At 32.0% G+C, this 133,751-nt stretch overlaps 6 protein-coding genes across 13 annotated transcripts; 3 read left to right on the forward strand and 3 right to left on the reverse strand.

Moving 5' to 3' along the window:
- The first annotated feature begins 14,583 nt into the window (after positions 1-14,583).
- Positions 14,584-15,551, forward strand: LOC115885177 (RNA-binding protein 7). Its single transcript, XM_030903992.1, has 2 exons — positions 14,584-15,008; positions 15,078-15,551. Exons 1-2 carry the CDS (start codon positions 14,692-14,694, stop codon positions 15,448-15,450), a joined length of 690 nt encoding a protein of 229 aa, XP_030759852.1. The 5' UTR covers positions 14,584-14,691; the 3' UTR covers positions 15,451-15,551.
- A 461-nt stretch (positions 15,552-16,012) lies between these two features.
- On the forward strand, positions 16,013-25,266 carry LOC115885163 (putative leucine-rich repeat-containing protein DDB_G0290503). Of its 4 annotated transcripts, XM_030903966.1 has the most exons (14): positions 16,013-16,113; positions 16,175-16,370; positions 16,425-16,710; positions 16,762-17,106; positions 17,166-17,523; positions 17,742-17,868; positions 17,919-18,152; positions 18,205-18,426; positions 18,485-18,688; positions 21,236-21,462; positions 21,522-21,753; positions 23,292-23,477; positions 24,694-24,783; positions 24,841-25,266. In XM_030903966.1, the coding sequence occupies exons 2-14, from the start codon at positions 16,254-16,256 to the stop codon at positions 24,922-24,924; spliced, it is 2,712 nt and encodes a 903-aa protein (XP_030759826.1). In that variant the 5' UTR covers positions 16,013-16,113; positions 16,175-16,253; the 3' UTR covers positions 24,925-25,266. The 4 variants fall into 4 exon arrangements, with proteins under 4 accessions (XP_030759826.1, XP_030759827.1, XP_030759825.1 ...); XM_030903967.1 differs by having other exon boundaries at positions 16,024-16,370; positions 24,694-24,787; XM_030903965.1 differs by having other exon boundaries at positions 16,024-16,370.
- Positions 25,267-31,171: 5,905 nt separating this feature from the next.
- On the reverse strand, positions 31,172-61,445 carry LOC115885160 (synaptic functional regulator FMR1). 2 transcript variants are annotated; one of them, XM_030903960.1, is made up of 12 exons: positions 61,336-61,445; positions 60,694-60,804; positions 60,263-60,315; positions 59,897-60,047; positions 56,319-56,482; positions 54,236-54,643; positions 50,570-50,681; positions 50,368-50,511; positions 49,637-49,865; positions 40,071-40,268; positions 37,393-37,572; positions 31,172-33,206 (listed from the first exon to the last, which is right to left on the reverse strand). In XM_030903960.1, exons 1-12 carry the CDS (start codon positions 61,351-61,353, stop codon positions 33,004-33,006), a joined length of 1,971 nt encoding a protein of 656 aa, XP_030759820.1. In that variant the 5' UTR covers positions 61,354-61,445; the 3' UTR covers positions 31,172-33,003. The 2 variants fall into 2 exon arrangements, with proteins under 2 accessions (XP_030759820.1, XP_030759821.1); XM_030903961.1 differs by lacking the exon at positions 37,393-37,572.
- LOC115885158 (WD repeat-containing protein 44) lies at positions 61,070-76,166 on the forward strand. Of its 2 annotated transcripts, none has more exons than XM_030903955.1 (18): positions 61,070-61,286; positions 61,555-61,745; positions 61,798-61,995; positions 62,053-62,163; positions 62,224-62,405; positions 62,461-62,670; positions 62,797-62,924; positions 62,986-63,075; positions 65,951-66,147; positions 67,300-67,491; positions 67,548-67,717; positions 68,574-68,762; positions 69,019-69,266; positions 71,259-71,409; positions 71,463-71,578; positions 72,456-72,646; positions 72,762-73,042; positions 75,319-76,166. In XM_030903955.1, exons 1-18 carry the CDS (start codon positions 61,219-61,221, stop codon positions 75,460-75,462), a joined length of 3,057 nt encoding a protein of 1,018 aa, XP_030759815.1. In that variant the 5' UTR covers positions 61,070-61,218; the 3' UTR covers positions 75,463-76,166. The 2 variants fall into 2 exon arrangements, with proteins under 2 accessions (XP_030759815.1, XP_030759816.1); XM_030903956.1 differs by having other exon boundaries at positions 65,951-66,123.
- A 17-nt stretch (positions 76,167-76,183) lies between these two features.
- On the reverse strand, positions 76,184-85,991 carry LOC115885159 (A-kinase anchor protein 17A). Of its 3 annotated transcripts, none has more exons than XM_030903958.1 (12): positions 85,915-85,991; positions 85,336-85,840; positions 85,104-85,274; positions 84,929-85,040; positions 84,751-84,870; positions 84,299-84,506; positions 83,812-83,868; positions 82,269-82,437; positions 81,999-82,205; positions 80,345-80,486; positions 78,409-78,759; positions 76,184-76,442 (listed from the first exon to the last, which is right to left on the reverse strand). In XM_030903958.1, the coding sequence occupies exons 2-12, from the start codon at positions 85,700-85,702 to the stop codon at positions 76,283-76,285; spliced, it is 2,064 nt and encodes a 687-aa protein (XP_030759818.1). In that variant the 5' UTR covers positions 85,703-85,840; positions 85,915-85,991; the 3' UTR covers positions 76,184-76,282. The 3 variants fall into 3 exon arrangements, with proteins under 3 accessions (XP_030759818.1, XP_030759819.1, XP_030759817.1); XM_030903959.1 differs by having other exon boundaries at positions 85,921-85,974; XM_030903957.1 differs by having other exon boundaries at positions 85,336-85,977.
- A 2,436-nt stretch (positions 85,992-88,427) lies between these two features.
- Positions 88,428-109,675, reverse strand: LOC115885175. Its single transcript, XM_030903989.1, has 3 exons — positions 109,591-109,675; positions 105,819-105,906; positions 88,428-88,757 (listed from the first exon to the last, which is right to left on the reverse strand). Exons 1-3 carry the CDS (start codon positions 109,673-109,675, stop codon positions 88,601-88,603), a joined length of 330 nt encoding a protein of 109 aa, XP_030759849.1. The 3' UTR covers positions 88,428-88,600.
- Between the last annotated feature and the right edge of the window lie 24,076 nt (positions 109,676-133,751).

Consider the following 133,751-nt stretch of genomic DNA (forward strand, 5'->3'; position numbering starts at 1 on the left):
GGTACAATATCAAGTGTATTATAGTGATTTTCTTAGCCGCGTATGACACAGATCCTTACCCAGTGTTGCTACCAGGAATTGATTTTTCATCGAGGTAGATTATCACAAGATAGCGGGATTAAATTGTTTTATTAAAGGGGTAGATCTACCCCGAATGGGTAGACTGTGGCGTTTCCAGTGCCGCTCACTTTTCCTCTCGCTAGCTCGCGCGTCACGCCCGTCTCGCAGCCGTCATTCAAGGCCGAAGTGTCACAGCCATTTCACTTCACTTCAAAAACGTATTACAATATTTGAAGGGATGCGACGCATCACACCGCATCAAGAAGCTTCGTCGCTTATTCAGTATTTCGATAAATATGTGACATCAAAGTATTAAATTGGTAAAGAGATGCTATTTTGTTGCCATAAATATCACAAGGAAAACTTTGTAAAGCGAGCATCTTTGTTTACTGTTTACCCTGAAACTTCTTCTTCATCCTCGTGACATTTTCTGACGATCCGTTCAAATTTTATTTACAAAGCTAAAATTTCGTAGCCGCGCTCGTAGTAAAAAGTAAGAGAATAAAGGCTATCGCGTAGGTTTCGATGAATGAACCGAGCACCATAGGAGCGTAGGCTGATAAACAGGTAGGGAGGTGAGGTGAGACGCCAGAAGAGACACGTCGAAAGGTGTGTTCGCTTAAAAATAACAGTAATATTTTTAGAGAAATATGCCGTAAATTGCATAAATATAAAACTCCCTGATAAGGTTAGCAGCCAGCCGTCGTTTGTCGTTTGGAATAAAATGTGTTTCGGCGCTGGTTTCTAAGCCGAAGGCGGTCTTATTGCTCAATCAATCGAGTGTAGATTTCATTCAGAAAGATCTCTGTGTATGTAGGTTATTGTAGATATGAAGCGAGATTTTAGGAATAATCAAGCACGATCTTGAGTAAGCTGCTTAAAATTAAATACAGGAGTTCCTAGTTCATAGATTTTACGTGAATAAATATCTAAAGCTAAAAAATATCAAGACCAAGCTGTGAATCAAATTTTTAAAGTGTTATATTTTATTATTTTTAGCTCTATTTTCATAAATTTTAGCAAACTGTATACATATAATTATAACAACTTTAATTCATGTAAACTCAGTTTTTTATAAACTTTAGTATTTGTGGTATATTATTAGGACCGGACTTAACGAAGTTGCCACCCCAGAGCTAAAAAAAAAAAATTGCTGCCCCTAACATTTTTTTAATTAAAAAATTACGGATATAAAAAACATTTATTTGAATACCAGGACCAACAACTGAATAGACCGACAGAACAGATCAACACAGAACATAAAATAAATATTAAAATATTCATATATAACATGACAACAAACGAACAACAAAACTATAAGGTTAGACGTTCTGTTTCCATCTTTGAATAAGAAGACTAAAGAAGGAACATTATCACTATCCATGTATTCATGCATGGTTGCGCGGAAAACTCTACCCTAAAGCTCTCTCTAGGGTGGGGATCCTTGACAGTTCTGTTTGACGATTCATTTGACACATTTGAATTTGATTTGAAATTGCAGAAACGAGCGTTCAGCAAAACAGTTTTTAGTAATAAAAGTACATTTGAATATTCAATGCCATGAAAGTATTTGGAAACAGTCTTGGAGCGTTTTTTTCATAAATTACTCTTTAAGAAGCTCTTAGCAGATTTGTCGCCGACTTAATGAACTTATTTTATGTTATTTATTATTTATTCTACTACTGATAGTTGTATAAATCGTAGTAAATATAGATGGAAATTGTGGCAGAACTTAAATTAACAGTGACACTATCCCTAGATTTATCGAAAAGACTCTAAAATAGTTGGTTGTGTAGCGTGTAGGTAGATCTCGGCAAAAATTGAGTGAAATAAATCCAAGACAACTTTTTCGCTAGTAAGTGACTATATAATATACATACGTGTAGTAAACCGATCATTATGAAATTCAGCGTTAAATTAACTTAAATTATATATTTTTCTTGCATTTTAGCTTTTATTTATTACTTGTCAAAGATTAGATGTCAAAAGAATTTAGGATACGTTAATTTGACTTAATGACCCTGCTTCAGTAGCGTATCGGATGATTGTGTTATAAATACTTATTATATAACTTATCTATTGTTATTAAATTATATATTTTTATAACAATTTTAATAACTACTTCAACATTTATTCACAAATGTAAAATAAAATTAGTATTATCTAGATTTCTAATTCTCTAGAAAATATTTTCCAATGAGCTATATAAATTGCAGCAAGTTGTAGATCAATATCCACCATTTGCTTTTTATTGACCGCATCTAATCTATTTTAAAACGTCTGTCCAAAATACCTATAAAACCCATTTTCAGGCTTTGAATTGTTTAAGGAGATCTTTAGAAGCATCTACATCATAGTTTTACATTTTTTAAATAAAATTTGAACGACTTTGATAAACCGGAGTTTAAGTCGGCCATATTTGAGGCCCATCGCGGTGTACCTAAGATTTTTATTATGCTCCTTCCTTAGTCTTCTTGTTATATTCAAAGGTTTCCATAGTGGACCGTAAATAAGTTCTAAATACGTTTCAATGCAGAAACGAGCGTTCAGCAGAACAGTTAGTAATAAAAGTACATGTGAAGGTTCTTAATGCTATGAAAGTATTTGGAAACAGGTCTTGAGCGTTTTCTTCATAAATTACTGTAAGAAGCTCTCTAGCAGATGGTTTTGCTGACTTAATGCATTTTATAAATTCACGAAAATGTATTAATTCATTAGTCATTGACTCATCTAAATCATTTGCATACCAAGTTAGTAAATGTCTGGACTTATCGGTAATGTTGTCAATAATTAAAGTAGATAAATCACTAAAGAAACCAAATTTGGTTGCAAAGTCATTGTAGGCACTTTTCCTGTAGGAAAAAAAATTCAAGGATTAATTTATCAATAATAACATTAAATACATTTATCCTAAAATCGTACCTAGCGTTAAATAGAGTTTCATTATCACTGGTTTCATCAAATTGTTGTTTCCGTTTCACTTTTCTCTTTTTATCTGCAGCATATTTTTTCTCACCGAACAATTCTATGGCCCTTCTTTCATATTCCTCAAATGATTTAGTATTATCTAGATTTCTAATTTTAGAAAAATATGTTTCCAATGAGCTATATAAATCTGCAGCCAGTTGTAGATCAATATCCACCATTTGAAGCTTTTTATTGACCGCATCTAATCTATTCAAAACGTCTGTCCAAAATACCGCCATGAACCCCATTTCTAGGCTTTTGAATTGTTTAAGGAGACTAGAAGCATCTAATCGGGTTTTAGGCTTTTCGGTATCGTCTTCAGAAATTGACTCCAACGTGGATTTTATTTTATTGGAAGACAAAGATAGTGATTTGCAAGCTTCATTTCGTGCAGACCAACGTGTTTTTGATACATTTTTTAATGTTTTTGAATTTATTTTTTTATATTCGAGGTATTTATGTATTTATTAACTGGATGCAGTAAAAATAACAACAATGCAGTAAAAAATAACCCAAGCGAATTATATATTTAAACAATAATAATAGTTATATGTAATCGGCTAAGGCTATATTCGAAATATTTTATAAACAAAGAAAAGTTAAAAAAAAAAAAATATTTTGGTATGCCTAAAATTTGCCGCCCCTAAAAATCTGCCGCCCCATGCCCGGGCCTAGTTGGCCTACGCCTAAGTCCGGCATTGTATATTATACAGGGTTAATCGAGGGGTTGTTTTCACCCTAACTTTAAAACACCCTCTACAATAATTTTGTCTGTAAATTTTCGTAAAATATAATTTTACGGTCAAAATCATGACGCCTGGGCATTTTGTTTTTTTTTTGATCATGTCAATACATGCCTTGGTAAATTTTTATCTGAGGATGAACTGGAGAACTGATCAATTTGTTTGTTTATTTTGAACATATAAAACCCATGTTGATGGTTGTGATGAAAGATTCTGAAGTTAGAGTAGGGAACGTGTGCACTAGTTTATCATTTCTTTTTGATGTAAGTTTTTCATATGACGAGATGGTTTTGGTGACTATTTTTGTAACGTCATATTACACTGCGTTTGAATAATCTACAGAATTAAAACACCACATACGACACAGTATTGTAGCTAAACGATGAGATCTTGCGCAAATTGTAAGTTTTGGGTTCGATGAAGGACTATAGAGGTACAATTTAAAAATAATTTTACATGATACAGAGTGTCCCAAATAAGTAAAAAATATCTAAGTTGTATTTTTTTAAATGGAACACCCTGTATATTATTACATTTTTAGTTTCTACGATTAAAATAAAGGTAAATTTGATTAAGGTTAATGATACTTAAACCTTACCGTTTTTGAAATATTTTCAATTTTGTGAAATTGCAGTAAACATTTTAAGGCTTCATTTCTCCAAGGGTATCAAAGTTTTTAATACTAAATATTTACTGAAGTTTATTTATTGATCAGTTATTGTGTTGCAATAATAAAAATAATACAACCTTATACAGAGTGTCTAAAAATTTATTTTAAATAATTATTAGCTTCAAACGGCAATAACTTGTTTAATTTAAATGGAACGCCCTGTATATTTTAGGAGAATCAGATGCACAATTTAATTGTCTATCAAGTTGTGTTATGCCATTTTTTACCTGTCCCTTCAAGTTTTCGTAGAAAATGCATTTTCTTATAAATTAGACCTCATTTATCAATATACCCGTGGAATATTGACATTTGAGATTGTTTTTAAAGATGTATCAAATTTTTAAAGAGTACAGATACTAATATTGTCGATATAATTCGTTTATTTCATTAAAAAAATTAAAAAAAACTGTTTAAATATTTGTTAAAGCGGACCAATTAATATGATTCCAGTATTCAACTACCATGAACTGACTGTTTGCGTTGATTAATAATAATTGCTCCAAATACTAAAAAACTGCAGTTTTCGTATGGGTATTAGACAGTGTGATAAAAAAGTAACACCTTTAAAATAATAGAGTTTCATTTTCTATGTAAAAGCCGATTTGAACCGACCCTAAATGTTCAACTCCAAACCCCTTTCTTCATTCTTCTTTTCTCTCAACCAGACCTGTCAACCCCAAAACTAACAACAGAGACCTTTAATTGTGATAACTTATTATTATATTGATTTCTGACCTTCAAATCCACATTTATTTAGAATAATTTATTAACGAACACAATTAAGTATGTAATTAATTAATATATGGGCGGAAATAATGGTGTTATATTTAATTTAATGGCATACTCTTTTTATAAAAGATTTAAATAGTTTTCTTTTTGCATAGTCGGTAAAGTCGTATTATCGTTTTGCTAAAACGATAATATTACTAACCTGTACATTTTGTACATTTGTTGCTTTAAAAACAATCTCAAATGTCAATATTCCATGGGTATATCGATAAATGAAGGGTCTAAATTATAAGAAAATGCATTTTTCTAGGAAAACTTGTAGGGATAGGTAAAAACTGGTATAATACAATTTGGATAGATAATTAAATTGTGCATCTGATTCTCCTAAAATATACAGGGCATTCCATTTAAATTAAAGAAGTTATTGGCGTTTAAAGCTGAAATTATATAAAAAAAAAATAATAGGAGACTGTTATAAAATGTAATTCTACCTCATTTTTCCGACAAACGCGATCTAATCAAGACACTCTGTATAAGGTAGTATTATTTTTTATTATTGCAACACAATAACTGATCAATAAATAAACTTCAGTAAATATTATTTAGTATTAAAAACTTTGATACCCCTTGGGAGAAATGAAGCCTTAAAATTTTACTGCAATTTCAATAAAATTGAAAAAGCATTTCAAAAACGGTAAGGTTTAAGTATAACAAACCTTAATCAAATTTACCTTTAATTTTAATATTAGAAACTAAAAAATGTAATAATATACAGGGCATGTTCCATTTAAAAAAATACCACTTTCATGATATTTTTTACTTATTTGGGATACTCTGTATCTTGTAAAAATTATTTTTAAATTGTACCTCTAATAGTCCTACATCAGACCCAAAACTTGAAATTTTGTAAAAATATAATCGTTTAGCTATATTACTCCGTGTCATGTGGTGAAACAACCCTGTATACTTACTAAATTAAAAAATATATATATTATAAAAAATACTAAAAAAAACGTTAAAGACTAACGATACAGTTCGGGTTTTAATAAACATTAATAAAGATAATAGAACTAACGATATTAAAGAACACATCTGTAATACTCAAGTATATAAACAGAAAAAAAATTGTAAAAAATACCTTTGTATTGCCGCCCTTGCTTGCTATTACTGTCTGTATAAGTCCGTTCATACTCTCACTAAGGCTGCATATATCACATTGTGTTATGTTTTCCCATTCTTCTTTAAGGACCAAGCGAAATTCATTTAATGAAACTGGGTACTGCTTTGCGACCTCTAACCCTCCTGCCAAGCATTTGCCAAACGTCGAACATGATAGGCAATTCATAGTAGTATATATAGTTCACAATAGTGATGGGAATACCGGTTCCACATGAGTCGCGTTACAATAGCGACCGTTCCAGAAAAATACCGTGACAAAATACCGCGATTTTGTAATCGAGGTTCCAACTTCCTAAGTGTCCGGCATTGGTACCTACTTTTATTTTATACTACCTACCTAGTCCCACAAACCACTGTCAAAAAAAATCTTTATTGGTGACCGGTTTCGGCAATTCCAGCCATCATCAGACCTTAAAAATAGATATAAACAATAAAACTTATATAAATGTATAAAAGCAAATAAAATTTTCATTTTATTTTATTTGCTTTTACGTTTCATCTTTCAAACAACGCTATTTTATACCATGCTTAGTACATACCAAAAATCGCTATTTCAAAAGTAACGTAGCGACGGGAGCACCAACGCCAATAGTAACCTGACCTGTTCGCGACAGGGAACTAAAACTCTAGGAGCGCGACGGCTGGAGCGAAGTAAGACGCCGCACCCGCGCCGCAGAGGTCGAGCGTCGATGCCCAGTTACAGCAGTTACGCGACAGGGAACTACAACTCTAGGAGCGCGACGGCTGGAGCGAAGTAAGACGTCGCGCCCGCGCCGCAGAGGTCGAGCGTCGATGCCCAGTTACAGCAGTTACGCGACAGGGAACTACAACTCTAGGAGCGCGACGGCTGGAGCGAACACGTCGCCATCGAGATCGCCCGACGCTACGTACAGTTCCAGTAACTATTGTAGGTGACCGACGAAATCGCGACGGCTGGAGCTAAACACGTCGCTATGCGGTTACTACGGTTCAAGCTAACTTCAAGAGCGATTATAAATAATTTATTTGCAAATTATAAATAACTTATAATTTTGTCGTCATTATGATCGTCGTTCTTCAGTAACAGGTTCCCCATTCCTTGTGGAGCGCGACAAGGCGTTACAAAAAAATTCCGCTCCAAAATCGCTTTACTCAAATACCGACACATCACTAGTTCACAATAATAATTACTAAAGCTTTTCATTGAAAAATAACTTCAAAATATAAATGATAAATAAAAAATATACAAATCGTTGGTGGCACGCTCTTAAACATTAACCAAGGCATGTATTGACATGATTCAAAAAACAAAATGCTGAGGGAACATGGTTCTGACCGTAAAATTATATTTTAGGAAAATTTACACACGAAATTATCGCACAGGGTGTTTTAAAGTTAGGGTAAAAAAACAACCCCTCGATTAACCCTGTATAATATGCCAAATACTAAAGTTTATAAAAAAACTGAGTTTACGAATAAAAGGTGATATAATTATATACAGCTTGCTACAAAATTCATAAAAATAGAACCAAAAATAACAAAAATATAACATTTTAAAAATTTCACCAAAAATTTCTCCGTTGCGTTTTTTTTGCATCTGAGTGTATTTTTCGTTAATGTGGGTTTTTTATTTGTTAATAAAGCTTAGTGCCGCACTGAATCGACTTTGACAATGTTATTTTTAGTTTTTCATTATTTTTGAAAGCTGAAGATTTTACAAAAAAGCAGTTATATGCCAAATAATGTAGTTAAATATTACATATTAATACTCAAAGAACCTTTCACTTTTTATTTATTATTAGTATTTGCATCTACTTCTATCTACTAAGGTCATATATATGAAGAGTGCTAATATACAATTTTAACAGCAATAAAAAGTATCGTAATTTGTTACCAAATATGTAGTGGTTTTAATAAACAAATTTAAATAAACAAATTGACTGTTAGCACAAGATCTCTTACGCGCGTAGGCCGAAGATCGTGTTGCTCAATTCATTGATGAAACTCGAACCTACTATCTAGGTTATGTCTAGCGTAACATTATACAAAATGTAATGGCCTGGGTAATAAATTAACAGAAATTATATAGGTAGGTATCCTAAATTTCAGTAAATGATTTTGTTTCCTGTAGATTAACTTTTTTGAAGAATATTAAATTCTTAAGCCGGGTCCAGACCAAGCAGACAAGACAGAAACATTCATGTTTTAAAACAAAGTTGCGACAAATCCTTTTTTTCTGCGACATTTTTGTCTCAGTTTTGTTTTGTTTCCAAATTCGGAGACTTTTGAATGTCCCGTCTCGACTCGGTAAAGTTCAAAATGTCTCTGTTTTGTCATGTATTTTACGACAAGTTGTCGGTGCAGTGTGGATGTCGTGCGTTGCCAAAAGTAGGAAACTAATGGAATCACACAAATTTAGTACTGTGGAGTGCTGGTACTGCTAATAAATGACATTAGTATATGGTGGAGTGCTCCGCATCTTTGGCCAATTTGACAATTTTTTACCACCGTACAAATACCTCTTCCTAGAGTTATTTGTACGGTGTGTTTCCCTTTTTTTAGAATGAGACGAACTGTAAATAATTTTTAGGCTACTAGTTTTATACATACCTATATACAGAGTGACCCAGGCCTCCAAAAAAGCTTTTTACCTATTACGTTTTTTGTGTGCGATTTTTATTTCAATTTTACAGGGTGATTCAAACCGCAATACATATGCTTAATACAGTTTGTGAAGATTGGGACATTTAACTAAAATTTGATTGTCTGTTGAAGCTACCTTTAAAAGTAATCGATTTGTAAACAAATGTAATATATATTATTATGCGACAGAAATCCTATACTATAGCACACAGATTTGATACTTTTAATGATAAATGCCTTCTATTGAGAGACTAAAAGGTAATTGCCTCGTTTCAGAGCCATCATAATACAAGAAGACCGAAAGTCAAATCTTGTCTTATATTTTCAAAAAAACACAATTTTCTCATTACATATTGATTTTAGGTATAGGAAGTTATTAATAATACAGGATTAAACAACTATTACACAGTACTTCACAGGAAGCTATCGATTGCGAACTAACTAAATCGTTACTAATTACTAATTTTGAAAAGTTCTTTTTAAGATCAAAAAAGGTAAAACTAAAACCTAAATTATCATTTGAGATTAAACGGGAAATAAAAAATAATGTTGCCTATTCTAAACAAGAATTTTTATAAGATCTCTAATTAAATTTGAACGAAAAGAATATTTCTGTTTGCTGTAGGTAATTTTCTCAGGGAAAATACGTAAATGAAAATGACTTTTTAAGTCAAAAAAAGTCAAAAGGACAAGTTATTCTAAAAAGAACTGTCCTTTAAACAAAAAAGGACAGGTGGCAACCCTGGGTATTATTTCTGGAATGTAAATTTAATGGCAAATCTACAACTCTAGTTTGAAAATATGTTCCGGCTACCTATGTTTACAAAAATGTTTAAAATGTGCTGTACCATTGCCTCAATATTCTGAAAAAAAAAATGAAAGAAAAGTCACCAACCACAAACCTAATATAGAACTGTTTCGGAAGCCTGAGTCACCCTGTAAATATTCAAAAGTAACTGAAAGTTTATATAGAAGTAACTGAAAGTTTAAATTTAAAATCGACGTTGGAGCGATTTTCGAAAACTAACGTTTCAACATAAGTATATGTGGGATATTAAATATATTATTATATTAGACCTTATAACGAAACTCATCTGACGAAAAAGTGTTAATGTAGTATATTAATAAGGAGTAAAAATTTTACTAATTACTTTAGTTTTACTTTACTAATTAAATTCGTTCCAAAAAACGATGCGCCACTGGCCATTAGTACAATCCAAATGCGCCTAGTTGCCGGAGTCGGAAATTTTAGACTTCTCTGTCTCTTCTGTCCTTGTTTGACACATTGGAATGTTTGATACACTACCAACGAGTATTTATGAATGAGATGTTCGGTCTATCTTTATAATGTCTTTGGTTTGACCTGAGTAACTACAAATATTCTGGTACGACCCCAAAGAAAAGCCCATGAACTTTAAAAAAAAAGTTTAGTGCCGCAGGTTTTTGACTGTGTCTGGAAGCCATTACAATGTTGCCACCTCTTAGAGGTTATCTACATGCCTTTTTTATTAAAGTGTTTACAAATTTAAAGTAATTTTAATTTTGTACACAATGAATTACGAAAAAAAATTAATTATATCAGTAGCAGTATTATTCAGCTTTGGACCTTAAGCTGAACATCGATGAAACTAAACTCATTTGCACTCCCAATACAAAGCGGAGAAGAACTATTGGAATATCTAGCGGAATTTATTAACCTCGGCAGTTTGATTTCGGAAAAGGCCAATATCGACACTGAAATTCAGCTTGATTATTAAATCCAGCTTAAGATGGACTGGTCACTAGTGGTCACGCAGCAGTGTTTACAAAAAATAAATATTTTATTTTGTAGATTTTCTTACAGTGGCGAAATACCCATAGGACTTTTTTGGAGGGATGAATCCGCCACAGAGAGGTATAGACATTTTTTACAAACAAAACTAGTTGTAAGTTGTAACTCCGCTTGGTGGAAATCCCCCTTAAAAGACGTTATTTTATAATGGACATTGCTCAAGCATTCGTCTCATTTGCCAGCCAATAAAAATTACTTTATCTCGTCGATTGTACAACTCGAATTAATAAAACCATTAAAAACATGTTAATCCAAAGCAGAAATCCTTGCTGCTCGCGACGAAAAAGGAAATAGTACGCGTGGGCCAGCGAATTTGTTAATGAACGAACCAGCAGCCGGAGTAGCACCACCACGTTGCACAAAGGAGAATAGAAAAATATCGCTCATTGATATTACTGCGCCTAGGCATTTCATTAACAAATAAGTGTTTACAATATGGCCGGCCTTGGGTATTACATACTAAAGCGACGTGGGCCGGTGATCCGTTCAATTCATAAAGTCGAAAGTTGTTCAATGGATTGCCTGTCTATTCGTTGTAAAGCCCAGTCTACACTTGGCGTTTTACTTTCCGTTTTGTCGCTCAGTTAAAACGGAAGATCGTCTATAAAACTGAAGGCAGGTCTTCTATAGAAGGACTTCCGTCTTCTCTTAGTTCGTCTAGACATATTACTTACTATTACTGCCATACTCGTTGACGAGTATTTGACAGAAGATCGTTACTCAAGGTTTTTTCTTCCATGAGCTTTCGATATTCCCCCGATATTCCGGACATTCAAAAATTTCATTATATATGGTGGGCTCTTTACGCCTTTCCTTATTGTTAATAGAGTTTACAATTCTTCTCCATTGCGTTCTATTGTGCGCTGCTTCTTCCCACTGATTCTGCATGCTTATCCATTGGCGTAACTACAGGGATGACAGGGGGTGCCGCTCCCCCTAGGTACTGCTGGGACCCCCCAGAGAAATCCTGAACTATGACTCTTGGCTACGTATTAATTTTTATTTGCTTGTGATGTAGTAAAAATGACGTTTTCTGTTTTGTTTAGTTAATATTATTTTGTTGTGTTCAAAAAATGTGTTAATTTTTATTTTATTAGAAAATTTGTAGGTATTTAAGAAATCTACGGGAACACGGTTTGATAACCTAGACCGGTGTCAACGGAGCCAAGAATTGCCGCGTCCTTTTCTAATTCGAAGTTCAATAAAACACAAGTTTACTTAATTAGGATGAGTTGGCATAGAGGCCACTAGCTTTTAATTTTAACAGCCGGGTGGTCGGAGTTCAAAGATCTTAATAAAAGGGCGCCACGAGATTATACTCTATGAACTCGGCATAAAAGATGTTACTATTAAGTAGACTTCAACACTAACCTCGAACTGTTGAGTGCAGCTACCATGAACTTCAAATCTTACTATAATTATTTGAACTTAAGTGACTCTAACTTAACTATGAGACTAGACTGTAAATAATACTACTAAAAATGATTAAGCAATTTATTAAAATATTCAAAAGCTAATATATCAAGAAATTAAATTGAAGATAAATGAAAATAAATGTAAGTGAAATGACATTTAAATCAGTAAGAACTAAAAGTATGACGTCATAATCCCCCTTACTTAAAACCAAGTACATTATCCTGGGTGGACTACAAATATCAAACTAAATCTAACTAATTTCTAAACGATCTTACTCTACAGTGTAATGTCTTGAAACTTGAAACTATTCGGAAGTTCCTCCGTGTACAGCTATGGGATGGCTACAGCAGGGTACAGCAGCTCGGTGTACTGTCACTGGAGCCTTCAGCAAATGTACAGATACAGGTGTTTCAAATGGTGAACGTAAAAAACCCTCAACGAGGGTTTATGATGTCCAACGGGTACATCTACACGGGCAACAGGATGGGATTCTGGACTGTTCTGTGCTCTACGGTCTGGATCGGTCTTCTTGCTCTACAATTACGAACAACCAAATAAGATTTAAGAAAGATAACACTCAACTAATCTTTCTACACCACGTGGGCGTGGAAAAGTCGAAAACCAGTCAACAATACGAATAAAAAAAACCTCAACAGGTCCCACGTAACTAAGTTTAAATGGTCCTAAAATAAATCAGCTAAGTCCCAGATCGGTTGGGTGCCAAAAATTATAAAACAAATCAGCCCCAAAACGTTAAATCAGCCCTAAATATTAAATCAGCCCTAAAACGTTGGGCGCCAAGAATTCTAAGTCTATGAAATTTATTGATAGAGAAATTCATGTAAACGTTTTATTCAAAAAATGTGTTTTTTAAATTATTTTTCATTTTTAAAAAACAAAAGCCTTAGGTCCCCCCCTCCGGGCTCAACCCCAGGCCCCCCCACCCGGCCCACCCCAGGATGAATTGCTATAGTTACGTTAATGTGCTTATCCCTTTTAAGTTTTCGTGGAAAATATCCTTGTACGTTTTATATATACAGGGACGTTTGCGATATACAGGGTGTCCCATTTTGATTGAAATCATACAGTATCTCTGTTATTAGTGAAGATAGAAGAATGCAGTTTGCACAACCCTGTACCCTGTACCACTTTTTTGTCAAACAAAAGATGCTGTAAACAAAATTTTTATAGCCCTCTTCGTTTCTGAGCTACAGGGTATTTTTGAAAATTTTGCAATTTGGGACACCCCCCAGTATCTTTGTTACTGTAAAAGGTATCGAGAAGGTGAAATGCTTACGGTTTTATTTTTATTGGGATTTAATACTATAAAATTACTAATACTAATGAAATTACTTTTTTAGTCTATGTTATAGGCTAAAAAAGTAATTTTTAAGGTTTGCATCCTTTCAAATTATGCAGTGTTTCATCATATTCTTTCGTTGTTTGCTAGAGACGCTTGTTGGTGGTGCAGACTAGAAATGTATAAACGCCCACATTTTAAGCTAGAATCAAACCAAAAAATATTGTCTTCCAGGAGATGCATGATAGTTGTCCGTCATTTTATAAATTCACAGAAAAATTGTATTTTCTATTATTTTTTGGATGTCATCTCTCGAAATCTTTCCTTCCAGTGGGCAGATTTTACTGTAATATCATGAATTTCAACATCTGTGATAGAAGATTTTATAAACTTTATAAACTAAATTAAAATGAACTTTCAATCTACTAAATCAATATGAAATTATATTTTAAACAAATGTAAAAGCATTAACACAATTTCATTGATTGTATCTCATCTATTGCACGTATATATCATTATAACTGATGAAAGTAGGTCTTTATAGATAACAATAATACACATTTTCTATAATTTCTAGATTGTACACTGGTTCTACCTTATGGCTAAATACACATTTAATTATCAAAGCGTTAAAGGTCAATAATTATTTCTTCGTATATTTATCTACTCTCTATTCACCGTGTAATGTAAAATAACAACTTCTAATCAATCCACTTCACAAACCGAAGAAATCGTTAATAATCAATAAGCAATTGCCCGTTGGCATTCATGCACCTGTCCAAATAAATGACCTGAAAACTATATTTACCGAATTTTCCACGGTGTTGTAATTGATACTTTTAAATTTGAACGGAATTATTGAATTTACCATAAAAATAATTGTATAAATGTACATCCAAATATAAAAATTATAGATTTATTTTATTTACTTTCAAAATTCGTTTAGATTCGTACATATTTCGCCATCTATATGTTTACATTTAAACTCTGGTCTGTTTATACAAAAACGATTATAGTTCTCTTTTTTCTATGCCCTATGCAACTCTAAATACTTTGTTTATACGTCAAAACTGTCAAAAGTAAAATATGTCATCCAAACAAAATCAAAATTTTACATTATTTTATTTACAAAAATACTTTTAAAACGATTTCATATTTCTAAAAATTAGCGAATATGGATGAATCGAGAACAGTTTTTTGTGGAAATTTGGCACCAGAAGTAACCGAGGATCTTTTATATGAATTGTTTCTTCAGGTAGGTCCCCTGGAAAAAGTGAGGATTCCCACTGATCGAGATGGTAGAATGTCCAGTTTTGGTTTTGTTACTTTTAAACACGAAGTCTCGGTTCTTTATGCCGTAAATCTGTTAAATGGTATCCAGCTGTGTCAAAGGAATTTAACAGTGAAACCTAGAGCTGGACCAAATACACCTGTGCAAAGAAGTATTTCGTATCCCATGTCACATCAAAATCAAATGGACAATCACGACAGGTAGAGTTTTGATAAGCGAACTTAATATATAAATTTCAGATTCTTATAAGTATATAAATTTTATTTTAGAGAGTTACCATTTCACCAACAAAGTCTTAGTTATGATAATCTTCTAAACATGAGTCCAATGATGAATGTAAGTCACAATTACCACCAAACAAATTACAGAAACCAAAATAATAGACAAAATGATAACAATCTTGATGATAGCTTTTCTCCTCACCATGGAAATAATAGACATAAGCCACATTATAATGTAGAGAATCACTCGCGTGGTAATGATAGGAGGAATTTTAACCGGAGAAATGATTATGATAGAGAAAGAGATCATGATAAAGATTTAAGAAATGATTATTCCAAAAGAAATAATAACCGAAGAAACCATAACAAAAGATCAAATTTTGATAGGTATAATCCTAGAAGAAACAACAAAAATTATTAAAATAATTCAAATTTTAATATGAACACATATTTTTAGATGTAACTGCATTATCATAATGCAAAATGTGAAATAAATGTAATTTTATCAATGTATTTACAATATCTACAATGTTTTACATAAGTTTTTTAACATATCTTTACTATATTAAAGATAAAAAAAGTACAAAGTTAGTATTAGACAAGGTTCGTAAACTAAATAGACCTTGAATAGTGAAATAACAATTAAATTAGTTTTAAAAAGTTGTAGTTTGCTATTTCTGAATTTGTATTAACAATTTAATTGATAATTTCAATTAAATTTTAACGGCTGTTTTCTGTGAACCCTATTAAATATCCCACAAACCTAAATAAATTTGTGAAAATTTTTATTTTCTAATAACTAATATTTTAAATTTTCTTACACAAGATCATAGTCATATATAAATCATAATCGTATATGATCAAAAATTTGAATCGCCACAGATTCAGAGGTAATATAATCACAGCACACAATCCATTTTGCTCTGTTATAAATTCTTTGTGTTCAGTGGTTAAAAGAATATGACATTTGACGTTTTTTCTGTTTACATTTCTGTCGAAGTTTGTTTATATCCCAATTAAAAGTTTTTTCGATATTTTTTATTCATGCAAATTGCTTTAAATAGTGCACAATGGCATTTTCGAAGTACTTTTAATATTATTTTCAAGTAATAGAGTTGAATTAATTTGAGTTATTAAATTTTGAGGTCGTAATTTAAGCAATTTCTGTGATGAAGACTGATATAATTTACAAGTTATTAGAAACTACATTTAAAGATAATTATTATGTGTAGTGATACTGACGATACGGACGACTTGCTATTGATACCTCCGGATTTCTTTTTAGTTCATTCAGAACCAGAACCTCCTTATTATAGTATTGTAGACAATCTAATCAGACAAGTAAGTTATTTTTATTAAGAAAAGCACATACAAATAACAAATACATATATGCAGGTATCTAATTTACAAAATCGCATTGAAACGATTGAGACAACTTCAGATGTAAGTCTTTGTGGAAGTTATATAGATAACTCAATGGATATCAGAGACAATATTAACTCAACTAGACCAAGCACACGGCAACATTTCCTGAGTCAAGAAGATTTGTATCAGCCAAACAGTACACAGAGTACTCCTCAAAAAGCACGTGAAAAAATTAAACTAAATTCCTTACCAAATAGTCCTAATGTTAATTTGAGACAAAGATACTCAGTTAAGTTTAAATCACCACAAAGAAATAGTAAGAGGTAATGTAGAAGTAATTTTTTTTATTAATATTTGTATAATACAGGTTTAAATAAAGAAGATAATCCAGAGATATTAAGTGAAATAGATACATTTATTTCAAATGTAAAAACTATTGAAAGAAATAATACTGTTAGAAATTTAGGAAATGAGTTTAATTCTATGGGGGACAAACAGTTACAGAGAAATGTATTAAATGGTGATATTAACAGAAGACCATTAAATCAGAGTGTGAATAAAGATGTTAAGGACACTGTTGATCTTATTAGGAGACAATCTGAACAAAATGTTAGACAAGAACACCTCAATAATCAACATTCTGATAATATTGCCAAAGTGACAACATGGAGATGTGGAGATGATATAAGAAGTGTTCCTGATTATGGTGCAGGTATATTATAGATCCTATTGTATTTTTTTATATTGTCTTGACTAATAAATATTTTTTAGGAGTAAGAGATACATTATATAATCAAAAGTATCCTCAGGAAAACCATGTGAAACCAACTCAGTTGAAACAAAACTTTAATTCTACATCGTCTGGTACAGATTTTACATCTTACTCTACGTTAGACAGGTCTTCAGACAGTAGTTCAGATTCCACTCAAACCACTGCCTATAATAAGTACAAAAAACAGGAAGATTTTTGTAAGAAAAGTGCAAAAGTTGATCCATTTATTGTGGATCAGGAAAGAAATGAGCTTTTGCATAGTCCTTTACATTCAAATGCTTTAAGTGTTTTGAGTATGCATAAGAAATTGCTGAATAACAGTAATTCTAGTCATGAGAGACATATTCCGAAGCAAAGGTATAATATATTTTTTACTTATGTAATTTTAGATGTAATAACTGTAATAAATAATGTACATATTGGTATGGTTTCTGTCTAAATAATTGGAGTTTGATTATAAAATTCATTTTTTATTAAAATATTCAGGGAATAGTAGCACACCTTTCAAAAATATTGATATAAATATACAGATTGATTTAGATATATTTTACATTAAAATGTTATCTTATTTATAGAAGCTTAAATACAGTAACTGATAGATATGGCTTACTGAGTTTAGCAGACATATGGAGCTCAACTCACATGACACAAAGTCCCAGTAAACTGACTCAAAAACTCCAAGAAGAAAAGCTAAGAAGACAAGTCAGTTTCTTTAACATTATTTTTGCAAAAATTAATAATCAACTTTTTAGCATTGCGAACAATTAATAAGTGAGTTACAAAATAAGAATTTAGAGCTGCAAGAAAAACTAGCTGTAGCAATACAGGTTGATGAGAGCAAAAACAATACGATCCAACAATTTCAGGAAGCCTTAGAAAAGGTTTCCACAAGGATGGAAAAATTAAACGAAGAAAAAAATAGTTGGGATAAGGAAATTATGAAAATGAAAAATCATCATTCTATTGAGATTGATTCTGCTAATCAGGTAAAAAAAAATAAAATCAGTATTATATATATTTTTTTCCAACAAATTTTAGAAAATACAATATTATGAAAAGGAGGCATCAAAAGCTTTAAATCTAGCCCACGCTAATCAAGAAAAATTCTCGACATTGGAACGGAAATGCTCGGATTTGCAGAAAGAATTAGAAACTATAGAAAATAAATTCAGGGATGTGCAGGACAATTACAAAAAAGAATTTGATAAAAACAAAGTTCTGTCTGATATAATCAGTCAAAAGGAACTTGACCTGAAAGAAGTATTTGCTTTATTTTTTTCTTTTTGAACAAAACGTGTTCATATATTTTTTTTTTCAGAATAAGACTGTTTTAGTTAATGCTAGGGAAGAGATTGCTCAGAGTAGGAAAGCTGTAGAAATATGTCAGACTGAATTCACTTTGCTGAAAGATGAATGTGGCAAATTAGAGACTGAATTGAAAGCCAGCAAAAATCTTATTGCAGACCTAACTGATCAGAAAAAGAAAATGTCTATTGATATTCAAAGTTACAAGTCTAATGAGGTGAATTATTTTTTTAACCTTAAATTACATATTTTTAAGTGTCTGAAAAAGTTCTTTTTAAATATGGGAGCATTAGTAACATATGTTTTAAAAATATATGTCATAATCTACACTGAGTGAGCATATAAATTAATATACTGGGTATTTTTTTCCAATTTTGTCATAAGAAATCAAAGTTTATCTCATGATATACATACAATAGTTCAAATGTACCGATAAAAAATCCAAACATGTAACCATATCAAGTTTTCTGCCTGGATTTTCACTTCAATGTTTTTTATAAGACATACAGGGAATAGTAGCGCACATTTTAAAAATATTTTCATAGGTATAATATACAGATTGATCCAAATATATTTTTACATTATTTTTTAATGGAATAATAAAAAAAAATAATAAAAATATACTTTGTCAAGAAATTCTAAAGTTTTCGTCTCCTATTATGAAGAGACAATGTTGATTAATGCACTGAGGAATTTATTTTGCAGCTTTATTTCATAATAAATCCAGGTAGTTCAAATGTACTAATAACAAAATCCTAAAATGTTCCATATCAGCTTCTCTATCTGAGATTTTTTAGCCAAATCTTTTTATAAAACACAAAAGGAATAGTAGCGCACATTTGAACATATTTTTATAGGTATACAGAGTGATCCAAATATGTTTTTATATTATTTTTTTAATGGAATACTCTACTTTGACAGGAAATTCTAAAGTTTTCGTCTCCTATTATGACGAAACAATGTTGATTAATGCACTGAGGAATGTATTTTGCAGCTTTATTACATAATAAATCCAGGTAGTTCAAATGTACCAATAACAAAATCCTAAAATGTTCCATATCAGCTTCTCTATCTGAGATTTTTGAGGCAGTCTTTTTATAAAATACAAAAGGAATAGTAGCGCACATTTACACATATTTTTATAGGTATACAGAGTGATCCAAATATGTTTTTATATTATTTTTTAATGGAATGCTCTACTTTGTCAGGAAATTCTAAAGTTTTCGTCTCCTGTTATGAAGAGACGATGTTGATTAATACACTGAGGAATTTATTTTGCAGCTTTATTTCATAATAAATCAAGGTAGTTCAAATGTACCAATAACAAAATCCAAAAATCAGCTTCTCTATCTGAGATTTTTTAGCCAAATCTTTTTATTAAATACACAAGGAACAGTAGCGCACATTTAAAAATATTTTCATATGTATACAGAGTGATCCAAATATATTTTTGCATTATTTTTTTCATGGAATTATTTATGCTGTGTCACGAAATTCTGAAGTTTTCGTCTCCTTTATGAACAGACAATGTTGATTAATGCACTGAGAATATATTTTACAGCTTTATTTAACATACAAAATCAAGGTAGTTCAAATGTACCAATAACAAATCCAAAAATGTTCTATATCAGCTTTATATCTGAGATTTTTAAGACAATCTTTTTATAAAATACACAAGGAATAGTAGCGCACATTTAAAAATATTTTCATAGGTATACAGAGTGATCTAAATATATTTTTGTATTATTTTTTTCTTAGAATTCTCTATGCTTTGTCAGGAAATTCTAAAGTGTTCGTCTTCTATTATGACGAGACAATGTTGATTAATGTACTGAGGAATGTATTTTCCAGCTTTATTTCATAATAAATCAAGGTAGTTCAAATGTACCAATAACAAATTTCAAAAATGTTCTATATCAACTTCTTTATCTGAGATTTTTTAGCCAAATCTTTTTATAAAATATACAAGGAACAGTAGCGCACATTTTAAAAATATTTTCATAGGTATACAGACCGATCCAAATATACACAATACACACTGACATTAAAAGTTTAGTTTTTTTTAATAGAATGTTCTATACTTGATTTATCAGGAAATTGTAAAGAGTGTTATGTGGGACAATATAGGTTAAAGCAACAGATAATTTATTTTTGGGTTTTTTGTCTATTTCTCTCCATAAATCAAAGTAGTTCTAATGTACCAACAACAAAAACGAAAACATCAGTTTTTCTGTTCAATATCTTTTGATTGACTCAAATCTTTTTCATAAAATACTCGGAGAATAGTAGTGCACATTTGAATATTTTCAGACATATGTACAGGGTGATTCAAATATACAGGGTGAGTTTTAAAAGTGCAAATATTTTCAGGGCTGGTAGATCTCGATAAACGAATCATATGTTCTATTTGCCGTTTTTCAAATAAATCTAAAATAACCGGGATATTTTACTTTGAAAATTTCCAGAAATGATTTTTTGCTAAAATTTTGAGGACCACTGGATCTTTTCTGGATTTTCTGCTAAATTTAATCTACTACCTACAATATGTTGCCACATTCTCAACAAATTATATTTTTTAATTAAAAAATATAATTACAACCAAACAAAAAATTTCCAAATTTTTTTTTCGCCAAAAAACTTCATAATCGTGTTTCTTTCTGGGGTCGAAATATACTATCCCTAAAAATATTTGCATTTATTTAAGACTCATCCTGTATACTTACACCTGCATACTTTCTTCATATTATCTTCTTATACTTTGTAGAAAACTCTAAAAGAAGCTTTGGAACAGTCTCAATCAAAATTGGAAAGTACAAAATTAGAGTTGAGGAACTTTTATCAAGGCCAGTTAGAACTTATCGTAGAGAACAAACGAAAAGAGATGCAGGGCCAGCTAGATCAAGAAAGACAGAAAAATTTGGATGAAATAAAAAGAAAAGAATTATCAATGGCCAAAACAGCGGCCAATCATATTAAGGAAATTTCTGAGAAGTACTTATTTTTTATATTTTATTTATTTACAATATGATTTATAAATTAATTTCTTGTAGATGTTCTCTAGAAATAAAACTCCTTGAACAAAAGCAGCAAGAAGAAATAAGACTGTATGAGATACAAGCGTCCCAATATAAAAAAGAGATTGAAAACCTTCAGACGAAGTTAGCAAATTTGCCAGAGAAAAGGGCTCAGATTGCTAAGCAACTGCAGAAAGTAATGGAGAGTCATTGGGATGAAGCCCTAAAGATGATAGGGAGCAGCCCTTCATCATTTAATGATAATCAGGTATGTAGTATTATTATTTATTTTCAGAACCTCGCAATTAGTGGAATAAATTAGTGGTTTCAATTACACTTTATACTTTTTAGTTTACGATCATTCACAATGTTTAAAAAACACAATTAAAATTAATAGGATGTCCTGGCAACAGCTTGCGTTAGTCAGTTGTATCCATAGAGAAAGCCTAATATTTAGCTTATAAAACAATCATCTTTTGATTTCTAACCACAATTTCTCTTGACGGAAGATAATCAAAGGCCAAAATGACATTTCTCGCAAATTTTGAAGTATAATTAGTGGAAAAGTTTAAAGTTTGATAACTTTTTCTACTAATTGAAAATGTCTACCACTAATTTTGACGTTCTGAACGCTTGCATTGAAATTAAAAGAACAAATTTCTACGCTAATTGAAACCACTAATTTATTTCACTAATTGCGAGGTTCAGAATGAAGCTTTAGGCAGAATTAGGGATGGGTAAATTTCATTTTTCACCTTATGTTGAAATTTCATAATGAAATTTTCACTGAAAGATTGAAATTTTGGAAATTTCAGTGAAAATTTCAAAATTTCAATTTTTTAGTGAAAATTTCATAAATTTACTGAAATATTGGCAATTAAATATTTCACCTTGGAAATTTCACTGAAATTTCATGAAAATTATGAAATTTTGAAAAAAAAATCATATAAATGAGGTGGTGAATATAATTGGCGTATGGTGAAACACGTCATTATTTTTAGCTGTTCCCGAGTTGTAATGGTCCCTTTTAGTTGTAATTTAATGGATCTCGGCGTTTTTATACAATTTTTTACATGTTTTTCTAAACGAGTTGCATTTGTAATGAATTTCATTACAAAATATGCAATTAACTTTTTTGGTATTATTTTGATCACTAGAGAAAAAATATGTCCAAATACTATTTTTGAGCTTAACCATTATTTCTTTAAAAATTGCAATCAACACAGAACACAGGTCACAGGTAAACAGGCCTCAGAATAAACTTTATGAAATCTGAAACAAAAAAAATGCACAAAAATAACAAATCTAATAATACATCAACATTTTCAACGAAAATCATAACCTCTATCTACTGCGGTTTTCATTTGTCAAGATCAAGTGCCGGTCTTCTACAGACGCGCAACCAAATCCAGCAAATCAACGATCGATACCTACGTCGATACGGTAACATACGAACACGATAAAGGAGTTCGCGAGGTTTATGAAAATTACACTTGAAATTTCACCTGTGAGTTGAAATTTCACGATACATTCCTGAAAATTTCACCTCTGTGCTGAAAAATTCGAATTGAAACTTTCACTTGATATTTCAATGAAATTTCACTCTTTTAAAATAGTGAAAATTTCACATTGGAAAAGTTGCCGACATGAAAATTTCATTTGAAATTTTCAAGTGGCACAACCCTAGGCAGAATGAAACATAGTAGCATTAGAAATGAGTCGATGATAATTTCTGACAGGTTGACCCTTATATAGCAAATTTGTTTTTTGGTACACTTATTCTACAAACCATCCAATATTTTTCAGGTCGCCAACACCTTGCATAATGTATCCAAGAAACCAGCAGAACCGTATAACAGAAGCTCAGATCCTGAACGCTATCATCAAATGAGACCAGAACATTTTGAAAGCGTTTCAGATTATGAGGAAACCCCAGTCTCAAGCAGAGGCGTTAAGAATTCGGAAAGCGAAATACAAAAATATATTAATATGGTAAGTCTGTAATTCATTATGATTTTTAGGTGCTTGAAAAGTTGATCTTTTTTAATATCTTTTTTTTTGGTTGTTTTTTTTACCCTTGGCCATTGTATTATATACTCATGGTATATAATATAATAAGGGTATTACTTTTATTTTCTTTATTGTCCGAGCAAAAAAAAAACCATACACTTAATGTCCAATTCATCAAAAACTTTCTTATTAGATATATTTTCCAACAATTTGTGAATTCAAATAAAAATGTCTTTGTTTTTCAAGCCAACAAAATTTTCTTTGCCTGTAGGACACCAGTAGTTTCATGTGTCTGATAAACAAGATTCCAACAACCCTCTTCAAGATATACACACTCTATTTAGTATTTTTAAACCTTGTATAACTGTCACAATAAATAATTAAAATTATATTTTCTTTTAATTTGAGTTTCGTTCGGCTCTGATTTTACTCGTACCCCAATAGTACGAGAGCTAACAACGTCGGAAAAATAAGTATTTTAAGACATCTGGCTCTTTGATATAGCTTTTACTATGCTCTCTAGAACAGCATGCGGCCCGTCTGGCTGCCGGTAAACGTTGCGTTCCCTACTGCGCATTGAAAGAAGATCCTATATTTTTATTAGTCCTTTAAATTCTGGTATTGAATATTAATCGAACATGTCTCCATAGCGCAGTGCGTAGAGTTTCCGACCACGAACCGATGATTCAGAGTTCGAATCCGGGTCAGGGCAAAGACTTTTTTATTTTATTTTCGTTTATATTCTGATAGTAAAGAGCCAGACGTTTTAAAATACTTTCTCGAAAACGTTGCTAGCTTTTAGACTACAAGGTTCATATTTTTTTTATTAAAGGAAATGGTTTATATAAAACCACTTGTATATGAGGGTAGTCTGAAGAGTTTCCGACCTAACCACCAAGCAAATTTTGTTGCATTTTCATGCACTAAAATTTGCGCAATTTTTGAACGGCCCAGTCATTTTCGATGGTTTAACAGTATTAAGTGGTTAAAAATATTTGTTTTTGAAAGACAATACTCCTATGCACCATCATTTACTACCTTGATAGTTTGTTCACAAGGAGATTAATGTAGAAAAAAATACATTTCCAAAAAAATGTTTTGTATCAAGAGGTTATTTTGGAAACTTTTCATACTGTCCTTGTATTAGTCCATGTTGCAACGAGACATATGTCTCAACGGTAATAAATTTCACTTTCAGTTGTTAAATAGACCACCAGGACAGCCTACGGAAGAACCACCGCAAGAGCCGAGCGGTTCTCACCATAATAGAGCAACTTGGCATCACGGTGTAAGTATGTGTTAATTTATTATTTCTTGCTCACGTATACTAATTTCAAATATTTAGGACCAGGAAAACCAAAGTAAATGGGATCAAATGCCTGCAACGTATTCCAAAGAGAAACCAAGTGGAAAGCCACCTTGGAAATGAAGTGTGTTCATTTTTTTGTTCAATTTTTGTGATCTAAGAGTATTTTTTATATTATGTTTATAGCGATATAGTGTTAATTAATTTCAGTTCTAAGCAATAAGATATTCAAAATGGCCAGTTACTTAAAATATAATAAAGAAAAAAGAATCTCTTTTAATTTTGACATGTCCAAGTCATTAAAATAATATTATTTTGTCTTCTTAACGTTCAGTGCTGCCTATAGCAAATCCAAAAAATGTATTTCAGATAATTACAATTTGTTTTGATGTCCGCGCCTTTATTGAACATCCTGTACAGGGTCCGGCAATAGTGCATCGGGCATCTGTAGCTCCTAGAATAAAAAAACTTTGTGAATTTTGTTTAAGTGCAAACTTAAAGTATGTACTAGGATGTGTTTCACGAAAATATTTTAACTTCTATAGGGTGGCTCAAAGAAGTGTGAGTGGATCGGGATGATTTTTTTAAATGGAACCCCCTGTATATTATTGCATTTTTGGCTTCTTTTCAGATCTCTTTACATAATCCTAAAACATGAGTAAATATATTTCGATAATTTCAGAGATATTAAAAATAAATAAATAAAAATTATACATATATTTTTCAGCCTTTTTAAAAAAAATATTAAAAATACAAGAACTGTCCTGAAATCAAAACTATATTAGGTATTTACTTTAGATGGTCTGTACTTACTTTGTTATAAATATCGAAATAGTAAATCATACAGGATGTTCAAAATTCTAGGCCAAACTTTCTAAAATATAAAATAATTTTTCTTCGTTTTTTTAAATGACCCTCGATATTATACTTTCAATAGATGGAGAATTAATATTTATTGTATTTAGAATATTTCAAACTTTTTAACGTTTCCGCAGATATTCCCGATTTTATATTTTATATGGTATGTTCCACAGTAAATTTTTATCAAAGCCACCCAATTTTGAAATACTTTAAATACAAAAAATGTTCATTTTTTAAAAATAATATACAGGGTGTTCCATTAAAAAAAACATCCTGTATGATTTACGATTACCATATTTATAGCAAAGTAAGAACAGGCCATCTAAAGTAAACACCTAATATAGTTTTGATTTCAGAACAGTTCTTGTATTTTTTATATTTTTTTTAAGAAGGGCTGATATATATATATATATATATATATATATATATATATATATATATATATATATATATATATATATATATATATATATATATATATATATATATATTTTTGATTTATTTTTAATATCTCTGAAACTATCTAAATATATTTACTCATTTCTTAAAATTATGTAAAGAGATCTGAAAAGAAGCCAAAAATGCAATAATATACAAGGTGTTCCGTTTAAAAAAAAATCATCTAGATCCACTCTCACACTTTTTTGAGCTACCCTATAGAAGTTAAAATATTTTCCTGAAATACATCATGGTACATACTTTAGGTTTGCACTTAAACAAAATTCCCAAGTTTTTTATTCTTAGGAGCTACAGATGCCCGACGCACTATTGCCGGACCCTGTATATGAATAACTATTGTGTCAGAATTTAAATTTTCTTTTAGTTCAGTGTTATCTATCCGTGTCCAAAGCCTTCTGGATTGATCATACTAAAAATAATGAATAAATCTTTATTTTTTTATCTATAATTAATTTTTATTTTGCGTCGGAATATCTGTTTGCATTGAATAGAAAAAAACAATAAAGTTTTTGCAAATACAGAACATTGTTTTATTTCTTCTCAACAGAAAAATAAATTAAGCATACATACAAGATAAAGACAGTTCGATACTATTTTAATTATTTAATGCAAAAAAATTGTGTTAAACCAACACAGCACAGAAACAAATTTTAAAAAAATATAATGAAAAAACGTGTAACAAATCTCGAAAAAAAAACAGCACCTCACTAAACGTATTATCTTAATCCAATGAAATTGTATTTACACAGGATAATAACCTTATAATATTAAAATGAAAAATGTGTTCATTCATCGAGGGTTATTCAAAGATCTATAGACTAAATATAGAACAAACCTTACAAAAGTAAATATAAATAATAAAAAAAAGAAAAAGGTAATTATTGGCAAAACTGGAAATCGTCCGATTTTCACCAAAATTGGTATACACCCTATTTTGAGGTCGTAGATTACGAATCTGAACGTTTCTTCTGGCGGTCTCTTACCGTTTTTCAGAAGAACGAAAAATTATTTCAACATCAAATTTTTCTTAATTTCTCATATTTTTAAGGTTTTCTAGCACATATTTTGTTAGGTATTCAATAAACAATGATGTTATTGCTATTTTCTGTTACTGTTTTAACCAATTCTATGCATAATAGAAGAAAATTTGCTAAAATAAATTTGTAAACAATCTGAAAATGTTGGGTTATGTTTCTGGCATTTAAAGCAACGTTGCCAATGCTAAACCTAAATTTAGCGTCTTTTTCGCTTATTCTGGGATTACGAAAGGCGGTCGCCAGAAGAACGGCTCCTTTCCATAACTGCTATTTTACCAACGAGATCTGACTATTTATAACCACGAAGTTGCACGAAAGAGTTTTGATTGCATTGGTTACAACTTCCGTGCGGAGGGTGTTAATCTTTTGTTGTTGTATTATACCAAAAAAAGATTAACCCCCTCTGCAAAGAAGTTGAAACCAATGCAATTAAAACTCCTTCGTGCAACTTCGTGGTTATAAATAGTCTTTATATAACTTCTTTGCGGAAGGAGTTAATCTTTTTTTGGTATAATATAACAACAAAAGATTAACACCCTCCGCATAGAAGTTGAAACCAATACAATCAAAACTCTTCCGCGTAACTTTGTGGATATAGGTAGGTATATTTAACTATTGTCAGATCTCATATTAGGTAATTGATTTAAAATGCCTAATCACCCGAAAAAATAGAAGATATGGCAACGTTGTAAATTTTCAAATTTCTAGATTAGGTCTAGAATATATTTGTCTCTCTCATTACGTCGGAGAGAGAAAGAAGGATATATGAAATGTCAAACTTCCATCTGGTCTCAATTTTCTTTGTTATTTTGTTAAGAAAAGTGTTTTTCAGTAAAATTTTGGACATTTTTCTATCCTCAATCAAGTGTGGCTTTTAGATAAACTATAATATAATGAAAATATAGTGAAATTATTACTTTATAGGACCGAAATAAAGAAAAATTCAACGTTGAAATTATTTCCCGTTTTTCTGAAAAACGGTAAGAGACCGCCAAGAAAAAATTCAGATTTATAATCTACGACCTCAAAATAGGGTGTATACCAATTTTGGTGAAAATCGGACGATTTCCAGTTTTCCCAATAATTACCAAGAAAAACTAAAAAACATGTGATCTGCCTCAAAACTAAAACTTTTATTTCGAGTGTGGTTTTGTGTTTGTGTGTGAGCATGTGCATGCACGTGTGACCGTATGAAAAATTAGAAAATTAGTCACTTCTTCCCTGCAAATTCTTCACTACACTGAGCAGTCTATTTGAGGCGATTTTTAGCTGCGGATTTACTCAGAGAAACTCTCTCGTTTTTTTTAAATACAAGCCATAAGTATTTTATTCTTTTTGTTTCTGCATGTTTCGGAAATCGATAAATCAATAAAAAAAAATATTTTAATTAAAAAACAAACCAGCTTACTTTGTTCTTTTTTGTGTAAATTTTAATACAAATGTTGAAAAATAATTTGCCATCATTTAAGAGATAAAACCAGTAATTCAAAACATCTATGGTAAAAAAAAACAGCCTCACATTGGCCTACAAAACGTCTAATATTTTCCATTCATAATATGTTCAGGGTGGGTCAAATTGGACGCTTTTAAAGGGAAACGCCCTTTTCTATAGAAGATAGACGAAAACTAATATCAGTGTCTGGAGCTCAATTTTTATCAAAAACATGATGGTGAAAACCCCACGTCGATATCTGTTACCGTTTCGGAGTTACGGGGTGTTTTACAAAAAACGTGCATTTAACAAATCGCTGTAACTTTTTTTGTATTTTTATGAAAATATTTTCAAAGCAGCTTTATGCGTAAAATTAAATGGTTTAAGCACAAATTAACTACAACAGATGCGAAAGAACACCGAATTACGCGTTCAGGTTTCTGAGACCTTCAGAAAGAGTTCATAGACAATCCGCATCAATGTATAGTTTGGGTTATTATTTGTTTGGGTGAAAATAATCTGCACCAATATGTTATCGAGGCATATAATCTCACAGTAATTTAATAGATTGCTCGTCATATTATATCAGTTCGTAGGAGATTAGGAAAAAAAGATATTTATAGTATAAAAAATTAATTTATTTAACAAAATTTAATTAAAGATGTGACAAAATAGTTACTTTTCTATTGGTTCTATCGGACTTTTTTCGACTATATAAATCTTTATTTTTTGTAAACTTGAATGCATAAAATATTTTCAATCTAATAAATAATTTAATGATGTAAAAAGAGGAAATTTCTCACATGGGTGGTCAAATTCTATAGTTTTCATTATATCAAACAGCCTCTGAATGTTTTCTTCAGTGCAAAACTCATCAAAATTTAATATAAATAATTTTTCCATTTCCAGTAAATAAAATGAACAAATTTTTCCACTTTCATGATCAAAGGCTTTTAAATGGGTAAATAATTTATATTATGGGTAAATAGAGCTATCCAGAGATTCGGATTCTTTTGGAAATTTTAGACAAATATCACATTGATGTATTTGAAGACCCTTTTAATTGATGTAGTTAAACATAATTAAAGGCATTTTGAGTTGAAAACATTTGTCAGAGGCTGTTTGATATAATGAAAACTATAGAATTTGACCACCCATGTGAGAAATTTCCTCTTATTTACATCATTAAATGATTTATTAGATTGAAAATATTTGATGTATTAGAGTTTACAAATAAAGATTTATATAGTCGAAAAAAGTCCGATAGAACCAATAGAAAGGTACTATTTTGTCACATTTTTAATTAAATTTTGTTAAATAAATTAATTTTTTATACTATAAATATCTTTTTTTTCCTTATAAATAAACACATTTGTATCCCATTTTAAATAAGATATACAAATTACCAAAACTTAGAAATAACAGTTCAAAAGTTCAACAAAAATCCTACACCCGTTTTTAAAAAGAAACATATAACCACGCACTATGTCATTCCAGCAAGCGAATACGACACAGCATAGGTTTCCGGACTAAACGACTGGTGTATTTACACCACTCAATAGGCGTGTGGGGTTTGCCGAGCGGTTTCCGATGCAGTCGCTTTCTTTCGCATCTGTTATAGGTAATTTGTGGTTTAAGTACATATTTTTTAAATTAATAATTTAGAAGTTATCAACAAAAAAAAATTGATTTTTATTTGGGATATCCTGTATATTCTTAGTTAACTGAAAAGAACTTAAAATTACCTTTCAAAATATATACTTAGACCATTAAATTCTACGTAAAAAGGTGCTTTGATAATGCTTTCATAAAAACAGAAAATTTTTCATAGCAAAAAAGTTACAGCGATTTGTTAAAAATGCACATTTTTTGAAAAACCGAAACGGCAACAGATATCGATGTGCGGTTTTTACCACCATGTTTTTGATATAAATTGTGCTCCAGACACCAATATTAGTTTTCGTCTATCTCCTACAGAAAAGGGTGTTTCCCTTTAAAAACGTCCAATTTGACGCACCCTGTACATTTGAACTACTATTGACATTTTTGAAAAATTTTAATTATTACTGACTTCAGTGAGCCAAAGAGCTATGGAAAGAGCCATGATGGGTATCAGTCTTCGCGACCACATTAGAAATGAAGATATTCGCCGACAGACGAGGATAACGGACATCGTAGAGAGGATAGCTAACTCTAAATGGTCTTGGGCAGGACACTTGGCCAGACAGTCCGAGGAAAGATGGGCAAAAAGACTTCTTTGCTGGAGGCCACGCCTAGCAAAACGCCCAGTCGGCCGACCTCCTAAAAGATGGACTGATGATATCCAAACCGTAGCCGGTAAGAACTGGATGAGGAGGGCACAGAATCGAAACGAGTGGAAGAAACTGAGAGAAGCCTACATTCTGGAGTGGATGAGTAATGGCTGAGAAGAAGAAGACTGACTTCAGACTCACCTAATTTTTTTAACCTGGGTTTTTACCAACTAATTTAAAATTTAAACGATGGCACATTTTTTCTCCCTAAAATATCACACCATATAAAGACTACAGCACTTATACACAAAAAAATATATTAAAATTCATTGAAATAACTTATATATTTCATTTTATCGATTTCCAATAGGAACAAAAAGCGGTTTTCTTAGTCTATTTCTAAATTAGAACATTAAAAAAATTAATAATAATAATAAAACAAAATGCTTTCAAGGTACACTACCTTGCAGGCAACTTTTCAAAGTACCGTTCGATCAAAAGAAGAAAAAAAACGCCGTCGTAATAACCTCCGCAATAGATTTCAAAGGTTACCACGACACCGTTTTTTTTCTTTCGATCGCGCGGTAAGATGGACCCAGAAACGAACTTTCGTAAGTAAATGCGCGCTCATAAATCACCCGCTGTTGACGATGACGATGTAAAAAATCGGTTCACAGAACCAAGACAGTCCGACGAATCGTCCGTGTGGCGGGCAGACGACCACCCTGGTTTGAATATTATTTCACTACTACTCTGGGAATTTGATACACTTTCGGGCTACGCAAACTAAGAGAAAATATTTGAAAAAAAAAAACACAAAGTCCTCAGCGCCTCTCGGTGTCGGGTCGCGTTATGTGACGCCGCGCGTGCGCTGTGACGCTTCTGCGCGATAGGGGGCGTTGTCGACGGACAGGTGGGGGCATTCGCTTAGTGTTTTAAAAAGGCTGTAAAGCTCTAAGTCACTTTTTGACGTGTGTTGATCCATATCTGGAGATTTTATTCATTCATAACACATACTTAAAGCTAATATATCTTGAGAATTTAGTCTACTGAATGTATTTTAAATATTTTTTGGTCTTTCTTTCATCTGTATTCATGAAACCGACGACTTTGATTCCTCAAACTGAAAAATTTATTTCGCCAGACAACGTTACGAATTTTAAAAACTTTGAACACGTAAAAATTAACTCAATGTCAATAAATCTAAAAACGTCACCTAATAGACATTTTCTCGCCGTTCTGAGTCAACGTGTCGATTTGGTAACTTTTAAGATTTACTGACATTAAGAGCTGATTCTCCTAGGATGTGTTTCAGGGATATATTTTTTGTAAAACCATGGTATACACTACAGTATGTCCCTTCATTGTCTTTAGAAGAGGAAAAACGTTTTTATTATTATCTTTTTGGAAGAAATCCATTCTTCATATAGTTTTTTTGCTTGGTCTAAAGTGGTCTCTCAATTCTGTTTATTACTTTAAAAATTCCCATACCGTTTTAGAGAAAAACAAAAAGAAAATGAAAATATAGTTGAATTTTCAAAAATCAAAACGCGTTTCTATGGCAATATCATTTTTAGGTTTTCATTCTTTGGTAGATGGTTATTATTAATTTTCAGTAACGCCATATTGTTTACCGTTTTAATTTCATTCCGTAAAAAATTCAACCATATTTTCATATTTTTCTCTAAAACAGAATGGAAATTTGAAAACATTTAACGAGATTAACTATTTTAGAAGAAGTAAAAACTTCTATGTAGAATGCCATTTTTCTCCAAAAGTTAATAAAGTTTTTCCTCTTCTAAATTTTATACTGTTCAATTTTCCAGTCAAACAAATTAAGGACATTTCATGACTACAAATGAAAAAGACAAAACCGTAAAAGATTTTCACAGAGGTAAAAAGTTTAAAAAAAAACACTCATAATTAAGCAACTTACAAAAATCATTTCAACAAGTCCACTCAAATGTGAACTAGATTCTTAATAAGGTTAAGTACACAATGTACAAAACAAAGACCGATATCAGAACTCGAAAAAAATAATTCCATAACCTACAAACTCGCGTTTAGTCCCCCTCCCCCTCCCGTCGACAATACCGCCCGCTATGTGTATCAGACGTAAAGCGCGCGCCGTTTTATCCACGGATCAGAGATGCGCGCACACCTAGGCCGCCGTCCCGTTCACCAAGGCTTCCTTGGGCTTGTCCCCGCCGCGGTCCGGGCGTCTGTTGCTCGGCGGAGGCTTGTTGGGGCGCGGTTTTGGACCTCCACCAGCGCCGCGCTCGGATCCGGAGCCGTTCTGCTTGATGTGGCCGTTGTTGTTGGCGGCTACCGGTGGTGCATCTATGTTGTCGGTGTGGTTGGACACTGAAACAAAGAAGTAGCTTGTTGAAGAACGAAATTCTCTCATGTCTCATGACTCTGATGTTCGTTAGGAAAAGGATTACTTCAGGTTGGAAGCGCTGATGTAAGTAGTCTATCCAGAAATATAATAGAATATTTCGAAATACGATAACCAAAAAAATCACAGAAAACAAAAAACAATCTTTTCCGTTTAGATTAAAATTAAGACAGACAACAACTTTCACTGTCACACATTCTACAGCTGGAAAGAAGTTGTATAAATTTAATAGAACCACAGTAATTAAAAACAAATTAAAATTAAAAAACACTTCAAAATAACAATACACAAAAACGTTATATTAGTGAAGACATCTTTTCGCAAGTATACTCAGTTTATTTTGACTATTATTATTACCCATTAATCCGTGTCCATACATAAACAAATTAACAACGAACATGTAAATTTTACAAAAGATGTCTGTCGATATTATCCACAACACATATATGATTCACATATAACATAACATGTTATAGTAAACGCCACGAATGTTTGGGAGTGATTCATCGGCGCTACCATGCCGCCACACTAATCTGCTCAAGGTCACATAAAACTTAATTCCAGTGTCGTGGTGTTTCAAGTCATATAATAATCAATATACAGGGTGTTTCAAAACAAATGCGAAAAACTTTAGGGGGTGATTCCTTGTTCAAAATAAAGGGTAGTTTGCTTTATAAACGTTGGGTCAAAAGTCAACCATTAGAGAGATATCGCGGTACAAAGATGGCGGAAAAATAATGTTTTTATTTTTTATCTTGAAACCGAAAAGAGATAGACTAATGAAATTTTATGGAAGCATTACTGTTATGAAAACACACTTTCTGGTAATTTTTTCACTTTTTTAAAATGAGTGGAAGGGGTTGAAATAAACTACCCCTATCATTCTTGTTAACAAAATTCAAAGAAAAATCTTATCAAACACATGCAAAAAAATTAATTTGGATAGTTTAGTTTGTTTAGAAACTTTTTTATCTCTTGTGTTTTTTTGATAAAACTCACCGATTTTTTTCAGTGATGAACTGAAATGCCCCATTGGTCGCACTGCAAGCACACCAATGGATTGACGCACAAAAACGAATCAATCAAAGAAACGTGATATAGTATCGTCTTTGTCAATCACGCTAACATTTTAGAATAAGTAGGAGGAGCGCAGGCAGATGATTAGACCGGGCCATTAAAAACCTACGTCTGCGGTAACAATTTACGTTTTTAATGTAAAAATGATAGCGCGCGTGTCGATTCTAATTTCATCAAGCGATGAATCAATCCCAAACATTCGTGGCGTTTACTTTATGCTACTCTTAGCTTTATAAACTACTTTTTCTTAATTAACTAATATATTTTGATTTGTTTAAAATGTGGACGTGAATGTAGAAACTACAATTATTTTTTATGTATCATTTTAAATTGGAATACAACATTTTACTGTTATCGTTGATTGAAGAAATAAGAAGATGCGCAACCTTATGAGGGATTTCGTGGCACAAAATATGTCCTAGATGTAGCTGGCGTTACCGTCAGGCTATCCGAGATTTAATTTAGCTCTGCGTTGCAGCGCGATAGTAGTTTACAGCGCAGCGGATAAAAAACACTGTAGCGTAGTTCGGCTTTAAGTCGACAGAGTGGGTGGTTGCCAGAACTAAGAATTAATCCGTAGGTTTACGGATTTGGGGTAAAGTACGTTAATAATACGGATTTTCTATAATTAAACAAATTAATATAATAATATATGATTAAACAAAGAAATGTGTCACAGACGGCTTGGAAATGAAGACCGCTGTTATTTTATATGTAAAACTAGCGTGTACCAGCGACTTCGTTCGGGTCGAATTAATCATTTGTAATGGTGATTATAAAGCAAAGCAAGAATTTCCATTAACATACAAACTGGATAAAATTTTCTCACATTTATGTCAGCATGAGAAAAAAACAATATGGCGATATTATTATATAACTTGGTAATATTTGAGGAGTAGTTTCATCTCGTTAGAATTTGACTTTCGAAAAATCCGTTTGCCAAAAATAAGCTTTTTACGTCAAGCAGTTTAAGCAGAATCGTGGTTAAGAAATTACCCAACTTTTTGGAACAGCCTCTATGATTTTTTAAAAAATTTCAAAATATGTAAAAAAACCAAATAAATTATGCTTGTCTAAGAGTTTTCCCGAAAGACTAACCGTTTTTTAAATAACAAATATTGTAATATTCGAGGGGCGTTTTCGCCCTCTTGGAATTTGCGATTATCGAACCCCTACACCCCACAGTCAATCCGTTTGCCAAAAATCAGCTTTAAACGTCAAGCAGTTTAAGCAGAATGGTGATTACTCAATGGTCATATTTTATAAAACACCCTGTATAAATTTATAAGAAATCTTAAAATATGTAAACAACAAAATAAAATATACGTGTTTTTTAGAGTTTTATAAGAGTTTTTCCGAAAAACTCACCGGTTTTTAAATAAAAAAATATTTTAATATTTGAGGGATAGTTTCACCCCCTTAGAATTCGAGTTTCAAAAAATCCCTTCTTATCGAACCTCTACACCCTAAAGTCAATCTGTTTTCCAAAAATCAGCTTTTTACGTCAAGCGCTTTAAGCAGGATCGTGATTAATCAATGACCAGATTTTTCGAAACACCCTGTATACATTTTTAAAAAATCTTAAAATATGTAAAAAAACAAAATAAAATATACGTGTTTAAGCGTTTTTTCGGAAAATTGACCGTTTTTTAAATAAAAATATTGTAATATTTGAGGGGTGGTTTCACCCTCTTGGAACTGGAATTTCGAAAAATCCCTTCTTATCGAACCTCTACACCTTAGAATCAACATGTATGCCAAATTTGAGCTTCTTATGTTGAGTAGTTTGAGCAGGATCGTGATTAATCAGTATGTCGGTCACTTAAGGATTTTATATATCAGTATAGATATTATGGTAAATGTCAATAATCGTCATTTCCAAGCCAACTAAGCGACTCTTTTCGATCATACGAAATATTCAGTACCTATAAAACAATTTTTATTTTTGTTGTTTATTCTATGTTTAACACGAAATAAATTTCAACACACAAACGCGGATTTTTCATCCAAAGATATTTTCGTCAAACGTATTACAGATATTACACATTTTAATACGGTAACACTGTCGCTCTCAGTTCCACACCGCCTTCGATATTCCTTCGCTGCGAATTTGCCCATTAGGTTGCGTATCTTCCCAATTTTTTCGCCGTTATAAAAACGCGATAAGGAATCTTAAAAAGATGGCATCTACAACTTGTCATATATAGGATGATATGCAAATTTCTCGACACAACGCTCCACACTTGACGCGCAGTAGACAGTTGCGCAGCTGATGCGCTTATAGAGATTATTTCCTATTTGCTGGTTTATAGAATGCTTCTACAGACTGGATGAAAAATTTTTACTTTTATTTCTTATATTTAGATACCTATGTATTTATTATCATTTATATTAAGAAAAATAATGTTTTTTTTTTGTAATATAATTCCCTTTTTAAAATTTTTAATTTAAGAATTAACTAACCGTTTTTTAATAAGAATTATTAAAAATGAATTAAGAATTAACAAAAGAATTTTACAAAACAATACGATATTGAGATGACAAACAAAATTAAGCCTCTTTTTGTCAATAAAGGAAAATCTTTGGTTTTTCTCTATCGCAAGTCCAGAAGCAATTTCTCAGGACTTACGACCGAGAAAAATAAAAGATTTTCTTTGATTTAAGTAAGAACAATCTTCCGACTGTCACAGGTTTTTTTAACAGGACACTCCAACACACACAGTCTCCCCAATGAACACCTAAGTAAAGTAAAGCTAAGAAAAAATGGCGAATGCAGATTCTGTAGGGAAAATGGGGAAACACCTGAAGACCTCATCACTGAGTGCGCTGGGACAACAACCATGGAGAACTAATCTCTGTAAAGCCGTCTCAGATACTGGTTTTTGTCAAAGTCCTGAAGGAAGCTATTTATTTTGTTCTCCGGCGGCAAAATATCATCCTATATCTGAAAAGCTGCACATAGCTCAATAAGACAGACAGAAGGGGACAGTGTTGTTAGTTCGTCCGCATTAGCACTGCACACCGCACAATCCTCGTGTTACTCTGTTAATTCCTCTCACCCTGTCTGCGCCTTACCTGGGACCACAGTCACCGTAGCCGGATCGTTATTGTTAAGCCGTGAGTCTTCCTGGGGCAGCTCGCCGCCCTTCACCGAGGCCGCCCTACGAGGCCCGCCTTTGCGCTTGCGTCGCCCGCCAGCTCTCGCGGCGCCGCCTCCGCCTGACCACGCGCCGCCCTCCTGACTAGAGATCGATTCTGCGAGTGGACGATTAGAGTCATTAGATAGAGTGGTGTGGCCGATGGACTGATGTCGACCGTAACGATGGAATTCGTTCTCGTGGTGGTGTTTTGAAGGTGAACGCACAGGGATCGACCGATATGCAAAGGGCGGTCCAATAGAGGACGCCAGCTGTAGCTCGAGTACCGGTACAGTTAAGTTCAAAAGATAGGCGCTATGGGGCCACCAATGCGGCATGCCAATATGCGAAAATACCAATTTCTATTAAATTTACCGATTTGAGATATGTTTAAAATATACATAACATTGTATTATTCAAGCAAATTTACTCATTTTTGCTTTAAGTCCCGTTTACACATAACGTTTTACCTGTTCGGTCAAAACGTATCAAGTAAAGCATCGTGTATAGACGAAAAAAAAAGGATGTTTTACTTGAACTAAATTAAGAGGGAAAACCATATAGAGCAGCGTTTCTTAACCTTCTTCAGTTTGCGGACCTCATAGGTACTTAACATTAACTGAAATGTTTTTCTCAACGTGTGACATTATTTTTTGTAGTTATGTTATTTATGGTAACCTGTTACATTCATTTAACAATAAAACCTTTAAGGCGGCCACAGACCTCGTTGTTTTAAGTGTTAATCGTCAAATAACACTGAGAAACATTTCATTTCAACAGATTGAAGTGTGTGTATTTTAAATAATAAAAAAATGAGTAAATTTGAAAATTTTGAGAAATATAATATGTTAGAATGTTATATTGGGTCTAACAAACATAAACAAATGGCAGCTGATTTATATTTTGAGCGGTATCCAGAACGCGAGCAACCAAACACATCCATTTTTAAAAGGTTAGCAGATAGTTCTATCAATTTTGGATCTTTTCAAAAACCGAACGATTGAGATTGAAGTTGACGAACCCACGATTAAGATTTCAAGCAAAGGCAGAAATTTTCACGGACGGTGATATCCGTGTTGTGCCACAGGCTATCAGTTTTAATCGTCTTTGCGAATCGCGGCAATTAAAAATGACTAAAAAGAACGAAGTCTGTGGGACACGATAATTGAGTATACTCGTATAATCAAATGTTACTGAAAATACCAATAATTTACATACATAACTTAAAATAAATCTTAAAACCCTAATACCCGACACTGGTGTGGTCAGTCCCTGAAAATATCTTTACGACCTATTATTATATGAGCAACCCCTATTATTTTCGGCAAACGTACCGGATGTGTCCATCTAAAAACGTGTTAAAGCCTTCTGAATTTCATTGGAACATATACCCTTAAAATGAAATTGGTTCCATATTTTGGCATGTCACACTGTACACAACAAAACGCCTTTTGCATTTATAATGAACGTCTTGTGCTATCAAGCATTAAGAAATAGACTATATTTCCTTTATTCATCTTACCTGCCTTTTAACTCAGAGGTAAAAATATCTAGACAAGACTAAGACAGAAGGCATGATGTCAGTCCTCTAGATGGTCTTCCGTTTTAACTGACAAGTAGAATAGTATGTGTAGACGGGGCTTTAGGCAATTTTGATCCGTTTTAAGAAATAATGTGGCGAAGGAAAGTTAAACATTTTTACTTTCAATAGTTACTATGATAAAACGTTTAAATAAAATACCCTACATTTGACATGACATCAAAACTATATCAGTCGATCCCTGATAAAATATTTAAATATGTAGATATCTTGTCAATTTATACAACCAGTTCATTCCCTTTAGTGTGCATACGTTGATTATTATTATTATTAAAGATCGTTACAATCAAATATTTGAATAAATGGATTAAGGAATGAGTATAATGCTACATCATGACTCAACACTATGACACTTGTGTTTGAACGATTTAATTGACAATTTGATTTAAGCTTTAACGAGAGAGAATTTGTTGGACTTCTCCGAACTTATGTTATTTATTCTATAATTTGTTTTGCTCAGAGGTTCTAAGTTCAAATCTAGAATATTGTGTCAGAACTTAAATTAACAGCGACATTATTGCGAATTAACGATAAGCACTGTAAATAGTTGAAATTCCCTTACTATTAACTAATTTATTTTTTCTTGCATTTTCGCTTTTATTTACTACTTCTCAAAAAAATTAGGATACGTCAATTTGACTTACGTGTTTCAGTAGCGTATCTGGTATTTGTGTTATTATTATGTGTTAATTATATCTATTTTTATTAGAAATATATTTTTAACAATTTTAATAACTAATAACATTTAGGGACAATATAAAACAAAACCAACAAATTATTGAGCCTATCCTACATAATATTGATACACGGTTTAAAATAAAAATTTAAGTCAGCCATATTAATGCCCCACCGCGCTCTAAGTTTGTTGATATGCTCCTTCCTTAACCTTTATTCAAAGAATCAAATATATTTAGAGTAGGTAACTGCCAATCGTAGGGCATCAAAGTTTTTGTTTTTATTTGTATAAATAAACAAGCTGTCTAGTTTTATTCGTCTATGGACACTTCGAAACTCACCTCTGTCCGCACTGGACACTTCCTGACTGTCCAAAACCGTTTCCTCGTCGTCGTGGTTCCTGCGTCTGTCGTCGCCGTGTCTAGGGTCGTTCCTACGCAGCGGCCTCCTGTCATTTCTGGGCCCGTTGTATCTGCCTCCGTACCCCCTGCGCTCGGAGAAACGGTCATCGGAATTGTCCGGTGTCTGGTGACGCATATCTGAGGACAACAATTATTATTGGAATCTGTCCAAATGAGAGCATACATGAGAGTGACAGCTCTTTTCTATCATTTTAATTCATAGGTATATTGTAATTTTTGTCCTTTCTTCCTTTGAGTCGGCTTTACTTAACTGTTATTATATTTCTCAGGTAAAAAAATAAATATAATCGATATCAAATAAACTTTTTGTTACGTCATCTAAGGCGCGATTATTAAATTCATTGTTGCCAACTATGGATATATTCGGCGCCGGTCTGACTAATTGGAATTTAAATTTCCCGCTGGAGATGCAGGTGGTAGCTCTGCTATAAAAAATGCCAAATTGCCACATTTATTTATTTATTTCCTGACATTTTGATTCGTTTTGACACATTAGTTTGGTATTACGAGTTTTTGGTTTAAGTAAAATGTGTTGTAGTACTTTAAGCTTAATTTTTTTACTAGCAGACCTTGCTCTCGAAAACTGTTCTTTTTAGAACCGCTTGTAGTGCGAAGTGTACAAGATACCGAAGCAGCTTAACAATCGTTGCAAAAAACTCATCGCAACCTTATTAGAATATATTGAACGGAAAAGTGGTAATAATGGCCCTTTATGTCCGTGATGTATGTGAGTTCTGTTGATGTAAATAATAACTGTTTATATATTTATAATTCATTTTTGTTTCCTAAAATATTTTAATTAAAAGAAAATATGTAAAAGTGGGCAACGCTGTGCCGGTCGAGCTTAATCACGTGATTAAAAGTTTATTTAGTACGATCTATATATACAGGGTGAACCATTAGTGCGAGGAAGTCCAATATCGTGGTCGTTGTCGAAGAAAAAGTTTTATACAGATGTTGCATGGCTTAAAAAGGGACATATCCTAAAAATATTTTATTGTATAGAGGGTGTCCCAAGAAATTAGGTATAATAAAGTTTAAAGTTTTTTTTTAAACCGTTTTTTCTATACAGATTTGGATTCAGCACAAAATTTTGCATAGAGTAGGTACTCTTTTTTTTACTATGAGGTGTAGCCATTCTATTTCATATTTACTGAATCTTTTATTAAAAACATTATATCAGAAAAGTGGTTATAAACTAGAGTGATGATGTAAAATAATCGTATGATCGAAAAAAACGGCGTCAGCGATGACTAAGAAATGAAGATGCTGTCATTTTATATGGGAAATGTCATCGATCGTCATTTCCCCGCCAACTGGACGCTGTTTTTTTTCGATCATACGGTATTAGCTATATTATTCTAAACACCAACAATAGCAGAATACACACGCGAAAAAAAAATTATATCATTGTATACAGGGTCATTTTTATAGCGTCGCCAACATAGCAATATTTAGAATGCTTTATCTCAAGTTTTTTAAATGCAACAACTTGTATATTATTTATCATAATTCTGAGATTATATCAACGTTATTGGCCAAATTATTCTCGTTTTTCTGAAAAACTGTCATTTACCAACAGTTTTACGATAAACCTCGAAATTTTTTTTGCGTTTAGTACAGATCGAAAAAAGGCGTCACAGTAACCTTCAAAAAATATGGCACGAGAGAGCCAAGGAACAATCATGTTCATACAAAACCGACTAGTAGACGAACTACAATCGGATGAGATTCTGGGAATGGTCTCGGATCTGACACCACCAATCCAACTCTTGACGCGCACCTACAACGTCCTGTTTCCGAATAGGGACGAATGGGATAAGCCGAGAAACGGCTTATTATTTGCGGAAATGTGTTGGTACACGGACGGATCCAAAAACGATAAAGGATCTGGCGCAGGAATTTACTGCAGCAGTCCAAAGACTGAGATCTAACACAGTCTTGGAAAACACACCACTATTTTCCAAGCTGAGCTATATGCAATTGAAACCTGTGTGCAACTGCTGGTAGAACAGCAATACACCGGGAAAACAATAAGCATATTTTCGGATAGTCAAGCCGCGTTGAAAGCACTCGAGGCAACGAAAAGTACGTCCAGGACGATTCTTCATTGTAAGAAACTACTCAATATAATAGGAGATGGAAACAAAGTGTCGCTAATATGGATACCGGGACATGTCGGCCTAGAGGGAAATGAACGTGCTGATTCCCTCGCCAAAACTGGTGCAGGTTCACCATTCGTGGGCCCAGAACCGACACTTAGCGTACCAAAAAATCTCGCAAGAGACAGACTCTGTGAATGGGTTGGGGGTGTAACGCTTCGGGACTGGTATGACAGTCCCGGAAGGGAACATGCCAAGACAATCCTAGCAGGGCCATCCAAACGTAGAACAGATGAACTCCTAAAGGCTGGTAGGAACGGAGCGCGTACGCTTACTGCAGTATACACGGGCCACTGCCGGCTGAGATCACACCTACAGAGGATGGGACTGGTGGAAGACGCCGAATGCCGACTCTGTATGGAAGATGACGAAACAATGAAGCACGTTATGTGTACCTGCCCCGCTGGGGGCAGGACCAGGTTTGAGGTGTTTGGCAAACCCACGCTAGACCTATCAGACCTAGAAGACATATCACCCTCGGACATAACGGCCTATGTTAAAAGGCTGGGTCTTGAGGGCGAACTTTAATGCTCTTATTCTATTAAAGAGCTTGTAGGAACTGAGCCACAATAGGCCCTCGCGGCCTCAGTGGAGGGTCCCACCTGGGACTCACTCTTAGTAAAATACAATATAAACCTTCAAAATGACGATCGATGATAAATTCTGTCGGGTCAAGCAATAACAATCAAAAATAAATATTTAAATGAAAAATTATTCACGCGCTAACTTACGCAGTAACCCTGCTGGTCATCCAATTTATGTGGTCGGGTGTAAATGCGTGTGACTAAGAATAATATAAATGACTGGTTGACAGACAGAGAAACGAAATCAAAAGCGACATACAGTATTGCCGGTTTTTTACGTTTGTAGGAAAATGTGTGTAGAGAAAAATATAAGCTATTTTAAAAATTTTTATGTATACTACTGAAATGGTGATAATATATCTAAACTAAATATATAATCTATTGCAGCTGTAATAAAGTGAGCAACTAAGAGTGAAAAATAAAGTTCCAACCCTAGATGCAACATTTTTCGTAAACGCCTACTTGTGCGGTTCGAAATTTTGATGCTAAATCCGGCAATACCGCATAGAAAAAACGTGTCCGCTCAATTTTTATCTCTTTTTAATACATTGGATTTTCCTTTAAGCTGTCTACATCACTATCTTACACGTTAAAATCCAGACCGCACAGTTTCGATGACCAAATCGGTATATATTTTTTTGAAAACAGACGTGTTCCAGTAACTTGTTTCTAAACTCTTAAGTAGTTGGTTCGAGAGAAATTATCAATTGTCATTTCACAGACTATTATGACGTCTTTTTCTCTTTCTCCAATAGCATAATAAATAGAAATAGGGTTAGGATAGTGAGAAAAATGCGGTATCCTTTCAAAGCATCTTGTCACATACGAAAAACCAGGTTAGTTTCGGTTAATAAAAGAACTAAACGTAAACACACATTAAAGCTACAAAAATATTCCTCAAACAAAACAAAACGAAACATAAAAAAACTTTCTTTGAAAGGGTACCCCAAAGCTCGTTAACGACGTCAATAAAACAAAAGACAGTTCGTTTTTTATATCAATTTATATTTCTAAAAAAAGTCTTTCACAATTAAAGATACGACATATTTCGTGAGCCAGTCTTGCGCCAAAATTGTTGGCAAAATGTCGCCGATTCTGTTTTCGGATGGGGGCATTCTCGAACAATTCTCAACAATCGTTAGTATTAAATCCCGTTTTTTCCCGTATGGAATCAGACTTTTCTTTTGGAGAATGCCCCGTGTACAAATTGATTTAGCAAACTCACATCCGGCACATTTCAAACCATTGTCTATCGAAAAATCAATCAAAACGTTTCTTGTAAGTTTTGACTGTTTTAAAAGAATTATCGATTAGACAATTATTTGGAATTTACAGTGTGTGGGAGTGACGTGACGTGGCCTGGTTACGTACCCTTCCAGCAAAGTTTTTTTTTGTATTTTCTTTATATTTTAAATTAATTGAGAGATATTTAAAAGCCTCTTGGGGTTTACTCTAACTCTTTTATGAATATTATTAGTCGCAAACTAATAGTAAACTCTATCCAGATTTTTTCAAGATATTGTAATAAATACTACTCCTCGTAGTCACAAATTATACCATTATCATTTGTTTATCAAAAAACGGCGTCATAGTAGTCCATTAAATGATAATAATTTCTCTTAAATCCAGCATGTCATTTATTAAAAACTGACAACATATACCTAGGGGTCAACTTGATAGATATTAATCATCGGTGGTCATTTCAAAAGTCACGACACCTTTTTTCAATCATAAAGATATCATGGTCAATAAAACGTGTCTTCTGCAGCCAATCACATTCTGTCACCTGATCCTGTTAAATATTGACAAGAATGTTCTTTTACAGAAACCATGCAAATATACAGGATGTTTCAAAAACTGATTCGGGAAAAGTTTACTGTTAGATTGCGACTTACCTAAATATTTGACAATATTAATATATAGGAGGTACAGATATTAACTAGCTAAGTTTTTTTCCAGCTAATTCATTTTTCGAAAAACAAATAACAATTTGTTCCTTGGCGTATTATTCAAATCTCACAAAAATGTATATAAACTAATATAAACAAAAATATTGTCTACTTTATCAAATACTTAATACCTGCATCTCCCTGTACAAAAAGCCTTGAAAGTCCACATTATTTCATTTTAATCATTTTTTTTGTTGTAAGATATACCCATAAAAACTTAAATTTTAGGAAATGTTTTATCAAAAACAAATTAACGCATTCACGGTCACGTTATTTTTTTAAAAAAGTTTTATATTGGACCGATTTTGATGATCTTGTTGTCTCACTCTAACACATTTAGAATTTATTAAAATATATACCAAAGAAATAATAATCTTTTGAGAATTGCAGTTTACATGGGTACACATTACAACAAAGTAAAATACCATTTTAATTATATTATGCTACACTTAATACAGCAAGAAATTATACCAGAAAAAAAAAATAGAAACTCGTTAAGTCAGTTCTCTAAGCTTAACTTGTGTAAGTCACCGAATATATAGCATGACAGCATATGGATCAATCAAAAAACTATATGAATAAGAAATTAAAAAAAAAATAAAAAAATAGTACAGCAAAAAACTATTGAAATTATAATCAAAAATTGAATTTTCAAACTGTAATACGATAATATTGATCCATATTATTGTTTAATATTTATTAAATACACCATATTTAGCTGACCAGGATAATGTTTAATTGTAAAATGACAAATGTTATTTCCTTGAAATAAAAAAAAAATAATCAAAAATACGATACTTTTCAACAAGCTGGTCAGCTTCAGACGAGTAAAGCAAAAAAAGAATATGAAATGAACATAAACGTAACTTGTAATATATACAACTGTTAAGGCGTTTTCACACGCAACGGTAAAATCGAGGTCAGTGCCGTACCGGTGAATTGTGTCAATTTTGCGGTACAATAGATATTTACGCACGGTGAAAAAAAGAAACTACTTCCAACAGCAGCGCACGGAAATATTCATAATTAAACCACAAGAAAAAGAAACTGCATTGCACCAATATATAGGGTGGCCCGAACTGTATTCCGGAAACTTCGTCAGTATATTCTGCAGATAAAAATAAGTAAAAAAGTTCTTATAAATGTATGTCCCAAAATGCTTAGTTTCGGAGATACGGGGTGTAGAAGTTTCATTTTTATTTCGATTTTTTCCAAATAATTTCTGAAGTAATGTCAATATTTGGATGAAACTTGGTATCTGGGAATTTTTGACAGAAGAAATGTGATTTTGATGTCAATATGACTCCTATTTGTAAGTGGCGCCACCTATATATTTTTAACTGGTTTGAAGTGTAAAACTTTTCGTACGTACCTGTATAAAACTACTGAATAAAAAAGTATACATTTACGACATTTTTTACGTAAAAAAGCTCTCTTGAGAATAATCTCTACGAGTAATGGTTCTGGAGATATTTGGAATCTAAATTACTAAACCTGTCATCATTGACATAAATTAAACATGTTGACAACATAGTTATTAGACTGAAATCATAAATTTGAAATGTTTTTGTGCCGAGTCTTATCATCATTTTTTCGAAGAAATATTTATGATTAAATAAAAAGTTCCCAAATTTATCATTTTAGTCAAATAACAATTTACTCAACATGTCTATTTTTTTGTCGATAATGACATGGGTTGATTATTTCCATTCTAAATATCTTGAAAATGGTTGCTCGTAGAGATTTTTACCAAGAGACATTTTTACGTAAAAATCACGGAAATGTATATTTTTTCACTCAGTAGTTTTATACAGGTACGGTCGAAAAGTTATTACTCTTCAAAACAGTTAAAACACATGTAAGTGGCGACCTCTACAAATAGGAGTCATATTGACATCAAAATAAAATTTCTCATGTCAAAAAACTCTCAGATACCAATTTTTATCCAAATATTGACGTTACTTCAGAAATTATTTGGAAAAAATCGAAATAAAAATAAACTTCTACACCCTGTATCTCCGAAACTAAGCATTTTATGACACACATTTATACAAACTTTTTTACTTATTTTTGTCTACAGAATATGCTGCCGAAGTTTCCGGAATACAGTTCGGACCACCCTGTATAGTGTACTGGAAAGTGTCAGACTGGACCTAATTATTGGACCATAAAATTTATAATGCTGTGCCAGAACAATTTATTTTGTTTGTCAGACATCTGTACATATCAGAATACACAGATTTTAACTTTTTATTGTATTGTCTTACCCGAGTGTTTGTATCAAATAAAATTCACATTTTACTATTAGTATTAACAGAAGATATCTCTTAGGTTTATTGTAACTGTGTTCGCCTCAAAGAAATGATTCCAATAACAATAAAAAGTATAGAGGTCGAGTCTCCATCGCTGACAAATCTCTGATCAGAGTATAATTTTTTTCCACCGGCTCCTTTTTTACCGGTACCTGTGAAAACGCCCTTACTATCGCCAATGGCGGAACAAGTAGTTCATTCGTTCCAATTATTTGCTGAAACTCAAACCGCTGAGACAGTTTGGGTTTCAGAAAGTTGGGAACTTTTTTAAAGTAAACAAGTGCGATTTACAACGCCCCAGTTTCGAAAATCATGAACAAAAGTAAAATACACGCATTTCGTTAGAAAATGCACAAATTTATGTTTCGTGAATCGTAGTACTAACGCGAACTTCGTAGACCACCGTTAATGATAAGAATATATTGATCTAATCAATTTTAATTCATACCACACCACTATTGTCGATAAATTATTATTGCGCAACTCCATTTAAAAATTAAAAAAAAATACAGTTGATGCACAAAAGGTCTTATAATTTGTTAAAAAAGTATGAAAATATCTCAAAATAATAGGCTAACAAACAAGATTGTCATTATGTCATTTTCTTAGAACATCATAAGCTCATTGTAATCATAAAGATATAGATCGGCGAGTAACCTATTCCTCGACAAATTGTACGAAACAAACGCATTTTAAAGGTGGATTTTCATGCTTCCGATATTCTATAAAGAGTAGAGGTAAAGAGAATCATCTCTTATGTGACTTTGTCTGAAAATGTGGTCACCTAAAAGGGAAATATAAAGGTGCGTTCACACCGGCTGCGCCGCTCAAGTCATTTTATAACACATACTTTTGTGCGCACTAAAAAAAATACACTTAAAGTTCATGTTAAAAAAACTTCAAAAGTACATGTTAAAAAAATGTTTTGCGCGGCGCGGAGCAGCGCAGCCGATGTAACCGCCCTTAAGGGTTCACTAAACGATCACAGTGGCGTTAATAAGCAATAAGGGACCGAACTGAACTTAGCGATCATAAAGTGAAAATAGTTAAAAAAGAGTGGCAACAAGCGCCTTCAAAAATCTCATATTTATCTGACTCTTTTTAATTATTTCCTGTTCCAAAAATGTTTGGTGCTTTTTTCAAATGTAAAACTTTTACTATACCAGCGCCATCTTAATTGTTCCCTCTTTCATGATTACTTTTCAATACACAAAGGTAATTCTCGTTATATTAATTTTATTGGTTAAATTTAAAGTCTTTGAAAGGTTAAAAACTTCTGTAGATTTTAATTTATTGCATTCTCATGTCTACGTTTATCGGATGATACAAATTAAAAATATTTGTCATTTTTTGATTTCATTACAATAAGTTTCCGTGAGATTTATTTACTAGTCATTCTCAATTTTTACTACTCTTTAAAATGTAAAATTATACAGGGTGATTGTTAAATAAATGCAAATATTTTCAGAACTGGTAGATCTTGATAAAAGAAACATGTTTTCTCTGAACCGGTTTTGAAATAAGTTCAAAATAACTGGGTTATTTTACTTTGAAAATTAAAAAAAAATAGTTTTGCTTAAATTTTGAGAGCCACTGGATTTTTTCTGGGTGTTAGTCCTTCTAAATTTAATATACTGCCCATGTTGCTAGATTATTAAGATATTATTATTATTAAAAAAATCCAAAGATTTCTTCAAAAATTCTAAATTCTCAAGAATTTGTTTCGCGAAAAAAGCCTCACAGACTTGTATCTGGGATCGAAATATACAACATCTAAAAATATTTCCACTCATTTAAGACTCACTCTGTATATATAAACTGAAAAGAGAATAAATAACCACTACCTGATACTGATAAATGTTTCAAATTTGTCGACAAAAAAGTAAGGTTAAAGTTAGAATAAGTCGATGATCGGAACAACAGACGGATGCATGAAAAGCTGCCTTAAAACACCTAAAATTTAAACAAAAGCGGTGAGTACATAGGCGCTAGTTCCGTAAAAATTGACAGGATAGAGACTCGCATTCTTTACCTATGGACATAGCAATTTTCAGTGCGTTAACGAGTAACAGTGGTCTGCGTAGTCGCGCTTATTAAAGACGCGTTAAAAATGAGTCGTCGGCCGGGTCAGTCTATGTATATGAAGTCGTTTGGAATTTTTTGACGTGTGAGACGGGAACAGCGGCGGAGAGCCTCACATTCCTCCGCCACTGCCCGCGGAAAACAACAGCAGCGGAACGCTAGGCCGGGGCGCGACGGTCTGGCCGCTCCTTGGGCGGCTTTCTCTCTCTAAGTCCCACCCCCATCACTTGCGCTCGATCGCCGAATCCGCAGTGGATGGACGCCCGCGATTGGCGCCACTGCCTCCCCTCGGAATGCGACCGTTGGGCGTGTAGCCGCCGCCCCTTCTGGGCGTGGACTTGTTGCGTCCCGGCCTCGCGTCCACGTTGTTGTAGTCCGCCTGGTGCTGTTGCGTACCCTGGCCGTAGCGGTCGCCGCCTTGGCGCGGGCCGCCTCCCCTGCCACGGTTGCCGCCGCGGCCGCCTCGCGAACCTCCCCTGGGTCCGCGGCCGTCCATGTCCGAGCTGTACCCGCGTTCGGAACGCCGTCCGCCCATGGAGAGGGACTGCATGGAGCCCATGTTGGAGCCGATGCTGCGCAGCTGCTGATCGATTTCTAGTTTGTTCTGGCGGAGTTGTTCCACTTCCTATAACATTTAGAAATGTTAGTATTGTACAATTGGTAACAGACTAAAAAAACGTTTTAATTCAACGACAATTTCTCTTGACAGGTGATAATCGAAAATTTTGAAGTATAATTAGTGGAAAAGTTAAAAGTTTGATAACTTTTTCTATTAATTGAAAATGTCTACCACTAATTTTGACGTTCTGAACGCTTACATTGAAATTTAAGGTACAAACTTCTACGCTAATTAAAACCACTAATTGCGAGGTTCTGAATGAAGTTTTACACTGAAATTAGAGGAACAAACATCTAAGCTAACTGAAATCACCAATGAAAATCGCTATCATTTTATATGTAAAATTTAAATGAAGAATGTCACTGATCGTCATTTCCAAGCCAGCTGGACGCCGATTTTTTACAATCATACGGTGTCGGGTGTATTGATATAAAATGTTGAGTTCAACCGGTATATTTCTAATTTCAATAAAACTTAATATTAAAATAATAAAAATTATAAGTTTTACCTTTAGGTGAGCTAAGTGATACTGCAACAAGACCTTTGCATTTGATATACTTTCAACGGTGCCTACAAACAAGAAGGGAACCTGCCCTTCTTCCCGTGGGATTGTCGGTTGAGGTTCGTTATCGCCTTCAATTTTTACCCTAACCTAAAAAAAAACAGAAGGTTATTAGTGAAAAAATCATGGAAACTCGTAGTTAACTTACCACTCCGCTTTTGTCTACAATTTCTTGTATAATCCTACCATTTTTTCCGATCACTTTACCCACCAAAGCTCTGGGAACTTGAAGGGATTCTTCACCATATTCTAACATCGACCTGAAAAAAAAATTAAAAACTTATACCAAACAGAAAATTGAGGAATAACTAATAATTCGCAGTGGCGTTTTTTACAGGAGACAAAAAATGTATACTCTATTTTTTTTCTCAGGTAAGATTTCGACAGACAACGACAGAAGAAAAGCAGATGACGTCCCATACCAATCTATTTATTTTACTAAAAAAAGTTTCTCATATTTTTTAAGTTATAGTATTTTTAATACCCATTTAGAATAACACCATCCTTATTTATTATTAATAAATCAGGTGAAACAAAAAATTACCAACAAAAATGAACGTCGATTACTAATAATTTGTTAGATGTCACGTTTTTGAAGTTACGTTTCATGTTAATGTCATAACGCAAAATAAGATATAAAAATGCGATATTCTGATGAATCCAAAAAACTTATGCTTAATGTAGTAAACTATTTTCAAAACGATTTAGGATCTCGATTTAAGGCAATTCAAAAAGCGTCCGAAGCACTAAAAGTCCCAGAATGCACATTATATAATCTAGAAAAACCAAACAGAGCTACAGATTTCGAATTTAGAAGAAATATGTCTGCAAGCGTTTCCCGGAGCAAAATCCGAATTACAAAGAAAACCCTACATTGTTTGAGGGAAGTAATTTACAAAATGTATGCGCGAAAGGATAAAATCACAGTAGAAACTCTAAGAGTCTCCAGAAACTAAGATTTCCAAAAGTTCGTTATATTTGGGAATTAAAAAAATGGGTTTTCATTTCAAAAAACGGGATGGAAGAAAACAGTTATTGGAAATGCCTGGAATCAGATTAAAAAGAATATTATTTTTGAACAAATACCATGCTGCTAAAAGTGAAAAGCTTTTTACACCTGTTTTTCTGGATGAGACATGGATTTTTAGTAAAAGCGGGGATAGAAGAATGTGGCAAGATGGTACTAAACACAGTGATTTAAAAAAAACTGGAAGTGGGACGCGATATGTAATTGTTCATGCCGGTAATAAAAATGGTTTTGTGGTAAATGCATCGCTAATTTTTAAATGCAATAAAAAAACAGGTAATTACCATGACAACATGAACACCGAAAATTTTGAAAACTGGTTTAAAAAGCAACTAATTGTAAACTTGGAAGAACCATCGTTAATTATAATGGATAACGCAACGACCACAGTCGCCTGGATGAAGAAATCCCAAGAAAAAGTTGGAGCAAAACACGCATGTTAGAATGGCTCAAAAAGAAGAATATTCCTTTTCCAGATCACATTTTAAAGGATGCTGTTTGGAATATAATTGAAAAGCAAGTTTTTCCGGAAAAAAATTATCATTTAGACAAATACGCTGCCGAACATGGTCATTGTGTTCTCAGGCTACCACCCTACCATTGCCATTTTAATGCCATCGAAATGGTATGGTCTGAAACTAAAAGGCATTATGACCAAGCTATTATGAAAACTGCAGGGTCACCTATTGAAGTCTTAAAAGTATGGAATGACGTTGTAAATAATGTACCGGAGCAACACTGGCAGAATTACATAAAACATACAGAGAAAATTATTTCTGAAGCATGGGAAGTAGAAAACAAACTGGATCTACTAAACATCGAACCTATGGTGATCTCTGTATCCAATGAATCCGATGATGAACTATCACTTTCCGAAAGTTATTCTGATTTAGAAAATAATTAAACTTAGCCTTTAAGATCACGTTGTAATTTTTTTTAAATCTAGAATTTGTACTTAAACGAGCCCTTAAATAAATATTATTACTGCTTGCTCGACTTCTTGTTATATTATTTATTATACTTTTAGTGCTTCGGACGCTTTTTGAATTGCCTTAAATCGAGATCCTAAATCGTTTTGAATATAGTTTACTACATTAAGCATAAGTATAAGCCTTAAATCGAGATCTTAAATAATATAGGTATTTTTTTAAGAAAACTCGGTATCTAGTTAATAAAACAATATTTTTAAAATTAGTGCGCTTCTTTTATATTTTTTTTATACGTCAACATCTTTAAATTTCATAAAATTAATTTTTATTATTATAAACCGCCACTGATAATATGAAATTTCAAGTCACTCCGCCAATGCAATAAGAAATATGTCAAGCATTTGACATGACAAAGGTCATAACCTATTTTTTTTCATGCGAGTTTAGATGGTGCAAGAAGCCGCATACGTTAAGTTACTAAAACGGCTGGTACCTCTAAATAGGTATTAAAAATACTATAACTATGGATGGGTTTAAATACAAATCCGTCATGCGTCGTCTCTTGTTTTTAATCCGTTTTATTGGTTTATTTCAAAAATGACAGATCATATTTCAATTTTATTGGTTTGACGGAACGATAAACGACAAACGAACGCCGATGAGGATGAACTCACCTTTAGATTTTTGAGGCTTGTCAAAGTCTTGCCAAATTATAGGTTATAATTTTGTGTCAACTTATGTCAAATATCTGCGTTTTGGAAGATGATGCATTTTGATTTGTGTTATTACGTGTGTTTTGTGTTTTTTGTCAAGTCAAGTGGAGGAAAAATTGAGGGAAAGTTAATTGTAGACCCAGAGCACAGTTTATAGTTAATATTCGCTGCTCAGGTTGAAAGTCCTTATACACCAATAAAGTTTGTATACCATCTCGTCGTAGATAAGTGCATCTCGTATATGGTACATGGATCGTATTAAACGTATACTACTGGAGTAGCTGTAAAATATCGACACGGTAGGTAAATAATGGATTTTGGTACTGCAGAAAGATAATGTCAAAAGGTACTGGCTTAAAAAATTAAGATTAAAGTTAATTAATCAACCAACCTTTGAGATAAAAAATTTGGTAAGTGTTATTATTAATAAAATAGTTTGTTTTATTTATTCCTGTGGAATATTACAAATTTGCATTTGTACATAAGTTATATTGATAAATATAATAATAAATGTGGGAAGTTTCTTGAAGCTTGAAAGTAAGAAATAGTTCTCTTTTATATTTTTTGGTATGTGGTGTTTTGTTCTTGCTTGTTTTGTATTAACACATACCTTTTTTTTTTAATAAAATAACTGGATGACATTTTTTCAGTTTTATACAGTTCTATTTTTCACAATATAATGAAGTAATCACTTTTTAAATATATTAATATTAATTTCCTGCTATACGTTCCAGTTGTACCAACTTATTTCTTTTTAAAATAAAATAAACTACTTTGAAATTAAAATGACAGACACATCTATCACTGTCAAGGATACTAAAATTTATGTAAGGGTGGGGATACTTTTCACCATTCCCATACTTTTTCTTTTTTTTTTGTAAAAGTCAAATATTAAAGCGCTTAGCAAAACATAGGCACCCCAAGTCTTGTTTAAATTCTTAAAATATCTTAAAAAAGTGTTTATTTATTTAAAACTTGATGCCCTCTAATGGACAAACGAAGCACTATTATATAGAAGTAAATAATGCCCAATGAACTTATTGTGATTCCTAAAATATGAAGTAGTTATTGTCTACGGAATATTGAGACATCCTGTAAAAGAATTTTAAGAACTACCTATAAAATACAAGATATAAAAAACTTACCTAGCTTTTTTAACCGCATCGTTACTTTCTCCGTATATCTTAAACGTACACGTGTTCTCCTCCAATTCAATGTTGGTTATCCCCTCCACTTTCCTCGCTTGCTGGATGTTGACGCCGTGCGCCCCGATGGCCAGTCCCATCAAGTACTCCTTGACGTGGAACTCGTCCGAGTAGCCGCCGATGGTGGCCAGTTTGGTGTTCTCCAACTGTCGGGCGGCCTCTTCGGTCCGCTTCAGGAGGAACACCTTCTGGGAAAGACTTCGAAAGTGCATGTCTTGGAGCAGCGCGGCTTTCTTTTTGCTGGCGTCGTTCCGGGATATCACAACCAGGCAGCCTTTTTCGGGATTGTAGGTGATTTGGCCGGCGCCGATGGCCTTGGCGAATTCTATGTGGGTGTCTTTTTTACAGCTGGAAAATTAGGCAGGGTTTAAGTGAAAAATTGCATAGTACGAAAAATTCGGAAAGTATTTTTATAATTTTTTTATATTTGACGTTTACCTACAAAGTTATACAGGGTGGTCCAAACTGTATTCCGGAAACTTTGGCAGCATATTCTGCAGATGAAAATAAGTAAAAAAGTTTATATATATATAGTGTGTAGGTTTCATTTTTTATTTCGATTTTCAGCAAATAATTTCTGAAGTATCGTCAAAATTTAGATGAAAATTGGTGTTTGGGAGTTTTTTGACATAAGAAATTTTATTTTGATGACAATATGACTACTACTTGTAGAGGGCGCCACCTACATATTTTTTAACTGGTTTGAAGAGTAACAACCTTTCGTCTGTACCTGTATAAACCTTTTTTACGTAAAAAAGTTGTCTTGGTAAAAATCGCTACGAGTAATGGTTCTGAAGATATTTGAAATCTAAATTATCAATACTTGTCATTGACATAAATTAAACATGTTGACTAAATAGTTATTAGACTGAAATCATAAATTTGAAGTGTTTTTGTGCCAAAAGTTCAACAAAAACTGTTTTATAATCATTTTTTTGAAGACCAATTTATGATTGATTTAAAAAAAGTTCCCAAATTTATCACTTCAGTCAAATAACTATCTACTCAACATGTTTTTTTTGTCAATTATACATGTATTGACTATTTCCATTCCAAATATCATGATAACGGTTGCTTGTAGCGATTTTTACCAAGAGACATTTTTTTCGCAAAAAATCACGGAAATGTAATTTTTTTCAGCTCTCAGCAGTTTTATACAGGTACGGACAAAAAGTTATTACTCTTCAAAACACTTAAAACGCATATAGGTCGCGCCCTGTACAAATCTCAAAATTTCTCATGTCAAAAAACTCCCAAACACCAATTTTCATCTAAATATTGACGTTACTCCAGAAATTATTTAGAAAAAATCGATATATAAATGAAACTTCTACACCCTGTATCTCCGAAACTAAGCATTTTAGGACATATTTATGTTTATACAAACTTTTTTACTTATTTTTTGATCTGCAGAATATGCTGCCTAAGTTTCCAGAATACAGTTCGGACCACCCTGTATATGTATAGTCTGTACAACGACTCAAGGAATATTTCGACAGACGATGACAGAAAACAGACAAATGACTGCCATACCAAATCAGATTTTAACTAATTTAAGATTATATAGTATAATCATACCAAATCAAATGTTTAACTTATTATAGATTAGAGGGCTTATTAACAGTGATTTTTCCTTGTTAACTAAACTATGAAGAAAAAATGTGTATTTTTTCTTCATAGTTGATTTGTTTTTTTTAAAATTTAAATTCGAAGAATAAAAATTTATAATAAAATAGTACAAGTGGTGTACCCTGTATACGTTATACCCAAATAATCATTTTAAAACTGGTCGGAAATTAATGTAAAGTCCTAAAGTAAAAATGTAAAGTCTGTCCAGCGAGACAAATCATAATTTTGACAGACAACATCCAAATATAACAGAAAAAAAAAATATTTTTTGTCAATATTATATACATAATATTACTTTTTTTAAACTAGTGATGCAACTGTCAGTCACTATACATATATTCTTGCTGGACAGACTACAAAGGCATTTTGATGATAACGCTTAAATCTAACTTACTATTCTCTAATATCCTCAGGAACTTCGATTTCAAATTTGGTAAACAAAGACTTATCGATTGGAGGATTGGCGTTTTTCTGCCTGAGCCTATCGTTACTGACAATTTCAGTATAGGTATTTTCCCAGCCAAGATATTCCAACACATAGAAGTCACCTTTCATCATCTATAAAAATAATCACACTTGTTTTATGGTTTTGAACATTTTTTGTAGGAAACATGCCAATTAATGTACAACTTAAAAACAATACTCAAACAAAGAGAAAAAAATAAAATAGAAAAAGAATAATCCATCTTCGATTACTTTAATTAAATTTTGTAAACTGCCTGTGTCCTTAAAATACATAAACAAAATGACATTTATTCAGGGGGTAGAAAATGTAATTTAGATATTGTACAGGGTGGGTCAAATTCGACGCTTTTAAATGGAAACACCCTTTTCTATAGGAGATAGACGAAAACTAATATCGGTGTCTGGAGCTCAATTTTCTTCAAAAACATGATGGTGAAAACCGCACATCAATATCTTTTACCATTTCGGAGTTAAGGGGTGTTTTTCAAAAATGTGCATTTTTAACAAATAGCTGTAACTTTTTTGCTATGGAAAATTTTGTATTTCTATGAAAACATTTCCATATCCCCTTTTTACATAGAATTTAATGGTTTAAGTATAATTTTTTTAAAATTAATAATTTAAGAATTATCAACAGAAAAATTGATTTTTTATTTGGGACACCCTCTATATTTTTAATTAACCGTAAAGAATTTAAAATTACCTTTCCAAAAATATAGCACACTTGATATTTTGTTACAATCCCCTTCGAAATACAGAATTTTTAAAAGTTCGCCACTTTTAACTAGTAGGCTTTGGACCCCTTATTGATGATATGCCCTTAATGGAACTCGAAAACATATTTTTCCAGCAAGACGACGCACCGCCTCTGAACGCTGAAGTTATCAGCAAATTTTTGCAGACAATTTCAAGAATAATTGAATAGCTAACCAAGATCCCAGCCGTTGGCCGTCGAGGCCGCCTGATTTAGTGCCCATGGATCTAATCCTATGGATATATTGCGGAAGAATAAAGGTTCCTTATTCCGTATAATCTAGACAAGAATTAGACATACTTAGCAGTTATGAGAGGGTATCTTTCACCCCCACTGAGTTAATGAATTCCGCGAGAAATGTTCAAAAACTACCCCGTCTGTCCATAATAGAAGACGGTCGATATGTCGAACACCTGTAGCAAAATTTCATGTCTTGGTTTGCTATTTATTTTTATTGTTATTAGATACAGTTTAAATGTGTTGATGTTGGTTAAATATATTTTAAATTGTTATAAAATTCTGCATCTCTCATAACAAATATTATTTTCATTTTAATTGATGCTCACAGCTTGAATTTTTTGCATTATAGCCGGTGCCGTTCAAAGCCTACTTATTTAAAGCGGGCAAATTTTTATATACTCTATATATCGAAGAGGAATCGAGCAAAATATCAAGTGTGTTATATTTTTGGAAAGGTAATTTTAAATTCTTTTCAATAAACTAAAAATATGCAGGGTGTCCCATATAAAAAATCAAATTTTCTGTTGATAATTCTTAAATTATGAATTTTAAAAAAATTATAGTTAAACCATTAAATTCTACGTAAAAAGGTACTTTGGAAATGTTTTCATAAAAATACAAAATTTTCCATAGCAAAAAAGTTACAGCGATTTATTAAAAATGCATATGCAGTTTTTGACAAAAATTGAGCTCAGACACCGATATTAGTTTTTGTCAATCTTCTATAGAAAAGGGTGTTTTCGTTTAAAAGCGTCGAATTTGACCCACCCTGTACAGGGTCCGGCAATAGTGCGTCGGGCATCTGTAGCTCCTAAAATAAAAAACCTGTGCAAACCTAAAGTACTAGGATGTATGTCAGGAAAATAATTTAACCTCTACAAAGTGGTTTAAAAAAGTGTGAGTGGATCGAGATAATTTTTTTTTAAATGGAACACCCTGTATATTATTGCATTCTTGTCTTCCTTTCTGATCACTTTACATAATCCTAAGATATTTTTAAATTTCTTTTCATAGTTTCAGAGATATTAATAAATAAATAAAAAATATATTTTTCAGCCTTTTAAAAAAAACTTAAAAATACAAGAGCTATCCCGAAATAAAATTTTTGCTATAAATCTCGTAATCTTAAATCATACAGGGTGTTCAAAATTCTACGCCAAACTTTCTAAAATATAAAATAATTTTTCTTCGTTTTTTTTTAAGTGGAATACCCTGTATATTATTATTTTAATAGACGGCGAATTGAAAAATGAACATTTTTTGTATTTAGAGAATTTTTATTATTATTTCATATGGCTCTTTCAAGGGTAAAATACAATTATTTCATATGGTTCTTTCAAGGGTAAAATACAAGAGAAAAATCCGCAAATATAATGTGAAACCGTTAAAAATTTTAAAATTCTCTAAATACAAAAAATGTTAATTTTTTAATTCTCCATCTACTAAAAAAACAATATACAGGGTGTTCCAATAATCCCGATTCACTCACTTTTTTGAGCCACCCTGAGAAGTTAAAATATTTTTCTGAAATACACCCTATAGTGTATAAAATGAATAACTTTGAATTTTGACCGTTATTTTTTACCAACATGGCAAATATAAAATCCCTTTGTCAAAAAAGTTACTGATATTCTTTAAATTGAGTCCCTGAACCAATCAGATAAGTAAGTCTTTTTACTCACAGACTATAGCAGTATATACTTAAGGTTTGGAAAACAAAATTGTTTATTCTAGGAGACACATACAGATGTCCGACGCACTATTGCCGGACCCTGTATAGTAAAGACTTCCTAAAAAATAAATTAAGCAATGCTTCAACAAAAATATAGACAAAAGTATTCTATTTCACATTTTTTCATATTAATTATGAATTAAATTGCTGAATAATACATTTTCTTTTAATAATATAATACCTACATATATATTAAATAATTACTACATATAAGTAAATACACATTATTTTTAGTATAAAATTTCCTAATGCTAGATAAGCATAACATAAATAAGTTTGTAATTATCTTAAAAAACATGACTAATATTTAATGAAACAAAAAAAAATAGATAAAACATAAATAATATAGATATTTGTTATCTAAATACTCAGTTCTTACAAAACTAAATATACAAAACCAAATAATGTATTATTTATTTAAATGAATAGTCATTTTTCTTTTATAAAATGAAAAATTACTCATTGGGAATTTAAAAAATGTTTATTAAAAACTTCTGAGACTTTTAAAAAACATCTTTTTAAAATCCTATCTCTATAGCATTAAAAGCTGTACCATTAAACAAAGAAAAATATCCCATAGATAAATAAACCCTACAGAGAATGTATTATTTATTTTTCTGCCCACTAAACAAAACTCTTTCATAATGAGATCCTTATTCACAGTAATATTTCACTGAATTTCATCAGTATTTACCAAAGTTTAATGGTCTGAGAAAAATAAATACCCAAGTACATTATTTACAAAATCAAGAAAGATAAATGATCAAAGATTTAAACTTACTTTTATCCTGGCTTTCCACCATCCATACCCTTCCTGATTGTTGGATCTGGAAAACACCTCCACTTCCATGCCTTCGGTAAATTCAATTTTGGTTTCTGGATTAGGTGGCAGCCTGGCTTGTTCATAGGGGAATTTTGAATCGGGTTGCCACCTTGATAAAAATACAAAAAATTAAACAACTGCATTCAAAATTTATGCAAATAAATATTTAATAGTCGTTATTTATGCATAAATCTTTGAAATATGAAATATCGATATATAATTAGTCATCTAAAGATTGTTTTGCTGTTCCTTTTAAACATTGGTAGTCAATAAGAGAAAAGATAAGATAGAGCCAATTGTAAAATACACAATTAATAGACTTACTCGTCTTCGAAGTGAACGAGAACACCGTCATCGTAAACGTCGACAATGAAGCCCTGGAAAGGAGAAAAAGAACTATAAAAGGGGCCCAGTGTCCCGAGGTGTAATTCGATACGTTCTAAAACATAACCTAGCCTAAACTTGCACAACGTTTCGATTTTACGATAATCTACATCTAAAGACTGAAATGTGGTTCTTTCGGAGGGCCATCGGCTTCGTAGGCTGGTATTTTTTCGTACACATGGACCTATCACGCCCTGTCAAACGGCCATGGCGTCAAAAGAACCGCGTTCGTTCGACGAGAAATTCGAAAAATTTCGCCGAAAAAATCACCAAAAGAACCACTTCCCAGCCGAAAATTGTCGCTTAACTTTCAAACAAATGGATGGAAATACTAATTCACTAATATATTATATACTTTAAATAATACAGACCTTATAAAGGGCTCCGTTTTCGCCGACAACTTCTACAGCTAGATCCTCCATGTTGATTTCACTCTTGGGTGAGGAAACAGCCTTGAGCTGAGAACGAGTCGCACTGCCGCTCTGCGAAAAACGGAGATGACAGATCAAATAAACCAGGGTCGTAATAAGTTAAAAATTACCATAAAACTTTCATTAAAATACCATGTTATACATCTCTGACGGCCAGGTTTATATTTATTTTCGAAAGTAATTTTGAAAGTTCTAAATTTTATTTATTGATAACTATAATAAAAACTCTCTGGTAAGAATTTTTATCATATTAAATTAAACCAGCCCTGAGTACTCCTCTGATAAAATATCGTTTTCTGTTTTACCGAGAAAATGTGACAGTTGACGGTAAATGGCTGGACTTTTAGTAAATAAAGTCCCTTTTAAATGCTTTTTGTTTTCTTTTTAAGTTGAATGTGATATAATTTTAGCTGGAGCTTTGATTTTAGCAAAATTATTAGTGTGAAATGTATTTACAAACTGAGAATGTCTAGCAGCAGCGACTCGGAGGAATTTTACGATGCAGAGGATATCACTCCCAATCACGGTACAAGGTATGAAGATTGTATAATGATATCACAGCTAATTAAAAATTGTACTTACATCTAAATAAACTCCCATGAATGCCTTGCAAATGTTCCGTTCGTATTTGACGGTTCAAAGCGTTTGACAAAGTTTATAAACAATAGAAACAAGTGTCATTTCTTTATAGGTATCTTGATTTGCAATACAAGTTTTCAGTGCAATAATAGGTGGAAGATTTTTAATAATTTTACGTCTAAAATAGGGGTATTTGTTTTAACAATTTCATGTTATTTTTAGAAACAAATCTAGGAAAGTGTCGAATGAAAGTCTTACAAAAAGGTCTAGTTCTGTTCCGAATTTTTTAGCAGCCAAAGACAATAATTCAAACAACCAAAATGAAAATGCCAAAAGTTTTGAAGATAAAAACGACAATGTATTTACAGCACCACAAAGTACATTTCCATCAAGCAATAGACGCAAATTTCAAGGTATTATTTTATAAACATTAAATTAGGATAATTTTTTGTTTTGTTCAATTAGAACTTCGTCAGAAACTAAACGATGATGAAGAACTTGGTGTCAATGTCACACCTTCAAATAGTCAAACATCTTCAGTTGAAGGTGTGTATGCTGCTTCGAGTAGAACATCACATCCTTTTAGGGTGATAGAACAAGATACTATGAGTTTGCAAAGTCTTAATTCCGTAAGATTAATGAGAGTCCTAAACAATACTTCTGGTATTTATTACCAATGAATTCAAAAAATTTGTAGAATAATTTGAAATATTTTTTTAGATAATACAAGGAAAACAATGTCAGTGTCAGCTCTATCTTCAAGTTCTCTAGATTCTGAATCGACTCAAAGCTCAAAAAAATATCCCAGTACCTATGCTTTATCTTCTACAGGTTTGATATTCTTTTATTTTATTATAATACAGGGTGTTTTATTTGAAATTCATATTTTAGGTACCAAGCAATTTACAACAGACTCTGAAAAGTCCACTCCTCTTCAAGAACCTGATGTTATTGCTAGCGCTAAAGCTTCTGGTTCAGTCCAGCCAAAAATTTCACAAAATTCTGATATACCAGTAGCACCACCGAGGCGTAAAAAGAAAAATAAGAATGCCAGTAGTTTGTTAATTTTGACTGTAAGAAAATTTTAGCTGAGTTTGTAGATGATTGCACTATTGTATATTTTTTTAGAAGTCAGCTTCTAGTGCTGCTTTCCCATCCGCTAATTTGGCTAGTCCCGCTAGTACGATAGAATCCTTGACCCGCGAGTTTGAACACTCTTTAGACAAACTTCCATCTGTATCAACAAGCAAGTCATACAAATCAGATAAGGTACTGATGGCGTCTGATGACTCTAAAAGTTCTACCTTAAAATCTGGTCACAGTTTAGATATATCGCAGGTTTGTTTAAAATTTTGTTCCTAAACTATTCTATCTAGTATTACAATGTATTAAAAAAGATTTTTTTACAATCAAATATTATATGAATTTAAAAATTGGTAATGTAATAACTTTTTTAAATTGTAGGTTTCGAAAGGACAATTTGTCGTTAAACCCCTGGATAGTCAGAGTATCAAAGGGCGTATACCATCACATAAACTACCTATTCTACCTACTATAAGTGTCTTAGAACATACACTTTCAGGACCTGAAAGGTGTGCAGAGCTCAATATTATTATAGTTTCTTAATTTTTGAATTTTATTTTTATGTCACAGGTTGACAACTCCTTCAGAAGACAATTCTAGTACTATCAGCAAGGCCTCAAATAGAAGCAGCGTGGGACACTATAGTTTGGGTCCACATAGGTTTGTATAATCTGTGTTATTATTGTTATTTGATTCACTGGCATTGGTGGGCAAAACTGTTATTTCTAAATAACAGTTGAAGCTGTTACTAAGCCTGTTACAGTGAAATTGTTTATTTGTTATGGAACTATTGTTATTGGACCTGTTATTATTTAGAAATAACAGGTGTCTGTTATTTTTATTGATTTTATTTCTAACAGTCAAAACATCATAATTACATCAGTAGTATGATCTAATCTTTACCCACAATCTTTAATGATAACAATGGCAACAAAATAAAGAAAAAAAAAGATAAAATCTGTATGTTACCAATCGATAATAACAGTCGCGACTCTTGTTGCGACGACACTGTGACTTACATTCGTCTAAATTGAGACATTGATGTTAGAGCACTCTTATTCTCATACCTGTTATTTTTTTAAACAACTGTAACTGTTGCGAGCCTGGAAAAACTCGGCATGTGAGGCAAAAACACTAGACATCGTAATGAGTGGACTGCTCATATCCATAGATAAAAGAAACAAGTTTAGATTGGAAAGTGCCCATAAGGGCAATCAAAATACTATTTGGCGCTATTCTTACAACGGTCGCTTCCCAAAGCTTTTGATAATTTCAGAGCGGTTCGGCTTTTTCCGGAATTATGTCGCCAAATATTATTTATTCAAATTTATTATTATTTTCTTTTAATGTTTTAAATAAAATACAGTGTGTTGCATCAGAAACTTTATTTTATATAAGGACACGTATGAAATACCTGATGAAACATTGGAAACCGACATTAATGCCACAATCCACGATGGTTTTTGCAGTTTGCAGTTCACACAGCTTTTTAAGTTTTTAATGCCACTTTTTCACAATTATCACGGGTTTGAGTAAATAAAATTTAAATTAAACTCTAACAAGGTAGCAATAATTACTTTGAAAAAGGACGCTTTTAACACTTTTCGGTATTTTTTCAATGAGGGCGGTTTTAATTTTGAAAGATTTTATAATTTTTGAAGATTCTCACTTTGACAAGCGAAAATTATTTCTGTTCTTGTTTGCGGTTGTTCTTAGCAACCGCTATAGCAGCGCCCTACAACGTATGCGCTCCAAAACAATTATATGTTTTAGTGGCAAGCCGAGCATTCCCATCTAAAGTTGTTTCCTTTAGCTACGGCTCATATCTGATATTTTTTTAAGTAACAACTATTGCTAGGTAAAATCATAAAATAATTAACTAGAAAGAAGTGTCAACTCTGTATTAAATCGTGGAAACACGATACGCCACCGAAAGCCTTCGTTGTCGTCTGGAGAACTAATTTTTCAATTGACAGGTTGACATGATAAGGACATGATGGCTAAACTTTCATTTCCGTTTCCGGTTATTCGATGGCGGGCCCTCTTTCAGTTCAAATGTGTTTCGTATTTTTTCTTTTCATAAATAAAACCAAAAAATAATTTATTCACATATATTTATTTGAAATATGGAACAACGTGACTAAATAAATATAAATATATAGAGGATAGTATTGTTTCAATACCAATTAGTTAATTATATGCACTTTTAACATAAATTAGTTAAGGTATAAGCATGACTTACAGTAATTTGTAAATAAACACACGTATTCGCAGACTTCAAGGACAGAAAACGGACACAAGAACATGAAAACGGGAGCCTTATACAAAAACCTGAAAACAGAAAAACAATTTTTTTTTATACTAAAATTAACAATGTAAAAATATCAATAGTTATAAAATATAAATATACTGTTTAAAAAATGCGTCCATTATTCCCAAAGAGACCTGGCTTATAAATCAAAAAGAAGCAAAAAGAGACTTTTTAGTCGGATAACATAATCAGATTATCAGTCCGATTTATTGCATTATTGATAATAAATCGCACATATTGGAGATAACTAATGTTGGCTATAGTTAAAAATGATCTTACCTTGCTGTAAATTGTTTCCATTTTCAAAAAAATCGCCGATCAAAGAGATTATAACATCATTTTCTTGCATCTAAAAAATGTAAAAACAGTGTTTATTTACTACCTATTTTTCATATGCATGGGACATACCTACTACTGCAGAAACGTCATTTTCCCCAGGATTCTTCATGTAATATATATTTTATATACTTTATTACCTTTATATTTATAAATTTCAGCCGAAATATTAAATTGAACTTTCAAAACACAACTAAACGGAATGAATTAAAATGGCGTCGAATATTTTCTAATTTGTTCTAGAACAAATCTGAAGTTGTCTCTGAAACTGAAATCTGTCAATTCTAAACTGTGAAGTTAGACAATAGTTAGACAAAAACAATGCTGTCCTTGTCTAGGCGGCCATACTTGTCGTGAGGAGAATGACAGGAATGACACTAATGACTGTTTCCAATTTTCCTATTTCACTGTCACCCCCCTGGGTAAAATATCGTGACGTAATGATCCCAACTTTCCATCTCAAACATGTAGCTAATATATTTATATCTGTTATATCCAATTAAATTTTAATTTAAATTTGTAACAAAAGTTGCGGGTCTGATAAAACTGGGGATGGATCAAAACCAACTTTATAGAACGAGACATCACTATCATCAGACTGTTATTTTTATATCTGTTATTTTTTGGAAGTAACAACAGTTACAAGTCTGGTAAAACTATCATCAGACTGTTATTTTTATTTATATGTTGATGTCAGCCTATTGTATGTTTTTATAACTGTTATTTTTTTGAACAACTGTTATTGCGAGCCTGTTATTTTCATAGCTGTAATTTTCTTGCAGAAACAACTGCTGCAAACTGTTATTTCTAAATAACAGTTCTAAAATAAGACAATTAAATAACAACCCGTCTCTGATCTGAATTATCTCAATTTTTTATAAATTTAAGAGGGACAAATCAACCGTCGAGCCGTCACAATTCGAAAGATCGTCGAAAATCTGCCGGGGATGAAAATCTCTTGTATCCGAATAATATGAAAGTCCGAACGCACACGGACTCCGGGAAACAACTGTCAGATTTGGAAATATTGGAACAAGTGACTGTTTTAAATCTGGACACAGGTGCATATTATTTTATACAAGCAGGTGACCCGGTGTTCCAAAAGAAACTTTATATCAGGTTTCCTTTTTGACATTAACAAAATTTGTTTAAAAATATTGTTGATATACAGGGTGAGTCTTAAATAAGTGCAAATATTTTTAAGGGTAATATATTTCGACCTCAGAAACACGCCTACGAAGTATTTTCCGCGAATTTTTTTTTTTAAATTGAAATTTTTGGAAAAAAAAATGCCTGAGTGCCAATGACTGGCTGAATGCCAATAACTGGCTAAGTGCCAGTAACTGGGTAGTTTACCCTCCTACAACTTTAGATTACTTTTGACATTTTCGCATATGGTTTATTTGAAATTGTAATATGCAGTTCATAACGACTCGAAATACTAAATGTGTGGTACCAAATTATTTGTAAAAAATGCTTCTAAATATACTAATGAGCCACCCTTGTTCCATTTGAAAAAATTGAGATATGATTAAAACTACGATTTGGGCATCTTTTAACCGGACAGGACAAGACATGACATACAGAAGACGATCAAATCTATTTTTCCAAGGCTCCTTCATTAAAAATTAGTGTTTTTAACACAGCCATGGCACTCTAGACTGAAATTTAAAATACGATTATTTTTTAAGGGAAAATGTGAAAAGTTGACATATGATATGTCATTCTATTGAGAGTGTCAATTTCTATCGAATAAAGTAGAAATATACCGAGGGTGCCATTTAAAAATCAAAAGTTGGAGTCATTTCCGGTGAAACAGGAAGTGATCGAAAATAATTGAATACGTCAATAATACTAATACTAACATTACATTACAAAACACTAATATACCAAATCTCGTTTTTTATCTGAAAAAATAAAAAAGTTATAGGAGTGAGCCACTTTTGAGACGCACCCGGTATATTTGGAGCATTTTTGACGGAAATTTTTTGAAAAAAAATAGAAAATGCCAGTAACTGGTTACCCTAGTACAACTTTAGATTAAAAATGCATTTGAATCATCCTGTATATTTACGAAAGTATTTTTAAAATGTGCGCTATTATAGTCTTTCTGGTATATTTTATGAAAATTTTGAGCACAAATACCAAATCGGAAAGCTGATATGGAGTATTTTCAGTACACTGTATAACTCTTTATTTGTGGTACATTTGAACTACTTTTACTTAATGCGATATAGGTGAAAGGGTACCATTAAGTGTAGCCGAGGATAAACTACCCCAGTGTATTAACCCATTGTCCCTCCATATTATGAGGTTAACTTCGGAATATGTCAGTTCTTCAAGCATGGAAAAAGAAAAGGAAAGTGATGAGGAGAGTGTGGATATCAAGAAATCTGATATACCAATCGTTGATGAGAATGAACATGCAGGTTAGTTAGTTGTTATATTAATATTTCGAAGATTTTTAATTTTATTTTAAATTTAGGTGTCAGAAAAAGAACGGCCAAACTAAAGAGGTTCCTAGGGAATAATGTAAAGAAAGCCATGCACAAAGCCAAAAGTATTGCCCATGAAGTGTCACACGCGAGGCATAAAGAAGATATTATTGATATCGTAGACAACGTGCATCCTGGAGAGCAAAACTGCAAGCTAAAGGTATTTTTGTTTATCGGAGCAGGTTGACACAGGGGAACTGTTTACATTTTTATTATACCGGGTGCGTCGTAAAAGTGGCTCGTCCCCTATAACTTTTTTATTTTTTCAGATAAAAAACGAGATTTGGTATGTTAGTATATTAGGATTGATTGACGTATTCAATTGTTTTTAGTCAGATCCTGTTTCACCGGAAATGACTACAACTTTTTATTATTAAATGGCACCCTCGGTATTTTTTTTACTTTATTCTATAGAGAATGACACACTGAACAGAATGACGTATCATATGTCAAACTTTTGACATTTTCGCATATGGTTTATTTGAAATAAATGTAAGATGAACGACAATTTGACTCGAAATAGTAAGTGTGTGGTACCAAAATATTCGTAAAAAAATGTTTTTTTCCGAATATGCTCATAAGCCATCCTTGTTCTATGTGAAAAAATTGAGATATGATTAAAAATACGATTTGGGTATCTTTTAACCGGCCAGGACAAGACACGAAAAACATTAGACGTACAAATCCATATTTCCCAAGTTTCTTGATTAAAAATTAATAGTTTAAGTTAAAAATTAATCCATGGCACTCTAGATTGAAATATAAAATACTATTTTTTTTAATTGAAAATGCCAAAAGCCGATGTCATTCTATTCAGAATGTCATTTTTCTATAATTAAATCAAATGTAATTGAATACTCCAATCAATCCCGATTTATGTCATATACTAACATATCAAATATCTTTTTTTATCTGAAAAAATAAAAAAAAATATAGTGGTGAGCCACTATTGAAAAACACCCGGTATTGTAAAGAAATTTTAGTGACTGTAATACATATAAAGATCTGGATTTTAGGCCTCGAATTCCCATAAAGGACCGTATGAGTTTGAAAAAATCGAACATATTCAGGAGCTGAAAGACGAACTAAGCGAAGGTCCTATATGGTGCATGAAATTCTCTAGTTGCGGTCGATTGCTAGCCACGGCTGGACAAAGTAAAGTGCTTAGGATATGGGTTCTGAAAGACGCGGTACCTTTCTTTCAGGTAACATTGTATTGCATCTTTTAAAGCATTTCACAAAAAGGTTTAAAGAAGGTAACCCTTTTGATTAAAAAATGCCACTAATTAAAAAAAACCTACCCACATTAAAAAATGCCACTAATGAACATGAAGTCATCATAATTCATATTGAAACTTTTCGCGGGCTCGCCAATTTTATACCTATTCTTTAGACTTTTTTTTTTTTCTTTTGAGTTTTTATAATTATAGATTTTAATTATTGTTTTCCCCAAAAAAATAGGACATGAGAACGAAATATAATGCACAAAAAGTATCTCCAACGCCTTCACAGGAGTCTCTAGGCTCACATAATTCGGCAGACTACACAAACTTGGCAGCACTGGAGGCGTTAAGTTCCGACGAAGCAAGCAGAATTATTTTTATGCCAAAACCTTTCTGTACCTATCTAGGACACACCTCCGATCTTTTGGACGTGTCTTGGTCTAAAAATCATTTTATACTGTCGTCTAGTATGGATAAAACTGTTAGGTATGTAATTTCAAAACTATATAAAGACTGTTCAGCCATCGTTCATCGTTACATCATCATAATGTGTTAATTATAAGTTTTAGGGTGTGTCTGAGATCAGTTCATATTGTTTAGAAAATTTTAAGTACCTTCTTATATTATTGATTGAGCGAGTTCCGTTTTTTAGGCTTTTATCCATTTTTTCTTGAACTGATCCCTTTGTACTGTTGAAATTCCTATTTCTAAAGCCCCATCAGCAACTCGCTATATTAGTTAAAACACTACCAATTTGTATTTTACATACTAATATTACACCTTTGCATTGCACTTACTTCATATACGGCGTCCACGGGCAAGAGTGTTCCACCAGCGTCACTTTCTCGAGAAAAATAATTTCTAAGCTTAGCTATGAGCTCTTGTTCATTTTGGTTAAATTTTTGAGGAATTTTTGCAATAAAAAAAATTGAATTTTGTTTTACAGCAACAATCAAAATTTATTTTTGACATTGATCGCTGTCCGTCAATAAAATTATAACCCTAGATCATATATACTTACGTGGATCAACGAAATCAACGCCATAAGTTGAGCATTAAAAAATATGACTCCAACATCACGACATGCCATTTTCAAACCTTCTTTATTGTACTTATGAAACGTTCAATAAGTTTGTCTTTCTCGACGACCTAACTTTACACATGCGCATTAAAAGTGGTACATATTTCCAAAATAATCACAATTTTATCCGGTTTAAGCTTGATTTTCATGCATCCGTTGTCCGACGATACGTTGATACGATATTAATTTTATTGGTAGAATTTAAAGACTTTGATTGGTTGGAAAATAACGCAGTTTTTAAATTTATTGCATTTTCATGCCTCCGTTTATCGGATATACGTTGGTGTCATTTTATATTTTCATTTCCATAAGGATTTTGCTATTTTACTTATATTTTTATTAAGGTTAGATTAAATTTGTCAAAAAAGTGTCAAAACGTCCGTTATCGTATGAACGGGTCCGTTGACGGGCTGAAGATGGGCTGAAGTAAAATATTTACGGATGAAAAGTGGCGCGAAAACGCTATGACCAATCAGAGCACCGTTGGACCAACGTATAACGGTTGCATGAAAATCAAGCTTTAGAAAGTACAAATTATACATTGTTATGGAAACCAACTTTTCACTGTCATCATATTATCATAATCTTGTCATAATCATATGTCATAATGTTATTTCCATTGTGTAACGACGCTTGTTTTTTGCGTTTTTTATACCTAAACATTGTATTAATAATTACTCTTTTATCTCGACAGCCTTTATATAGCCAAGGATGCAAGTGTGTTCAGTGAGAAGTTAATATTTTTAGTTTGTGCAATTATATTTCTATTTTTTTATTCGTTGGGTTTTAATTTTTGGTAAATACTCGTAAAAATGACAAGAAAGTGTTTGGTGTGTGGAAATTCTAATATAAATGTCCCCGAATTATCTTTTCACAGGCAAGTATTCAGTTGTTCTTTTATGTATATTAAACCACATGCATACTTTCTGGTAAGATTTCCTAAGAATATTGATATTCGTACGGAGTAGCTAATTTATTTTTTATATAATTTAATTTTTGTGACAGTAACATTCAATTATTGTTCAAATATCAAATTTGACGCGTGGGCGATAAGTCCTCGACAAGGATAGATAGAGTAGAAGCACCGCGTGTGCAACAAAAAAAGAAGAGAAATGGAAGTCGTTGATATGTTTGGGACAGTTTCCATCGTGATTTACTTATCCACGTAAATATATATGATCTAGGATTATAACCCCAAGTCAAATGACAAGGACAATTACTAAAAAGAATATGCAGTAATTTACGAAATTCCGTAATGACGTCACCAATCTCTTTCATCTGGTTGGCAAGTGAGTGAGAGAGTTCAACAACATATGACGTGACGTTGAACGATGGCTGAACATTCCATACTTAGTAATTTTCTAGTAGTTCAAATGAACCAAGTAAAATTTTCTTAGGTTGTGGCATATATCGAGAAAGGAATGTTTGTGTTGTTTTCAACATATCGATTTCGTAACAGCAATCGGTTTTCATCCAAAAGACGATAGGTACTTCCTTAGTGGTTCCTTGGATGGTAAGCTGAGGTTATGGAATATTCCAGATAAAAAGGTATTATGATACAACAATTTGAAGTAGGAAAAATTTATTGTTAATATTCGCAGGTGGCGGTGTGGAACGAAGTTGAAGGTAATTCAAAGTTGATAACGGCTGCGAATTTCTGTCAAAATGGTAAATTTGCCGTCGTGGGTACATACGACGGCCGATGTATATTTTACAGGTAAAATACCTAATACCCGTAGATAAGAGAAACGAGAAGTTTAGATTGGAAATTGACCATAAGGACAATGTAAATACTATTTGGCGCTTTTCTTACAACGGTCGCTCTCCAAAGCTTTTGATAATTTCGGTGTGATTCCGAAATTATGTGGTCAAATATTAATTATTCAAATTTTTCTTTTAATTTTTTAAATAAAATACAGTGTATTGCATATAAGAAACTTTATTTTATATAAGGACCTGTATGATATACCTATGAAACATTGGAGACCGACGTTATACCGCTATCCACGATGTTTGCAGTTCACAGTTCACACAGCTTTTTAAGTTTCTAATGCCACTTTTTCACAATTATCACGGGTTTCAGTAAATAAAATTTAAATTTAACTCACAAGACAGCAATAATTCCTTTGAAAATGGACGTTAAAACACTTTTCCGTATTTTTTCAATGTGGGCGGTTTAAACTTTGAAAGATTTTATAATTTTTGAAGTTTCTGACTTTGACAAGAGAAAATTATTTCTGTTCTTGTTTGGCGGTTGTTCTTAGCAACCGCTATAGCAGCGCCCTACAACGTATGCTCTCCAAAACAATTATAACTTTTGGCAGCAAGCCGAGCATTCCAATCTAAACTTGTTTCCTTTATCTATATGCTAATACCACAGAATACCTTTGCTTAGCTTTACAGAAGCGACAGTAAGACTACTCTTTTTTGAAGTCTGTGTCTCAGATTTTCTGACATTAGTTACATATTTTGACAGTTAAAGGGCACGGTAATTCCAAAGTGTGGGGCACATGCCGACGCTTACTGTTGCTTCTGTATAGCTAAGGTCCATACTTTAAGATGACTAGGTTAGACTAAATTTCTTTCTTTCACAGCACTGATCAACTGAAATACCATACTCAGATACACGTGAGACCGTCAAGAGGCAGAAATGCCATAGGCAGAAAAGTCACTGGAATTGAGCCTATGCCCGGTGAAGACAAAATACTTGTCACTTCGAATGACAGTAGGATTCGGCTCTACGACCTTAGAGATCTAAATGTCTCTTGTAAATACAAAGGAAAAGGTAAGAGAGGCAACACTTCGAAGTTCGTATAGCCATAGAAAACATTATTGTAATTTCAAAGACCACTGTGACTCTGTTTTTTTTTTATCTATGCTATATATTATTTTTATTGCAGGATATGTAAATAGAAGCAGCCAAATCAAAGGAAACTTTAGTCACGACGGAAAATATATAGTGAGCGGTTCAGAGAATAGGGATATTTATATTTGGAAAACGAATCATGACTATTCAAAGTTTTCATCAGTTAGGAGAGACAGAAACGATTTCTGGGAAGCCATAAAGGCACACAACGCTGTGGTCACGTGTGCAGTTTTTGCGCCCAACCCTGAGGTCATAATCAAAATGTTGGAGGATAATCAAAATAGAAACAGTAATCATGGTGAAGACACCAATAAGGTAACCCCACTAAATATACTTTTAATCACTTATTATTATAAGTCTATATCGACGTATATACAGGGTGAGTCTTAAATAAATGCAAATTTGCGAGTGCGCGAATTTTTATCGCGAAAAAAAATCTGAACATTTTGAATTTTTTGATTTTGTTTTGTTGGTTATTTAAAAAACATAATTTCTGATAATATAACAACATAGGTAGTATAGTAATCGCAAAACATTTTCCGATGCACGTCATCAATCATATCGACATTGATACTAAAGTCTATAAACCTGACTAAATGAAATTTTGGCAAAAATGTTTAAATTTGTTGTATAATTTAAGATACCGAGCAGGTCTTCATTTTAGTTTATAGAGCAAATGATTGTAACAGATATTTTATTTAGATTAAAGCTGCAAAAATTAGTTTAAACCTTTGAATAAGAAGACTAAGGAAGGAGCATATCAAAAATCTTACGTACACCGCGATGGGCCTCAAATATGGCCGACTTAAATTCCGGTTTATCAGTGTCGTTCTAATTTTATTTAAAAAATGTAAAACTATGATGTAGGGTAGACGTGGGGTAGACTCAATAATTTGTTGTTTTATTTTACGTTGTGAATAAATGTTGGTAGTTATTAAAATTGTCATTAAAATATATAATTCTAATAAAAATAGATAAGTTATAATAAGTATTTATTACCACATACATCCGATACGCTACTGAAGCAGGTAAGTCAAATTAACGTATCTAAATTCTTTGACATCTAATCTTTGACAAGTAATAAATAAAAGCTAAAATTCAAGAAAAATATATAATTTGGTTAATTTAAGTGAATTTCATAAATGATCGGTTTACTAGACGTATGTATATTATATAGTCACTTACTAGCGAAAAGTTGTTCCATTATTTCACTCAATTTTTGCCGAGATCTACCGCACGCTACACAACCAACTATTTTAGAGTCTTTTTCGATAAAGCGCGATAGTGTCACTGTTAATTTAAGTGCTGCCACAATTTCCATCTAGATTTACTACCTTTATACAACTATCAGTAGTAGAATAAATAATAAATAATATAAAATAAGCTCCGTAAAGACTGACAAATCCTCAAAATTTCAAATCAAATTCAAATGTGTCAAATGAATCGTCAAACAGAACTGTCAAGGATCCCCACCCTAGAGAATAGAATACATGGATAGCATTATGCTCCTTCCTTAGTCTTCTTACTCAAAGGTTTAAACCGAATTATTTTATTATCGCTATGTTGGTCACATTGTGCCGTGTTCAATAATGTTGTCCTTCATTATTTGACAATTATCCTAGTGTCAGTCATTATTTTGTATAATATCGTGTTGTTGAATATTTGTGAGTAATTCTCGTTTTTTGCCTAATTTCGTAGTCTTTTTTTAAAAATTGCACTTATAAGCACTAACAGTTCTTTTAAGAACTAAATTTTCGAGTTTTTGTATTGCATTTCTTGAAATTTGTGTGTTGAAAATATGCCGAAGCATTTAAACAGTCGAAGCAAAGAGCTTGTGGCTTCCCTGTTTTTTAAAACTATTTTGAACAAGAACGTGACAATAAAGGTCCTTTATTACCTTTGACTGCAGTCAGAAAAGTAAGTTTGTTTGATAAGCACAGTATACCGCTTTCAAAGTTAGGTTTTATTAAATTCTGTGATTATTAGTAAGTGCATTGCCTCTTACTTATTATTACCATTTATGGCGTTGTAAGATGTACATCAATAAATAAATAACCCATAATAACGCTTATAATAATCTTCATAATGGACTAGTTTTTGCCAATATGTAATAATTCAAATAAGCTATAAAACAAATAAATCAATTAATCACTAAAATATTAGTTATTAAATTAAAAATAAAACGTAAAACTCTTTAAAAAATGATATAATAAATATATTTTTTGTCAATTTTAAATTAAGATTCATCTCATAAATCCATCACAATCTCAACCATCACAATCCATCAACAAGTTGATCATTTGCAATGGAAATTGTTTTGCGATTACCTTAGATTAAATTTACAAGAAAGAAAACCCAGAAAAGATCCAGTAGTTTTCAAAGTTTAAGCAAAAAATCATTTTTTTTAATTTTCAAAATGAAATAACTCTGGTATCTTGGATGGACTTATTTGGCAAATATTTTATTTGGAGTTTATTTCAAAGATATTCTTTTTAACATTACCATGTTATTAAGAATTTAAATATGTATTAAAAAAATTGATGATAATGAGAATAGCATTGTCATATTTTTATTTTATTTAAACATTCCAGGTGGAAGACCCACTGGTGGAACAACATACCAAAGGCTGTGGAGGATATGTTCTAATTTCGGCAGATTTCAACGGTTGTATTAAAATTTTCGTCAACAAAACCAAGCCAAAGCATAGTTCATTACCTGTTTCTGCCATGGCGTGAAGTACAGTACAATTAACTCTACAACTTTAAATAAATATAACTAGTCAGACTTGCTTTTTATCTGTCAAATATTAAAATTACCAGCAAAACAATAAATTTAAAATTTAGAACGTTTTTAGAGTATTTTTAGTTCTAATTCTCAAGAAAAATAAATCAAACAACTTCAAATAAAAATTTGATTTCACCGTCTGAATAATTATATTTATCTTATGCTGTATTAAAAACACTCGGTATTATGTAGATAGAAAGTGTTCTTGTACATATTTATTTGCCACTTTTAATTTTACTCTAACCTTTATTGACTAATCATTCCATCATACCCTACGACCGAAAAAAAAAGCGTCACAGTGGCCCGTGAAATAATAAATTCTGTCATTTATTTAATTTTTTTTAATATTCAAAAATATATCATTTCAAGGGTCACTGTGACGTTTTATTTAAGGTAAGGCACTTGATACTAATGTATTCTAAAAATTAACGACAATGCTAAGTTAATAAAAACGGCACTACATTACTTGTAGGATTTTCGACACTTTTTTTAAAACAAAAACGTTCCTTATGACAACTAAAACAGGTGATTTTTACAAAAATTAATTTTAAATGTTTAATATATTTTAATTGTTTTAGTGGAGTGGCATATTGTGAAACTTTTAGATTATTTTATGGCCAGATATATTAATGTTATAAATATATAGTTACGAAAATAAAACGACTTGTTTTATTGTAGATTAGACTTTTTTTTAAAAATAACCTAGAATCTATATATTATGAGTTGTTGATGTATTTTAATTTTTTAACAATTTTGTAATTTTAAAAGGAGTTACTTGGCATCTTGTTCAGGACTTTTAGACCAAGATCTTTTACTTTTGTCGGTTTCTTTTGGAAGTGACCATGATTTACTGCGGCTTCTGGTGTTTTGTGATTTTTGTTCAGATAACTGCCGTGGGGTCATAAACTTGGATGAATCCACTGACTTCTCTCTGCAATAAAAATTTGAAGCTTGAATTAGCTAGGGTACTCTGTGATTTTGATGTATCTTTATTGCCATTCTGGTATTTTTGAAGTGAAACTTCTTTACACGCGTTGGCAGTAAAAATTCAAGACCGTGATACACGCGCGAGCTAGCGAGAGGAAAAGTGATAGCGGCAGTGTTGGCACAGCTACCCCAATCGGGGTAGATCTACCTCTTTGTAAAACAATTTAACCCCGCTATTTCGTAATAATCTATACCCCGATGAAAAATAAGCTTATGGTAACACTGGGTAACGATCTGTGCCATATGCGGCTAAGAAAATCTCTATAATAAACCTGATACTGTACCAATCCTGATTTCATGCATATTTTCATCAATAGGTTTATAGCTTCTTAATAACGAAGCTCAGAATTATAATTTACAGTTAGTAACAGTGGCGTAGCGTGAGTTAGGGGTACCCGGGGCGGAGAACCTCTAGGAGAGAGGTTTGCCGCCCCTACAGAATCCGTCCGCCGCCTTTATAACATTTCTGTGTCGCCCCGCAGGTACTTGGAAGGTCGCCGCCCGTGGCGGCTCGCCCCGACCGCCCCCGCCTTGCTACGTCACTGGTTAGTAACTCGCATTTTCATTGGAGGACACTTATATTTATTTCAAACCAATAATCAACGAGAATATTCGTATAATTTAATAAAATTATTGTAAATCACTATAAATAATGAATTGTTTGTAATTGAACTGTAATTTCTGTATGATTAATCCGGTAAATGAGGGAGATAAACAATTGTGATTGACTAAATTTTTATTTTAAGATAAAAATGTTGTTAACAACAATTTGAGAATTCAAATAACGAATTGAATATTGAATAATGACAAGACAATTTAGAGTGACAATTTGGTTATGTAAAACTTAGAGTGACAATTTTTATTATGCAAAAGAAATACTGGTTACCTAACGATTAACATTAAATTAAATAAAGATCCCCAACATGAATAATGAACAAAACATTTAAATAAAAACAGACCACAGACCACACAAAACAAACTGTTGGTTAGTAGCAAGAACGGTAAACTAATAGGATTGCTCATCCTCATAAGACGTACGTTCGCCTCTTCCCGCGCTTCAACTGACAGTTGTGACGTCATTGTAGTCCTTGTCATGATAGTGTGTATTATTGGTTGCCTATGGTAAACTAATAAAAATAACAGCTGAGAAATTTTGAGTTAATTATTTTGTCGATTTTAAATGCGAAAAAGGTGTTTTTAAAGTTTTTAGAGCTATAGAGTTTATAAAATACGTTCATTTTGTGTGGATTGTTACTAAGTGCTTACTATAAGTGCCTACGATATTGTTTATTAATTAATTTAAGGCAAAATATGGAACTACTCTAAAAAGAATGGCTGCAAAAGGTAATGCTAGGAACGGCTGTTTTTAAAAATGCAGTATGCGAATATTTAATACGATTTATACAGTTTTTTCTATACTGCAGACATATAAGGCGTTTAAATGAATAAACCAAATAATGAATGTTTCGCATACGGCAACCAATAATACACACACTATCATGACAAGGACTACAATGACGTCACAAAGCGAAGAGTTTTCGCATACACCTGGCAGACACTTTCGGCTGAATGAGCAGTCCTATTAGGTTAACTGTTCTTGGGTTAGTAGCAGTTAGTAGTAGTCAGAGATATAGATGTAGTAGTATTTTGGTTTAATGTCCACAGCTATCCAGCTGGGTGATAGAATTTTCGTTTTTTAATAAAAATTAAAAGACATTATAAAATTATAAAGCTAGAATAGTATACGGTTTTATATTAACTCTATTTTTTTGAAGTTTATAAAAAGCATTCATAAAAAAATAAATCCTTCAATTTTATAGGTGTTAGTAAGAAGTTTTACTTCAAATATGCGCACATAGTGCACACACATATTTTTTTATGTAAATTATCCCAATTACAGTTATAATTACCTTGACCTAGATTTGCTTTTACTTCTTTTATCTTTCCTAGACGACTTATCCCTAGATTTGCTCTTAGATTTACGTTTTTTCGATCTACTTTTACTTCTAGACTTAGACCTAGATTTCGCAACGCTTCTGTCCCGAGATTTCGACCTTGATTTCCTCTTGTTACTTTTCGACCTACTCCTATCCCTACTATCGTATCTCTTGTTATTATATCGCCTAGATTTTGATCTAGATCTCGATCTGGACCTGGACGATCTTCTTCTAGAATAACTACGACTTCTAGAACGAGAATATGAGCGTCTTCTGCTGTTTGACCTACTTCGTCTAGAGCTATGCGGAGTATATGAACGCGAACTATAAAAAAAATATATTTTATTTTGGTAAAAAATGTCATAGAAATTGTGTGTAGTAAGTAGTACAATAAACATTGAGTAAAAAGACTAAAGAAGAATAAAATTTGCAAGACCGCGAAGAATATGAGTGACTTGAATTCCCGTCTATTAGTGGCGTTCTATTTTTTTTAACATGATAAAATTTAAAGCAATAATTTTTGGTGGTTTGTTTTACATTCATTTATAGTATACAGGGTGGTCCGAACTGTATTCCGGAAACTTTGGCAGCATATTCTGCAGATAAAAATAAGTAAAAAAGTTTGTATAAATGTATGTCCTAAGATGCTTAGTTTCTGAGATACAGGGTGTAGAAGTTTCATTTTTATTTCGATTTTCTCAAAATAATTTCTGAAGTAACGTCAATATTTGGATGAAAATTGGTGTCTGGGAGTTTTTTGACATGAGAAATTTGATTTTGATGTCAATATGACTGCTATTTGTAGGAGGTGCCACTTACATGTGTTTTAACTGTTTTGAAGAGTATTAACTTTTTGTCCGTACCTGTATAGAACCCGTACATTTCCGTGATTTTTTACATAAAAAATGTCTGTGTAAAAATCGCTACGAGCAACCGTTCTCAAGATATTAAGAATGGAAATATTAGTCAATACATGTCATTATTGACAAAAAATAAACATGTTGATAGATAATTATTTCACTGAAATGATAAATTTGGGAACTTTTTATTTTTTCAAATTAATCCTAAAGAAAAAATTATGATAAAATAGTTTCTGTTGAACTTTTGGCACAAAACATTTCAAATTTATGATTTCAGTCTAATAACTATTTAGCCAACATGTTTAATTTATGTCAATGATGACAGGTATTGATAATTTCAATTCCAAATATCTCGAGACCTATTATTCGTAGCGATTTTTACCAAGAGACCTTTTTTACGTAAAAAAACGATGTAAATGCCTATTTTTTACTCAATTGTTTAATACAGGTACGGACGAAAAGTTATTACTCTTCAAACCAGTTTAAAAATATGTAGGTAGCGCCCTCTACAAGTAGGAGTCATATGGACATCAAAATCAAATTTCTCATGTCAAAAAACTCCAAGATACCAATTTTCATTAAAATATTGACGTTACTTAGAAATTATTTGCAAAAAATCAAAATAAAAATGAAACTTCTATACCCTGTATCTCCGAAACTAAGCATTTTAGGACATACATACACGAACTTTTTTACTTATTTTTATCTGCAGAATATGCTGCCGAAGTTTCCGGATTACAGTTCGGACCACCCTGTATATTTCTAATAAGAATGAGTAACTTAATGTAATTATTTAATAACAAAAATATAGACACGCTATAATGAATCAACTAAGAAAAATTCATAAAACTGATGTATCCCAATTATTTTCGACAAGTAGTAAATAAATGCAAGAATAAAAGATAATTAGTAAACTCTAAACAAATTTTTTAATTGATTGTTTAACTAATCGGAGGATTGCGATTATTTCCGACATTAGTGCATGAATATAGGGATACTATTTTACTCCTTCTTTAATCTTTTTATTCAATGATAGTTCTAGGAATTACCGGCGATTGTAACTGCGTTGTTTTTTGGGGTTGTAATGTGTAGAATATTCTTCATAAACATCTGGCGGGTAAGATCGTTTTCCCCCACCACCATTACCACGTCCACGGTTGTTATAACTTCCTCTACCTCTTCCTCTACCACCTGAAGAAGTAAAATATTCTTAAAAATTGAAAAAAGTATGTTACGCAGTCTCGAAAATAGAACTACAGCGTAAAGTTAGGCCTAATTTTATATCTTCTGATAAACTTAAAGAATAATCCATACTTTTATGGTTGATTCGTACATCGAGTATTAGTCCTTTGTGATTTTTCTTGAATAGAGTTAAGATAGGAAGCATGAACCAGCCATTAAACTGAAAATGTTTTCTCGGGTATGAAATTTTAATGTATGAATACCAAGATATTTTAACTGATAAAAAAAACAATAATTTTATTACATTTATCCCTACTCTAAATTAAAATTTAAAATGCTATTTTTTAATTGATAATGTCAAAAGTTGACATACGCTACGTCATTCTTTTCAAAAAGTCATTTTCTATCAAAACAAAACAAAATGGGTAGACAAAAAACTATAGTAGAGGAAATAGAGAGTGCCCAATTGAAAACAGCACGCGACTGCCTCAGAAGGTACTAAACTGGCTTCCACAAAAGAGAAGGAAGCGGGGAAGACCAAGGACAAACTGGATGGAGGGTGTCAAGAAGGCGATGAGCTCAAGGGATCTGCGTGGCGGAGACTGGAATGAACGAAACCAATGGCGAATAGGCATCGCACAACGTCGAAGGACGTTTTAAAAGCTATTCTTATATATTTCATTTTCTATCAAATGAAGTAAAAAGTACCAAGGGTGTCATTTAGAAATCAAAAGTTGTTGTCATTTCCGGTGAAACAGGAAGTGACCGAAAAGAATTGAATACATCAACCAATCCTAATTTATTTCATATACTAACATACCAAATCACGTTTTTTTATCTGAAAAAAAAACAAAAAAGTTATAGGGGAGAGCCACTTTTGAGACGCACCCGGTATACAGGGTGTATCAAAATAAATGATTTTTTAAAATTATTTTTTTTAATTGAGGAGTAGACTTACCAAATGCATTTTGCCCACTTTTTAAGATTTTCAACCAAAAGTGGCATTGCAAACTACATACACAGAGTTACAATATGATGGCAGAAAGGACGTGTTAAATACATTTTATCGCATTCGAATTAAATGGTGAAAATATCTTAGACTTTCTATGTGCTGTATGTCCATTGGCGGTAGACAATCAACCTAACCTAACAGAAGTTGGTTCTTGTGTGCTGTGGACATACTGCTGTTTGTCATTGACAGATGAAGTTTTTTTTTTGTACTACAACTTCTCAATTTTTTGAATAATATTACTTAAAATAATAAATGGAACTACGACTGGAAACCATATAGTTGAGGATACAGACCGTGGTAGCGGAAAAATAAAGAGAAATTTCACGTCTAAAGGACAGTCAACAGTTTTTTTTCAATTTTTTCACATATCATCAAAACTAGATTTTTCACATGTAAGTGTACTATTTTTTATGATTTTTATTCATTTTTCAAGTATACTAGGTTTTCGGTAAGTTTCTTGCAAAAAGCGTGACAGTTTTTCTAGAAAGTCTGCTGCTAAATTGACTTACCTCTTTGCATATTTCCTCTACCCATACCCCTCCCTCTGCCCCTATACATGGAGTAAATGTCAATTTCGGGAAACAACGGAGCAGGAAACGGCGTAAACACAGGCTGATAAGGAAAACCGTACATGTTATGAGAAGGCCCGTCTTCGAACATCAAATCGGCGGGATGTACGTTGGAACGAAGCGGATGATTTTTCACTTTCTGTACGCCTGAAATTCGTCTTAGTACGATGATTCGTCTTAGTAAAAACACCAAAAATAGGTTAGACTTACGATGATCTTCGTCCAATGACAAGTCAGAATCGGACGATTCAATATACTTTTTCGTTTTGACGCCATCGGATAGGATGCTTTTAAGCATTACCCTGCCTTTAACGGCATGGTGAAGTTTTTCTTTTTGGCTAAGGAAGTCTAATTCACTGTGGTTCTTCAGTCTTTTTAGCTACAATAATGTACAGAGTTAACAGTTTATTTTGTACCAATTTAGTGTTTTGCTTGTAGACTGACGGTATACGACGATACACTGTATAGTACGTCTATCCGTTCTGTTGCTACGAGGCATCCGTAAAGGGGGGAAACGATATTCTCCCGATGTTTCTCGTAAAAAATTAGACAACGCGTCCCATCAATAAAAAATCGACAAATTTGCAAGTAGCCAATGAAATGAGTGGACGGAGTGTTTTCTGTCGCTTCTATTTAGGTAGGGATTTATAAAATATATTGCTGTTTATTTAATATAGACACAGATCCAGTAGATGTACTTTATTAGAAGTTCTTATTAGAAGTGTATTAGATAACACAGTTTTTTTCAGATTTCAAAAATATATCACACGTAGCATTTCTTTTTAATAGTTTTACTAAAATTTGATAAAAATGTTTAAAAATTGTAGGTACTTATTAGTAGCACTAACAATATGTTTAACTTGAAACTAAAGTCTGTCAAACAAGTCAGGGTGCAGCCACACTATCCTAAAAACGGCGTATCGGCGTAACGGCGTAACGACCTTGAATCGATTTCCAGTAATTCTATTGGCTGACATTTTTGACAGATGAATTTGACAGATAAAATTTCTGACAGATGATTTTTTCAGTCAATAGAATTACTGGAAATCGATTCAAGGTCGTTACGCCGTTATGCCGTTTTTAGGATAGTGTGGATGCACCCTCAGGGAGGATTTCGACAGCCGAAAACCAAAAAATGACAGAAAATACAATTTACCTGTGGATTAAAACGACAGACACAACTGTCACTGTTATTGAACCTTTCGTTGAACAGACTATAGTCTTACCTTGAAACCAATAGATAGAAATAAACGGAAAATATAAAATCAAAAAGAAAGGTGTCAAGTTGGCTTGGAAATAACCATCGATGACATTCATATAATTTTACGTATAAAACGACAGCGGATCGTCATTCCCAAGCCAACTATGACACCGTTTTCTCGATCATATAATTTCTGTACTGAACAGATATGCATCTTACTTTTTTTTCTATTAAAATATTACATTTTAATAATTTTGTGTGAATTTTCAAGAAATATAGATATAGGCGCAAGAAAAAGTATCAGCAATTGCCATTTCATAGGCTACTACAATGCCATTTTCTTCGATCTTATTTTAAATACCTATTTGTAAAAATTGGGATGAAAACTTTTAAATAAAATAAAGCTTGAAATTTATAGACAAATTACAATAATAAAAAATCAATTAAAACAAATAGCATTATCGATCATAAATGTTGAGTAATTTTCTACACTTTTTTGTATTGTTTTTAGAAATAAAGAATTATTATTAAAATAGCGTAACAATAACATACCTCTTCTCCTCCACCTTCTAAAACATTATAATTTTGAACATCACCATAATTCTTCTCCTAAAAATTATAGAAATAACGAACATTATACAAAGTCAGCTTGTTTTAGTACTTTAAATGTATTTCTTATATTTTTACAAACACCTTGTATAATATTTAATCAATAACTACAGAAATTCAGCTAGAAAAACGTTTCTTCTAAAAAACAGGCCAATGAAATTTGTAAAATAAAATGTCAAAGCCAAAAAATGTTTAACTAAAAGAAAATCTAAATTTATTTCTTCTTCAAAAAAGTCCCTGTGGCAAGTTTCTTAAATAACTTGGTACATAGACGTAACATTCAACACTGAATAATTTTTTCACTAAGATAAATATCCAAATAATACACCAATTAATTTAATCATTTACATACATTTTTAAATATATCTACTTGAAAAAAAAATTTAAAATTCTTCAAATAATCTCATATAACTATATTTCATTCAAATACCTTTATTCTCCTAAAGAGTTCCTCAACCAGTCTAATAGCTTCCAATTTTCTTTGAACTTTAATCAATTTCCTTTCTTCTTTAGCAATTTTTTGGTTGATTTCATCCGAACCGCTTATCTCCAGTTTCTTCATTAACTTCGCTTTGCGCTTTTCTTCTCTCATTCTACGCCGTAATTCCTTCTGCGTCTTTATATTTTCTTCCTTTTTTCTAGAAAATGTTACTCACTTCTCACTACTTATTAGTCAAAGCTCTTGCAGCAAAGCACAGTACAAAAAAAAGGAAGTTATATATTAAACTATTCAGTAAAAATACCATGTTTGGTTTTATTTGGGTGCCAATACATTCCAATAATTATTTATGATTACGTTTGATACCAAAATAAAACCTTTAACTTAGATTATTAATATCTACCCAATAATATATACCAATTATACCAAGTTACAAAGTATACCTTTCTGCCTCTTCTTGTTTTCTCTTTTCCTCCAGTTCTTTCAGCTCTTTCTCTTCTTTTTCTCTAGCTTTCTTAACCAATCGATCTCTCACTATTTCCCTACGCCTTATAGAAGCATCACTAGAATTTAAATTAAATTATAATCACTATTTGAACATTTATTTAATAACTGTATTACCTTAAATGTTTAGTTTTATCAAAATTAACTTTTATTTCAACTTCCATTTCGCCATCTTCTTCTTTGTGAACCAATTTTTTGTCACGAAAATGATCCATTGCTTTAGTAAACCCTAAAATTCAAAAATTATTAGTGCAGAAAGATATATAAAACAATATTAAGACTACGTTCTTACCCATATAATCTTTAAACTGGACATAGCCTTCAAACCAATCCATTTTTTCAAATGTTGAGTACTTCAAGCCAGATATGTGATCTTTCATTTTCTTACGATAAGGATCACAAATTGGAATATCTACGTATCGGATGTTACCAAATTTTTCAAAGATCTTATAGAAAATTTTTTCTAAAATAAAAAATAACATGAAGAAAGTTTTTACGTGTAAATTGTTACTAAAGACACTCACCTGATGGTGTAACATCCTCCTCATTGCTTAAATGGTACGGGACAAACCATTTAGATGGTAAATTAGCAATATGAATAGTGTCCGGTCTTTCACCGGGCTTCATTTCGTTCATGTCTTTAGCTTCTGAGAAAAAAGCATCCCACATCCTGCGATTGGGGAATTCAGACTGGTATTCTGCCGCACGTACACGCATCAATTCACTAAATTCTTTAAGCTTGATCATTTTGTTATGAATCTTTGATACAATTCTCTCTAACTTCGAATACTTCTCAACTTCTGCTTCGAATCTAACAAATTCAAGCGTCGTTTTCGTGACTTTTAACACGGTAAATTCGTCGGGTTTAATCAATTCTTTCAGCCTATCCATAATTTCCCAATGAGAGACGCTTTTTCCCAGTTTCTTCACATTGGGAAGCTGCAGGGAAATGGTTAACTTCGCCAAAGGTCGTAAGTATAGTTGTTGAGGGATATAGAGCGGCTCTAACTCGGACGTGCTGGGACATCTCTGAAAAACATTCATAATTAGAGCTTTCTATCTGCTAGTTTAGGCAAATGAAAGTCTAAATTATAAATGCTTTCCAGAACTTAGAAAAAATGTAAATTCCGGCTTTTCAAACTCGTTGTAGGATTTTTTGATAAACTGTCACTGTCAAAAATATTAAATAACAAAAAAAAATAACTGTCAAATTTATTTGAACAATCTGAAGTTAGCTCTAATCATATACTTTTTTAATTAATATAAAGGCCTAAGCTGCCAGGACTATCCGGCCTTTTCAAAAACATGTAATACTTTTATATATGATTTTAATAAAAATAATTATGCAACTAGTAAAACACATGTGCGAAAAAATCTGGTTTAGGTTTCTTGATAGGGTTTTATATTTTTATTAATTAGTTTAGCGTTTCCCTACAATTATGAGGGGTGGAGATAATCCTCCTTACAATTTAATTGGCTTGTACAGAGTGCATCAAAATTTTAATATTATTATCATCTATTATGTATTTAAACTTTTTGGCTAAAACGGTTATTCATACTATAAAAAGTTGGGATATAATCTAGTAATGTTTTTAAATAGAATGATTATTTGGATATCTCATATACAGAATGTTCAAACAATTATGCCACTATTTTACTAGGCAGTTTAAATGGAAAAGCAATTTCTAATTCTTTAAAATATATTTTATTGTAATAAATATTGTTATAAATAACAAAAAATAAAATTATATATTCAAAAACTGCTTTGGTCTAATGTTATAAATTAATGTTACAAAAATTATTTACCCTAAAAACTATAGTAATGTTAGTTTGTCTTTAACAGGATATGTATACGCGTATTAAGTACAAGAAAAAAATACATATATTTCTAAACATTTAGATACTTTGAGTAGGTACACTAATTTGTATACAATTCCATGGGATAGGTCCGCACAAAATTTGATAAATATAACAACACACCTTTAGGCTGGAATATATATATTCCACTCTTTTTGTTCGCACAATTCCAAAACGCTTGTTTTATCATTTTATATATTATGAAATTTCCAAAATATTATCAAAAAAATAACACATGCCATATCGTTAGAACTTTTAGAATGATAAAAGGAGTGTTTTGGTGTAGTGTGCTCAAATTGAATGATTACTTGTGATCATTTTTAATCCATAAAAAATGGAGTTAATACAATAAATAATTACTAAAATTGGAATTACACATCGGAGATTGCTTAATACTGACCGTAAAATTAAGATAACTATACAAAAAAAAAAATTAAAATTAGATGAAACAACGAATGGAGTTAAAAAAAATATAAGAACGATTATACACGCACCAAGTGAAGATGTCGTATGATCGAAAAAAAAAACGGCGTCAAAGACGGCTGGGGGAAGTACAATCGATTATAATTTCGGCGAGGTCAGTCTCTAAAGTATCTAGATGTCATTTACTAAAAATTGACATTAAACTTGTCAAAATAAATTACACTTATTATAGAAATATTAAAACTGGATCATCAATCGTCATTTCCAAGCCAACTGGACGCCGTTTTTTCTATCATACGGTATAACATAAACGGAGTTTGTCTACGGGTTGTTATGATATACAGTTCCATATGAAATTTCCAATAGCAGCAATTCTCTTAACAAAATACACATGACTCAACATGCAGTAAACCCATATATCCATAAAGTTGATTTAGTCAAATCGTAGGTATTCTGTTAAAAGAAGTACCGTATGATCGAATAAAAACGGCGTCGGCGATGGGTATGAAATGAAGATCGCTGTCATTTTATAATGTAAAATTATATGGGAAATGTCATCGGATCGTCATTTCCAAGCCAACTGGATCCCATTTTTTTTCGATCATACGGTACTTCCCAAGAACGGTAAACTAATAGGATTGCTCATCCTCATAAAGTCCCGTTCTCAGAACTGCGTCGTGTTGCGGGCGACACAGTTTGACATTTCAAACAACCAATGGGAGCTGTACTAAATTTAAAATTGACGCAGCTGTTTGAATTTTGTACAAATCTGATTGGTTCTTTTGAAGTGTTGCTGGCGACAGTCGCTGTTTTGAGAACGGGGCTTAAGACGTACGTTCGCCTCTTCCCGCGCTTCAGCTGACAGTTGTGACGTCATTGTAGTCCTTGTCATGATAGTGTGTATTATTAGTTGCCTATGGTAAACTTATAAAAATAACAGCTGAGAAATTTTGAGTTAATTATTTTGTCAATTTTAAATGTGAAAAAGGTGTCTTTAAAGTGTTTAGAGCTATAGAGTGTATAAATACGTTCATTTTGTGTTGTGGATTGTGACAAAGTGCTTACTAAGTGCCCACGATATTGTTTATTAATTATTTTAAAGCAAAATATGGAAGTACTCTAAAAAGAATGCTTGCAAAAGGTGATGCTGGGAACTGGTGTTCTTAAAAATGCATTATCCGAGTATTTAATACGATTTATACAGTTTATTTTCTATACTGCATACATATAAGGTGTTTAAATAAATAATCTAAATAATGAACGTTTTGCATTCGGCAAGCAATAATGCACGTGTGTGTATTATTGGTTGCCGGATAAGGACTAATAACCATGACAAGGACTACAATGACATCACAAAGCGAGTAGTTTTCGCATGCACCTGGCGGACACTTTGGCTGAATGAGCAGTCCTATTAGGTTAACTGTTCTTGGGTACTTCCAATATAATGATGTTCTTTCTTTCCTCTATAAAAGGAACCTAGGCCAACAGTAAATCTATGGTCCGTTGTTATTATAGAAGCCTCTCACATTCCTCACTGATTACAGTGTCGTCATCCTCTTCCGAATCGTCTGTGCAGAGTTCATCGTCGTCGGACCAGTGTTCGAACTCCTCCTTGTGATGTTCCAGGGCCATTAGTGATGTGAACAAGGAGTCACAAGCTGAACACCTGGAAAGAATTTAACATAAAATTAGTGTTAGCCTTGTAAACGGGCAAGAATGCTAAGAATCTACTATGTGAATGAAACCAACGTGTTATTAGAGGTAGTAGTATAAGAAACTAGGCCTTCAATACGAAGTTTCGGTAAAAACTTGAATTTTTAATATAAGTTACTTTGAAAGAACAGCTTTTATTGAAACATTTCATAAAAAAAACACTTTTTTATATTGTTCATCCCTTCTCGGGGTGAATATCGGGTGAATTTAAAAAAATCTTAATTGAAACATATAAAAATATAGTAGCGATTTTTACCAAGAGACATTTTTTATGTAAAAAGTCACGGAAATGTATATTTTTTACTCAGTAGTTTTATACAGGTACGGACGAAAAGTTATTACCCTTCAAAACAGTTAAAACACATGTAGGTGGTGCCCTCTACAAATAGGAGTCATATTAACGTCAAAATCAAATTTCTTATGTTAAAAAAACATCAAGACACCAATTTTCATCCAAATATTGACGTTACTTCAGAAATGATTTGGAAAAAATCGAAATAAAAATGAAACTTCTACACACTGTATCTCCGAAACTAAACATTTTTGGACATACATTTATACGTACTATTTTACTTATTTTTATCAGCAGAATATGCTGCCGAAGTTTCCGGAATACAGTTCTGACCACCCTGTATACCTAATATTTTAAAAAAACTCAAAATTTCAGTGAGGATGCAGTCAATAATCACCACACAGGCTAATAAAACTACTTTTTAGCCTGCGTGGTGATTATTGAATGCATCCTCGCTTAAATTTTGAGTTTTTTCTTAACTTAGTCAGTCACGTCTAAACCTGCTGTTTTCTAATATTTTGTGTAATTATATTTTTTTCTATCTATTTTTACAATTTTTGCATCATCATTCAAACGCTTAAATACCACCTATATTAGTATTTTATTGTCTCTTAGTGCAGCATTCGAGATTGCTCAAATCAGCAACCGCCAACTTGTTTTTAAACAGATTAATTCGGAGGGTTTCAGAGTGACGGGCGCCGGCTTTGCTAAACTTGCTGTCGGTTGCTTTATTGCTTTAAACCCGATTGCGCTTTGTTATTTTGTCAATCAAGCCCTACCGCTATTAAGTCCAAGTTAATGCAATTCGACTGTATTGTATTTAGAGTTATAACTGATGGTAATGCAGCTGCCGCGTTCACATAAATGAGTTTTTCGTTGAGCTTTATGATTCAATATGTTCAGGTTTTATGCTTTCGAAGTCGATAAACAAAAACTATATATGTATACAGGGTGGTCGGAACTGTATTCCGGAAACTTCGGCAGCATATTTTACTGATAAAAATAAGTAAAAAAGTTCATATAAATGTATGTCCTAAAATGCTTAGTTTCGGAGATACAGGGTGTAGAAGTTTCATTTTTATTTCGATTTTTTCCAAATAATTTCTAAAGTAACGTCAATATTTGAATGAAAATTGGTGTCTGGGTGTTTTATGACATGAGAAATTTGTTTTTAATATCAAAATGACTCCAATTTCTAGGGGGCGCCACCTACATGTGTTTTAACTGTTATGAAGAGTAACAACTTTTTGTCCGTACCTGTATAAAACTAGTGACTGAAAAAATATTCATTTCCGTGATTTTCTACGTAAAAAATGTCTCTTGGTAAAAATCACTACGAACAACCGTTCTCAAGATATTTACAATGGAAATAGTCAATACATGTCATTATTGACTAAGAATAAACATGTTGAGTAGATTGTTATTTGACTGAAATGAGAATTTTGGGAACTTTTTATTTTTTTTAACTTATCATAAATTTTTCTTCGAAAAAATGATGATAAAACAGTTTCTGTTGAACTTTTGGCACAAAAACATTGCAAATTTATGATTTTAGTCTAATAACTAATTAGTCAACATGTTTAATTTATGTCAATGATGACAAGTATTGGTAATTTCGATTCCAAATATCTCTTGGGTATTTCCATTACTGGCTCTAGACCAAGACAGGGTTCCAATGATCCTTGCCTTACTAATTTATAGGCTTTTTCGTTACCTTGGATGCCACTGAAGCCCGGTACCAAAAATAATTTAATTCTGTTCCTTTCTGCCAAGACTCCCAGTTCAACCAGCCATTCTCAGACGAGTTTCTCTGAGGTTGCTTCTTTGAGAACCATTACTCGTAGCGATTTTTACCAAGAGACCTTTTTTACGTAAAAAACATCGTAAATGTATATTTTTTAACTAGCTAGTTGTATACAGGTACGGACGAAAAGTTATTACTCTTCAGACCAGTTAAAAAATACATAGGTGGCGCCCTCTATAAGTAGGAGCCATATTGACATCGAAATCAAATTTCTCATGTCAAAAAACTTCCAGGCACCAATTTTCATTCAAATATTGACGTTACTTCAGAAATCATTTGGAAAAAATCGAAATAAAAATGAGACTTCTACACTCTGTATCTCCGAAACTAAGCATTTTAAGACATACATTTATAAGAACTTTTTTACTTATTTTTATGTGCAGAATATGTTGCCGAAGTTTCCGGAATACAGTTCGGACCACCCTGTATATTAGTCGGTTTAGAACGTTTTTCTACGTTCGTTGTCCGATACCCAATTTCAGGTGTGGTCTATTCGTACAATCCTCTGTTGACAGGTTTCTTTCACTCATCGCTTTGTGTACGCTTTTTTGCTATTCCAGTTTCGGTCTTCCCTGTTTTCTTCTGCCCTTTGGTTGCCAATTGATTATTTTCTTGGGCCATCTAGTATCCTTCATTCGCTCTACATGTCCGTACCAGATCAGCTGCTTTTTCTCTATATCCTGTGTTATCGTACCTTCCAGACCATTTGTTGTTTTATGGCATTATTTCTTATTCGTTGTTGTCTTGAAATTCCTATTAATCTTCGAATGGCATCCATTTCTACGGTCTCTATCCTCTTCTTGTATTTCTCAGTTATTCTCCATGTTTCTGCTCCATACAGGAGGTTGCTCTTTATCAAACAAAATCTAACCTGAGATAAATCTCAAGTCAAGTTAATAATAAAACAGTTTCACCGAGAATGTCTACATTAAATTAATTAAAATCGTTATTCATTAATAATTCAAATCTAATCGGTGGATAATATCATTAAAAATAAGAAGGATAGGAAAACAATATAACATACAAACATCTTTCAAAACACAAAATACACTTAGATTTATTTTATTACACACTAAACCAATAAATACTGGACAACAAACAGAAAATGTAATACATATACAAAATACAATGTCAATGCGATCAATTTTATATTGGTGATACATCTAGACCCCTAAATGTTCGAATCAAAGAACATAAAGATTATTTAAGAAAGGGAGATTTTCACAAACCTAAGATTTGTCAGCATTCATGGGACACGGGACACAGATTTTAACAACGCCAAAATTATAATATAAGAAAAAAGAAAGAAGCGATAGCCTCTAAAAGAAAAATAAAAGAGGCTTTTTTAATACAATCTAATAAAAATAAACGTATTGCTCATGCATCTGTAGATGTTAGTAATGTATGGCAATCGCTTCTTTGATTTTAAAGAACATAACATACGTAAAAATTAAAAAACAAATTAAAAATAATCATACAGAAAGTTTGAGACTTTTTGGTTTTACCTTATTAAGTAATTGTTATCAGGTAGTAATTGTTACTTTTGAAGTTTATCTTGATATTATAATGTCATTTTAACAGAACGTCAACGGTTTTTGTAGACGTATCTGTTTAAAAAAAAAAGTGTTCTCGAATAGTTGCATTTAAATATCTTAAATAGTTTTTTTTTCTTTATTCTTTGTATTTTTTTGCTTCCGACGACGGAAAGAGATAAACTTTCCGAAACGTTAAGCATTTTTTTGTTCGTTAGGCAAATTTGTATATTTGTAAACCTACCTTCTGACAAGTAGTTTCCGTTTGGGATTAACGCAGAAGTGTTTACAAAAAATAACTATTTTATTTTGTAGATTTTCTTGCAGTGGCGTAATACCCATATAGGATTTTTTTCGATAAATAGTGTATTTTACTAACCAAACAAAAAAATTAAAAAAACCTTTCTCAATACACTATATTATGGTAAATTACTAACTTTTAGTCATAATATAACAAGATATGATGAACATTTTTTAAATTGTATAAGTTACGAAATGAATAGTAACATGAAAAGTACGAGTAAAGACATTTCTTTATCTTCTATAGTTATACATTGTTTACAGGGTGATTCTTAACATATACGCATAAACTTGGGAAATTATTGCTGATGACAAATAATGACAAATAATGAAAAAAAATGTTAGTAAAATATTTTTAGATTCTGAAATAATTTGAGTTTTTTTTTCACAAAAATTTATCAATTTTATCAGTAAATGCACATTTAATTTAATGGAATTTACGTTTTTTCTTTTTATTTCAAATAGTTTGTTATAGTCTAAGAGCTAGCAACGTTTTCGAGAAAGTATTTTAAGACGTCTGGCTCTTTGATATATCTTTTACTATGCTCTCTGGAACAGCATGTGGCCCGTCTGGCTGTCAATACCCGTTGCATTCACTACTTGCATCGGAAGAAGATCCTATATTTTTTATTAATTTAGTCCTATAAATTCTAGTATTGAATATGAATCAAACATGTCGCAGTACGTAGAGTTTTCGACCACGAACCGATGATTCAGAGTTCGAATCCGGGTCAGGTCAAAGACTTTTTTAATTTATTTTCGTTTATATTCTGATAGTAAAGTATTAAATAATTCTGGTAATTAAATAAAAACAAATATTTAATACTTTACTATCAGAATATAAACGAAAATAAAATAAAAAAAGCCTTTGCCCCGACCCGGATTCGAACTCTGAATCATCGGTTCGTGGTCGGAAACTCTACGCACTGCGCTATGGAGACATGTTCGATTTATATTCAATACAAGAATTTAAAGGATTAATAAAAATATAGGATCTTCTTTCAATGCGCAGTAGGGAACGCACCGTTTACTGGCAGCCAGACGGGCCGCATGCTGTTCTAGAGAGCATAGTAAAAGATATATCAAAGAGCCAGACGTCTTAAAATACTTGTTTTTCCGATGTTGCTAGCTCTAGTACTATTATCTCCGTAAATAAAAATATTTTACCAACTTTTTTTTTCATTATTAGTCATTATTTGTCATCAGCAATAAGTTCCCAACTTTATGCGTATAGGTTAAGAATCACGACCCTGTATTTTTATGATGTAACTTAAGTTCTACGAGCTAGGACAAATAATTATACAGTTCGTACCAAATAAACTTTTAGTCACGTGTTTAAGCTTGACCGGCACAGCGTTGCCCAGTTTTATATATCTTCTTTTAATCAAAATATTTTAGGAAATAAAAATAAATGAATTATAAATCTATAAACAGTTATTATTTACATCAACAAAACTCACCTCCTTATCAGCAGTTAATGGACATAAAGGGTCAATATTACCGCTTTCCCGTTCATTCAAAATATTCTAATAAAGTTGCGATGATTTTTTTTACGGTTATTAAGCTATCTTGTACACTTCGCACTAAATGGGTTCTAAAAGGAACAATGTTCGATTGCAAGGTCTGCTAATAAACATTTTTAAGCTTAAAGTATCAAAACACTGTTTATTTAAACCAAAAACTCGTAATACAAAACTAAAGTGTTAAAATGAATGGCAATGCCAAAAAATAAATAAATAAATGTTACAACTTGACATTTTTACAGCACTACCAGCTGAATCCCCAGCGCGAAATTTAAATTCCAGTTAGTCAACCCGGCAGGCGCCGAATATCTCCATGGTTGGCAACAATGAATTTATAACTCGCGCTCTCGATTACGTAACTAAAAGTTTAATTGTGATTGATACCAAATATACAGTTCAGTATTTGTCAGAATTTTGTTTATAGAAATTTTTCTAGAAAAGACGTTTTTCTTTTAATTTTCTTATAAGGCCCTAAAGTAAATTTACATAAAGTTCTCATTTAACAACTTGTCAGGTTTGGTAAATATAATGCGGCAAGTTCCCAAAATTTCCCAATAAAATGGTGCCATAATGTCCTTACCCTGACTTTGACTTTCCGAGAACTCTTGGAGAACTCTAATAAGTTTAGGGGTAATTTATTTTCCTTTCAAATCTGTTTATATATAAACAGCAAATATGAGAAATTTCCTTTAGAAGCTTTTGATAAATTTCTAAAGATTTACTCTGTATTAAATGTAAATGGGTAAATAAATGTCTTTGAACATATTTTTTAGATACTAAGCAAATAAAAAATAATTACAATAATCTATACTAATATATAAAATCCTTAAGTGGCTGACTCACTGATTAATCACGATCCTGCTCAAACTACTCAACGTAAGAAGTTCAATTTTGGTCAAGGACAGTTAACCTAATAGGACTGCTCATTCAGCCAAAAGTGTCCGCCAGGTGCATGCGAAAACTACTCGCTATGTGACGTCATTGTAGTCCTTGTCATGGTTATTAGTCCTTATCCGGCAACCAATAATACACACACGTGCATTATTGGTTGCCGGATGCAAAACGTTCATTATTTAGTTTATTTATTTAAACACCTTATATGTATGCAGTATAGAAAATTAACTGTATAAATCGTATTAAATACTCGGATAATGCATTTTTAAGAACAGCAGTTCCCAGCTTTACCTTTTGCAGGCATTCTTTTTAGAGTACTTCCATATTTTGCTTTAAAATAATTAATAAACAATATCGTAGGCACTTAGTAAGCACTTTGTCACAATCCACAACACAAAATGAACGTATTTATACACTCTATAGCTCTAAAAACTTTAAAAACACCCTTTCCACATTTAAAATTGACAAAATAATTAATTCAAAATTTCTCAGTTGTTATTTTTATAAGTTTACCATAGGCAACTAATAATACACACTATCATGACAAGGACTACATACATTACGTCTTATGAGGATGAGCAATCCTATTAGTTTACAGTTCTTGAATTTTGGTCATACAGGTTGATTTTAGGATTGTAGAGGTTTCGATAAGAAGGGATTTTTTCGAAATTCCAGTTCCAAGGGGGTGAAACCACCCTCAAATATTACAATATTTTTATTTAAAAACGGCCAAGTTTCCGAAAAAACGTTTAAACACGTATATTTTATTTTGCTTTTTTACATATTTTAAGATTTTTTTTTTTAAATATATACAGGGTGTCTCGAAAAATCTGGTCATTGATTAATCACGATCCTGCTTAAAGCGCTTGATGTAGAAAGCTGATTTTTAGAAAACAAATTGACTTTAGGGTGTACAGGTTCGTTAAGAAGGAATTTTTCGAAACTCGAATTCTAAGGGGGTGAATCCAACCCTCAAATATTAGATTATTTTTTATTTAAAATCCGGTGAGTTTTTCGGAAAAACTCTTAAACACGTATATTTTATTTTGTTGTTTTACATAATTTAAGGTTTTTTAAAAATTTATACAGGGTGTTTCATAAAATATGACCATTGAGTAATCACGATCCTGCTCAAACCAATCAAAGTAAAGTTCAATTTGGTATACAGGTTGATTCTAGGGTGTAGAGGTTCGATAAGAGAGGGATTTTCGAAATTCCAGTTCAAGAGGGTGAGACCACCCTCAAATATTACAATATTTTTATTTAAAAAACGGCCAAGTTTTCGAAAAAAACGCTTAAACACGTATATTTTATTTTGTTTTTTTACATATTTTAAGATTTTTTAAAAATGTATACAGGGTGTTTCGAAAAATCTGGTCATTGATTAATCACGATCCTGCTTAAAGCGCTTGACGTAAAAAGCTGATTTTTGGAAAACAGATTGACTTTAAGGTGTAGAGGTTCGATAAGAAGGGATTTTTTGAAAACCGAATTCTAAGGGGGTGAAACTAACCCTCAAATATTAAAATATTTTTTTATTTAAAAACCGGTGAGTTTTTCGGAAAAACTCTTAAACACGTATATTTTATTTTGCTTTTTTACATATTTTAACATTTTTTTAAAAATCTATACAGGGTGCCTCGAAAAATCTGGTCATTGATTAATCACGATCCTGCTGAAAGCGCTTGACGTAAAAAGCTGATTTTTAGAAAACGGATTGACTTTAGGGTGTACAGGTTCGTTAAGAAGGAATTTTTCGAAACTCGAATTCTAAGGGGATGAAACGAACCCTCAAATATTAGAATATTTTTTATTTAAAATCCGGTGAGTTTTTCGGAAAAACTCTTAAACACGTATATTTTATTTTGTTGTTTTACATATTTTAAGATTTTTTAAAAATGTATACAGGGTGTTTCATAAAATATGACCATTGAGTAATCACGATTCTGCTTAAACTGCCTGACGTTTAAAGCTGATTTTTGGTAAACGGATTGACTGTGAGGTGTAGAGTTTCAATAAGGAGGGGTTTCTCGAATCTCAAATTCCAAGAGGGTGAAAACGCCCCTCAAATATTACGATATTTGTTATTTAAAAAACGGTTAGTCTTTCGGGAAAACGCTTGGACACGCATAATTTATTTTGATTTTTTCCATATTTTGAAATTTTTTAAAAAATCATACAGGGTGTTCCAAAAAGTTGGGTAATTGATTAACCACGATTCTGCTTAAACTGCTTGACGTAAAAAGCTAATTTTTGGCAAACGGATTTTTCGAAAGTCAAATTCCAAAATCACCTTCTTAAACCATTTATAATTATGGAGTAGCCTCCCTCACATATTTAGATACCCAAGCAGCATTTGGACGTCGGGACAACGTTGTGTCACGCGACCAAACGTCGGGGCGCAACGTCGGCACAACCTCGTGCCAACCCTAGTCTGCACTAGTTTGGAGAATAATTTTTGGGTCGAAACGACGTTGGATACCGACGTTGGCTAGAAGCCTAATTTAGTACAAACTGCAACGTTGTTTAAAATCCTAATTCACAGAAATACAAAACTAATATGGCGTCTAAGTCGCGTTTTATCCTAAATTGGGATAATTATAGTAAAAATATTATATTTATAATTTAGTTAGAGACATATGTCAGATGGCAGTGAAGGAAAACAAAACAAAAGTATTTAAGTGTGGAGGATGTTTGAAGATCATAATTATTGAAACACTTTAACCGACTCTGTAACTCGTTACCCAAGGTAAAAAGTTAAACGCAAACAACTTTATTGATAAATGTATTGTTTCTACTTTAAAAAATACTAATGGGCCTTGAAATTAAAGAAGTTTTAAAAATTTTCTTGAATTTTTTTTTTAGTAAAATGAGAATAATTTATTCGCATTCGAAAAAATTGTTTCCGCGTATTTTTTAGGGTCAAATATTTCAAGTTAATGTATTCAAAAAGCAGGAATTGCTATTTTAAGAACGAAACATTTTCTTATTTAACAACATGGCGGCTTTAACTTTGTTGTTTTGGAGATTAAGATGGAGTAGTTCGAGTAGTCGCATACTGGACTAATAAAGTCGCAGTTCGGCCTTAACAGGTAGTATACTAGTCGCAAGATTGCCTAATTTAGTCATTCTAGAGTCTAGCTTGTGCCGCCCTCTATAATCTAAATAAACGAGGAAGTGTCGGTAATATATGTCGATGTATATTTAAATTTAGTTTTATATGTACCTTTCTTATGTCCCATTTTAATTAAGTTTTTTTTTTATAAAAACAAAAACAGCACTGAACTGTCTGACTGAACAGAACAATGAATTGAAAATTTAAGATTTAAGGTTATGGTTCAATACAGTTGCAAAAAGGTAGTGACTCTACGTCCTACCAACGTAAGAATAAGGAAATCTAAACAACGTTGGAATTAGTAAAACAGACGACGTTTGCATAACGTTGGAATAGGTCCTGAAACTGACGTCGGAAAACTCTATATTATCCAACGTTGTAACTACGTTGTCCAAATCACCTAAAGATCACTTAAGCAAAAGGTTACAAGACAACGTTTATTCGACGTCGCAGAAGCTTCTACTTTGCTGTAGTACTAGTCCAACGTCGGCACAACGTTATAAAAACGTTTAAATTTATTTTAATACCCAAGGTAGGGAGCTAACTATTTTTTGTAACTAATCCAACGTTGTGTTTAGTAAACATATGGTCGCAAGTCGTGAAAATGCTACTTGGGTACTCTCTTTGTAGTTGGGCCCATAGTTGCCTATTGTTGGCTCAGCGAGCCCAAGTTATCCTTGCTAATTTCCTAATATCATGGTCCCATCTCAAGTTTATCAAAAAATATAAATGACGTACGGAATACCGCTACGCGCCCGGTCGTGTGATTCTAAAGTACGCGCCTACCCGAGGGTTGAAGTGACAACAAATTTACATGTCGCTATAAATTTTCTGAGAAAAAAAATTATACAATGAGCTGTATTTTTTAAATATATTTTAAAAACAATATTTTAACGTTTTTTTGTAATGTACAAAATGGAAAAGAAAAGGAAAATATATTCATATTTTTTCTCAATAAAGCTTTGTGTTTCTAAAAAGGCTTCCCTTGTAAGGCTAAGTATGCTTTTTTAAAAAAGTAAATAAAGATGTATTTTTTTATCTAGAGCACTCTACTTTATTTTTAAGAATTATGTGAGAATATTTTAAATATTATTTAACGTATAGCGTTAATATTAAAACGCGACGTTAGAAACATAGTAAATAATTTATTTTCTAACTTGCTCTCGTGCTAAAATTTTATGTTTTAGTTTTGAAGAGAATATCTAAGAGCCTCAAGCGTTAATTTAAATGCGTGTTTCAGAGTTACCAAGCGCACGAAAATGAATTCTTAATTTTAAAGTCCCAAAGGATAGTAAAATAAAGTTTTACCTTTTGAAGTTTGGTATAGTTTTAATTTTAAAGATAAAAGTGGATTAAATTTTTTAAAACTGATTTGTTATTCAATAGTTATTTTTTATACAAGACGATAAAATTGTATTTTATCGTCGACCAAAAAGATTAATTTCGGGAGACAATAATGCAATTTTATCGTCGTGTATAAAACAATATTTTTTTCCATAGCGAGTTACCTACGTTTTAAAAAATATTCAGAAATTATTGTTTCAAGGAATTTTTTACGAGTAGAAAAAATATTGTGCTGGGTTGGCGTTGGTTTCTATGTAATTTGACAAATAAATAAAGCTGTCTTTTTAGTTGTCAGTTTTGAATTCAAAATTTTTTAATTCTCTTTCGTGTCGATTGCTGATTGAATTGGAGCCAGAAATGGCTCAAAACGAAATAAATAAATTACCAACAGATATTCAGGCTGAGGCGACAAATGCCATATCCAAACTACTTCCATTTAAATCCCGAATAACTTATGAAAAGAAATACAACATTTTTCAAAAATGGAAGCAATTAAAAAACGTACGAGAAGAAATAAAGTTTTTAACCTATCCTCGCTGTTAAAGTATCATTTAATCTACCCTTGAGGTTAAAGTACTATTTTATCTACTATATTTGATAGATATAAGGCAATTTTAACAGTTGCTATGGAAAAAAAGTCCTTTTACTTCATGATTTTTAAAACTAAAAAAGAAATAGTAGTACAAGAATGTGTATTTCATGTCTTAATAAATTATGATAATATTTATAAGATCTAAGGATAATATATATTTTTCTTGGTCCTTAAAAAGCAATATCCTTTTGCCCAAGATAGATTATAGTTACCAAAAACAAACAGCAACTAAATGAAAGTTAAATTTATGGATTAACAAGCCCTAAGTCCACAAACTAAAATTATCTGTAACGTTTATTTAAGCAAAGTTCAACAAATTAAACTTTAATAAATAAACAAGAGATTTATGTTAACACACGTCGTTCCAAATAGCGCAAGTGTTAAATAGATAATTTACAGAAATAACAATAACCTTAATTTTAAAATTAAAAATTGCCATAAAAAGGAATTATTACGTTAGAACACTTAAATTAAATTTAATAATGTAAAATCAGGTGTGTCAAAAAATCTTTAAATTTAATAAAATGACTATAAGAATTATACAGGGTGGTCCAAATTGTATTCGGGAAACTTTGGCAGCATATTCTACCGATAAAATTAAGTAAAAAAGGTGTAGAAGTTTCATTTTTATTTCGATTTTTCCAAATAAATAATAAATTTCTGAACTAACTTCGATATTTCGATGAAAATCGGTGTCTGGATGTTTTTTAACAGGAGAAATTTGATTTCGATGACAATATGACTCCTACTTCTAAGGGGCGTCACCTACATTTTTTTAACTGGTTTGAAGAGAAATAACACAGATTAGGTATACTATATTTATTAGGTAGGTAGGTTATTATTAGGTATACTATATGTATACAGATAAAAATCTTGTTCCTAATTCGTGGTACAAAAATTGTCTTTTATGACGATGAGCAAACGAGTAAAATTTATTGTGCGCAAAAATAAACTCGCGTTTTAACAGCGTAATAACTGTACCGGTCAGGCGCTGTGCACAATTTTAGAGACCATAAGTTGGCGTGCTATATGTGCAGACTAGTAACCTAACTAGTGCGCGACTCCGAAAATTGGAACCACGAAAAACAATGCTTTTGACTTTATAATCTGTGGTAATAACTTCTCGCCCCTACCTGTATACAACTATAAATACTGAGTAAAAAATTATACATTTCCGCCTGTTTTTACGTAAAAAACGTTACGTTTTCTTGGTAAAAATCGCTGCAACTAGGTAACCGTTCTTTATCCCTAAGATATTTGAAATAGAAATTATCAATACATATCATCACTGACAGAAAATAAACATATAAAGACTGTTCAGCCATCGTTCAACGTTACGTCATCATTATTTGTCAAATATGAGTTTTAGGATGTGTCTGAGATCAGTTCATATTGTTTAGAAAATTTTAAGTACGTTCCTATACCGGGTGCGTCTCAAAAGTGGCTCACCCCTATAACTTTTTTATTTTTTTAATTAAAAAACGAGATTTGGTATGTTAGTATATGACATAAATTAGGAATGATTGAGGTATTCAATTATTTTCGGTCACTTCCTGTTTCACCGGAAATGACTAAAACTTTTGATTTTTAAATGGCACCCTCGTTATTTTTTGACTTTATTCGAAAGAAAATGACATTCTGAATAGAATGACATATCATATGTCAACTTTTGACATTTTCGCATATAGTTTATTTGAAATTATAACTTGCGGTTCGTAACGAAAATTTGACTCGACATACCAAGTGTGTGGTATCAAATTATTCGTAAAAAATGCTTTTTTCAAATATGCTAATGAGCCACCCTCGTTCCATTTAAAAAAATTGAGAAATGATAAAAAATACGCTTTGGACATTTTCTAACTGGCCAGGACAAGACACTAAAAACATTAGACGATCAAATCTATTTTTCCAAGGCTCCTTGATTAAGAATTAGTGTTTTTAACATAGCCATGGTACTCTAGATTAAATTTTAAAATACGACTTTTTATTAAGCGAGAATGTCAAAAGTTGACATGTGATATGTCATTCTATTAAGAATGTCATTTTCTATCGAATAAAGTAAAAAAATACCGAGGGTGCCATTTAAAAATGAAAAGTTGTAGTCATTTCCGGTGAAACAGGAAGTGACCAAAAACAATTGAATACGTCAATCAGTCCTAATTTATGTCACTTACTAACATACCAAATCTCGTTTTTTATCTAAAAAAATAAAAAGTTGTAGGGGTGAGTCACTTTTGAGATGCACCCGGTATTATTGATTGAGCGAGTTTCGTTTTTTTTTCGGCATTCTTCATCAATTACGATTCCTTTCGCTCCAACCCTTTGGACTGTCGAAATTTCTATTTCTAAAGCATCAGCAACTCGCTATATTATATAAAAGCACTATGAATTTGTATTTTACATAGGAATATTACACCTTTGCATTGTACTTACTTCATATCCACAGTATTCTACCAGAGTGTCTCTTTCTCGAGAAAAATAAGTTATAAGCTTAGCAATGAGCTCTTGTTCATTTTGATTAAATCTTTGAGGCATTTTTGCAATAAAAAAATTTGAATTTTGCTTGACAGCAACAATCGATTTTTAATTTTGACATTGATCGAGGTCCGTCAATAAAATTATAACCCCAAATCAAATGACAATGACAATTACTAAAAAGAATATGCAGTAATTTACGAAATGCTGTAATGACGTCAACAATCTCTTTCATCTGGCTGTCAAGTGATTGAGAGAGTTCGACAATATATGACGTGACGTTCTAATATAATATATTTATATTATTTGTCTGGGTTTTTACCCATCCCAAGCTCATATATTTTTAATTATCGTCGAGACTACGTTGGAAATTTTAACTTAGCTAAGAAAAAGTCGCGGAATAAAAAGTTTCTGTCTCGTTCTCTTCCTTCGGTAAATTTTTGAAAATTCCCAACTTCGTTAAATCAAAAATTGCCCGTGGAGAAGTTCCCTCCGGAGTTTTATTGGAGTTTAATTTATAAGACGATGTTGGTAAGAAGTCGAGTGCAACGATAATAGTACCTAGTCAGTCGGAATTAGAAGTTAGGACGTCTTGATAACGCTTCTTTTCTTTTTCTTTTAAACGAGAAATTTAAACGAAATTTTATTAAACCTTTCTCTTGTATTATTAATTTTTCATTACGCTAAAAAAGAATAAAGGACATTTTTAAAAGCACGGATTTTCATTTTTTTTGAAGAAATCTAATGTTATATTGATTTATAATTCATTTACAAATCAATGATAAACTAAAATTCAAAACTTATTAAATAGAAATAAATACAGGGACCGGCAATAGTGCGTCGGGCATATGTAGCTCTCAGAATAAAAAACTTGGGAATTTTGTTTAAATAAAAACCTAAAGTATGAACTGGGATGTGTTCAGGAAAATATTTTAACTTCTATATGATTGCTCAAAAAAGTGTGAGTGGATCGGGATAATTTTTTTTAAATGGAACACCCTGTATATTATCGTATTTTTGGTTTTCTTTCAGATCACCTTACTGAGATACGAGTAAATATATTTCGATAGTTTCAAAAATATTAATAAATAAAAAAAATATATATTTTTCAGCATTTCTTAAAAATTACTAAAAATACAAGAACTGTCGTAAAATCAAAAGTATATTATTTGGTAAGTATAATATGGTAAGTATATTATGGTAATCGTAAATCATACAGGATGTTCAAAATTCTAAGCCAAACTTTCTAAAATTTAAAATACTTTTTCTCCGTTTTTTTTAAATAAAATACTCTGTATATTATCTTTTCAATAGAGGGAGAATTAAAAAATGAACATTTTTTGTATTTAGGGTATTTCGAAATTTTTTAACTGTTTGGCAGATATGCGCGGTTATATATTTCATATTTCCTATTGCATTTTCCACAGTAAATTTTTATTAAAGCCACCTAATGATTTTTCTCTTGTATTTTACCGTTGAAAGAGCCATATGAAATAATACTACGTGTATCTACAAAGCCATTAAAATTTTTAAAATACTTTAAATACAAAAAATGTTCATTTTTTAACTCTCCATCTAATAAAGGAATAATATACAGGGAATTCCATTTAAAAAAAATATTTTATATTTTATAAAATTTAGCGTAGAATCTTAAACACCCTGTATGATTTAAAATTACAATATTCATAGCAAAGCAAGTATAGACCATCTAAAGTAACTACCTAATACAGTTTTTATTTCAGGACAGTTCTTGTATTTGTAATAATTTTTTTAAAGAAAGTTGAAAATTAGATATTTTTTATTTATTTATTAATATCTATGAAATTATCAAACTAATATAAAGTGATCTGAAAGAAAGCCAAAAATGCGATAATATACAGAGTGTTCCATTTCAAAAAAAATCATCACGATACACTCTCACTTTTTTGACCACCCTATAGATATTAAAATATTTTCCTGAAATACATCCTCGTACATACTTTAGGCTTGCACAAGATTCTCAAGTTTTTATTCTAGGAGCTAGATTGTTACAGGACCCTGTATATCATCATAATTTATCCAAATATGAGACACGCCTTTTTACTGTTTTGCGGAAATGTGATTTTCCTTAAATTTCAATAATAGAGTAATGATAGTGATTCAAAACTTGGATACTGGCAAATCATTTTTCTTATTTAATATAATGTAATGTGGTTTCTTATTACATTCTTGAAGAACTACACTCCAGGCATTCAATGTATTCAAGTATTATTGACAAATATGAATATATGTAGCAGAATTCCCAATGGTAGTTATACATCCGATATTGCTCGTTATTTTTCTTTTCTCCAAAAAGATACATTTCACTTAAGAGAAGTTTAAATTGCAATGTTATGTACTATACAGGGTAAGCCAACGATAGAGTAAAGTCTATTACCTCGTTTTTTGGAGAATTACGAAAAAATGTGAAATAGAAATGTTTTAAGTTTTGTACACAACTATAAATATTATTTGTGAATATACAGGGAACTTCAATAAGTAATGTAACATGTATTTTTTAATACCACACGCCATGTTTTATTTCATTTTTAGATTCTGATTCCTTCTCCATTTAGAGGCAAAGTAAGTAATAAAATATACATAAAAACACAAAAAGGCAAGAAACGTAATAGTCTTGCAGACAAGCCTCTATAAAAAACTTATCTCAATTTTATATAGTAGGGTTGGATATAAGGACGAGTAATATAGAAGAAATAATAAATATGCCAATTGAATTGAGGCCCAAATAGTCCTAAAACCATAAAGGTCATTAATTCTTATCATGCGGATCCCTTTATCTAGAACCTTCTGGAACAAAATACCCTCTAGGGAACGTTATATTTAATACAGTTTTATCACCTGGCCCAAAAAGGTTTTTCAAAAAAATTAGCCAGACGACGCAGTTTTTTTTTTCTATTATATTAAATTTTAATATATATTACGAAACAAGGTCGCAAATTAAAAATAAATATGTGTAAGTGTAGGAATATATACAAAGGACCTGCTTATAATATAACATATAATTTATATTTTTAATTGTGTTGGGGTGTAAAGCGTTTTTTAATTAACATGAGGATTTTTTTTTAAATATAAATATTTAGTAAATTATAAAACATGATACTTACCCAAAATGCCTTTTTTTCTGCTTGTGTGCTGACAACTGCTTTGGACAGGAAAATGTCCGATCACAAACATTACATGTTAGAGCCTCCTCTGTAAAAGAAAGATTATATTTAATATTAATTCATAAAATAACTGGTACATACTTTCATAAATATACAAAATCACAAATGTACAAAAAGATGGAGAATATCTTAACCATCTAAGATTCGCTGATGACATAATCCTGATTGCCAATGGTCCTGAGAAACAACAAGCACAAATTTATGAACTAAATAAAGTCTTAAAATGGATGTAGCAAAAACTAAAGTAATGTACAGGGGGTCCCACTAAGAATAGCTCTCGGCTGTATCTCGGAAAGTATTAGCCGTAGAGCCTACGGAAAAAAATATTTATGACTAAAGGGGCCATGAGAAATTGCTGGAAATTATTTTCAAGTTTGTAAAACGGCCGCTAGAGGGCGCAACTGCTATGGAAAATAAGAAAGTAGAATTTTTACAGAATTTTGCCTAGATAATGAGTAGTATAAATAATAGCTTCATAATCTTCAGTAAATTTTGGATTTTTTTCGTTAAAACCATTTTCCCCTATTTGCTAAAATAAAGTGGTGGGGGAAGGTTAGATCTATCTTTATATAAATGTTAATAACTCCAGACTGGATGATCAGAATCCAACAAGCGAGGGCTCGTTTAAGAGAGCGTTTCTTGCTTATATTATACCATAAAAATAATAATAATAAGGTTTTGAACGTAGACACTAGGGGGTGCTTTCTTACAATTTAACAAACATAGCGCGTTTTTTTGAAAAAATTAAATACAATAGTATATGTAATTTTAGCTGATAGTAAAGAGCAGTAAAAGCTTAAAAAGTCAGTGAAAACCGCATATTGATATCTTCTTTCAAACCGAATATATTAGCAAAATTATAATAAATACCAAAAAATAAGCCCTTAATTACCTTATTTTTACAATACAGTATCATATATCTCTGATTAGTGTTCCATTCTAACAAAAAATAAAACAGTTAGTTTATTTTAAAATCAACGAGTCACCCAGAATACCATAATACCAGATGTATTAATATCTAAAATTAAGATATTAATAACAGTGAACAAAAGAAACGATTTCAGTGAAGTCATGGTAGCTTTTGAAAGCCAGCTTTTGACGTAATATATAACGTCAAATTGTTATTAGATCAACATTTTGATAGTCGTTTATCTTTTGATTGCTTTTTCAAAGTACTAACAACTTCAACTACTTCAAATAATAAAGGCATTTTGAAAAAGCAATTAAAACATAAAAAACGCTGGTTAAGACTATCAAAATGTTGATCTAATAACAATTTGACGTTTATACTATTACGTCAAAAGCAACTTTTTTCCAAAGCCTACCATGACTTCACCGAATCATCGTTTCTTGTTCACTGTTATTAATATCTTAATTATTAAATATTAATAGATCTGGTATTGTGGTATTCTGGTATTTCGTTGATATTAAAATAAGCTAACTGTTTCTGTCTTATTTTTTTGTTAAAATGGGCATAATCTAGCGGGGTACTGATACCGTGTTATAAAAATAAGATAGTTAAGGGCAAATTTTTGCGTATTTATTATATTTTTGCTAATATCTACGGATTGAAAAAATATATCAAGATGCGGTTTTCACTGACTTCTTAAACTTTTTTTTCTCTTTACAATCAGCTGAAATTACATATACATAGATTCCGGTGATCCAGTCCGGAGTTATTAACATTTAAATAAAAACAGATCTAACCTTCCCCCACTACTGTATTTTAGCAGATAGAGAAAAATGGTTCTGACAAAAAAAAGTCTGAAATTTTCTGAAGCTGTTATTCATAGTAGCCCTTATCTAGGCAGAATTTTGTAAAAATTGCATTTTCTTATTTGCCGTAGCAGTTGCGCCCTCTAGCGGCCACTCTACAAATTTGAAAATACTTTCCAGTAATTTCTCATGGCCTCTTTAGTTATAAATATTTTTTTCTTCAGGTTCTACGGCCAATACTTTCCGAGATACAGCCAAGAGCTATTCTTAGTGGGACACCCGGTACAACGAACTAGTGGAAAGAAAAGACACATTTAATAAATAAGACAACACTAGAAATAGTAGTATATTTGGGATAACTAATACACAGCTCGGGATCTCTACTACCAGAAATAAACAGAATAATTAAGTTAGCATGGAGAACTTATGGAAGAAAGTCAATCATATTTAAATTTAGAATGCCACTCTATCTAAAGAAGAAAACATTCGACCAATGTGTACTACCGTCATGACCTAAGCATGCGAAACTTGGACACTTAAAAGGAATATCATAAGGAAACTGCAAGTCGCACAACGCTCAATAGAACGAAATATGCTGGGAATAATCAAGAGAGACCGTAAAAGAATAGAGTGAGCAAGACCCAGGTAATAGATGTCATCCGCAGAGTCAAATCCCTCAAATGGCAATGAGCAGGATGCCTGGCAAGAAGAACGGACAAGAGATGGACCAAAATAATTACAGCATGGTACCCACGAGGAATTAAGAGATGGGACCATGATATTAGGAAATTAGCAGGAATAACTTGAACCCACATAGCCAACAAAGGACAACAATAAGCCCAACTACAAAGAGAATATGTGAGGATGGCGACACCATAATTGGAAATGGTTAAATAAGCTAAAAATGATGATGATGATGATGATATGTTTTATTCTTCTAAAAAAAAGCACTTTGCAGTAGCAGATCGCGAGTTCTGAAGAAGCACGGTTTCTCTAAGAAGAAATTATCTACTATTTTAGAACACAAAGATCATTTCTTCTAGTTCTCACGCAAAAACGGTATTATTATTTATTATTTGATCGTATAAAGTCTAACGTAAAAACATCATACACTCAATTCAATGATTTCTTCCTTTTTTTTATCTTGGCGGTTGGTTGTGCACGTGCTCAACCAATTTTCTAAAACAAATATTTATTGTGAGATGGTATCTTCTGCTGTAAACATAACTAAGGTAATTGCTTCACTAATTTGATGGTAGATATTCAGTCTAAAGCCCTGAATTCACTCCATTTCCTTTATGCCTCATGTTTGTCTAAGACTGGAACGATTAGTTACAATAATAGTCGCAGAATTTAACGTTTGTACGCGAAAATTGACGCTTTCAAACATAAATCTCGTTAATTCGTCTCCATTTGCCTTTGGGAAATCCTACTACATATCTACGTCGATAAAATCAACGCCTCTGCTCTAGTAATTCGGCCTCGAAACCTGTATTGTGTGTTGTAATAAATCAATAATCGTTGATTTTGGTTTGGTTAATTTCTAATCGTACATAGTTTTATTAAAATACAGTATGATAAAAAAAAACGGTATCAAAGACGTCGGGAGAATGACAATTAATTTTTAAGAGCGAAATGAACTTGCCACCAACAATTTGAAATTTTTTCAATTATAATTTCTAAATAAGTTATTTTTCAATATGACAAGGCAGCTTTGGTGATTATTGTGAACTATATACTATTATGAATTGCCCATCATGTTCGACGTTTGGGAAATGCTCGGGAGGAAAGTTAGAGGTCGCGAAGCGGTACCAGCTTCATTAACTAAATTTCGCTTGGGTATTAAAGAAGAATGGGAAAGCATAAAGCAATATGGTATATACAGCCTCAATGACAGTATGAACGGACGTATACAGGCAGTTATAGCAGCCAAGGGAAGCAATACAAAATATTAGGGTATTTTTTACGATTTTTTTTATATATATCAACGACTTGCCATATATAGACTCAACATCTAAAATTACACTTTTCGCTGATGACACAACAGTGGCCTTCTCATTTGACTCATTGGAGGGTGCCATGAAGGGGAGTGAGGTAGTGCGGGGCCATGTTGAGTCATGGTTTTGCGCCAATAGGTTGCTTCTGAATCCTGACAAAACGAATAGGATGGTTTTCTCTCTTAGGGACTTAGAAACAGCAAACGCAGATGTCCAGAGTATTAGGTTCCTGGGAGTGCAGATTGATCCTCTGCTTCGGTGGCATGAGCATGTTGATGGGGTTGCGTCTAGGCTTAGAAGGGGATTGTTTGCTCTGCGTCGCCTTTCAGGAAGTGTTTCCGGGCCTGTACTGAGGACTGCATACTTTGCTTTGTTCGACTCGATCTTATCCTATGCTATTCTCGCCTGGGGACATACAGCCCAACTAAAGAGGATCTTCAGCTTGCAAAGGGCGGCTGTGCGAGTCTTGGCTGGGCTTGGCTATCGGGCCGACTGTGGAGAGGCATTCAGGGCTGTGGTTGTGTTGACTGTCCCGTCGGTATATTTAATGGAAAATCTCCTTTATGTAAAAAAGAACCGAGACCTTTATAGGGTCCATGGAGAAGTCCATTACCATGAGACAAGGGGTAGGGATAGGCTCGTGCGTAGACCACCGATTAATTAGGTGCCAAGATGGACCTGGGTACCTGGCAGTTAAATTCTATAATAAATTACCTAAGAAAATTGCGGACATGCCCCTCTTGCGGTTTAAGACTGAGGGTAGGGGCCTGCTGATGCAGTATTCCTGTTATTCCTTCCAGGAACTTTTAAATATTATTTTTTTTCCTTCCAGGAATTTTTACAACATATACATATACACTACCTTACCCCAGGGGGGTGACAGTAAACCGGAAAATTGGAAACAGTTGTGGCGCGGTTCTACCCAGGCAGAAAGCATGGCCTTCTAGACTGTCCTAGACAAAAATCTGAATATTTCTATATGATTTCTGTCAATTTCTGCTACGGAACATTTTTATGCACGTCGGCGTCCTGTTCTTTTTGTCTTTTGTCTGTGTAAGTCAACGTCAGCTCCCGAGGCCTCTGGCAAGGTCGGGCGCCATTTTAATTTTTGCCGTTTAGATTTGATTGGAAGTTTGTTTCTGATATTTCGGCTGAAATTTATAAGTACAAAGATGTTTTTTGATATAAAGTTCCTTGTTAACACTTTAATAAAGTATATATGATATTAATTACATGAAGAAAATGATGAAATCGACGTTTCGGCGTGTAGCAGGTATGGGCCATATTATAGGTAAAAATAGGTAATATATTAACTGTTTTTATATTTTTTTAGCTTTAAACCCAAGGATCTTGGGATATTCTTTCAAGGATTTTTCCGTATCTCTACTTTAAAGACTGATCGGTGATTTTGAGCAATTGAAAGCAAGTTATACAAGGTAAATTATGATTATTGAACTATTATTAGCCTACGTTAAATTTCTACAAGATGAACAGAAATGCGTAATTACATATCACATAGGTACCTATTATGTATTTTCATAGCAATAATGCTATAAATCTATGTATGTAGATTATTTTTAAAATACAAATGAGGTATTAGATGTATATGTATCATATTTTTTATTCATTTTATTTTCATTCAAGTCCTGTTTGATTTAATTCACAAAAGTCTTATGTAGGTACCTATATTTATATTTTTTACATATTTTTTTTGATTCCAGGTTTTGTGTGGGTTCCGGTTGCCTTTTTCCTGCTTCCAGTTATTTATCCGTGAAGCTGTGAAAACATTTATTTATCTTCAAGTTTCTGTAAGTCAATGCACTGTTACTTTACTAATTCGCTTTAACACAGCATCTCTGATATTATTTAAATATTTAATATTGATACAGTAGTTTATTGGTTTATAGCTCTTTAATTGTGTTGATTTGCATATTTACATTGTTCTAAATTCCAAATAAATATTTTTGAGTAATTTTGTTGTATTATTTACTACTAGAAAGAGTAAAAAGTATATTAACCCTCATTTAAACCTCCTGAACAGCCCGCCATTAAAAACCGGAAACGGAAATAAATGTCATAAAATTGAAATTGTCATGTCTATGTCATGTCAAATGTCCCAGCCGTCATATCTGAAAATTAGTTACCCAGGCAGCCACGCTGTTTCCATAATTTAACATTGACTTGACACTTCTTCTTGTATTTATTATTTTATGCCTTACCCTACCAAAACCTTCAGCTCCATCTACGTGGACGAAGCAAATAAGTAGGCCGCTGGTTTTAATTTTGGCGGTACGATCTGTGATTGTCACAGCTACCGCTAGATGGCGAGAGCGTCTAGCACTCTCCATAGTAGAACGTTTTGTACTCAAATGCTATTCTCTGCTTTTCGTTTGTCAGATTGGGGGTTACAGCAAAGTCGGCCTGACCAGGGGGGTGACAGTGAAATAGGAAAATTGGAAACAGTCATTAGTGTCATTCCTGTCATTCTCCTCACGACAAGTATGGCAGCCTAGACAAGGACAGCATTGATTTTGTCTAACTATTGTCTAACTTCACAGTTTAGAATTGACAGATTTCAGTTTCAGAGACAACTTCAGGTTTGTTCTAGAACAAATTCGAAAATATTCGACGCCATTTTAATTCATTCCGTTTAGTTTCGTTTTGGAAATTCAATTTAATATTTCGGCTGAAATTTATAAATATAAAGGTAATAAAGTATATAAAATATATATTACATGAAGAATCCTGGAGAAAATGACGTTTCTGCCGTAGTAGGTATGTCCCATGTATATGAAAAATAGGTAGTAAATAAACACTGTTTTTACATTTTTTAGATGCAAGAAAATGGTGTTATAATCTCTTTGATCGGCGATTTTTTTGAAAATGGAAACAATTTACAGCAAGGTAAGATCATTTTTAACTATAGCCAACATCATTTATCTCCAATATGTGCGATTTATTGTCAATAATGCAATAAATCGGACTGATAATCTGATTATGTTATCCGACTAAAAGTCTCTTTTTGCTTCTTTTTGATTTATAAGCCAGGTCTCTTTGGGAATAATGGACGCTTTTTTAAACAGTATATTTATATTTTATACCTATTGATATTTTTAGATTGTTAATTTTAGTATAAAAAAATTTGTTTTTCTGTTTTCAGGTTTTTGTATAAGGCTCCCGTTTTCATGTCCCTGTGTCCGTTTTCTGTCCTTGAAGTCTGCGAATACGTGTGTTTATTTACAAATTACTGTAAGTCATGCTTATACCTTAACTAATTTACGTTAAAAGTACATATAATTAACTAATTGGTATTGAAACAATACAATCCTCTATATTTTTATGTTTATTTAGTCACGTTGTTCCATACTTCAAATAAATATATGTGAATAAATTATTTTTTGGTTTTATTTATGAAAAGAAAAAATACAAAATACATTTGAACTGAAAGAGGGCCCGCCATTGAATAACCGGAAACGGAAATGAAAATTAAGCCATCATGTCCTTATCATGTCAACCTGTCAATTGGAAAATTAGTTCTCCAGACGACAACGAAGGCTTTCGGTGGCGTATCGTGTTTCCACGATTTAACACAAAGTTGACACTTCTTTCTAGTTAATTATTTTATGGGCCTGACGATGGAGATAAATCTCCGAAACCGGTCGTCGAATGGCTGTTCCCTTCAGTCTGATAAACTTAATGCAGAGAATAAGCATATATGTAGGGCTTTTTGGCCCCCTTTTCCGCTTTTTGAATTTTGTTTAAAAATATAACATTTTAAATTTGACCAACATTTTCTCCGTTTCATTTTTTGCATTTGAGTGTAAATATTTCAGAACGAATTAACTAAAAAATGTAACATTTTCCTCATTTTATTTTTATCTAAAACAAACATCTACCTACGCAGTTTCAGCCTACTAAATACAACCTTCGCAGCGATCCATAAACCGGGTAACTTTGATCATTATCTCGAGACAATCGCCTGAAATGTTTGATGGCTCTCGATGAGGAACTTATAATGCGTGCATCACATCCAGACTAATTGTGCTGGATGCAGAACCGCCTAATAACCCGGGATTAACAATGGCGTCGTTTGCCGCTCCCTAATTTCGACGAGTTTTCGAGCAGTAAACTCGCTTATCTTTAATCAGTGTCGTCAGTGAAGCTTCATTATATACACGGCAGATATACCTGAAGCTGAATAACATAGATGGTTTTGATAATGGTTTAGTCGATAATGAGTAAATGGTATAATGATCTTAATACGTGTTTTTAAAATAATTTATTAACTAAGTTCTATACAACTTCCTATAGCTAAATTAACTCGTTATTAAGTTATTTAATTTTAACTAGTAGTAGCCTATGACTTCAAATTTTAGACAACGTAAAACAATATATCTATATTCTGTTTTTTTTTTCTCAGGTAAGATTTCGACAGACGATGACAGAAGAAAAGTAGATGACGTCCACACCAATCTATTTATTTCACTAAAAAAAGTTTCTAATATTTTTTAAGTTAACTTATGGATGGGTTTAAATATAAATCCGTCATGCGTCGTCTCTTGTTCTTTTTAATCAGTTTTATTGGTTTATTTCAAAAATGACAGATTATATTTCACGGTTGACGAAACGATGAACGACAAATGGACGCCGATGCGTATGAACTTGCCATTTTTGAGACTTGTCAAATTCTTGTCTAACCTAAACTAAACGAACGTCTCGGCACAAAACATCCCCTTTTAGAACTTCGTCTGTTATGTTAAGAAATGAAAGTAAATAATAAAGCGCCTCTCGTGTTTGTTTACACTCAAAAAATTTCAATTAATGCCTGTATATATTTTTTAAATTTACATTTTTTTTAATTGTAAAGTACCTAATATTCTTGTTTATATATTCTTACTAATATATTACATTTAAATGGAATATATTACATAACAATTATGTCAATTACAAGATTACAAGCTTGTTTTCTGACATTTTTTAAATAAAACGAATTATAAAATTTCTATATGTATATTTTTTGTAGGTATGAAAAAAGTAAAATATAAAATGGACAAACGCTTACTTACATTGCAATAAAACTTCCACTTTTAGTTTTGCAATCCAAACGCAATATTTCTATTTCACAAATAAAAATATCCGACAACACTAAAATCACTGAAACTTCCGCGGCTGAAAACGAAAACTGAAAAATATAACGGCACTTTTTGTTTTGGACCTGCATATCAACATTACGCTGTACTATTATGTGTTTGACAAACACATAATAGTACAGCGTAATGTTGATATTTTTGATTTGTTTAGGGATTTAATTGATTTGTTTGTTGTTCAAATAATATAAAATATCTAATTATAACTTGTAAATTTTAATATTTTAACATGATTTTAACTATTTTTGACAATAACTAACTTTTTGTTATCAAGATGACATTTTAGACGGCAACTGACATATATGTCATAATATTTGAATCTTAATTGTATGTAATATAATTTAAATTACTATAATGCAATTTTATACTAAGAAAATATTTATACATTCACAAAATACAACAAAGTCTAATAATATAGTTTGAAAACAATGAATATTGAACTAAAATTGAAAAAGTTAAGCGCGACCCCTTGTGTCAAAATTAGATGATTAAATTTTCGCAATTTTTACACCATTTGATGATCGGTGGCGCCTCTAGTGTTTGTTCGGGCGGTTGGGCTTTTACTCCCGCTTATGGCCATTAAAGAAAAAGTTCTAAAGGGGGATGTTTTGTGCGTCTCGGAAAAATGCTTCGCAGGCAAAACCGCGATTCATCCGTGAAAAGGACTTTAATCCATTGCCCAATACACACACAAACTGCAACATGTAAACGCGCAAACTGGAGACGTTCTCGACGATATCTTGCAAGTAGCTGGGGTCCTGTGGCAGGCCTCCTTGCAGACAAACTGTTTTCTTTTAGACTTCGTCGGATTGTTCTCTCACTGACTTGCGTTCTACGCACGCCTTGTAGCAGATGTTGATTCTGAAACAGTGCAATTCTACGATTTCGTAAAGTATTCAGGACAATAAAGCGGTCGTCAATTGCATTTGTCTTCCATTTTCGTATGGAACCCACTCGACTTGTGAAATTTTCCGTTTCCATATACCGATTCCAGGCATTCTGGACTGTTGTTCGAGGTATACCCAGGACATCGGACACATAACGTTGACTTGAGGCCATCCTCAATTAAAGCCATAATACAAGCAACACCCGTCACAGATAATAGCATTTTTTAATTTGACAACCGTTGTTTTAAAGCAGCGTATCTTCAATACAAACAGAGATAATGTCGTGATTAAAAAAATAAAATGTTCACAAAAGATGAGACTACAATGTGATTTGATTTAGCAATAGCTACTACAGCTGCTGCACCCTCCAGCGTGTTACAAAGTTCGGGCAAAAAACTTTGTCTTATTGTTGTGCCCTGTATATGCTCAAAATAAATTCGGAATAAAAATTTCTGACGTAGCATTCGTTAAGAAGGAATTAATTTACAATTTCTAAAAAAATCATCCAAATCTAATGAGTGGTTCCAAGAAAAATCCAACTCTAAAATTGGGACTAGTTTTTAGTAGCCGGTTTTTTTTGCCGGTGAGTTTAGTTTAAATACCTCAAAACATAATAGTATAGGAGAAATTTATAAACTGTATAACGCGAATTAAGTAATACGATATTTAACTACAAACTTGTATATAAACAACTTCCCACATACAAGAACACAAACTCTACTAGAATCATGTACCAGCTCAAACAATACAAAGAACATGTCGGGACACCATCCACACAAAACACTATTCTATCTAAAGATCAAAACTATACAGAGAATACGGAACAATTCAATCCATTCCATTATCTCAATAATCAACTAAATTAAACGCAGCGTGTTACAGCAGACGCCGTTCTATGAATATTCTATGAGGGCAAGACAGTGTCAATAAAGATTATTAATAGAATTCCTGAGGGAACCGTTTTATCTGGATGAATTTGATTTAGGGATAATTGTTCGGTTTGCCTAAACGCCTTTAAGTGATTATGGTTGGTTTAACACATACTGTGATATACTCTGTTTTTTTTTCTCCAGTAAGATTTCGACAGACGATGACAGAAGAAAAGCAGATGACATCCATACCAACATATTTTTTTACTAAAAAAAAGTTTCTAATATTTTTTAAGTTAACTATGGACGGGTTTAAATATAAATCCGTCATGCGTCGTCTCTTGTTGTTTTGAACCAGTTTTATTGGTTTATTTCAAAAATGACAGATCATATTTCAAATTTTATTGGTTTGACGGAACGATGAGCGACAAACGGACGCCGATGCGTATGAACTCGCCTTTAGATTTTTGGGGCTTGTCAAAATCTTGCCAAATTAAAGGTTATAATTTTGTGTCAACTTATGTCAAATACCCTGCGTTTTGGAAGATGATGCATTTTGATTCGTGTTATTCCTTCTGGTTTGAGTCTTTTGAAGTTAAGTGGAGGAAAAATCAAGGAAACATTAACTGTAGACCCAGAGCACAGTTTATAGTTAATACTCGCTGCCCAGGGAGAAAGTCTTATACACCAATAAAATTACCATCAATAAAGTTTGTATTGCAATATGAAGTAATGACTTGTCAATCAAATTTTAAATATATTAATTTCCTGTTATGCGTTCCAATTGTACCAACTTATTTTTATAAATCTATACTAATATATAAAATCCTTAAGTGACTGACATACTGATTAATCACGATCCTGTTCAAACCACTCAACGTAAGAAGCTCAATTTTGGCATACAGGTTGATTCTAGGGTATAGAGGTTTGATAAGAAGGGATTTTTTGAAATTCCAGTTCCAAGAGGGTGAAACCACCCCTCAAATAACAATATTTTTTATTTAAAAAAAGTTTCCGAAAAAACGCTTAAACACGTATATTTTATTTTGTTTTTTTACATATTTTAAGCTTTTTTAAAAGTGTATACAGGGTGTTTCGAAAAATCTGGTAATTGATTAATCACGATCCTGCTTAAAGCGCTTGATGTAAAAAGCTGATTTTTGGAAAACAGATTGACTTTAGGGTGTAGAGGTTCGATAAGAAGGGATTTTTCGAAACTCGAATTCTAAGGGGGTGAAACTATCCCTCAAATACTAAAATATTTTTTATTTGTACACACGTATATTTTATTTTGTTGTAATTGGGTAATTTGGGTAATTTCTTAACCACGATTCTGCCTAAACTGCTTGACGTAAAAAGCTTATTTTTGGTAAACGGACTTTTCGAAAGTCAAATTCCAACGAGATAAAACTACCCCTCAAATATTACCAAGTTATATAATAATATCGCTATATTGTTTTTTCTCATGCTGATATAAATGTGAGAAAATTTTATCCAATTTGTATGTTACTGGAAATCTTGCTTTGCTTTATCATCACCATTACAAATGATTAATTCGACGCGAACGAAGTCGCCTGTACACGCTAGTACTTTATAAAATAAAATAAACTACTTTGAAATGAAAACGACAGACACATCTATCACTGTCAACATATTTTCTTACAGAATTTTTTATCAAAATTTCAATATTTATGTTAACAAATTTGGCTGATTGTGCAGGTAAGTTTGTGCAGTCCAATCTGTACTACTGCCTTTTCCACACACACGCCATTTTATAGGCTTTCAGTTGATTTTAATAATGGCGACCACAGCGGTCAATACGGAAGAAACCTGAAGCTTTCGGCTCTGTATTTCACGAAGTTGCGATGTTGATCGCATTGAAATAATGTTAAAATCGAGGCTTTTGAAGTATTTTAATTTATAACAGTGCAGTTATTGAAACTATAAAACACTGAAGTACGAGGTTTGTGTGATGTAACGCTGTTTCGAGTAGTAAAAATTACGTGAAAAAGAACCCGAACTTGGCGTCCCTTTGTGTTGTGACAATTTCAAATGTTAATAAAATTGTCGAAAAAATGTCAACACGTAAAGGAGGACGTAATTACGTGGCTGTTTGGTGCAATAACATTCAATAATTCAACTTCGAGGATATTCAACTCTCCCGAAACAACATATTATAGCTTCACAACTTCTCACTGAGTCCAAACCTTGAAGATAAAACGATTTAACTGTATGTATGTGGCTACATTTAGATTATTTATTAATAACACTAAAATGTATTTTTACCAACATTTTTGCTTATATAAATAATTCAAACTACTTAAAATTTTACAATCTTTTGCCTACACTTCTTTAAAAATTTAGTTGAGGATTCAGAAGGCACATATGCAAATACATAATGTAATAGGAAAATGTTACTAGCCAAGTTATATTCAAACAGACTTTTCTCTCTGACATAAATTCCCCAGAGATAGCAGCTGACTTTTTGAATTTTTATTTTTAGACATTTATTTGCTGATATAAACATTTTATGTGGATTTTGACTGATCATTCTCTGGAGATTTTAATATCAAACATTTAAGTTTTGCTGAAATCTGGTGGTTTATATATTTTATGGTCATGGATGGGGGGGGGGGGTTGAAACTTGAAATCTTTGAAATAAAAGTGTATAAAAATCTACTCGGGCTCACTTTACTCACATAAACTTTTAGTTAAATTATTAGGCATGTTTTTTTTGGTATTTATGTTTAAGATACATCTAAATTTAATATACAGGGTGAGTTTTGAATGAGTGCAAATACTTTCTTTGCTATATTTGGATCCCAAACCACGATTATAAGCTTTTTTATCGCGAAAAAAAAATTGGAGTTTTTTTTGATGTTTAGTTAAAAAACATAATTTCTTGATAATATGGCAACATAGGTAGTAGATTAAATTTACAAGAAAACCCAGAAAAGATCCATTGGTTGTCAAAATTTAAGCAAACAAAAATTTTTTTTGGGAAATTTTCCAAGTAAAGAAAAAAATATTAGTAATTTTGGATTTATTTTACAAGTTTTTCAAATATATAAGATATAGCCTGATTTGTATGTCCCTTAAGTGGTGTTAAGGATGTGAGTTTTGTTGATGTAAATAATAACTGTTTATATATTTATAATTCATTTATTTTTGTTTCCTAAAATATTTTGATTAAAAGAAAATATATAAAAGTGGACTACGCTGTGCCTGTCAAGCTTAATCACGTGACTAAAAGTTTATTAGATATGTGTGAACTATATATTAACTTATAATAGCTATATACAGGGTGAGTCTTAAGTAAGTGCAAATATTTTTAGGGGTAGTATGTTTCGACCCCGTTTTTTTTTGAAAATTTGAAATTTTTAAATAAATATTTTCGATTTTTTTTAGTTTTTAGTTAAAAAAGATAATTTCTTGACAATATGGCAACATAGGTAGATAGTAGATTAAACTTACAAGAAAGAAAATCCAGAAAAGATCCAGTGGTTCTCAAAATTTTAGCAATTTTTTTTTTTTGAAATTCAAAGTAAAATATCTCGATTATTTTAGAATTATTTGAAAAACGTTTCAAAAAGAGAAAATATGTTTCTTTCATCGAGATCTACCAGCCCTGAAAATATTTGCATTTATTTAAGACTCACCCTGTATAAGTTAATTATTTTCTTGACATTGTTGGAGCTTTAAAACTTTATAACCATTTGCCGGTCCCCTCGTAATAGCTAAGTGGACGGTTGACCTAAATGCACACAAGGGTAGGAAACAGGCGTTGAAGTGGTCAAACCATTAAAGTGGTGTCAAGTGATTTTCGAAAGCCCATGTTCCACTTATACAAATTAAACTGATTATAATTACTCAATACATAATTATATATAAACATTTTATTTTTAATTACGTTATTACCCAATTACTTGTTTATAATAAATACGTGTGCTCCCGTTACAAAATAGAAGAAAATGTGTCTCATGTATAAGTAAATTATGAAGTATCAATAAACTACTGAGTCCTGTATGAATATAATTGATTGTAATGATTTAAATTTATTATAATACTTAAATATAAATATAAAGGGTGTTTAAAAATACTGAACACCTGTGGAAAATTCTTTTATTTTTGTTTCTCGGGAATGTTTATCCTTGATAAAAGTATCTGCTTCGTGTCAAACTCAAAATAAACTAGTCAATTTTGAAGTATTAGGAGCTTCAACAATACAAAATTCGTTCAAGAGAAATATGATTTAATTTTTCAAAATACGTAAAAAAATAAATATCAGATTTAAAGTCACAGGAACCAAAATTATTTATATGTTTATTCGATAATTTTTATCTATACTAATACATATATAAAATCCTTAAGTGACTGACTCACTGATTAATCACGATCCTGCTCAAACCACTCAATGTAAGAAGCTCAATTTTGGCATACAGGTTGATTCTAGGGTGTAGAGGTTCGATAAGAACGGATTTTTCGAAATTCCAGTTCCAAGGGACCCTCCTCAAATATTACAATATTCTTTATTTAAAAAACGGTCAAGTTCCCGAAAAACACTTAAACACGTATATTTTATTTTGTTTTTTTTACATATTTTAAGATTTTTTAAAAATGTATACAGGATGTTTCGAAAAATCTGGTCGTTGATTAATCACGATCTTGCTTAAAGCGCTTGACGTAAAAAGCTGATTTTTGGGAAACGGATTGACTTTAGGGTGTAGAGGTTCGATAAGAAGGGATTTTTCGAAACTCGAATTCTAAGGGGGTGAAACCACCCCTTAAATATTAGAATATTTTTTATTTAAAAACCTGTGAGTTTTTCGGAAAAACTCTTAAACACGTATATTTTATTTTGTTGTTTTATATATTTTAAGATTTTTTAAAAATTTATACAGGGCGTTTCATAAAATATGACCATTGAGTAATCACGATTCTGCTTAAACTGCTTGACGTTTCAAGCTGATTTTTGGCAAACGGATTGACTGTGGGGTGTAGAGGTTCGATAAGGAGGAATTTCTCGAATCTCAAATTCCAAGAGGGTGAAAACGCCCCTCAGATATTACAATACAAATGATTAATTTGACGAAGTCTACGAAGTCGCGGGTACACGCTAGTTATTTATAATTCTAATTTTGTTATCATTTATATTTTAATTTTAATTCTGTTGATCAGCACTTCACCCTGATTTATTATTTATGTACCACATGGTATATTTTTAGTTAAATATATTCCATTTTCTAGAAATTTTATGAGCCCAAGAAAGAAAGTTTTAAATGTACTTCAATGCAGTTTATTTGAAATAAAGTCTACGGAAAATATGTCTCATAAAATTTCAAACAGTCTGACATTTAAAAATAACTTTAATGGAAATATTTTCGTTCAAAGCTTTATTACGAACGGCTTTCGTAAGTAAATATCGTGTAGAAACTAAACAATAACAGACAGATAGACAATTACTTCTTGTTTGGTAAATAACACATAAAATAAATAAACTGTTTCGTTATAAAAGTAAGCAAGCTATTTATAGGGATTTAATTAGGTTCCACGTTTCTTTCGAGATATAAATTACAAAGAATTTAATTAAGTTTTTATACCTAAAATTAAATAACAAAGTCAATTTCATTTTATTTTTATTTGGAGAATCATGTAAATAAGGTTCAATCGACAAATGAATATTTCGACGCAAAAGCTGATATAGTCCATATCAAATAAACTTTTAGTCACTTGATTAAGCTTGACCGCTTGACGCCAGCGTTGCCCACTTTTACATATTTTCTGTTAATCAAAATATTTTAGGAAACAAAAATAAATTAATTATAAATATACAGGGTGAGTTTCCTACGATGTTCTCTATGGGTATCTCGGAAACTACTGGAGATAGAAAGTCGGTTAAATGGGGAAAGAATTGCAGTTTTGTGGGGTCATACATATGCGCCTTTCAGATTTTTGAAAAAGTTCATGGCTTACTAGATATTTTGAAAAAAACAAATTTCGGCTATTTTAAAAATTGTCCCTAATTCCATTATAATCTACCGTATGATCGAATAACAATGGCGTCAACGATGGCTATGAAGTGAAGATCGCTGTCATTTTATATGTAAAATTATATTGGAAATATCATCGATCGTCATTTCATAGCCATCGCTGACGCCGTTTTTATTCGATCATACGGTATTTTAGACAAAAAGTTTTCAGAAAAAAGTTGTAGATAATCACATTCTTAATGAGACTATCTTAAAGATTAGTCATGTCTCATGACTAATAGTTAGATATTATAGCTAGTAATTTTTCGAAAAAAAACATATTATACCTACCTATATCGCTGAAAAGCTTAAAAAATGGCGCTTTTTATGAAGTCATGGCCAACTATGGTTTCCATTTAAAAAAAACATAATGTTTGTGTCATATGTCAAAAATGACAGGCTTTAGAAAAAAAAACAGAAAACACAAACTCATTAGGTATGTGATTATCTACAACTATTATCTGAAAAGTTTTTGTCTAAAGTACCGTATAATCGAATAAAAACGGCTTCAGCGATGGCTATGAAATGACGATCGATGATATTTCCCATATAATTTTACATAGGTATAAAATGACAGCGATCTCCATTTCATAGCCATCGTTGACGCCGTTTTTATTCGATCATACGGTAGATTATAATGGAATTAGAGACAAAGTTTTAAAATAGCAAAAATTTGTTTATTTTTTCGAAATATCTAGTAAGCCTTGAACTTCTCCGAAAAATCCGAAAGGCGCATATTTATGACCCGACAAAACTGCAATTCTTTCCCCATTTAGCCGACTCTCTATCTCCAGTAGTTTCCGAGATACCCATAGAGAACATCGTCCACCCTGCATAGTATGTAGTATTTAGTATATGTATGCATAGTATTTAGAAACTATTATTATTATTTGACTAGATTAATTTGATTAATAAGACTCGATTAATTTAATTTAAAATAAATTTGATCAGATTTTTTTTTCGTATATTCTACCAGAAAACCAAAATTATATGATAACGCACTTTTCAACCAAGTTGAAGGAAGATATAGTGTATATATCACAATACTTAACAGAAATACTACAATTAGAAGAAAAACAAAAAGAAAAAATACCCAAATACCTTCACCTACTACTCATCTACAAAATAAACTAATATAATCTCTTATAAAAACACTACACAACTACTTCTTGTATTATACACTGAAAAAATTATCAAACTTACTAATTAATCAAACAAAAAGAAAAAATAACCAAATTATCCCTTCATCTACTACTTAACTGCAAAATAATAAACTATAAAAACACTACTAAACTATTTCTGGTATTCTACACTAAACATTATAACTAAATTTAATAAAATTAATCTAATTTTACACTACAACCACTACATCTATAAAGAAATAAGAACATTTTTTAAAACTAGAAGAAACAGAACTTCGATACGTGCGACCAGTATAATCGATGAAGCGGACAAAGAATATATATACTTTAAAAATGTGCATTCAGAAAGAAAAATATCTCGAAAATTATCTAAATAAACATTTTTTTTTCTTATCAGTGAAAAGCATCGGCCTCGTCGGCCTTGCGGAATTTGTCGGGTATTTACAATGGTCGAATTGTATAATTACCAGCTTTTATAGCATATCTAATAGACAAAAGGTATCTGGTCGATTAGTAACGATTAGTTATCGATTTTTATTTTCTCTGTTTTTATTGGTCGCTTCAAAATTCAGAGTAACAAAAAATATTTTTTTGTAGTAAAAGACTGTGAAATACGCCCCGCCATCTGGTGCTTTACATCCATAAACGTCTTAGGTTGAGCTACTTTAAACTACTAGTAAATTTAAGTATACAGGGTCGGTCATAAAGTTGTGGCACATCAAACTTTTTTTAAAATAAAACCCCCTGTATATTATTGCATATTTTAATTATTCCTTCAATTTCAAGCAATATTCGTAATACACAATGTACATAAATTGAAGAATTGAAATGTTAAACGAAATATTTGTAATTTCCAGACTTTATAATATATACAATCTCATTTTATACATCTATAAATGCTAGCTTGAGAACCAATGTCAAATATTTATTGGTTTATATATTAAGTATCAGAGTTTCGGCAGAATGGCATCGTTAAATGAAACTGAACATATCGAAATTAATTAAATACGATTGTTCAAGCGAGATTTCCAAAAGTCAATAACTCGGAAACTGTTGGTTTAAGGTACATTGTGTGTAAATCGATTTTTGCTTAGAATTGAGGGAAGAATTAAAATATGCAGTAATATACGGAGGGGTTCTATTTAAAAAAATGAAACTTTTAAATGCTACGACTTTATTACTCGCTAATAGATATTTAAAAATCATATAACTTTTGCATTTAACTTTTTGGTTTGGTTTATATAATCGGCCGTTTCCATACATAACAGCGACCCTGTATATTCTATCTTAATGTTAATAATCTGCTGATGCCCCTCTGTTTTCTATACAGGGTGGTGGCGAATTGTATTCTTGTTAAAAAAGGTCTCTTGTTAAAAATTGCTTCGAGTAATGGTTCTCAAGATATTTGAAATCGAATTAGTGAATACATGTCAATATTGACAAAAAATAAACATGGACGCGTTGTGGTTATGACAGTTTCAAATAATAAAATAAAGCTGCCGAAAAATGTCAACACAACTCGGAACAACATTTTACAGATTTCCAGCTTTATCGCAACAATTTGATTAAAAGCATTTTTTTGTTAGCAAAACGCGCAACCAGATCAATAAAAAAATTAATTTGATGTACTGTGATTAAAGCATTACGTGAAAAAAGGCATATTTTTAAAAGGCTGTTAAATACGTGTCCACGTGTATGCCATCATTTCGTAATCATTTATAAAAATTCTGTGACAAAAAGATAGGTAATCGGATTTTGTACCGTCGCTGCTCAATAATCCAGTCGTTGTAGTGATACGTGACCACGTTTTTTTACAGCCATTCTATGTTCGATTTATTCAAATTTTATCGAGCCAGTTGGAATATTATTGCATATCGAACAATAGCATTTACAGTTTCCTTTATTTTAAAAGGGTAACAAATATTCCAAAAGCAAATATGATTAGCATTAATGGAAATTCGAGATTAAATTTATTCATATTCAAAATACACTATGTTATACTGGGTGGAAAAATAAATTGTCATTCCAACGTGATATTTGGCAACTTTTACATTGCCAAAAGTTTATATAGAAATTGTTTATTGCTTTAAACGTTTCCCTTTATATAGTTAGACGTATTTCATTGCTAGTGTATTTTCAGGATTAATTGCTATTCAACATTTCTAGAAAAATCGAGATTAACTTTAATCATTTGTAATAAGACCCAATTATCCAATGTAGTACTTGAGTATTCATTAAGTACGGATGTGACGTCCTAGGAGCTGTTTTAAAATACTTTTTGTTAATAATTATGTCTCATAATCTTTTGGAAATTTTAAATTTTTGCGGGTTTCTGTGTTATGTGTGTTAATATGGTTCTTTTATCCAGACCTACCAGCCATGACAATATTTGCACTTATTTAAGACTCACCCTGTATAATATAAGTCAAAAATAAAATTAGGCAACCCACTGAAATGTATTTTAAATTTACATTTGGTATGTATCACTCCAAACTGTGTTAGGACCTGACTCGAGGTAAGATTTATTACGTCATAAATCTTGATGCGTTCCGAGAACAATCGCATAGAACATGTAAATTTTGAGCACTATATTATTAGACCGACATTTGCATCTAAGAGCTAGCTAATCTATAATTCTACTAATTGTTTTGGTCGTTTATGGCAACAAAAACAATTTTAGTAGACAACTTTAATTATTATATTTTATCATACCATAGGTATGTCAACTTTTGACTTTTTCGTTTAAAGAAATTGTATCTTAAATTTCATTCTAGAGTGCCATGGCTGTGTTAAAAAGATTATTTTTTAATCAAGGAGCCTTGGCAAAATAATAGATTTGATCATTTAATGTTTTTTGTGTTTTGTCCTGGCCTGTTAAAAGATGTCCAAATCGTTTTTTAATCATATCTCATTTTTTTAATGAAACAAGGGTGGATCATTAGCATATTTGGAAAAAGCATTTTTTTACTAATAATTTGGTACCACACACTTGGTATTTCGAGTCAAATTGTCTCGTTATGAACCGTGTGTTTCAATTTCAAATAAAACATATGCGAAAATGTCAAAAGTTGACATATGATATGTTATTCTATTCAAAGTGTCACTTTCTATCGAATAAAATAAAAAAATACCGAGGGTGTCATTTAAAAATGAAAAGTTGAAGTTATTTCCGGTGAAACAGGAAGTGACCAAAAACAATTGAATACGTCAATCAATCCTAATTTATGTCATATATTAACATACCAAATCTCGTTTTTTTTATCCGAAAAAAAAAAAGTTATACGTGTGACCCACTTTTGAGACGCACCCGGTATACAAACTATATATACCCTGTATAATACCAGACGATCCAAAAGAATCGTCGTCTGAAATGGCTTGGAAACGAAATTTCATTTTATATGTAAAATTATATGAAGAATGTCATCGATCGCCATTTTAAAGGCATCTGGAGGCCGTTTCTTTCAATCATACTTCAGTTATTCAGTTATTTTTTTTGTTGTAAAAGACGAAAGGTAAATCAATTTTTTCTTATAGATTCTTTATTTGTAAAATACGTCAAAGACCGCGAAGAGAAAGAAAAAGAAAAAAATATACTTTTCAGATATCGAAAAAGTTCGATCGTAAATTAAGACGACTTACGTTTCTTGGAAAACTTATTTATTGAACGCAACGTACAAACGTCGAAACCTCTCGTGTGATATTAACTGGAAGAAGCAGTTTGAGTAGTTTTCCAGACGCTTCCGTTTATTTCGTTAAAATTTTCTTTTGTTAATTGCTCTTAGATACAGGAAAATATCTTAGATATACAGGGTGGGCGCACCTCAAGAACGGTAAACTAATAAGATTGCTCATCCTCATAAGACGTACGTTCGCCTCTTCCCGCGCTTCAGCTGACAGTTGTGACGTCATTGTAGTCCTTGTCATGATAGTGTGTATTATTAGTTGCCTATGGTAAACTTATAAAAATATCAGCTGAGAAATTTTGAGTTAATTATTTTGTCAATTTTAAATGTGAAAAAGGTGATTTAAAAGTTTTTAGAGCTATAGAGTGTATAAATACGTTCATTTTGTGTTGTGGATTGTGACAAAGTGCTTACTAAATGCCTACGATATTGTTTATTAATTATTTTAAATCAAAATATGGAAGTACTCTAAAAAGAATGCCTGCAAAAGGTGATGCTGGGAACTGCTGTTCTTAAAAAGGCATTATCCGAGTATTTAATACGATTTATACAGTTATTTTCTTTACTGCATACATATAAGGTATTTAAATAAATAAACTAAATAATGAACGTTCTGCATCCGGCAACCAATAATGCACGTGTGTGTGTATTATTGGTTGCCGGATAAGGGTTAATAACCATGACAAGGACTACAATGACGTCACAAAGCGAGGAGTTTTCGCATGCACCTGGCAGGCACTTTTGGCTGAATGAGCAGTCCTATTATGTTAACTGTTCTTGGGCGCACCTCATTCACCTCGGTTGATTATGAGAAAACGGAAAGATGTAGAAATAAAATATTTTATGGGTATATGTGGGAAGGCAATGTGCCTAATTTAAAATTATTTTGAAAGGTACAGAGTATGTCAGAACTAAGATCCACACCAAAGTTATTTTTTTCTTATGGAACACCCGGTATTTTATGTAATATTTGGATTCTTGGACACAAAATAAGGCATACATTATAAGGGTTAAATATGTTTATAAGCTTTGGTTTTTGAGATATTTAAAGATAACTAAATATGTATGCTATAATAAAAAAGATTATCAACACCCTGTACATTGTTTTTCAGAATTAATTCTTGTGCTGACTTTTAAGCTAAGAACTAAACTTTACTGAAAAATTTAATTGCTTTGTTTAATGTATACAGGGGTATCAAAAATTGCTGGTCTATTTTAAATACGTATTTTACATAAAAACTTTGTTATTTCAAATACAACACCTTATATTTTTTTAAATAAGTCGAAGTAGATTCAAATGCTCTTTCAAACTACATTAAGGTTTCCTATACCTATCTAGCTTAGATTTTGAATAAAGAGCAATTTTTCAATAAAATGGCAACCAAGAGGGCTAGTGTCGTTAAGGCAAGTTTCTAGTGACAGTTAGTAGCTATTTTCAAAATCGAAATTAGGTTATGGACTTATTTAAATTTATACCAGGTTACTCCAATTTAATTTACCTACAATAGTTTAATAAACAATAATTATTAAATATGTCGTATTTATTATTCTATAAAGAAAAACGAAGAAGTAGTTCTTTGATTTATTTTACGATGACTTATAGATATATCAATTATCTATAAAAGAGCTAATTACGGCAAATTTATTTTCTTCACTTCCAATGACAAGTTTCTGCCTATTAGTTTTTTTAAAAACCACATTACCAACTCTCCGAAATAGGACAAGTAGTTTTTCAAAGGAACGCTTATCAGGAATATTCCTATTTGCGGATATCTTTGAGCATAAGCCCTTGAGGACAAGAAGCAATTTTCGTCAAAAAATAAAATCACTAGTAACATATCCATTCGTTCCGCCAGCAGGTACTGCTTTATATATTTGATAAAATAATGAATACTTTTAATTTAAGTTAACTCGTATAAATTAAAAATACTAATGTCCATAAACAAATGTCGATTTTGAAAATAGTTACTAACTGTCAATAGAAAACTGCCATTGCTACACTAGCCATCTTGATTACCATTTTATTTAAAAATTGCTCTTTATTCAAAATCTAAGCTAGATAGCTATAGGAAACTATAATATAGTTTGAAAGAACATCTAAATCTGCTTCGACTTATTTAAAAAAATACAGGGTGTTGTATTTGAAATAAAGAAGTTTTTCTGTAAAATAAGTATTTAAAATAGACCAGCAATTTTTGATACCCCTGTATACATTAAACGAAGCAATTAAATTTTTCAGTAAAGTTTATTTCTTTGTCTTAAAAGTCTCTAAATCTCTAAAACCAAAGATTTTTAACATATTAAGTCTTTATAATAAATGCCTTTTTTGGACCCAAGAATCCAAAAATAAAATAAAGTACCGGGTGTTCCATAAGAACAAATATAACTTTGGTATGGATCTTAGTTCTGAAACACCCTGTATATTTCAAAATAACTTTAAATTGTGCACATTGCCTCCCCACATATACCCATAAAATATTTTGTTTCTGCATCTTTCCGTTTTCGTATAATCAACCAAGGCGGATGAGGTGCGTCACCCTGTAGAGACAAAATAGTTTTTTTCTAATGAAATAAGAAACCCAGCAAGCGACACAAGTTTTAGCGCGCCCTTAACTACCGTTTTAGGTATTCTCATTTGATACGCTTAGCGTATTCTAAGAGCGTATTTACCCATTTCGCTAAGCGATTCGAAAACGGCTACCTTAGGGAATACCTTAAAAATAGAAAAAAATATGATTTTGTGAGTTCTGTTGCTCTTTAGTGAAAACTACTTCTCCTTCTTCTCTACGTTTCTCAATAAGTAATTAATAATTTTCGACTTGGCAGCTAAAAATATTGTTCAAAATATCGAAAATGTTGTGAAGCGTCTTCAAAATTTCCCTTGTATAAAAAGAATAATATTAACATATCCATAGAAAAATAGGTTGACATAACTCAACAATGGGTTATGAAATTCACGTAACATTGACATTTCTCATTGTTTTATCCACATTTGACTATTAGATCCATATTAGATCTCTGAGAAATTGTGATGTTGTCAATATGGGCTCAACGCGTTTCAAGAAAACGATTCGTATGGCAACGAGAATACCAAAATCGACTGCTTGGTGTTCCGCTATTCGAACACTTTCCCTTACCGCTTTGAAAGCGTAACGTTTTTATGTTAAAGTTCCAGAATTCGGGCCCTGGTGTTATAGTTCTTCTTATATTCTTTAGCCACTAGCCCGGTAGTGATTTTCTGCCCATCTCTAATAATAGCTACGATAACTTGTATTAAACAACGCTCTATAATATTCCATTAAATTTGACCTTTAACAGAATAGTGTCAGATCTTATAGAGTTTGCAACAATTCGATTTTCCTTAAAATTTATCAAATTTTCCTTGTAACAACTTTTGCTCGTAGTTCTCCTGCGTTGCAGTATTGCTTTTGTCGATGGGATAATCAAAACTTCGCCCAATCGATGTTTTGCGAAGTTTCCTGGCGATATCGCAGCATAATGACAAAACGAAGTTTAGGAACTTGTTAAAGTTGGTCCTAATAATCGGACCTGCATGCCCCGAACTTCAGAAATGGTGATTTGTGCATCTTGCGAAAACTCGTTCGCTCTCTCGCAGATTTAAAATTACTCGTAAATGACTGGTAATGAACTATCTGAGAGTTAATTCTGTGTAAACTTATTCGTGTAATTTTGAAGCTATTAATGTCTTTGAAGATAAATTAGTGCTAATCACAAAATATCCCCTTTAAAACTTTTTCTTTAATGATCATAAATGGGAGTAAAAGAATAACCGTGCGAAAAAACAAACACTAGAGGAGCCACCGGTCATCAAATGGTGTAAAAATTGCGAAAAATTAATCATCTAATTTTGACACAAGAGGTCGCCCTTAACTTTTTTTAATTTCAATTCAATTTTTATTGTTTTTATACTATATTATTCGATTTTGTTGTATTTTGTGAATGTATAAATGTTTTCTTATTATAAAGTTACATTATATTAATTTAAATTATATTACATGCATATTTAAAATTAAAATATTATGACATATTATATATGTCAGTTGCCGTCTAAAATGTCATCTTCATATTTATGATCATAATAACAAAAAGTTAATTGTGTCAGAGAGAGATAGTTAAAATATTAAAATTCACAAGTTATAATTAGTAATTAGACTATTTTATTGTATTTTATATTATTTCAAAACAAAAACATAATGGTAGAGCGTAATTTTGATATGCAGGTTCAAAACAAAAAGCGCTGTTATATTTTTCAGTTTTCGAAAATTTCAGTGATTTTAGTGTTTTCGGATATTTTTATTTGTGAAAAAGAAATATTGCGTTGGGATTGCAAAACTATACCTAAGTCAAAAAAATTTCACAAATTAGGTAAAATATATAATTTATTAATTTTTCTTTTATTTTAATTTTATTAATTGTGATTAATAAAATTGCGTTTATCTCACCAAGGAGGCCGAATTCGACAAAATATCAAGAGATAACTTTTAATTGGCATTAAACGGCTTACACAATTCTACTATCAAAAGAAAAAAGTCAGTGACGCACATGTTTTTTTTCTGAAAAATATTTCAGTGATAACCCATATGCACGTCTCTGATGATTATATCGACACTTTTCTAGCATTAAAATATGTAATAATATTATAATAACTTTTACCACAGCTTAAGTAAAAACCAGCTCGGACAGTGTAGCGTGCCGCTTTGATCTTTTTACGCTCGGATTTGCGATTCGAAAGAGGGGGAACACTAGAGCGGCGAGCTCCCTCGCCAAAACCAATAGCCGCGTAAGCGCCAGTCAGCTCAGAGATGTATTCAAAAAAAATTTTACACGTGACGTAAAAAATTATTCGACTGGTGCTAGAACATAAATTAGATACACGTTTTTTAAATTGTTGACTTTAAATAAATATGCATTCTCAAAGAAAACATTTAAAAAACAAATTAATTAATTTATTTCTAGGAAAAACAGCCAAATGAAATAGGTACATTGATTACTTATAGTTATTTTTACGAATGTTTCTAAATTAGAAGCTTTCGGTTGTTTGCTTGTTACATTTAAGTTCTTATTAATATTCTTTAAGGTATAATAAATTCTAACTTTATGTGTTAATTTTAAATAAAAAAATACATTATAGGAAAATTTTGATTGATGGTTGAATTTAATTGTCTGAAATAATTTAACGAATGTACATAATATATTTTCATTTATGGAAAGTTCTTCAAAATTGTTCTGAAAATTTGCAAAAACTTTTTAAAACAAGTTTTTATTTAAATACACTAAAAAGAATAAAATAAACTTTTTTCTTTTAAAACTTTATTATGAACTTATAACGTCATTAATTTTAATATTATATAAAAAGCTTGTCGCGAGATTTGAGTGTACAGTTGCACTCATAAAATCTGGTACGACAACTTTATCTTGTAATTCCTGGTCTAGGGTATCCTAATAATATGTATATCGATTTTCATTAAAAAAGGAGAACTTAAAACGGCGCTGTCAAATTTGAAAGTTCAAATGTGAGACAAATAAAATGAAAAACCGACTATGGGGTAGGGGGCATCCAATATATCGATTTTTATCAAAATCGACAAATTTGAAATATTTGACAGCTGTCAGCATTTGACAGCGCTCAACATTTTTTTTTCATTTTAGCCCATTTATTATCGATTTTTATCAAAATCGGACAACTTTGAAATTTTTTTGACAACTGCCAAATTACAGTCAAATTTTTTTTCATTTTCGCCCATGGCCGTCTTATATATCAATTTTTATCAAAATCGGACAACTTTGAAATTTTTGACAGCTGTCAAATTTGACAGCTCAAATTTTTTTTCTTTCATTTTAGCCCATGGCCATCCTATATATCAATTTTTATGAAAATCCGTTGACTTTGAAATTTTGACATGTCATTAAACTGTCATTTTTTCAAGATGGCCGCCCATATTTTTTTTCATATGTATGTATATACCCACAATATACCCATACAGGTTGTTAAATTGTTCATTACTCGCGGCAAGAGTTTTATGGTCGAAATATGGCAACCTCGGCCCGCTCGTCGATAGACGACATAGACGACGCGACGGGATGAGTCGGCAGAAAAATCAATAATGCATACGTTCCCAATAGGCAGTGTTGCCAATCTGTTCCCCAATAAGTAACTGTCGAGTTAACAACCCGTATATATATATATATATAGTTATATATATATATATATATATATATATATATATATATATATATATATATATATATATATATATATATATATATTTATTAAATCGACGGAGTCAGACCCGGTACGTTTAAGATAGGCCGTCAGACCCAGGGTATATCGGACGAAAAATGTTCAAGCGATGCCTTCAGGCCCTGATGTTGGACCGTTTAA

This window comes from Sitophilus oryzae, unplaced genomic scaffold, assembly GCF_002938485.1.
Source record: "Sitophilus oryzae breed Bouriz unplaced genomic scaffold, Soryzae_2.0 scaffold_376_pilon_pilon, whole genome shotgun sequence".
In the NCBI taxonomy this organism is placed as follows: Eukaryota; Metazoa; Arthropoda; class Insecta; order Coleoptera; family Curculionidae; genus Sitophilus; species Sitophilus oryzae.

Excerpts from the sequence above, each read along its gene's own strand:
- LOC115885177 (XM_030903992.1), top strand. The coding sequence starts at position 14,692 with ATGGATGAATCGAGAACAGTTTTTTGTGGAAATTTGGCACCAGAAGTA. Across the intron at positions 15,009-15,077 it reads CAAATGGACAATCACGACAG|AGAGTTACCATTTCACCAAC; the intron begins GTAGAGTTTTGA and ends ATTTTATTTTAG.
- LOC115885163 (XM_030903966.1), top strand. The coding sequence starts at position 16,254 with ATGTGTAGTGATACTGACGATACGGACGACTTGCTATTGATACCTCCG. Across the intron at positions 16,711-16,761 it reads TAAATCACCACAAAGAAATA|GTTTAAATAAAGAAGATAAT; the intron begins GTAAGAGGTAAT and ends TGTATAATACAG. Across the intron at positions 24,784-24,840 it reads GAGCAACTTGGCATCACGGT|GACCAGGAAAACCAAAGTAA; the intron begins GTAAGTATGTGT and ends TCAAATATTTAG.
- LOC115885158 (XM_030903955.1), top strand. The coding sequence starts at position 61,219 with ATGTCTAGCAGCAGCGACTCGGAGGAATTTTACGATGCAGAGGATATC. Across the intron at positions 69,267-71,258 it reads AGTATGGATAAAACTGTTAG|GTTGTGGCATATATCGAGAA; the intron begins GTATGTAATTTC and ends AAATTTTCTTAG. Across the intron at positions 71,579-72,455 it reads GGCCGATGTATATTTTACAG|CACTGATCAACTGAAATACC; the intron begins GTAAAATACCTA and ends TTTCTTTCACAG.
- LOC115885160 (XM_030903960.1), bottom strand. Across the intron at positions 37,573-40,070 it reads AGTGTCCAGTGCGGACAGAG|AATCGATCTCTAGTCAGGAG; the intron begins GTGAGTTTCGAA and ends GTCCACTCGCAG. Across the intron at positions 33,207-37,392 it reads TACGGTGACTGTGGTCCCAG|TGTCCAACCACACCGACAAC; the intron begins GTAAGGCGCAGA and ends TCTTTGTTTCAG.
- LOC115885159 (XM_030903957.1), bottom strand. The coding sequence starts at position 85,855 with ATGAATGTTTTTCAGAGATGTCCCAGCACGTCCGAGTTAGAGCCGCTC. Across the intron at positions 84,507-84,750 it reads AAACAAGAAGAGGCAGAAAG|AAAAAAGGAAGAAAATATAA; the intron begins GTATACTTTGTA and ends AACATTTTCTAG. Across the intron at positions 76,443-78,408 it reads AAAAGCAAATCTAGGTCAAG|AGAGAAGTCAGTGGATTCAT; the intron begins GTAATTATAACT and ends TTTTTATTGCAG.
- LOC115885175 (XM_030903989.1), bottom strand. The coding sequence starts at position 109,675 with ATGGCACCCTCCAATGAGTCAAATGAGAAGGCCACTGTTGTGTCATCA. Across the intron at positions 105,907-109,590 it reads AGATGTTGAGTCTATATATG|AGGAGGCTCTAACATGTAAT; the intron begins GCAAGTCGTTGA and ends TTTCTTTTACAG. Across the intron at positions 88,758-105,818 it reads CAGAAAAAAAGGCATTTTGG|GTGTTCAGCTTGTGACTCCT; the intron begins GTAAGTATCATG and ends AATTCTTTCCAG.